Below are 118,504 nucleotides of genomic sequence, written 5' to 3'. Positions count from 1 at the left end.
TTGCATGAGAGAGAGAGAGGATGAGGCAGGATGGCACGTTCAGTAGGATGGAAGGAACCGGTCTTCCCCGGAGGCTTTTTTCACACCCAGACAGAAGGCAACCAGCTGAAAATCTGAGAGTTTACACATATTCTCCATATCCGCATGGGGAGTGAAGCCACTGGGGCAGCGCTCCATCCACCCCCATGGGAGAGGGGGCTGCGCAGCGGCCGGGGGAGCCGGCGGGACGTGGGGAGCAGCTGGGAACAGCAAGGGATGGGGAAGGTGTAGGCGGATCGCGAGCTCTGCAAGCAGGATTCAGACGTGACAGCTCAGAAATAAAAGCAATACCTTGGTTGTCTGGATTGGTAACGGCGCTGGGTCTACTCCAAACCTGAAATTGGCTCAGCGCGCCCTGATTTAGCAACCTTGTGCGAAGAGGGGTGCTTGTAACGCCATGATCTATGCTTTACCCAAACTTCAAACATTGTTTTCAGGGAACACTTAAGCCCTCCAGATTGGCATTGCCTTACAAACTACTACCAATGACTAGGTTAGCAGCTCCGAGGCTTTTTGCAGACGAGCACGTAGGATAAAACTGAACTACAACCTTTTTGTTTTTTTTAAGCAAGACTAATTAAACAAAGAACAACTCTGGATGAGGCTGTAAATATGTTCGCTTCTTGCCAAAGATATTTTTCTCTTTAAGATTATAAAACCATAGTGTTTTGTTTTGTTTTCTAAGGCTTTAAGCTAAGGTTCAAGAAGAAAAAAAAGAGACAGCCAAATAGAGCAATTACTCGCTGGAATAATTGGGAAGCACATTAGTCACACTGGGAGCGGGAGAGGCGCTTCTCTATGCGGGCAAGGCAAGTGAATGACATGCTACCATTTACCTGTTCCTTGTAGAGCTTAAGTCACTGCAGGCGCCGTCACCAGGCCAGGCTTTGGGAGCAAACCTCCAACAAACAGCCACGCATGAGAAATGCCAAATCTTTAACTTCTTAACCCTGGATTTTTAGCCCCATCAAGAGTTGCTACCTGGGAAATTCCCATTATTGGTCATACCAGGATTGGAAGTGGCTTGTGAACCTTCTTCCCGTTGCATAGCACAGGAGAAAAGGGAGAGGAAGAACTACACGTGCTGGCTCTCCCCGGGCAGCGGGGATTCACGGGTGCCTGCCGGCTCAGCCCGCAGCAGCCCTCGAGCAGCTCCATCCATGCCCTGCCTGGGCAGGGGAACCCGGGGACCCCCACCTGCCTGCCCTGTTCGGTGAGGCGGGGTACGACGGAGATCCTGTCCCCTACGTTACGGTTGTTACAGCAGTACAAGGCAACAGCTGGTCACTTTTGCACATTGCTCCCAGCTCACAGAATAATTTTTGGAATGAGAACAGCACCATTAATTAATCGTTATTCCCAGCTATTCAGCTCACCTTCCCCTTCCAAGGAGTTACCGTAGAGAAGTACGGTACAGTACTGTAGAGAAGAATGCCAAGGTAGGAATTTGAGGCGATCCTTCTGACTGCGGGTGGTGATGGGCATTTTTCCCCAGCTGTTCCTTTCAGGGGGTGGGTTCGACATCCGTCCTCGCACCAGCGGCTTCACGGCTCTCAGCATGGACCTCTCTCCAAGCACCACGCAGCAGCAAGCGCCTCTCCGGCGGGGCTGGGTGGGCGTTTGCCAAGCTTTTGGGAAAGGAAAGCAATCATGGTTGAAAGCTAGGCCAAGGAGGGCTTAGCAAACCTCAACCAAGAACACGACTATGAAACCCACCACGCTCACGGAACACCTGGACTCAAATGCCCACATCTCCTGGCCCAGCTGGAGAAGACAGCTCTGCTGGTGGATCACTCCAAAGCACGCCAAATCAAAGTCACGCTGCTTTCTCGCTGTATAAACTGGTTCCTTCATGCAAGGTCAGGGTGAATTGCCATTTAGAGCAATATTCTTGCACCTAGAGGCAGCCTCCCACCCGCTATCAGGGCACTGGCAAAAATGCCCGTGTAAATAGACAGCATTAGTTTCAGTTACATGAGTACATAAGTTGGTTTTTTAATAACAACAACAAACTAATCCAATTAGACACCTGTACGTTAGGTTCAGGACGGAAACGCTGACGCAGTCCTTCACTGTATCATATGGTGGCTAAACTAAATAAAGATAATAAAGAAAAGTTATGACTGTTTTGAAAAGGCGCTTTTGCCCCTTTAATACCTCCGCCAGGGCAAGGGAATCTGATGTTATAACGCAAACACGACTTAGGATTCATTACTGGGGCTCTGGCCACACCCAGCAGCTAATCTAGAATTTCACACATTTAATGAACTTCATACTTGAAATATGCGGTCTGTAAAGTCTGATTTACACTGTTGTTAAAATAGCTGGCGTTTGAGAGAAAATATATTTTTAAGTATGTATTTGTGCACAAAGTTTTTTTTGTTTTGTTTTGTTTTTTTTCTCTAAAAAACCCAAACCCGGTCATTAATTTACCCCAGAGCATATAAAACGTTCCCTACAGCGTAATTTCTAGTGCAGTATTTCTTTCAGCACCTCAGATTTACTCACTACGTTTCTTCAGGAGCAACTGCATTCACTTACACGAAGGAGTAGAAAGCCCCCACAATGTAATTGTAGGTACTTTAGGCGGTAAGTTAACTTGACAAGTCAGTTCGTGATGGAGTCCAGGGTCTATAATTAGTCCTTACCTGCCACCATCATAAAACCACGGCATTAGGTCAGTCCTTGCCCGGGCCGTCCAAGAGGTACCTTGCAATCCCGGCTCATTCAAGCGTGTTAGCTTTTTATTGGATGTTAACACCTGATATTTCCTCCAGGCTCTGGTTTTACTGAAGGCTTTGTGGCATTATGTTCTCCGGAGCTGAGCTCGAATGGCAACAGGAGCTGGAAGACAGAAGAGGGGAAGCCGTATAAATCACCGCCCTGCGCGGTATCCTGACGGCGAAAGATCACAGGAGACACCTAGGCTGCTGAAGGAAATAGCTGTCGTTCACATGTGAAATACGAGATGTTTCTCTCTGTTGAAGGCTATTAATGGTGATCGCTGCACCTGTAAAAATTAGTTCCACACTTCAGTAACTAGGACTTGAACAAAACCTGAGGATCGTGTGAGGGCGTGACCTGCCAGTTTACGCCAGCCGTGGATCTTCCACCACGACACCAACACAAAACACCGCTTTCTAGCTGAATTTGGAAGGATTTTCTCCTTAGGGGTTAGTGTTGCAAATACCGATTTCACTTAGGAAATCTGTTTTCTGAATCATTTCTCCTTGTACATAGGAAAGATCAGAAATAAAAATCTGATCAGCAGGAGGCTTGAGACTTCCTAGAAGCAAAACTGGGCGGCTTCGAATCAAACTTTAGTCTATAGACAGTTGCCTGAGAAATTCTGGCACTAGTTTCAACCTCAAATGTAAACTGTCGCTTTGGTTAATTTATCTCGATCCAGCTAAAAGGCAGCAACGCTTCTTGACAAATAAATAAAAGGATACCAAAGATTGGAAAGAGGCGTACCTGGAGAAAGCAAGAGAGATGAGGGGTTGATAACGTCTAACCTTGGTCTTTCAGAAATTCCTTTTTCATTTCACAGCCCAGCTGTCGGGGTGGAGAAGGCCCAAGTCCCCACGCCACACTGAGCGCCACTGGTAAATGCTTCGGAGTAGCTCACAGCAGGCGATGGTGGTGCAGCTCCTGTTTAAAACGGGTCTTCCCCTTCTCCAGGGACTTTGCTTACCTTGGACACGGACAGCTATAGATAAAGAACCAGTATTAGTCTTCAGCTCACGTTTTAGGCAAAAAAATTTCATTGCTCTCGTTTGATTTTATTCACCTTCAATGTTAAAATCACTTTTCTGTCCGTCACCGGGCTGGAAGTAATCGTTCCAAGCTAGAATGAAGCCAAGACGGCGTACTGAATCGTTAAAGGCACATTAACAAGCAGCAGGATGCAACTGTTCCAGCTACATCTAAAAATTAAAAGAAGAAAAGCATCTTACGTGCAAGTCAAGTGACTCGTGACGCCGTCTGCGCGCACAGGGGACGCCGGCACCGGTGAGGGCTGACCCCGCGGTGCTGCCCGGGGGAATCCAGGAGGCGAGCGCCAAGGCTCGGCCGGGCAGGGCGGTGCTCGGGCTTCCCCGCGCTTGCCACCGCCAGCGCGGCTCCGCCAGCGAGAGCTCCCCTCGCTCGCGCCAAGGAAGCCTTGGCAAGAGAGTGGTTAAAACGCTGGCTGCTCTTCGCTAGGGCCCTGAAATGTTACAGCTCAGGGCGCGCTGGTTGTCAAACATGAGGAGAACAGGATGGAGCCTAACAGAAGCGCAGCTGGAGAGCAATAAACATTTCCAGCAACATCTCCTGGGCAAAGATCCTACCTCGTAGGGGCCGAGATGACCGCTGGCAGCGCCCCTGCCCTCGCAGCACGATGATGAGCTGCGTCACCGCCTGCTGCGGTCCAGAGTTCCCTCCTCAAAGGTCCTATCCTTTAACTCTTGGAACAAGACCAAAGCCAAAGGTAATAAGACACGGTAAGCGTAACCCATTCGAGCTCCCAGTTCCAAATGAGGGCCCTGACCTGCCCAGGAGGGCTGGCTCGCACGCGGGACCCTCCCGTCCAGGGTGACGGCGATGCTGTGCCTGCGCTGGTCCGGGACGGCAGCCGCAGCAACGGCAGCCGCAGGACACGGTGACTCACTGGAAACCGCCACGGAATGCCGGTCCTGACGAACGTGCCTTTTATTCAAAACCTTAATCGCAACGTTACAAAGGGTGCAGAGGATCTCTGCCTCTATGGGCAGCATCCTTTGCCTTTCCCACGTTTTTCAGTGCTCAGCAGCGTTTCTTTCCAGGGCAGTTACACCACTGCTGCTGGAGCAGGTGCCACGCTTCAGCGAGACCATCACGCGGCGTTTTATATAATGGTATCGCCGATGACCGGTTTGTTCTCATGTTAAACAGGAATCGCGATCAATAGCAATTTGCATCGCTTTTTGACACGGCACACGTGGGTGAAATCCGCCACCGTACAAAGTGACCTGTCTTAAAAACAGAAGAGCCAGCACAGGACAGACCCGCACCTAACGGCACAGAAATATAACGCCTACAGCAGAGCTGCAACACAGCTTTTTCAGAGCAGATGCGAAACACGTGAGTAAATGTGCCGCCTGGTGAAATCTCAAGCACCGAAGGTTCCCGCCTCCCGCAGGCCCACGGTGCGTGCCCCGGGACTACTCCTGAGCTGGCTGAGCAGCACCGCGCACTACGATCCATTCACCTCTACTCACGCTCTTAAGTTAGATTGCGGGTAATTCTACTTTTACCCTGGTAAACAAGTTTCTGGATATGGTTAAGCTACTCAGAGTGCACATTTAAAATAAAATCTGTTTCACATAAAAGGACAAATGAGAATGACTATTACCCCCATCTTTAATGCGCTAAATTCTTTTGCACAGATTGTTCTTGTTACTACTCCTTTCTGTGAGAGAATCTGAACAGCACACAATATTCCTCCTTACGTACGCAATTACAGCAAGCCGAGAGAGGGAGGCTTTAAAGTGGGAATGCAATGATTTTAAAGCCCTTTTTTGTAACCCACTCACTCTGTAACAGTTAGGTCTTAGGCCACAAAGGGAAGAGGAGCCGCAGAGGGAAGGACATTCTTCTGAAGGCCAGATCCTGCAAGACACTGATTATCTAGAACTTCAGTTACAAGCAGCAAAAATTCAGAGATTCACCACGTAACCTGGGGAGCCCCACGCCACCCAGGGAGTTCTAAGGCCAGGAAATGCCAGCTCGTGGCCCAAGGAAACCACAGCACCAGTTTTGATACTGACCTTAAATAGGTGCTGGACTAGGACTTAGTGCGGCTGGTAACTGCTGTCACACTCATAGTTTTTCCTTGCATTACCTTTTTTGCAGCTGCAGCGATGCTATTTCTGCAGCCAACTCCTGCTCGCAGCCTCTGACACTCTCTGCTTCCACATGTGGCTGCAAAACACTCAGCACAGCTGTAATCCCGACCTGCAGTTCCAGGTCTAAAATGGAAGAACCTGGCAAAATTTTTGGATTGGCTTTATCAATACTCCATATAATAAAGATGGGGTTTTTTGCAGCCTGCAATCACGTTCCTAATTTAAAACCAGAGATCTGAATGCTCTGTGGAATAAGTAACTATCCTATAGGATTGACTCCGATGTTTAAGGTGGGGAGAAAGCCTAATCATCAAAACAGGAGTGCTGCCCTGCGCTCCGTGCCCTGCCACGGACTTTGGGCGCAGCCCGGAGCCCACAGGCTCTCTCTGCCCGTCTCCTACATCACCTTCCGCTAGTGAAGATTTATCATGACGATATTTAATGCCACGGAGAAGAGGCAGAGCAGGAGCACAGCCGTGACTTGAGCCCTCAGAAGGCAAGGACAGAGGGCCTGCCGACAGGTCGTCTTCTCTTCAAGTGGTTTAAGGTAAAGGGAAGCTTCTGCACGTCTTCACACAACACGTCAGGCTCAGGACCGCAGTAAGACACCCGCCCACCAGCCAGCACCTAGCCTTTTTTCCATTTTTTTTTTTAAGAAAAAATGAAAAAAAAAAAAAAGAAAGGCACACTAGTGTGTAACACAACCACAATTTGAAAAATAAGGCCAGGCATTCTTTGGTAAAGCCTAGGCTGAAAACTTATCCCAGGATGCGTGATCTTCCAAAAATCTGCCAACCCCTGCAGTGTTCAAACTTCTTGTATGACCACAGCCACATGAAGAATGAAATTAAACCCCATGGAAATCTTTGACATTTCTACTATTATGCAATGTTTGGGTGAAAAAAAAAAATTGCAGAAATCCTCCTTCCCTTTCCAGAGTGAGTTTAGAAAAACTATTTCTAGCTTTTTTTAATTACACATTTCACCATTAAAAAGAAACCGTCCATAAATTAAAAGAACCGCTAACTAGGGCTTATGTAACCCATTTAGAGTGGGAAATTGGTAACACTTGGGAGTGAGGTCTGTCACTGTAATTTCTGGAGTCTACAGCATTCATTTGATGTGTGCAAACATCACAGAAATTGTTTATTTAATATTTGCATTAACTATTTTATGCAACAAAAAGTTAATTGTGAAAAAGGTTAAGATGCTGGCATCCGCATCTAAAAGAAGAGAATCTAAAAGAAAACCTTTAATAGATGTTTAATGATCTGAGGGGTAGTTTATCACTGCTTTGGCGATATGTTCTCCCAAGCTACAGATTTACTTTATCCAATTTGTTTGTTTGTTTGTTTTTGAGAGTGTTATAGCTCTACTACACTTTTGGTAGAAAACTGTCATCCTGTGTGCTTTATCAACATTACTGAGGTTTCCCCTGCGGAGAATATCCAGCGCTGAACTCCCGCCTCTCCCTGCCGTTCCCAACGCAGACGCGGGGCGGCCGGCCCCGCCGTGGCACCGCTGCTGTGCCGAGCCAGTTACTTCACCTGCTGTTCAAGCGATGCGAACGTTCCAGAAATAGCTGTTCCTAAGGCTGTCGCACCACTGCTTTCCCAGGAGCAGCACATACGCGTTTCAAACGAAGGACCTTCTCCCAGTTCACAGCAGTGGGTACCAGCAGCAGCGACCACCCTCTCCCTGACCGGGGTCGCACCAAGAATCGCAAGGACTGTTTAACCAGAATCTTCCTGAACGAGCCGAGCCTCTTGAAACCGAATTTACAGATTACAGGGCTTGTTTAAAATCCTCGGGACGGTTGGGTGCCATGGGACTAGCTGGCTGCAGAAACGGCAGGAGCGCAGCGGCAGCCCGGGGCCGAACACCCGCCTGCCGGTCGCGGCAGCGGCGCCCGCGCTCCCCGGAGCTGATCCACACCCTTACAGCGCAGCGGGGGCTTGCAGAAAGCCACCTTGCAAGAAGTCACTCACGAAGTGAAGGGGAGCAAGAGCTTACAGCGATACTTAAAACGAAAAAAAAAAACCAACCAGGCAAAAAATCAACACACCTCCTCCTCCCCCCCCAAAAAAAAGCCCCCTTCCTGTTAAGACTGTTAAAAACCTCTTTATAACAAAGAACTTAACGAAGCAGGTCCACAGTGATCAGCAGAAAGCGCTGACCGTTTCTCAGACACGCGCTTCCCACGCGGACGAGCCAAGGGGCCACAACGCAACTTAACCCCTACACTTACGATTCTGTCAAAACACATCTGGGACCGATCGCGCCAGGACGAACGCAGGTGCATCGTACATGGTGTGTACGGGCGAAGTAAAGAAGTTGCATAAAATTTATTTTTCCACCTTGTTTTACAACATTCCCTTTTAAGTTTTTACACATCTGCAACACAGAACTCCACAGAACAATAAATAGTCGGCATTCGTATTTCTCTTGAATCAAGAGTATTTACACGCTGTTTAACTAGATGACAGGTACAAAACATCAGCATCACAGTAAATATTATTTTGACACGGGAATCCGTTTCCCCAATTAAAAATTAAATTAACGTCACATTTATTTTTTAACAATTTTAACAATTAAAAATGTTCTCAAAGGCATATAAGTACACAGGTTGTGGTAGGCAGTAGTAATGGACCATATTGGCAAAGCTGTAGAACCCAGGACTTCATGCAGACCAAACCATTTATTAATTACGAAAGAACTAATAATAAATAAAAGAGCCCGTCCAGCTCACGCTGAAGATTTTAGCGGGCACTGGGCTGGCACCAGCAGCTGCGGAGCCGAGTCAAACCCCATCCGAACAGTTGCGGGCACAGACCCCGTGACGGGGAGCTGCCTGCGACAGCAGTTCGCGCGCCCGCTTTAGAGCGCTGCCTGTGCAAGCCACGGATTTATGACGCATCAGGTGGCGCAGCAGATTTCTTCCAAAGGTCAAGCCGAAAGACAAGCTTTAGGCATTCACGTGTCTAACTCTCTGGGGCTCCCTGACAAACTCAGCTCAACTATAGCAGATTTTTCCTCAGCAGTTGCAGAGGACGAGAGAGGTTGTCACGGCGTTTAGCTCTGTTAGTTCAGCAGACCACAGGAAAACGACGCCTTTGGTGCTGCTCAGTTTGGTCCAGCCACAGCTGTAGCTCCCAGCACGTAGTTCTCGACCCCGAGGGGGACACCGGTGATGTCACCCGTCGCTCCCCAGCCCAGTTCTGATAAGACCTTGCACAGATTTGAGCTGCTGCTGTTCAATAAAGAACGTTGCGTTTCAATTGCGCTGGGCTGAGCAACCCAAATGTTTGCAAAGATAAACAGGACAAGCTCTACGGAGGGAACTTAAACAGGAAAAACACGAAGAGGGCTGCGACACACCTGGAGTTACTGCAGAGATGCAAGAAGAGACCAGCGCATGTCACAAAACCTCCACGTAACAACCGCCGCAGCAGCACAGCACGGAGCGTTGGCTTCCCGAAAGCAGCCACAGGAAGCAAGAGCACAGAGACACGCGCCGCTACCCCGCCGCATCGCCTGGAGCGCGTCCCGCGGCGCGCAGCTTCTACGCGCTGCTCCAGTGCATAAACCAGAACAAAAAAAGGAATAGGAGGAACTCCAAGTAAGGCTACGAACAAGATACTACATAGAAGAAAACAATGCTTCACTCTCAAAAAGCACAAATTATGAGCGTACTAGAGGAAAAAGATTAATTAAGTTTCCAGCAGAGAACCCATTTATTCAAATGTACAGTAAGTACGAACATATGTATTAAACTTTGCTTTTAAAAACATTTTTTAAATAACTTAAGAAAAACAGTTTGCAGACATAAAGTGCTAAACTTGAAAAATACAACAATCGTCCCTCCTTCCTGCTGTCTGTTCGACGGCAGTTTGAATTTTCTGATTGCTTTAAAAAAAAAAAAAAAAAAAAGCCGCGTATACCCAGACAGAAATTACTTCCTGGATTTACAACCTTGTGCAAAAAAACTAGCTGCAAAGGAATATAACTCGCACCCCAAAACACAGCTACAGATTACTATCGATACCACTAAATATGCACTCCTTATTAAAGTTATGATTCAATAAATGTAACCGAAAGCACAACTCACTCTCTTTCTTGGTGTAAGCTAATATTTTGCAAATATGGTCCACTCAGTGTAAACTGTATTGACTTCAGGAAACAGTGGATTCTACCGAACATCCGTCTCACACTTACATACAGTAGAGTATGGCACTGTTATTCTTGCAGGACGCTTAACTACTGCTACGCACGAGATAAGGACAGGGCTTTACAAAGCCGTGCACCGCGACGCGTTTGCCAGCGGACAAGAGGGACTCGACTTCTCAGGCAAGTTGCCAAAAGAAATTTTTGATTCTTGTATTTAAATCTACTCAAATCAAAGGCTGACTGGGGACTCCAGAACACCTGCATGGCCGACACAATCCAGGAGCTGTAGCACGCCACGATAAAGACAACGTTAAGTATCTTATTGGCAAAGCAGCATCATTGACAACGGGCTGTTAGCCCCAACTCCCCCACAAATGGGTGCTGGGGCACTGCTTTCCCTCCACAAGACAAACGATTGAGAAGCGTTGGTCTTCCAGGGCCTTTCCCGACACGAACTTGCGTGTCAAATAGGCAGAAATACATTATTATTATTTTTAGGAAAAAAATTTAGAAGAGAAGGGAAGAAAGGCAAATTTTCAAAGTATTATGAAAAGGTGAACACTAAGAATTGCCTTTCCCTAGCCTGCAGGATGTTTCTAAAGCTGGTTGTTATTTATCAGGACTTCAGACAAGAGTAATCAGAAGACTGGCACAAAAGAAAAAAATAATGTATTAAAGAGCGTTTGCTGTTCTTATTCCTGCAGGATTTCGAAACATACTTTTCTAAATCAGGAGGGCTTCCCCCACGCGCAGTAACAACCAGGTCATACGGACTTGCACCTTCCACTCACCCCAAGCCACGGGAACTGCGAGCGAGGAAGGCAGGTCGGCTTGTGCAAAGCATTCCCCTGAGCAACTACCACATGTCGACCACGCAAGCCACGGCTGTCTTAGATCTGAAAATTCAAGACGTACCCCTATGGGTCAACACAGACTCCAGCTCTTTTAAAATAACACTCCCATTTTCCACTGATTTTCAACACCAGGCCTTTTAACGCAGCATTGTGCCGCTTGCGACAGCGGAATGCCTGTAGCAATGGCAACAGAAGCTGGCACTCCACTAAAGAGGTTCAGAGACGAGCAGGGAGCTTCTGCTCCTCTCAGCAGCGCGGCTGCCCTGGCTTGGAAGGGCTGCCTTGGAGAGCAGAAGGGAGCTCAGGCTCTGCCGCTCCTGGCCCCTCCGCACAGCCGACCAACAACGGCACCAAGCAGTGCCAGCTCCGACAGTGGCTTTTATGATGTGAGAATGAGACAGCAAGCAACTAATTTAGCACAGACTAAACAACCATTAGATGAGGACGGCTGCCACTGAAAGCTCGTCCGTGCTTGATGCACGGACCCAATGGTAAAAGGTTCCCATAACTCTCCGTCATTCTCCTGAGCAGCCTAAGTACGTGTTGCTCTCTCTCCTCACGGCATCATACCGTGGGACAATGCTTATTACAAAAAACAGAAGTCCACGAGTTTTATTTTTTGAACATTAAGAATCGGTAAGTCAATTTGCTCTGCACACGAGCCTAACGCCTTCGTACGAACCCCACTCCTGCCTCTGCGATCCAGGTTTGGTTTTTAGAGCAAAGCAAGTGCAAGGTTCCCAAAAACTGCCTCTCTGCAGGGAGCGTGTCATGACCAACACCCACCTAGGAGTGCCTCAGCTTATTTGCAGCTCATCTTCGCAGTTTCACCCTAACAGGAAACAGATTTCATGTAGCTGTGAGGAGTAGCAGCTCTGTGACCTTTCCTTGTAGTCTCCGAGGATTCAAGACACATCTGCCACACTGCCTGCAGAACAGTACGAGTCTCCTCTCACGTTGTCGACACATTTCAAGTTTGATCAACTGCAAATTTCTCTTCCAAAGAGGATTTGCTTTAGTTTAGATAATTTTTTCCTATACAAATAAATACAGAGTAAAGCTATTATGTCACCAGCTCCTTTTAACAGGAAGCACAAAAGCTAAACAAAACTGAATTTCTTAATTTTGGACTACATTCCTCCGTATTTATCAATTGCTGGATACCTCCAAAATCACTAGGGTGACTACATTTCAACTGAAGGGAAGTCTCGAACACGCTCAGATTCTCAAGTGTGTGTAGATCCGACATGCTGGAGCCCCATTATGGAAACAGCATGCCATAAATCAGGAGTCAGCTGTCAGCAGTATAGTGCATCACCTACATTAAGGGATTTCCAAGATGTAAAAAGAATGTAACTACTTGAATCAAGAAGATAAATAAAACAACATAACACAATGCGAGGAACAGCACAGATACCTAAAAAGTAACTCAAATTTATCAAATGTAAATTCCAAGGTCGGTTAGCAGCTTTCGGATACTTTTGACCTTGCATGAGAAACCCATCATCATCGCAGTCATGCGCATTTGACCCCAGTTAAGTTGAACTAAAGTGACAAGAACTGGATGAACTAACAAGTGCCTCCACCTTCAAAAAAATTCCCTTTTATCGTTAGGTTTCTGTTCACGGCAGTTGTGAAGTCTTTTTTCAGTAAAGCAGCATGTAATAAAGATTACCACATGATCCTTATGCAAATATTGGACGTATTCATTATAGTAACAACTACATGATTTTGTCTCTCAGCTATGTGCAATATTTGTCTCTGGAGTGCAAGGAGAGCAGCCCTAGGATGTGAGCTTCGAATAGCTTGGGGGAGAAAACCTCCGTCTCAGGTACTTCAGGACGTAGAGGGGAAGGCAGCTCACCAGAGTGATGACGGTGACTTTCCACAAGAACGACAAAGTCGCAATGAAGTAAACATCTGTAGAAAGAAAAGAGCGCAGAGTCAATGAAGATGGGAAGTGCTCTCTGGGAAGAGGTGCAGAAAAGCAACTCAAGCTACCAACACGTCTTAGACAGCCTCGCCTTCTCCACGTGCAAGTTCAAAGCTCATAGGATCGATCCCGGGCTCCTCACTCTTCCACCCTTTTCCACAGAAGATACAGCTTTCTGCACAGCCCATTTCAGTACGGCAGGCGGCTCCTCACAGGCGAGTGCCCACACATACCTCATCTGAAAGAGGGCGATCCACCTCCCGGCAATACTAAGCTTCCTTTAAATGGACTGCTTGTCTTCTGACTCTGGAATTTGCCCTCTGCTACTTTGCTGGTTGTCCAGCAAACACCTCTCGACTCAGTTATTACACCTCCGAGTCATTGCAAAAACAGCTGAAGCTTCACTCTAAAATGGTGCTGGCACGTCCAACCATAAGAGACACAGAACCAGCCCTTCGGGAAGCTATCCTCGTCGACTTCAGAGTTAGCAAAGAGCTTTGCGGAAGAAGTAGTGACATCTTGTGGTTCCCGAACAAACCCTACAGATCCAGTATTTGCAACTAGGCAGCTACTGGGGGAGTCTGGAATTCCTTACCCCTTTTTCCTTTAGCCAGGGAAAAGGATTAGCTCTGTTTCAGGAAAAAAAGAAAAAAGAATAAAAAACACCCCAAAAACAATGATAAAAATAAACCAAAAACCAAACCCACAGGAAAAGGGCCCCGATGCCCCAGTGAAGCAGACAAAATAAGGTAAGTTTTAGGAGGCAGCTACTTCACCCAGTTAAAAGATGAAATCTTCCAACCCAGAAACAGAAGCTCAAATTTTCAGTCTGAAGTTCAGTTCCCAGATGGAAATAAAGACCACATGACAGCTGATGCACAGATGAGGGTCACTGAGCAGCATACAGTTTACTGACCACTGTTACCTCCTCTAGCATTTTGCTATGAGAAGGAACCACAAGATGTCTTTCAGGTGCCTTCAAATCAAACAGAGCTTGTTCCGATCAGAACCACTGACACTGTGATTATGTTGGCTTCATCAACGGCCTTTGAACTCAATTCATGCCCTTACAGTCCTGTTACTATTCAGGTCATAAACCAACTGCTTGGAGAAAAGGCATTTAACCTTACCGATAAACTCGTGTAAGAAGACCAGAGAAGCTATGTAACAGGAGAGACTAAGCAGCTCAGCCACTATCATGAGCCAGTGCCATGTCTGGATCGTCAACGCCACCATCAGTAACTCGGTGAGAATCAAGGACGTGAAGGAAATGGCCACAATGTGGACAAATTCAGACTCAAAGAGGAGGAGCGCTCCATACATGATGATGCTACCTGCAAGGGAATGCAACATTTGGGTATTTTATTCAAACACCAGTTTAAGCTCTCAAACCCAGTGCTAGGTCTTGGAAAGGCTGAAACATAGTCATGTCTTGAGACTGTTTTTCATGAAACCTGATGAGTGTAATGGCAATCAATCGGTTACTATTTAGGAGACAGAACTGATGAGAAGACAGGGAAAAGTTACACCAGAGGTGCCCAGACTCCTGTAACAGTCTATCATATTCATAGACACATGGAGATAGGAAATCAACAGACGCTACTTTGGCAACGGGAGATTTCTAACATCATGAAACTCCATCCTCCCAGAAAAGCAGTTGGTCACTACTCAGAAGCTAAAAGATATCAAATACTTCTAAAACCTACTGCGTTGCCTCAGTGCCCAGATGGAAGCAAGGTGCTGAAAAGTTCGGCAGATACAGGTTAGCCTCTCTTTGCACTACTTCAGCCAAGGTCTCTCCCCTTTACACTTCCCCCTAGAAGGAGCACACATTAAAGCCCTGTTAATGATGCATTGTTTCGTGCTCCGATTTCAGCTAGCCAGGGAACGCTCACAACACCCCGCACAGCCACCTGCACAAATAACTCATGTTCGCAGCATGAGTAATCCGCACCGACATCCATCACACTCGGCTAGCTTCGGAAGGGAAAACCTGCAAGTGACTAGAGCTCGAGCCACAAAGTTCAAATCCAGCTGTGAACTTTCCAAAATTTGGGACTGCTTGAGTTTTCGGTCAGGCTCATCTCTGCTAGCAACTAGCCCAATTGTTTGGCCTGCTGTTTTCTAGTTATTTAGCACATCAGAAGTGAAGTCACTTTAACCAAATATTGTAACCAGATAGTGGTCTTAGCTCAAGAAGAAATCTTTCCCTCAGTGCATCACCCTCTGGCTTTAGCTTTCCACCACTTGTGAGTTTTCTATAAATGCCTTGGCTTTGCCATCATATTTGTACAGCATCAGAAGACCATCATCCCTGTCGCAGGGTTCTACTTCTATTTCAGAAGATAATGCCAAGACAGCTTTTATACTCTCGGTTTCGCTCCCTCCTGAGGCTGGTAACATCAGTTCAAGCAGAAAGAATTAGCTGCTTATTTTGGCACATTTATTCTGACTCTTGCTGATAAAGGAGTTTTGGAAAACAAGTTTTGTCCCAGAATCATATGGCCATTTTAGCTTTACAGCGCCACGTTATTTACGTGCTTCCCACGATTCCCTGATTAACCCTTATAGAAAGTATTTGAGTTTGAGGTTACTTTGAGAAAAAAAGACAAACTGGAAGAAAAGACCTTCTTAGGCGTACACCCCAATTACTGCAGCCACTTTTGGAAAATAGGTGCCTTGTATTTAAGGCATTTGCTTCACTGTTTTAGCGCCTCATCAGAGCGTATGGGATACGACCAAGAAGCTGAGCTCTACTCTGGTCCTTCGTTACAGATGGCTATGAAGTAACCAGAACTATTGCCACTTCTAATAGACAGGTTTCAGATGAAACACACAAAGCTACAGACCCTGTATTTTCCATGCTGAGTTAATAACCTGTATAATCTATAGGTTTTAAAACCTTTTTCTAAAGAAGGGAAGAGTCGCAAACTCAACCCTACAGATGGAGCAGCCAAAGCACTGAAAGGAACTTGCACTAAATTGCGAAGGATGGTGCCAGTGGGAAGAGGCACAACACTCTGAACTTCAACATCATTGCCTACAAGAGTGTTGACTAGTTGCAGCCAATGTTTAGTTTTAGACAACTTCCTCCTTCGGCAATGCCGCCAAGATTTTCCAAGACCAAAAAAAAAAAAAAAATATTTGTTCATTATCTCAAGGATGCATTGCTAAATTCACAGCATGCCTTACTTAACTTCCTGCAATACAAAAAATTAGGTATTCTGTACTCATTAAAACATCTAAAGGTGCAAGCAGAAATGATTTCTTACCTTGATAGATGCTTATTAAGACCCATATTAAAAATGTTTTGTATGATAACGGTCGTCCCTAGAGGGGGAAAGAAAAAAAGACAAAGCTCTATTGGGTTTTCTTTTATGAACATTCTCTTACAAATCAACCCAGAATAAAAGAGAATTTGAAGGTGATTGGAAAAGAAAAGAAAACGAAACAAATCAACCAGCCCCGAGGTAGTGTCTCTTTACTCTCATTTTTCACGATGCACGAAGGAGGCCTGGGACTGTGGCAGCTCCCTGCTTGCACGGTACAGTACAACCGCTTCCTCACTGCACACAGGATTAATTCAATGCAAAGATGTCTCACGAGTTTAGTCATTGCACTGTGAAATATGTCTGTATACACATACATATGAATATGTTAATATTATATTTCTAGACACACACACACAAATCACTATCATATTGAAGGCAGATAGGTTTCTAAAAAAGCATCTCCAGCCAACACAGCTATACCAGTACAAAAAAACCCTATGCTTAGACCAGGCCTAAGGATGGTTGGAGAATTAGTGGTTTATGACATAAGAGACAACATGCAAGTGAAACCAGATGGAGACTTATTCAGGCTGTTGGAAAAACAGGCTTTACTTCTGAGAGTATCTGTTTAACAGAAATCCTTGAGGGAAAGGATCTGTTGAAGACTCAGTCCACCCTTTCCTTCAGTTAAGAAAGATGTTCCCAGTCTGCACACCCCAGTTATTCAAAAAATTTTCCAGGGGGAAAAAAAGAAAGAAAAAAAAACCAAACAAAAAAACCAAAACCCTACGACAAGATTTACCTTCCTGATATTTCTATGGTAAATATCAAATAAAGTTTTCTTTGTCTGAGGAGAAGGACCCGACTTTCATGCTAAAGCTACAAAAATAGCACAGCAACCAAATCTTTAGGTCCTTTTAGATCATCCTGAAGGCAAATTTCTATTCACAAAGCTGCGTGATAACCTCCTGCCTCCATCAAATGAGCGTATCCCTTCCCCCCATCCCCTTTTCTGGCTTCAGGACAGTGCCAAATCCCCGACAATTTCTCTTTCCCCTTTATTTTGGAACAAATCGGTAATATTAAATCCTTACAATTTCCCACAGAATGGAACTTCTATTTCCCCAGCCGTTTTTAATAAATTGCATTTCATGTAGCATTCACTAACAAACTGCCAGGAAATCTGGCTGTATCTGTTAATTCAAATTTGCCTTTAAAATAATTTTGCTTGAAAATGCATGATAAAGCTCTGTATCTACTGACAATATTTTTGACTTTACACATTCAGAGAGATTCAAATCAAGACAGGGATCTCGCCTTAAACCAAAACAGACAAACAGGAGTCTCCCACACCTTAAGAAGATCTTTGTAGAGCTCTGGGTACAGCATTGCAACTTCAGATTTAACATCCTTGTCCAGGACTAGAGAAAACACGGGAAACATCGTGTAAATTGTGGAGTACCTGGGAAGAAGGTAGAAGACCAGTAAATTATCTAAGGCGTAGATGAGCAAACAGAAACGCTACTCTTCAGAAAGGAAATACAGTATTCTTGAAGTGCCAAATGACGTACATTTTATAAGAACTTGCAAAGGGAACACACCAGAGTTTTGCATGTAGGAAAAACCTGCAGGATTTGCTTTTTGATCGGCTTTTGATTAGAAACACTCATACACAGATGATTGCTTCAAGTACTGCAACCGGTGTTGTAAGGTTATTAATGGAGCCAAGGGCAGACCTGTCCCCACCCCAAAGCCTGCTCTACAGTTCAGCCTTGGTTCTGCTTGCATCAGAAGGCAACGGAGATGAATTTGCTGTTTGTTTAATTATGTGCTCCAAAGCCTATAAAGTCATTAGATTACAAGTGCAATCCCAGTGTATTTTAGACAGGAACTGATTCCTCCTGTTAAAGAGGCTGGGTTGCCCCCCCTTTCTGACGCTGTCGGGAGCTGGTGCAGGCGCCAGAGCATAACAACTGTCCCTCTGCTTTTTACTGGGATCGAAAGAGTGCTTCCCGGTGGATGGCTTGCTTCTCATGTCCTGCATGTGACACACTGTCCTTTTGGAAAGGCTTCCAGAAGTACTTGTGCTGCCTGGGTGGCTTTGCTCAGCGCAGAGGAGCAGGAAGGGGACGAGGATCACATCCATCTTCTGAAGCAGTGTTGTGAAACATGCAGCGTGGAGACGTGCATGCCTTGCATGTTAATTAGCCCGAATCTATTCATTTTGCACAGGTTTTCCACGCTAGTAGTAAAAAGCGAGCTCTTACCCAATGATGAGAAAGCCTTGGTAGAGAGGAACAGAAGCAAAGTAAAATACTGATGAGAAAACAGCCTAGAAAAGAAAAGAAATCGGCTTTTCAGACGTTAGATACCGCAGTAAAAGTAACAGCTTAAAAATATACTCTGTTCAAACTGGAACGTACTTGCAGTGGGTTCTCCAAATTCCTGAAATGAAGACAGAAGAATGTAATATCAACCCTTCTTATTCCTACGCAAACCTTGGATGAAAGCTATGTTTAATAGCAAACACTGGGGAGCTGGACTTGGAAAACTTTTTGTAATGTAGTTCCACAGAAAAGAACATAAAGAGTTTCCTCCAAAGCCCGCTGGTTTGATCAAAGCCGTCCAGATGTTGCAGAGCACAGGTGTGTACTTATTTATGCCCGGATGATGCCTTCACAACATAAAGAGTTAACATGCACTAATACAAACGCCAGAGAGTTCAAGATTATTTTAAAATTTTTTTGTCAGAAGTTATGGGTCTGTTTTCTGTTCTTGTTTTCAGCTGCAGAGTAAGCTAGACTGTCCCCTGAGTTTGAACCTTTTATCTCTCTACATGCCTCTCCAATGTGTTTATTCTAAAAAAGGGGAGGGGGCGGAACCAGCCTTCTCAAAAATATCAAGTATTTTATTTTAAAAGGCCTTAGTATTTTTAAGGGCTCTATCAACATGCTATGGCTTGGAAATGCAACTCCCAAAGAGTAACCTCTGCCCTTAACTCTAACTTTCACTCAAGTCACCACAGCTAAGAGCAGAATACGGCTCATGAGCTCTTAAAACCTCTTTCAACTCTCCCTGCCAACTGGCAATTGCGTTTTTGTTACACTGAGGCTCAGCACACGCGAACAGTGTAAATTTTGTGAATACCAAATCTGTTTCTAAGGTTCCCTTTGAAACGGAGAGGAACAGACCGCCTCCACGTTGCTGCAGCAAGCTGCCGAGCACTTGGGAAGGTTGATACGTGCTTCAGCAGCCTTTGCGGCACGGCTCCTGCGAACACGCCACGGCACGCCAGACCGAGCTTTCGGGAACCTCATCAGGGTCTGAGCCAGGTCCTCCTCAGCTGCTTAACTCGCTCTCGCTATTTGAAGGCCCTAATGAAAACACACTTGAGGAAGAAGTGCACTTACTCAGCAGAGACTTTCCTTAAGAGCAGCGCCCTGCTTCGGATTTTCAGTACTCCCTAGCATTACTAAATGATAGCAAAGACATGCCGCCTCATGGCGGTGCTTTCTAAGGTAGAATATCGTTTGTCCGATTTTGGAGAAGTTGCTGATGTTTTGTCCAGTACCAGGAACCTTCTCATGTATTTTCATACCCAGGTAACAACCTCAAGTTCCAACCCATGAAAATTTTCAGGAGAAGAAACAGTTGCATCCAAAAGGAAATGCAGAACCTTTACTTTTTGATTTTGCTTTTTTCACCTCGCCACTGGCAAAGCCCTCACGACAGTCCATTTACCTGCATTGTACTGATGCACAAGCTCCTGTGGATTACAAACTGACTGAGAGCTGCAGATCGTTTGTAACTGTTCCTTCCATGCACCATTAATAAACGACCCAGATGTTTAAACTGAGTGATAGAGAAATCAGCTGCAAGTGATGCCTGTTTTCCTTCCTGTGTACAACAGCAAGTAAAAGCACAGTGAGATCATTTCATTATTGGAAACGAAGAAATACCGTGTTCTTATTTAGTTATCACTGACAATTTCCAAGAAAATTTGCAATACATTAGGTGGGGGAGAGTATTAGCTCAGCACTTCTGCCTTCCACCGTGGCTTTTAAGCAAAGAGCAAAAATATGAGGAGAATTCCCATTTGAACCCTGGCCTCCAATTCTAAGCAACCTTCTGGATTTCGATTCACAACACGCATGTTAACATGACACTCATATCAAGCCAGTTTTTAACGCAAATCTTCAGTCTCAAAAGTTCACTCGGTTTTAATGTTTTAGCTCACTGCAAGCAGAGCCTTTCCGCTGCTGCAAAACCCAGTCTTGCCACTCCAAGCGGCTCCATATGCAGGAACCAGAGCTCGAACCCCGAGTTGGATTTCTAAACTAATATAAGCAGTTTTTCATCATACACGCAGGGTGTCTGTTATCAGAGTAATTAAAACTCCAGCACTTGGAGCGTCTACACGTGATTAAAACCCCCAAAACTAACCACGATGGTCCAAATTCAGGGAATCTGCCAAGAAGCAAATAATGACCCAGAACTCTGTTAAACAAAAGTCTCCTTTCCAGCCAAATTATTTTCCACGACAAGGCTATTGGTCTGATGACTGTTCTTGTGGAAGCTTCTCACCTCCTTGCACAAATTTCTGAGGATTCATTTAAGAGTTAGATGCAAACTACCTTCTGAATTGCCATAGGAAAGCTTATTGAACATGAGGTAATCTCACCTTTCCTTCAACTCCAACACCGCAGTCGGCCTCCTGAATCATGCTAACATCATTCCCTCCATCACCTGCAGGTCAGAGTACACACAAACAACAGTGGTAGTTAAGCAACAGAGGCAACTTGCAACCCCACCAAAGGCATCTGCGCCAGACTGCAATACTAGAAGAAACACTGAACCCTACCAGCAAAAGCAGGACTTAAAGAATTTAAATTCCCAATTTCTATTTAAAGAAGTCTTTTAAAAAAATTCATAGGAATTCAAGGCCACTGAGTGCTTTATCTGACTTGTGGGTGTACCATTATACCTACAATGCTGAGATAAAGCTCACAGGTTAAGCACGGCGCTTTATCTGACTGTGTTCAAGCGCTGTTTTGCAAAGATACCGCCCCAAATATTTATGAGTAGTTTGTCATTGAAGTTTCCATATGCAAAATTTCATCTTATCGATCATCCCACAAAAACGTGACTGGATATTAGGAAAAGTGTCTTCACTGAGAGAGTATTGGCGCAGGCTGCCCAGAGAGGTGGGGGGGGGTCACCATCCCTGGGGGGGTGGATTCAAAAAACGTGTAGACGTGGCCCTTGGGGACATGGTTGAGGAGACACGGTAGTGTTGGGTTGTCGGTTGGACTTGATGAACCAAGAGGTCTTTTCCAACCTTAACGATTCTATGATTTCCAGGTCTTAGGAGATGACATGGGACCGTTTGTTCAAAGGAAGAAAAAAATAAAGACGCCACCCTACCTGGTCACTCCTCCCTAACAGCCCCTTACCTACTGCACAGGTGAGTTTGCCGGTCCTTTCCTGGAGCAATCGCACGATCTGGGCCTTCTGCGTCGGCGCGCATCTGCAGCACACGACGGCAGGGCACTGGCAAGCCAGCTCCATGAACTCATACTCATAGTATTTCAGACACACCTGATTTACAGAGATCAGAAGCGTCACCAATGTTTGTGCTATAAAAGTTTCTTTTTTAAAAAAAAAAAAAAAAAATTCCTAATTCAGCCACAGTGTTTTGGGGCTGTTCCTGACCAGCCCGAAGCGTCTGGAGCCTACCTCCAGCGAGTCACCAGAAATAACAAGAGCGCAGTCGTGTTTCCGTCGGAAGGCGTTCAGCTCCAGGTGGGCTTCTCCACGGTTAGTCACCTGGGGAAAGAGATGGCAACCAAGGAAGGGTTTGCTTCACTGGGGTGAAAAACCAAACAAGCAGGTCTCAGAGGGAGCAAAAGTAATACAGGCAGGCAGCACAGTGAGCTATTGAGAGCACACAGTCAGATTAAAAAAAAAAGCTCAGGGGACAGAAAGCTGGGTCAAAAGAATAAAAATATTCTGGGTTTACAGCTGGAAAACAGCTGTGATCTCAGCACTCCTCCTGTGCCAGAATTTGGGGTCCCGAACAGCCTTGAGAGAGGGGAAGGTGGGCGTCACTCACTAGTCTGAATATATGGATGTCCTGTGTCCGTGTCACCAAATGTGCGTTCTTGGCTGTACACGTGGCTGTCTCTAACTTATCCCCTGTCAGCATCCACACCTAAAATCCAAATATTTGATGTATTAAACACAGAGCTTAACGACCACGTCTGCAGGACATCTAGAAGTACCACCTGCCAATTCAGGCACGTAAAAGAACTGGTGGAATATATACACAAGTTATTTTTCTAATAAAGCCCTATTTAAAAACGTACAAGAAAATTCTCACAGATGAAAGAAAGCAGAACTTTTAAAGCGGCTGAAACGCAAAAGAAGTTACAAACCACGGACAACATTGTTCCCACCTGCAGTATTTCAAGATTCTGCTGATAAACCCACAAAACGCAAGCTAAAGAATGCGTATGCGTGTGTTAATGCGTCCCACCCCAGCTATTTCTTGTACGCTGAAGCAAGCGGGCCTCGCTGCAGAAAGATCCCTCATGGCCCTGCCTGAAATGTGGATGATGCAACTGGGGTTAGCTCACTGCTGATGTGTGCGTCTGGAACGGACTAAGTTGGTTGGGGTTTGGGTGGTTTTTTTTTTTTAACGATTTTTTTTTTTTTTTAAATACACACTGCTCCTTTTATTTTGTGCTGGTGAGGGAGGGCATTAGAAAGCCATGTCAGCAGCAACACACAGCAGCAATACCCTGTTATAATCTGGCAGAGAATTCCCTCAACAGTGTAAATATATCAGAGTTTGTTTTGCTTTTTCCACTGGAGATTTTACTCTTTCAAGACACCGCCCAAGAATATTTAACGAAACTTTAAAAAAACCCAAACAAACAAACAAAAAGCCCACACAAAGACTCCCTTATTTGTTTAATAATCTGAGGTTGGAAAAAGATTTGATCTTAATAAGATGGCCCCTGTAGCGAATGACAAGACTGCCTTCGCTCTGGCTGTACCTCTTGCGCGCGATACCCTGACGCAGACACCGCTGCGAGGAGTGCTCAGAAGCGCTGCACTCGCGCGCGCCGACACGCTCCGCGCCCCAACACCGACTCCAGCCACGGTGAAGAGGAAGAAAATAAACTGCTTTGGAATCACTGGCCTGGACTGCGCCCCGGGGGGAGAAAGCCACAGCCCTGCTAAGGACCGGTGTCCGGTTGTGCTCCTCTTGCTCCTTTGCTGAAGTCCCTGTTGTTCACAGGGATGGTTCTAAACAGAAACCACTTTGGGAAGCCTGTCCCGAGCCTTGAATTCCACTTCCTACCTAAATCCCAAACACACAGCCCTGCTTTGGATTCTCAGCCTGGCTCTAGATTTTTGCTCACTTTGTTACTTAAAGCAGAGAAACCACAACCAGAACCTTTTCCCCACTTTTCCTACCCAAATCCCAACGTTTAGTCTTTTTTTGTTTTGTTTTGTTTTTACCCCTTTGCAAGTCCAGGACCCGACTGACAAGTTTTCAAAGAGAGAAACTAGGCAGGCATCACGCTGCTTCCCCCACCGCCTGAGCTCAGGCGTAGGTCTCCGAGCCTCAGATGCTGGAGCCCAGAAAGCTGGGGGGGGGGAAAAAAAGCCCAGTCCCTGATTCTCTTGCCTCAGACCCCCTCTAGTGGCTTCTGAAACGTGTATATTCACAGCCCAGCGCCCCAGCCCCAGGCACGGGAGTTTGTGCACCAAAACATCCAAACCGCTCTCGTTTCACGCAACCATCTGAAAGAAACAAGTCTCCTGTGGCTGCCCTCCTGCCCACGCACTCGGCTTCTCTGCAGAAGGAGCCAGAGCACGTCAGGGGAAGAAAAGCACAAAAGGTGACATGCTTTCACCTCTTCAGTGAACATTTACTGCCTTCCAGCACGTTTCGTTCCCAAAGCAACGTTTAAAATACATCGGCCAGCCCCGCTGCTCCCCCTTGCAAAGGGCGCCTGGTGAAACGTTTACCGTGACAGGGCCCCCAGACTGTCCTAATTTACCGTCTGTAGGAGCGACCCCATACTCCAGAGGGTCTAGGTGTTCCTGCTAGAAGTAACGTCAGGTTAGGCAGACCTTAATGCCAGCATTTCTCAGCGTCTCCAGAGTGGGCCTGACATCCGCCTGCAGCTGATCCTCCACGCCGGTGAGACACAGCAGCTCCATCTCCATTTCCAGGCTCTCAATGACTGTGGCGACCTTCAGGGAGCGGTCGTGCACGCTCAGCTTCGCCTGCACGTAGCGTGCCTGCGGACAGAGCGGGCAGGCAGTCACTCGCACGGCCAGCCTGCACCGCTGCGGAATCCAGGGTTACCCAGTTAACCTCCCCCTGCTATCCGCCACCCAGGGGTGCCACCTGTAACGGCTGGCGAACACGAGGCGTGTGTCACAGCATAAGGCAGAAAATATTTCAGGAAGTTTTTGTCACTTTGCTCCCGCCCTGTGCCGGCCCGGCGCATCCTTGCGCGGGCCACCGCTCTAACCACGGCTTCTGCGGCGGGCAAACGAGAGGATCCTACACGTTTCCACCATCTCGTCTCTGCGCTTAACTGAACGCTTCTCCTTGGCGTCCTGCCTGCCTGGGGTAAGCAAATGAGCGCTGCGTGCAGAGACCCAGCTAACAGACCCCACGCGTGAAGCCTGTGCTTCTGCTTGTTTGTAGCTTCCCTGGATGTCGGAACGCAACAATGAAAATGAAAAGCCACCACATTTCCCCACACAAACGCAACTTGTCTAACAAATGATGAATATTTCCAGAATTTATAACCACAAAAGATTCTAAGGCAGGATTCAGGAACTGTTTTGGAGGGTCCTGGCTGGGATCCAGTTTCATACATACCACTTAAAAAGCCACTTTGATTAAAAGAACAGCAAGACATTGAAGAATGACAATTCTAGCAGGGGAGCAGGGCGATGAGAGGCGACACTATCACAAGAGGTCTGTGAGAATCACTTCAGTGATTGTTTGTTTAAAAACAAAGGGGGGAAAAAAACCAAATAAAACCTTACTTCAAAGTCTTGATACTGCTCTTCCGTCAGAGACTTCTTGGCTACGACGAGAACCCTCAGGCCCTCCCGAGCCATGTTACCACACTGGAAAGAAATATCACATTGCAAACCATAAACTGCATCTCAAGTGAGATGATTTATGCACAGCATTGCAGAGATGGCAACGTAAGATAGCAGGTTAAGAAAATAACTGTCCCATTTGAGCAACCCCAGTGAGCCTATATCATCTGATAAAGTGCATGATAAACCCGAAAGGAAAAAAGGAGATCTGCAATGGTTCGTAATCTATCCCAGAGATCAGAGACAAAAGTGTCCTCTCTGCTACACCAGCATGGCAAAAACAACCCCATTGATTTCATTTTCTCTGCCTCTAAGTAAAAGGACACAAGCCTTTGATTTGTAGGCTTCACATCTTTGGCCATAAACTCTTTAAAATAAGACCAAGGTATTATTATTTCTTTGAACACCAGGGTTTGGGGGTGGGGAAAAAACAGTAACTGAAGCTACTGCTATGAACTAACTCCGTGTCAACGTTACTACTAACCTGACAAACATATCCCAGTACAAAGCTGCCAAATGTAGTTTTGAAATTAGATGTTTCAGATTAAAATTAATCCAAACACGGGATCAAGCCCAGGGCCAATTTGGTGATCTTGAGTGGCGATCAGTTTTGAGCAAAATCCATGTTATTTACAGGACTTATTCTGCACTAAATATGTTGTACTCGCCACCTGGCTTCCTTGTCACTGCATATGTATTTGGCTGAAGACTAATCCAATGAATTGCCAAGATCAGCGACCTTCTGGCTCGCAGGTTTTAGCCACATGGATGAGCTTTGTCATGCGCTGCTCTGGAAGGAGAAACGCACTCTCCAGAGACACCCCATACCTCCTCTTCCAGCCAGTCGTTGTACTGCACGATCCCAGCCATCACCACATCAGCCCCCTTCATGTAGAAGGTGATCTCTCCTGTTGATTCATCCTGAGGATAAGAAACAGAACAGTCTAAGTTGGGCCAATATCACCGTATTTGGAGTGGCCTCAGCAAGCTAAGGGATGAGTTTTCTGCACATCAGTCACAAACATGTCCGTGCTGTCAGGCTGAACGTCCATCTGGCTCAGCATCTTGCCTCGGGGCCAAAAGGAGATGCCTATTCAATTGCAGCTTGGTTACTTGCAGCAGGAATTAATGCTTTAGGCAAGGATGATCAGCTTTTTAATTAGCAACATGTGATTTCCACGCAGACACAATCCTGACTGCATGGGCCTTTGGAATAACTTCTACACCTCACCGTGAATATTTATTTCATACTTACCTGAAACAATAAAACAGATGCACTAAGCTTAACAGAGTAAAAACCACTCTAATTCACCCCCTCTGTTACATTATATGGCATAAGCATAATTAAAGCTTATGCTTGCCACAGAAAGGTTAGATTGCTGCCTGCCTTATCTGATCCAAGTAATTTGTAGGCTGCAAGCAAAGTGTATTTACATTACCACAAATTTAAAAAATCCCTTCTAACCAGGCAGATACCTAAGGAGGTCACAGCTATTAGTATTACAAGCTAATGGAAACCCTGGCAATTTCCTCAAAGGAGACAAAACAATGAGTAAGGAACAAACTGCTCTGTAAACCAAGAGAGCCACCAGGGAAAGGAAGAAAATAAACTTAACTTGCAAAACCAAAAAGCATCAGGAAGGTCTGGAAATAGACAGCTGTGAACGAAGGGGGGAAAGTACTTTAGGAAAGGAAAGAAATTTTTAAAAGCACAGTGGACACACTTTCATTCTCACAGTAATTAATATACATGTCAGTCTGTCCTGCCATTACAGAAACTAGCTGTGAAGAGTTTGAGTCGGTAGGTAAAAGCCTAATGTCCTGTGGCACTGGCAAAACAGCGTTTGCATCCACAGGAAAATAAAAAAAAAACCAAACCAAAACCAAAAACAAATCAACCCAGCAAAACCCAAATGAAAGAAAAAAGCAGCGCCTGATATGGATACTGAAAACAAGGAAGAGAAATAAGTGTCTTTGCTAGGGAAATTAAGAAGTAGCCAAGGAAAACGAAGCTCCTTTACTGAGCATTTCTGCCATTCTCACAGAGACAGTCACAAGGAAGACTCTTAGAATTAAGCTTCAGCATGGTTTCCAGTGCCCTGAAATGCCAAGCCTTCATATACCGATACCCACACATCCCACATGCCCAAAGCAAAACGCGTGTCACTCCACCAGAACAACTGGAATCTGCTTAAATAAAACACAATGCTTTTGGCAGTAGCCAACGGTAAAGGTTTATCTATTAAATTATGTGATTAAAAAGTGTCTAACAACATCTCTGTAGGAAACTGAATAAAGACTCCACTTCCCGTGCTGCAGAACTGGCTTAAGATAGTTTAGATTTTTTGTCCAATATAAATACTGTATCAGCTATCTCCTTGCATTAGTCATTTCCTCTCACTGAGTTCAGTAGGAGGTTAGTGCGTTCTCATATTATGGTAAGATCGCACTATAAATCTACACGGAGATTTGCCAGTTATATTGTTTTGGAGAGGCATCTTTTTTCCACCGTGGTCTGACTCTGGCCGCGGTTCAAAGGCTTCTTTCAATTCCAGATATGACAATAGCACTATCTTTGCTTTACAACAAAGATCATTCCACACGGGTAAGGGGAAAAATAACGCACAGAAAAAGAAGAATGGAAAATATTGTGGTCAAACAAACAGGTCTTCTCTCAAGCAGGAGATAAGTCAGTGCACGGTACGGTGAAGAGCGGCTGCTTTGGCACAACAAGACTTCCTAGAACTGAAATAATCAGCTACAGAAATGACAGTTGATCACAAGTAAACAAGCAGATATTGCAAAAATATCCCAAACGAGGCAACATCTGCTACTTCTTTTCAATATGAACTACTACTGTATTTACTAAAAGGTACGTGTGGAAGGAGATCTTATTAGAGGAGCCAGAGCAGACAGGACCAGCAGGGGAGATGGGCGCCTCCGCCAAGGATCTCAGGAACAGCGTTACTGGGCTGGACGCGTGAATTGCTGAAACTCCATACCCGGATCGAACAGGAAGCCTGGCAAGAAAGCTGCTGTTTATAAACATGGGCAATATCTGTAGAGTTGAGCAGAAAATATTACCTTTGAATCCTACTCACTACAATCCTGAGCGCAGTTTAATTCTGCAGCTTCTCCCTCCCTCCCCAGCTTCTCACTCCATCTGCTGTCTTCTGGATACTGCACGCTACTTTCCCTGCCCTTAATTCTGCTTTTTAAGCAAGCAGCACAGTTTTAGAAGATACACTGAAGAGGTAAACACCTTGCAAGTTGGAATCAAAACCAAACCGAGTGCCTACACATGCATACGTATATGTTTAATAAAAGAAAATTTTACTTGCCAACTACCTATTTATAAACTCTTCTTTTTTTCTTTTTTTTTTCTTTAGATGAAAACAAAAAGCCTGCTTGAAGATATTATTTTGGAATAAAGGAATGTGGCAAAGTAATACCCAGGGAGCCAGCATCTGCTACTCGAAACCTCCTTCTGCACAGGGTATACAGGGAGCTGATTTTAGTGGCTAGCAGCAGCTCAATGGCTGCAAAATAAAGACACTTGGTTAACAGCAGAGAGGGGCCAATGCTTCTATTAACAGTATTTACAGTCAGGATCTGGGCCTGATCTTGCTCCCACTGACCACAAGTGGGAGTTTTGCTGGTTTTGGCAGCAGGGATATTCTAAATACAGAAATGCAAGATAGAAACCTTTTTCTTCCTAAAGGGGAGAATATACATCATAGATAATTTAAAAGAAATACTTCTCAAATCAAAAAGGAAAAAAAAAAAGATGGCTCCTTTCCACTTTGATGAGAAAATTTAAGGGCATCCACTTCTCTGCTGAGCATATAAACACGGTTTCATGAAGCATGCCCCGGCTTCGATGGTTAGCCCACTTCTTACACCTTGGATAACACAGCACCTCATCAGAAGTTTGCACAGAAGGGAGGTTGTTTATTCCCTCTTTTATTGCTGATATTTTAATTCTAGGTCTTAAAAAGGTTGCCTGAAGTCTCTGCATCATTTTCACCATAAAAACAATTAATCTGAAGAATTTACACTTGCTTTATTTAAATGGATATGCACTATGCTTGTTGCAGCTACCCCACAGGGCACAAGACATTCGTGGGAACACCGATGGCTGTAGGTTCAGTCGGAGCTCTAGATTTCACAGATTTAACACACTGATTACTTTGTACAAGCTCAGCCTATCAGCCCACTTCAACTGACATTCCTGCCCTTGGGCATGTTTTAATATTCCAAAGCCTGGAACAACTTGAAATGCAGATTTGTCTCCCCTTCACCCTCCTGTGGTGTGTCACCCAGAACTTCAAAACAGTTCCTTGAGCAACAAGAGATCCAGGTCTGAAACACTCGGGTAGGAAAACACAAATACAGCCATTTGCGTGAGCTTTAACCATTTTCAGTCTGCCCTAAACACAGCTTGTCCGTGTCCTTCACGGGTTTGCAAAGCCAATTACATGCACATATTACAGTTCCATCTTTATCGCCACATCTCTTGCTAACAGGAACACTGAAGTTCTCCCTAATATTTGTTGTTGAATACAACCACTGTGTTGCTCCATTTTACATCACCCCTCCACGGCGCTGCTTCCGACCGGCGCTGGGCGCTTCCAGGGGTGCAGAGGAGTTAGATTTGTGAAGCTACCAAACACCAGCCAGTAAAGCAGACCGAGCGAATCTGCCGTCAGTGAGGCCCACATGTGCAATACTGATCCTGGCCGTTTCTAGCTAAAAACAAAGGCTACCCCTCCTTCTGTTGTAGCTTACAATACATGAGGCGGAAGATATTTTTACACCCTTTTTCCAGATACCCCAAAACAAACATGTAGCAATCCGGCTTTACCACAAAGTAACTGGGAAGGAAAAGAAGAAAAATTTAAAACAACCCTCAAAACTCACCAATTCTACCTATTCTCCCCACCCTAAATAACAAAGCTGAATGATACAATAAATCATATTTTGCCCCAGATCATAGGTTTCATATTCATGTTTTCGGTTCCTGGTACCAATTATCTGCCTGTACTCTCAGTAAAAAAATAACAAAGATGTTTTAATTATCTCCAAAAGAAATATTCAAACTTTGCCTTGTTTGCTTTGCAGGCAAATGGAAGTGCCTTACCATAGCTGGCTTTGTTTATCTTACTAACATAGATTCTCTAGCACTATCTTAAACTAATGATGATAATGGTGACAACTGGCCTCAATTGTTAACACCCACACTTCTTTCTTCTTTCTTTTTAAGGTAATTTTTTCTGAGAGTCCAATCCTACATTGCATTTGTATATAAACCCACAGTTATGCATACAATTTTAGCTGGGCACGTATTTAGCGTGCGCAGTGCCTGCTGCTGCTGACAAAGGGACTTGCACAAATGCACCCTTTTACCTTAAATCAGCTATTTTCAAGCCCTGCTCCTGACACTGTGATCTCAGCGTGGCTTCGGGCTCTGCTGAACAGCTCAAAAAAATCCTCCACAGCTCCCTGCAGCCGCAAGTGCCTCCTCCTGCGGTGTTGTACTTCTGCGGGGTGTAACAGGAGTTCTGATGCCTGGCAGAGACCTGGGGAGCACTTCCACGATACCTCTAACAATATCCTCAAGTTATTTGTTGTGGCATCGGTCCAGGATCCCCTCCCTCCTTCCCACCTGCTGCCATCTGCATCACCTCCTGCTGTACCCCTGCTTTGGGGGCTGGGTAAGCTGGACCCATGAACCTGCTCGTGTTCCTGCTCCGGACTGATGCCCACGGGGGAAATCACTTGTGACCTGGGTCAACTCACAGCCCCAGTCCACCGTATAGCCCGCCCAGCTCTGCCAGCATGACCGCGGCATGGACATGACAGGGAGGGCAGGAGCTTTTGGACAGATGAAAAGACAACCTCAGAGACACAGAGGAGGCTTCAAAAATCAGCTCAGGCTTCCCTGAGACGCTGCTGGTGCCCCGCTCCCCTGGAGAGAGCAGTCCTGCCGCTGCCGGGCTCCTCTTCCTCCTCACTCTGTCGGCCACTGAGGGAGGGGACATGGGATTCTGGTCCCAGGAGACAGGGTAATTGTGACTATTTCTTTTGCTGGCAGTGCTGGCTTCAAGCTTTCCTGAAACAGCAGCCTTACCTGAGCGATAACATGGCATCTCTGCTGGTTATCGTAGCTGTTGGGCCTCGGCTGGGCACGCAGACAGCCAAAACATTCAGATTTTAGCTCTTTTGTCCCACCAGTCCCTCCTATGTCTCCTTCTACCTCGTACTTGTAGCAGAAATCCTCTCCCAGCGTTTTCCAGCATACCCAGGGGCCCCGGTTTCACAGTCGGAGGGAACTGCCCGAGCTCCCTGGTCCTTCCTGGCACCCTCCTGGAGGCTCTGTTGCGCGGCCAAAGGCACAGTTTCATGGTGGTGGCAGCGCTGGCTGCCGGACTGGCCGGACACCCTTCCCCAGCCTGACAGTGCCCCACAGGAGCCCACGAGTGCAGGCAGAGTTGCTGCTCGGCTGAAACCCAGCCCAGAGTACACGACAAATTAAAAATGTGAGCGTGAAGGAGCAGCTGGAGGAAGCTGGAAGCTTAGGCTTGTTATTATTTTGAACAAAGGACCAAATATCAATGAACTAAAGATGTCTTGGAGCACTACAGCACTTGCCACCAAATGAGGCCACAGAAAAGGATGTATCACTAAACAAACCCAGCAATGAGATGCTCTTAGCTCAAAACAGAGAACCAGCTTAGAGCCTGAGGTCAGAGAAACTACAAGACTCAGCCAGGAAGAACAGCACAGCTGAGAGCAAATGTTTTCTACATTTCACATCGTGTTGGCAGGAGATTCACAAAGCCGTGAGATCTTCCTCAAAACCACTTACCCGAACAATTATCCCCATGCGCTTGCTCTCGTACGTGAAGGGGAAGATCTGGAGGATGGTGAAGTTCAGGATGTGGCCACCCGGTGTCCTCAGCTGCACGGAGGACTGGTCCCTGCCCACCAGCGTCAAACCCACGCTCTCCGTCCATTGAACCAGGGCCACCTGAGAGGAGAAAGCCACGGTGATGGCGGCCAGCCCACACCACACCTCCCTGGGGGGACAGCGGGTGGGGGCCGCAAAGGAGTTCATCACTCATCAGCGGTGCTATCGAGGGGACCTGCTCCTGTACGCAGGTGCTCCTACATGCCTGTCCTAGCGGGCTCTTGCTGAAGCTCGGGGCTCACTCACCGTGTTTTTGGGTTTGGGCGGCCCAGCTGCTGGGAGCCAGCTGCCAGGAGACGTCACCTCCAGCCTTGGACCGCCACATCCTGAGGGACGACCCTCCATGCAAGGGCAGGCACAGGTACCCTCCCCCCAGGCCGGGGTGCCCAAACCTCTGCTTTGGTTGGGCACATCAGGTAAATCTCTTCACAAACACTTTTTGAAAGTGCTAATTCCCAGCTTGCTCTTTATGAAATTAAGAATTCAAAGCGATGTATTCACCCTGGATTTACAGTATCAAAGCCAGAAACACTAATGCAGAGCTCATTAAAAATTCATATTAAAATAGCAAACCAACAAAATGAGCTCTGTGTTACGGTCCGTCTGTTTGGTAGCAACAATTCAGCAACGACTTTCAGCCTCTGTGCTGATCGGCAAGGCGGCTGAACGCTGCCTCACAGACACTCCTTAGCAGAGAACTTCTCCCCAGATATTAAAAGAACAAAACAAAAAACCCAAAACAAACCCTGGATTTTTCAAGGCACACACCGGAACTCATTTAACAGAACTTGTGCGGGTATCATTCTGATTGCAGCTCCTAATTTTTACGGACCTACAACACTTAATTCTTTACAAGCTTTCACTAGATTACAACCAGAGTCATGACAGAAGACCAAAGCCTTTTATCGTGCTTCCCTGACGATCCCCCCAGAATCCCACCTCCGCTGACACATCCATCTAAGACTGAGACTGCTGAGATATGGGGGTTTAACTCTAGAAGCTGTCTTGGCCGTAACGGATGGGAGCAGCAGCTGACGTGAGCCCATATATCACTGGCCTCCAGAAAGGATCAAGGGTTACTTTCTCCAAGCAGACACGGAATACTGGAAGTATTTTGCAGTGACATTTTCAAAGGCATGAGAGTGCTGGGCACATGGCTGCTGCTGACTTGAAGGTTAATTATCCCTTGTGCCTTTCAGGTTCTGCCTTTACTGCCTTAAGTGACCACAAATACCTTAGACAAAAATGGAATTTATTTTGGGAAATCACATATGAGATACAGATAAAAATGGAACCTAAAAATACTTGCATTGAGTCAAGATTTTCCTAGATTAATTGATAAAATTGGGTCTAATTGGAGAGTCTTTTGTGAACTCAGCCTCTTTTTATCCATAATTAGGCTTAAAAGACAACCTAAAATAAACATTTCCTTTCATACAGTAGTCTTAAATCACCAGATTAAAAAAAAAATGTAGTTGAGTTGGCTTTGCCTTGCAAGACCTTAAACCAATTTGAATCAATATTTGTTTTAATATTAGCAAGTTTTTGCAGCCTTATTCACAAAGATTACAACAAATCAAAGGCTCTTTCAAGCTTATCTTTTTTAAAAGTTTCTTCAAGCCATCCTTATGCATTAAAGTGTGCGGTTAGATAATGTTTCTAACAGTCTCCCAGAGGAGAGATGGAGCTGGGCTTTCTAATACTCTGGTTAATATATAATTATTGAGAATTTTTCACAGCACGACGTTATGTGATGTTCAGGGTGCGCAGCACTGGCTGTTAATTTGCCCACGTTAGTAAGCTGCAAACGCCTGGAGATAGAAATCTCTGCTCCCAGCTCAGCCTGTTAAAGCATCTCCTTTGCTACTTTCTGTCACAGACACCTCCTCCCTCCTTCCCTGCCAGCGCCTCATTTAAATCCCATGTCAGGAAACATTTAAACCTCCCGAAAGAAAAGCCTCGCGCAGAGGAACAGATGGATGAGCGGCACGTCGTGCACATGACGCGCTCCAAACTAACTGCGCCGCGTCGTGCAACGCCGATCATTTCAGGTGGCCCCGAGACCACAAGAAGATTCGTCAACGGAAGGGGAAGAATAATGAAAGCCATCCCCCTTTTCCGTGCCGCTCCCAAGCAGGCATGGGTCCTGCCAGCCCTTAACAGCCCCCCAGGTGAACCGCGATCAGCACGGGAGGGGAAGTGGGGCTGACCCATTTGAACGTGCCACTTCCCAGCCTCTACACTACTTAATGAATAATTACTGAGAAAGAAAGTGATATAATTTTGAGGTGTTCCTATCAGATGTACTAAAAGCCTTGAAATTACCATCCCCCATTCAACAGGCAACACCATGGGCCCGGCCTCCGGGAAGTGCCGCGGCGCCAGCGGCCAACACTGGCGGCAGCAAAAGCGCCGATGGCTCTTCTGGGAGGGTCTGGGCACCCCGGGACGGGCAGCACATTCCCAGCTTGGTGGGAGATGGAAGAGTCTTCCTCTGCGCCATGCAAACAGATAACTAGAGGTGCTCTCAGTCCCAGCGAGAAGATGAGAAACGTTCAAGATGCAAAATATGTTTACGGCTTAAACCGAGGAGATTTAAAGGCAGGCATGAAATCCCCCAAACACCTCCAGGAGAGCCTGTGCTCACTCAGGAGGGGAGATCAACAAAGTCCCTGACGGCACCCCAGGATTTTGCAGCTCTGTCAGGGCCAAGTCAGATACAGACCCGAGCACTACAAAGCAGAGCAGCTACAGCAGCTCGGCACACTATCCCCCAAACTCTGCTCTTTCCGACAATTAAATTACCCAAGCCGCCACTGAAGTGGATATCGACTAATAAATTTCATTCGAAAGAGACAAATTGATCCTTCTATGCCATGAGCTGCTCTACAAACGTCCCATTTAGGGTTGCCTAGGCAGGCAGACAACAGGCAGAAACCAATTGATCGGTGCACCCTTTCATGTCCTGGCAGCTGCGGCGGGTTGTCAGGGTTAAAGACTGTTTGCCCAGGAATCCCAGGCACTCTTATCTCTGATCAGATTATATCTATTTCATTTCCCCTGTTAGTTACTGTATGGCTACAACTGACATGCTTGCGGAGCCCCAAGGCTGTAACTGATATCTGAATAAAGATACTTCAAGACTTCTAAATGGCAGCGTGCACAGGAAACAAATTTAGGAAATCCTGCTTTCTGTTACAGGAAATGAATCCTATGCCAACTGGTAGAAATTACTCTTGCTGCTAAAGTAAAAAGAATACAAGTTTTTGTACTCATTTCATAAACTGACCTTCCCTGCCATGGCAATATTTTATCGATATAGGATTTCAAAGGCTGGCTTTACCAGGAGTCCAAAGCCATTCCCCTACAGGGAATGTTATTTAACAGCATCGCTCTCTTCCCAGGGACTCGACTTGTGCTGATCCTGCGTTTTGTACCATCTAGTATGACATACACAGAGCATGGCTAAACAATATTTGTATATCTAAGACCTACAGACAAGATTTCCTCGGTGCAGCAAAGCATATCTGATTTCTAAACCCGCTGTAATTCTCTCCTTAAGACACCACGAGAAAGGAAAAAAGAATTTAAACAATAATCTTGGAAGGATTAGTTATCACGCTATAGTAAAACAAACAAACAATAATCCCTTGGGTATTTGAGACAAATTGCTGCATAAATATTTTAAAGACAGAACTGTATAAAGCGAAAAAGGAAAAGAAAAATCACTGATTCACTATATACCACAGTGTATATGTAAATAAACAGAGGATCTGTGCAAAAATAGCCGGTAGATGCTTTAGGAAAAAAAAAAAACTTAAGCGCAGATCACAAAAATTACCATCTGGAAATCATTCAGAACTTCTTTCAATCCATAGGCAGTTGATTTCTGTAAGCTGTCTTTACATGGGAGAGCAACACATTAGAGGAGAAAAGCAGGTAATTAAACACTGACCTAGAGTGTGTGGTGGGAGAGGACACACGTACACCCCCCCGCCCCCCGTCCCAAAGCCAGGGAGCAGTAAGGGCTTGTTGTCGCTGGGGGCACGTCCATGGGGGGCGGGGGGGGAAGCCAAGGTGCAGCTTCTGTATTATACAGACAAGAACACGTTACTTGAAATGAATGCATTGCCTACTCGGGAAGAAAAAGACTGTAGGGAATATTTTGAATGTACATGAAATGTGGAAAGGAACTGCGTGTGCGCGCGTGTTTCATTAGTATGTGCGACCATTTCAAAATCCTCTCATAGCCGGGCTAACCAATAAATGTATTTCTATGCAAACAATTTTTCACCTCTAACAATGAGGGAAGCCAGCTTCTCTTTTCATGTCAAAGGTGAAAAGGTTACTATCAGGGGCAAATCTGTTTTGTTTGGGGCAATAAATGGAAGAACCCTTCGAATGTAGTCAAATGGGCGATACGATCTCATACCATCAGCAGGATTCTTAGGGGAAGTTTCAAACTTCAGTCTCCTTCAATGGCATAGAGCAAGTGTAATTGGACAAACTGATAGAAAACAAGTTGGTTTACCTCGGTTGCACTAAAGAAGATGTAACCAAGAAGCATAACCAACACATGAAACCATATTTTATTCCTCCTGTCTTCGTCACAGAAGGAAACAACACTCTAATTAGATTTTCCAGATTTTGCAGAGGGTGGCAAAGAGCACTTTAATCCTTAAGTCCTGTATTGAACCTGATCTCTCAAGATTCAGTAAAAGTCTTCAGCAAGTCTCCAGAGAGCTGCCAAGTTCCTCTCTGCTGTACCACCCTGCAGAGCCGTGGCTGGACCGGGTGCTGGCCGAGAACTGGCAGGGCACAGCTTTGCTCAGAAACACACTGTTGGGCGCTCCAGTTACTCTGCAGAATTAATTGGGGCTCCAGGTCTGTCCCAGCTGCACGGGAAGGGTTGTGTCCTGGGTTAGCAGTGCTACCCAGCGTGATTTACCAACTTTTCACTTGGTCTGGAAGTTCGAACATCTTGCAGATCAGGAACAAGCTGACCTGTGAGGGTGCTCCAACACCCTCCCACAAGTTGTTCCCCCCCTAGACAAGACAAGATTGCCTATGATTTACCAAACGTGGTCCAAGGGACTCATGGCGTTGAACTGCAAAATATACCCTGGACAAAAGGTGCAGAAACACGAGCAAAACTTAGCAATGCAGAGGCTGATACAACAGCCAGACACTAGTCGTCCTGTAGCTCTGTAGCTTCAGGCAGAGAGGCAGATTTGGCTGAAGCATATCAGCTAAGGGCACTTATGGTCTATTCATGGGTTATCAGTGCAATAAATGCATTAAAATATTATCCCCTTCACTAGACCGGAGTACTTTCACCATATAATCTGTCTTTCCAGCAACAAGCAAGGACGTATTTATATTTTTATACACCCAAATGGATACTGACCTCATCAGGACTGGAGGCCTGGTACACCCTGCAGGAGTCCTCATAGTGTCTCTCGGCCTCAGCCTGGTCCGTCACGCCGTTGGACTCGTACACGGGTGTCACGTTGTGGCACAGCGCGATTGCCTTCACCGCCTCGTGCACTCGGCTGCTCATGGTTTTACGCACCTTGGTGGCTAAGGTAAGGCCCTTCACAGCAGGTGGGTCCTGAGGTTGCTTTTATAACAAAGGAAAGCAGAATAAAGTTTTACTGCAGGAAAAAAGTATTTTAATTACATTTTTACTTCAGTGAAGACCATATATGCAGCAGCTGTGCAGACTCTATGTCCCCAGGAATGATTCGCACTCTTTGTACGCCTTAACTCAGACCGTCACTGGGAAGACACCCCAACGTCATGCAACTTCTTTGTCACTGTCACTGGTGGAGCGAAGTGCCCCGAAAGATTTACCTAAGGTTTTGGAACAGTCCCCTGAGAGAAGAGACCCCCAAACACCAATTGGTGAAAGACCAAAGTCAGAAGACTCAGCAAAACCATTTTTTGCTCCACAAAAGACCAGTGGCTCTGAAAATTTAAAGTCAATTGGGTTTCATGTGCAAGAGAATATAAATGCTGAAAACAGAAAACAGATGACTCGTATGGACCTAGAAAATCTTAATTACATTCATTTAATTTTTAATACTATTTTTAGTATCAGAATAGGAGTCTTCAGATAATTGCACAATTACTAAATTATCCTGGTTGAAGAAGGGACACACAGTGATCTAGTTTCCTGCTCTGTTAACCTTTAGTGTCAAGAGGACAAAAGTTTCACTTCCAGGTCAAAGGGCACAACGTGGTAAAAATAAGAGCAAAGAATAAGAACTACAGTTCAAAATGAATCATTGCCAGCAAATGCTTCTCATTATAAGGAATCTCACTTGGTAACGACAAACATTTTACAAGACATGTCCTTTACCAGTGTAATTCCACATGCTATTTGCCACACACTAGTGATTATAGATCTTCATAAGATCTTCCAATTTAATACTGCTGCTCATCAGCACTGTTGCAACAGGCTTTAACCAAACCAAACAGCAGCAAACCCTCAGCTGAAGTGCATTTAGATTGACATACAGCGCTAGTCAAACACTGAACTAGTCACAGTCACCCAAAGGCTCTTGACAAATATTGAATACTTTGGCAAATAATTAACCAGTAGTCAAGTTTTCTCTGGAGACTGAATACAAAATGAGGGCAAACAGAGCTGAAGTCTGGGGGATTTTGGTTGGTTTTGTTTTGATGTTGTTGGGGTTTTTTTTTGTTGGGGTTTTTTTGTTTTTGTTTTTCTAAAGTACAGTTCAGTCATTTAAGGGTCTCAACACCAAGAGAAGAGCCAGATACCACGAAGGCTGTGAAAGCAGAGGGTAAGAGAGAGGTAGCCAGGAGTTACAAGTTACCCAAGACACATGCCAGTGAAAAAGATAATTACTCAAAATACCGGGTATTTATCAACTATCATATGCTTAGTTAAAAGTCCGTTGTAGCCTGACAGTCTGCCTAGGGAAAAGCTATGCCACAAACAGATCACCGAGGTCAAGGCAACCTGCTGTGCCTCTTTACCACCATGAACAGAACCCAAAAATAAAAATCCTATTTACAGTAAGTACATAATGCTTTTTTCCAGGCAAGAATGCTGGCTTCATGTTTCACTTTGTGCGGGGTACAGAAAGTGCACTTCAGTCTAAAAACCTCTCAAGCAAAGCAAAAACAATGTGACATGAAAAACCCAGTTCCCTGCATTGGGTGTGGACGTCCAAGGAAAAGCACGGGCACCTCGGAAACGACTTCTGCCATTTCCGTAGGAATGAAGCAATTCCCCAACTATTGCAAAATGAAAATGCTTGACGTAAGACATGGGAGTAGTAACTCACCACTAACATCTGCAGATTGTGCCTGTGGAATCACATCTTACAAAAGAGAAAATCTAATTGTCAGTAAGTCACAAAAAAATTGCTTCTAGCTGCAGTTGAAAGAACGGATATTAACAGAAAATGAAAAAAATGCTTCCATAATTACATACATGGTGACAATTCTTAAATCTTTTGTAAGTACCAGTGGCTGGAACATCAGCCACCGACAGCCAATTATTTCTTTTTAAAGGTGGTAATATTCTAAGTAAAACCTCACCCCTTGTTTTAAGAAGGAAGTCCATGTATCCATATGAAGTTTCAATTGATAAGCATCTTGTCTGCTGTAACTTGCTAAGGAATATGGTTTGCTGACCCAGACAAGTCACATGGCATTACCTGGCTATGGCACAAAACCAAAATAAAAGTCTAGGAGTAGAGATGAAGGCTTTTTAGATGCTGGCTCAGCCAGTGATACTGAAAGAGGAACGCAAGGGAGAGACTTCCCAAAACAGGATTTTCCTGTTCTATACTTTACGTGTTGACTTTGCCGCCTTCTTTAGCTGTAGGTATTTCTCAAAGCAGATGTCAGTTATGCACCATGTAAGATCATCGGTACATTAGTGAAAGAATCCCACTTTTACCATTTTCTTTTTAACCATCAAGCCTAAAGCAGCGATGTTGGTACGCTGTTCTCTGTTACTCCTTTACTAAGTACCTACGGTTCCTCTTCCTTTATTATTGCACCGGTACACAGCGTTTCAAGCAGCCACTTAATCCACTAAATATTACCCAGAGCCAATTTTTGCCAATTTTTCAATGAAGTAAATGCTGTGGTTGCTGTAAGGGGTGAATATCTCAGTACAAGTGTGCTATTTTACAATCAGACCTTAGTAGCAAGACACAGGCGCGTACACTGACATGCACGTACAGACCTGTGCATGTGCTGTGGCAGTAACGGACTGGTGGATGTGAAACAATCTACGAACGCAACAAGCAATCATGGTAATATTTATGCATGAAGCGTCCAGTGACCTTCAGACTTTTCCAAAAAATAATAGTTAAGAGGCAGATCCCTGGCATTTTAATTCACCAGAAGCCCAGCGTCCCGGAACAAAACAGACTTTGTCTTGTGAACAAAGAGTTAAGTCATGCAATTTAATTCTACCTGTGTATATATACTGAATATGTGGCTCTGCACTTCATCCATAGAGTCCAGGCCGTAAGCCACCGTTCCCAGGTGAAGTCGCTTGAAGACCATCTCATTCTGCGTAAGAGTTCCTGTAACAGAAGCAGCACCAGACGTGGAGCAGGACCCACACGCCTGCTGCCCAGCACACGTTCTCGTCCTCGCTGTACCCCAAATTCAAGAGCTAGAAGCTGAACCAGTCACTGCACCAGGCTCCCAGCGCAGGCTGAGGCCAGCTGAAAAGACAATATTAACAAGCCTGAGGGCTGATTCTCCAGCGGTGCGCATCGCTGTGCCAGTAAATAAGAATGAGATTTACCCCAAAGTCAACGCCAGCAAGAGCTGCAGGTGTAATTCTGGTCCTGATGGAGCCAAAGAAAACTTCTGGAAACAACCTCAGTGGGACCAGGGTTTTATGTCAGACCAAGCTTTTCATTACAGCTTAGGTCTTCTGAATCCAAGCTCAACTTTAAGACCACAAGGACAGCAGCAGACAGACTGATGGTATGTTTCTGCCTACACATGTAGGCCATCTTCATCTGGCTTTGGAAACTAATTCTGAAAAGTTGCTTTTAATTTTATTTTTGCCCTCGGGTTTTGGTTAGTATCACACTAAGCGTCCTCTGAAGTAACATAATATTCGTGTCCTATCTTAGTGCGTTTAGAAGAAAAAAAAGCAAATTTTAAAAAAACTGATTAAATCATATTGTCAAAGTGACACGATATGCAAATTTCTTCTAGTCCAAAGAAATCTTACACTATACTCTCTAGCTGGCCAAAACCGCAACAAAATCCAAATAACATACTACGACTCAAAACAGTATTTTCTACATAGATACCTGTTTTGTCTGTAAGCAAATAGGATATCCTCCCCAGCTGCTCAGGAATAGTGCTGGACCGAACCACAGTCCCAGGGATTTTGGAATCTCTGCGGATCACCCAGCTGTAGACAATTTTCCCCATGTCCAGATTCACACGTAAACTATGCAGGAGGAAGGGGGAAAAGAAACAGAAAATGTATGTCCAGTTAAACTCTGGAAAGAAACCATCGCGAACTGCTGCCGTGCAATGAAAGGACACGTCTTCCACACTGAGTTTGAGCTGCCAAAGGAGTGTTTTGGGAGGATATTCAAAGGCAGGGGTTGGGTGGCAAATGGGGAGAAGGGCTGCGCATTGCTGCAGTGGGACTGTAATTCAAAGACAGACGATAAAACTGTGCTGAGAAGGGCAGACATAATTTGAGGGGAAGATGGACACAGACAAGTAAGGACAGCATGGTTGATACACAGACAGCAGGTTAAAAATGGAACTGAAATGAATCCCAGGCCTACACCAAAAGTAACAATCCACTTATTAATACAGTGCAATTAAATATTAAATTTTCAGTCCCCTCTAAAAGGCAATTGGGTCCTATTACACTACATGCGGTATAAATATCTCTTCTTTTCCATTTTTTGCTCTGTTCTTGTCAAAGTAACCAGGCAGCCTGAACACTGAGAGAAGGGGCTTTAAATGACTAATCCACAGCCTGAGTTAGAGTCAACGGGTGAATACGCTAAACAAATTCAGCAGAAATGACAAAGCCGTTCTTATGTTTGACCAGGAATTTGATTTCTATGTCTAGATTTGCTTACTTGTCAAATGAGGAATAGATAAGAGTTCACATGTTTGTTCATCCTGGAAGCATGGAGGAGGATGCAAAGGAAACAGTATTTTACTGGGAAGAATTAGCCACCGCCTTACCTAATGGGAATGATGTTTGAGAAGAGAAGGAGAAATCTTATGATCTGAAGATACCAGCGGCCAGCAAAGTGCTGAAGGGCCACCATGACAAGCGAGACCACCACAAGAGCCCCAAACAGGATCTTGGTAAGACAGTTCACTTCCAAATCAAAAAGACCAATCTAAAGAAATAAAACAAAGGCGTTTAAAACACACAAGAGAAGCCGTCAGCTCAATGTAACATTCACAAGGGGAACGAACTGCCAGATCCAAAGAGCCATTCTCCACTAGTCAACTCCTCCTCTTTTAAAACACTACAAACACATTTAAATTTATAAGCAACATCGTTGCCAGCTTACTAAATAAGACTGCCACCCTTTGGAAGCTAAGCAAGGCATGAAGAGGTGTGAGAGGACTCATGCTGCCAAAAGCTGCAGACTACATAAACATCCCTGCACCTTGCCTTAGCTCTGCTATAATAGAAGAATGCAGCAAAATAAGCATTCCTGTTCTAACTGGGACTATCTCATTGGAACCACATGAAACAATGGTTTTACTGATCTTAAAAGTGAGAAGACACATGTATAACAGGATCAAATGAAAAAAGAAAAGAAAAGAGAAATAGGTTCTGCTATGGGAGCTATCTTAAATCATAGGCTGGAAGATATGAACCATTATTGCTATGGGGTTGTCTGTATAGTGTGTAGGTATAGGATTTGAAAGGATTTTCTTTTAAAGAAAATGAGAAATTTCTGTCCCTTTTTATTTATTATAAGACTGTTTCCTTACCATACCTTACTTCTTGGGTTCGAAGTATTCATCACACTGCGCAGTTCCCTTCCAGTGTAGAGGACAACTCCCACAACAGTGCCTAAACAAAACAGAACAGGCATCAGCCAAGAAAAACAACCTCGGTTTGTTTCCTCTGTAAAAAAAACGCTTGACAGTGAGAAAGGAGTTTTAGCAGGCTAATTTCAGAAGCAATAGCAACCAGAAATTTAAAAAGTGATACCTGAAACGTGAACCCTATAAAAACACAGACTTTGAACAGAAGACATCCTATAAGAAGTCAGTAAGGCTCCAGCCCCACTGCCCATATGGCTGCACTTGATGCAGCATCACGGACGGCATCGGCTAATGTGCATGGAAAGAGGAGTCACCTGCTTCGCCCTCTTGACTTTCCCTGGGCCCTTTTGATGTAAATAAAAGTTGCTAAGGTCGAAGGACTCCTTGGTTTTCCTCGCACCACTATGAATCCCACCGAGGTGTGGGTGCGTTTGCCTTACACCAGAGAGCAGTCCTTCATTGTCTGTCAAAACCAAATCAGTGCTCTGGGCTATGGTTCTTCTATATCGGTGAAGGTTGCCACAACCAGAGGAAAACCAATGAATTCTAGCAGCTTTCAAAGACAAAATCACCTTATTTTTAAAACCTACACTTTAAGTATTTGTCTAATTGCTGTTCCCACCAAAAGGCGAATCATACCAACTGCTACCTCACTGTAACAGATGGAGCTGCTGGGAGCCTACCAGTGTATTTTAATGCTATGCCCCACAGTTGCTGAGGAGCTGAGAGCAACAAAGTTCTCCCTTTTCTTCTCACAGAAACATAAAATAAAATAAAGTTTAGCACTATAAATTACTGTGTTTCTACAGATTTCTCTTCAAGACGTTGCAAAAAGCTATAAAGAAAAAGCTATCTACCGTCAAGAGTTTAAAAGCTGTTATTGCCAAAGTCTGATTTTTTACTAGAATATTTTCAGGGTCTGTAAAAATGGAGAAAAACAACACTGAAAAAAAGCACTGCTTTTTTTGGCAAACACACGGCCATTTTATACTCCACTATTCCCCTGCTCCCATTAATGATCAAAGATTTAACAAACTGCAAGTGAATTATTTTTAAATAAGGCTGATTAAAAAGAGGTGGTTTCTAAAAATATGCTGGGGAACATTCCTTTAAAAACGAAACCCAAACAACAACAACAAATCACTGGAGCCAGATGGCAGGTGGTGGTAAGATCATCACAATTCAAATCAGCAGATGGCACAGCTACTCCAAATCAGCCGCAAACAGTCAAGAGTCAGACCCATTCCTGCTGCAGCAGATGGAGAAAGCCACACAGCTCTGCTTCGTCTTACAAGCAAAGGCTGCCCCAGTACGGTGGCATCGCCACAACTTGACAGCTTTCACTTGCAGAAGAAGAAAAATAATATCCACGGTTTTTTCTTAACAGAAATAACCTCAAACATGCTATTTATTATTACCACAGGAGAAACAAAACTGAGCATTGTATCAGCCAAAATGAGAGGAAAAACCTGCCAGGACTAGAGAACAGCTTGAAGGCACACTGGTATGTATAAAAAGAGTGTTTTTAGTTGTTTTATGGCCATTCAAAACAGACTCAACTGCATAATCCATTCGACACGATGAAAATATTTGCGGATGTTATTCCTATTAACTGAACTCACAAAGATGTCTATCTGCAAATCCCTTATTCGGAAAGGAGGATTGGATTCGAACGGTAGGTGCGTTTGAGCAGGGAGGAGGTCGTTGCGTGCCTTGATACGGACACCAAGACCACCCGGGGCTTCTGAAGAGCACTGCAGTGGCGAGCAGGGGCGCCGAGCGCGCTGCGCCCTCCTTTGGGCACCTGGTACCCTCAGCGGGCACCGGCTGCGAGCCCCTCTGACTCCAGCAGGACTATTCACCCCAACACCCCCCGCGTTCGGCTCAGCCATGGCAGGGTGGGTCTGCCACGGTTCGAGAGCTGGTACAAATTAAAGCTTCCACGCAAGGGGTGAGAAAGCGTCCTCCCCCGGGAAAGGGTAAGAGGAGCCATACAGGACAGAATCACAAGGAAAATGGCTTTCCATCTCTCCATCTATTCTGCTCAGAAGCAGGACGGGCTGAGACTCATGCATTAAGCAGCCTGACGGGTATTTGAAGCTGCCAGGCTGACTACGTGTGTCTACACTCGGGGGGGAAGGTAAGTTACCTACTGTGTGGCAATTACTAATCTATAAACATAATGTACTTGATTGAGTTTTATTTGGACCTTGATTAAATTGTATTTGGACAACTAGTCTTTTGACAATCCCTTGGTCACAGCACTGTGACAACACTAATACACTTCAAAGAAGAGTCTGAGCAGGAATAGAATATACAGGAATAAAATCTATTCACTGGTTTTTGCTTTTAAAAGAGCAAACCAAAACCTTTTCATTGCTTCAAAAAAAAAAAAAGCTTTTGAAGTTCATGTTCCCTCCTGTTATTAATTCAACGTACACCTTGGTACTGCACTGTCGAGTCTCTCCTTTCGACAACTTTAATTCCAGAACCGCACTACAGAATTCCACCCCGCTCCAGCTATCCCCCTGCAAGCTTTGCAAGCGCGCTGGACAGGAGAGGAACGAGGCTTTTACTTTGACAAGCCTCTACAAGAGGGCATTGATTACTCTCAGGCCTTGGGAGCTTATCGTATATATAAGCCGAAATCTGTCAAAGAATTTATTTTTTTCCTTTTTAAAAGTATATCAGACGAACTCCATGGAAGCACTTACCTGGAAATCTTTCATCTTAGCTTCTGTTACCAGAATCTATTTGACACCATTTCTGTTACAGATTAGGATGTCAATGTGGAGAGCAATTAAGTGCTATTCTGGTCCTAGATGCTAAAGAAGTGCCCAAAGGCCACTCCAATTCTTTCTCATCTAGGAATGTCCAAGAGGCAATTAGATGTCAGCTCAGCTCCCCAGAGGTGTTAGGACAAGTGGGAAACCTCATTCCAACTGCTAATTTCTCCAACTGACAGAGATTATTACTCCATTACAAAAAGACCTTGAAAAATTGTTAACATATTCCCTTAAAAAGAAAAATTTACGCATGTGGCTGACTTACCCGATGCAATCACTGTGCTGGCCCATAGGGTGTTTTCTATGCTTAAACTTTCATTTACTGGAGGGTCACTGTCCTCCTACAACAGAAAAAAAAGAAAAATATACAGACTTGTCAGTAACGCCAATGACCAGTGGATGACTCGGACAAGAGTCACACAGAGGCGCTCGGAGAGGGATGCTGGGAGAGTTGGTAGACGCCTTCTTGAAAGGATGGAGGATTTTCGTAAATCTCTGGTTGGGTTAAAACCATGAGCACTTTGTTTCAGTGGAACAGAAGGACTGGGGGAGAGAGCGAGGGGGAAAGTCTATTAAAATACCTCTGTCTGCTGAAGGCCCCCGGGAATTGTAAATGAGAAAGGGATTTGTCAGCAGCTCTCCAGGGACTACAGGAAAACGTTCCCTCGCTTGGCTCATGTGGATTAATAGCATTTCTCCTGCTACTGTAAGATCTCACTGAGAACCTGTGCGGAGTGCTCAGTGATGCCTGGGAAGTTGTCTGATACGCACCAGAGAACAGTTACAAGAAAGAGCGAGTCCTCTTAGGCAGCAAAAGATTAAGTCTACACAAAACTGTACCTTTGCATAAGAAAGTAAACTAATGTCTGTGCAGGTGTTACACCAGAACTGCCTCCCCAAGCCAGCATCTTGCCAGCACTATTAAACCTGATTAAACCGTGCCACATGAAGATAAAAGGGCAAAGCCTAAATTTTGAACTAAAATGCCAGCAAACAACTTCTAAAAAGCTGAACTGTCTCCTATTTGTTACAAAACCATTTTTCTTCTGAAAGCTCCCCAAGGGTATTAGATGAATCTCTCAAAATTTTCATAATCCCACCAAGAGGAAGAAAAACCCAACCTTTTGGCCCAAGTAGGCAATGCATCTTCCCAACAAGTCAGAAGGTATATGGTTTTTAATGGTGATATTTCACAGTGGCTCTGAGCTGCTGCCCTCTGGAATAGGGGCCAGATATAACCGAGTTCACATTGGCTGCACGCAACTGGAGGCAAAAATCCAAAAGACTCAGAGCTGAGACTGCTACTGCCTGATCGAGCTAAGATCCCCCGTCTTTCCACAGTTAAAGGATTTTAGTCCTACAGAGTCCACGGCGGTCCAGATTTCCTTCTGAACAGGCACCATGAAGACATAACTGCCAATCCCCGTCTGAATGTTCAGGTCTAATACCTTCAGAGTAAGGTCCTTAATCCCAAACAGCCAATGACATTGTCTCCAAGTCAAAACTTCAATAACCACATTTTCGCTTCAGATTTATTTCATGGATTTTTATGAAGGAAAAAAAAAAAAAAAGAAAAGCAAGAAGAGACAAGAGACAAGGAACAGCAAAGAGAAACGTCGCTATTTCTCCTGAGAAACTCCGGCATCCTGGTAGCATTCAGCAGGTTTGCACAGCAAACACTACCTGTATGATTTCAAGCGTATGTCAGCAAGACTCACCCTTGTGAAGGTCCCCACGAAATTATGTATATCAATATTGGGTTCCTCTGCATATACATAGGATCGAATTTGCAGTAGGTCCTGTAAAACAGACATGTTTTGGCAGACAGACAACGACGTTTTAATAACATGCAAATATTTCTACCAAACTACTTTGAGCAAGAGTTACTTATTGAGTTCAGATCATCACTAAATTCTATTACTTACTGGAGCCCAACTATTTAAGAGAAAATTCCATTGTTGTACCAGCTTCACCGAAGAGTATTTCTTGAACTGATACCTGAGAGACCCCTGGGAGTTACTTAGATGTCGGTGCTCCATAAAAGAAATTTCAGCCTGAATAATCACGACAGCCTAAGACATTTATTATTTTGTAGCAAAGAAGGTTTGGACTACTCTTCCAAGGCAACCAAGGAACACCCTTTCACTCAATGTTCAGTTCAAGACGCCAGTGTCGCCAGGAACAGTTCTGTGGTGACAAGAAGACTCGCCAGTGCTACACAGTGTTTTCACAGCTGACTCCTACACATGCATGAACTACTTGCTCCATGGAGAGAACGCCTTGCTTCAAAGCCTTTGTATAAAACAAACTTCTTGCACTTTCTACAGATAGAGCATCAATAAAACAGGGACTTAGACTCTCCTGCACCCCTTTTTTCCCCTCCCCCGTTTATTTTTGTTTTGTTTTGCTTTAAAAAGAAAAAAAACCCACATGAACTACTTTAGCTGGAGATTTTGGGAAACAGCATGCTTGATGGAGGTTATACACTTATTTCAGATCACAGAGCGGATATATAGATCCATAGAAACCATAGAGTGGTTTGAAAAGTAGCACCACCAAGGGTACCCACCCTGCAACAAGACCTGTTCTGCAGTGAGTTACTGCAACAGCCTCTGGAGAGGACAAAGAAAATAGGAGCACCCTACCATTAGCCACCTCCTGCTGCAAGGTCACTCTCTGGCTGCGGTGACAGCCATGCGGCAGGGACACCTAGCTTCACCTTACCTGCAATCTGGGCTGGAGCTCGGGAGGAGCTGGCTTACCCTCATATTCTCTGTTGCCAAAGCTAACCTGTAACGTGCCCCGAGCCCTGTGCACGACAACGCTGCATCACCCTGCTTCTCAAAACAGCCGACTAACCGAAGCACCTGAACGTTTGCCAGGCAAAAGAGATAACACGTGTTTACCAAGCGGAATATTTAGTATAAGGCAGCTCACCGAAGCAGTTGGCAGTCTCTGAGTACAGGTAACAGGCAGCCGCAGTTTCCAGTCTGTCTCACCATCCAGCTGGTCAGTGCGAAGGAAGCAAGACCCTGGGGATTTTCAACAGTGGTCAGTGCTCCTTCCAGATCTGTCTTTGGTACACCTAGTTATATGGCTCATTTCAGGAGCTATAGGACACCCTTCTTCCTTTGGAAACTATCTGATTTCAAGTAACATTTATTAATAATGTAAGAATGTTATTCTTGCATCACACATTCATTTCCTTCCACTAGTCCAGAATACAGTGAGACTCTGCACCGTATTTTTAAGAAATTTGAAATGTTCTCATTTAGTCTCTGTTTTTTAATGCTTCTGATCAAACATTTCTTTATCCCACGCTTAACACAACCCTGAATGGCACGTAAGATGATTTACATCTATAATGCAAACCATTGTGCGACCTGATTCACTTACCCCAGACTGAACCACCTACGTTCTTTGATGCACAAAGAAAACCAGAGCATAACATCCTGAGAAGTGGTGGTCCATAAAAGCATTTGAATTCTCCACCTCTCTCAAATTTTACTATTATCTATTTCTTTCACATTTCCAAAAGATAATTTTCTCTAAACAACCAGTGAAAGGTTAATGGCTATTTTGACAATTGGTTCCAGATGTTTACCATTCTTCTCCGACGTCCTCAGGAAGATCATGTCAGCAGGGACCCGCTGGTTCTGTAAGGAGAAGAAAGGCCATTATTGTGCGTACAGCCCTGCACGCGCGTACAGCCGCCTTCCCCAGCCCCGCCGCGACAAGCAAAGGGGGTACGGAGGAGAAAGAGGACGACTTTGTCAAACTGAAGCTTGGCATTCATTTTGCTTTGAATCCTAAACTCACTTCCCCGCAGAATTCCAAGCGCAGCCTAATAACTGGTGCCAGCTCCCACCGACCGGACCGACCAGCAGCCAGGTTTACAAAAGAGCTAGTGAGTAACTCTAGAAGTAGGAGGACATTTTAAACTAATACTGCCTTCCTTTCAAGAAGTCCCATGCTAGAAGCAAGCATGTATCTGAAGCGTACGGCTACCGATTTTTTTTTCCTTTTTTGTGGACTGAATATTCTCAGACCAATAGTTTTAGAGGACATAGCTGCTTGCACAGAGGGTGTGTGAAAAAGGGGACAGGGGGGAGAGGGAGAAACCCTGAAAAACAATTAGATATTATAGACTAGTGTTCAACACTTGATATTCTGAGCCTACCGTAAAAACAAACGTGACTTCAAAATACCTCATTTTCTATGGTCTTGCAAAAAAAGCACTTTACAAAGAAAAGACACATAAAGGCTAACCTTTTCAACGAGGATGAGGTCGCCTACTTGTATATTAGAGCTCTTCACCTTCACAGTCCCTGCAAAGGAGAGGTATCAGTGCATTAGAGCAGCAGTGGGACAGGGCTTGCGGGTGCTGTGCGATGCTCCTTACCCCCGCCTTCCACTTCACTGCCCTGGAGGAAACGCGTAGCGTTTCTATCACACGAGTTAGGCAATGCTGCCCTGCAAGGCTGACCAAGCCTACTGCTCCCCCTGGAAAAGCAGAAGGTTTCAGTCTGCAAAAAGGGCTGGAAGCCTCTCATCTAACAGCTCCAGACCTCAGCCCCGGGTGCAGAAACCCCCTGGTCACTCTCATGACAACCCTGAAAAAAATCCCTACACTTTTTCTACATACTGCTTAACCCAGGAATTTGAAAGTCCTCTTGGCATCAGGCAGACAACAGAGCAAGAACAGAAAAGTTACACCAGGGAACCACCGACTCCTCTTCCCTAGGTGGCTGAAAATTTAGAGCTCAGCTCTCAAGCCAAGAGCTGGGAGCCATATGTAAAACAGGCCTATCCTAAAACCAGGCCCATTTCGTTCTGTGCCACAGCTCTTGTGCCTGGCTGGGCTCTGCCACCTCTCCTTTGCCTCTCAGCAGACACAGCCTGAACAAGCCCTGCAGAGCACGGGCCCTACAGAAAACGCGTAAATATTTATTTCTTTGCAGCTGTCAAACATTTCCCAGTTGCTTTAAAACAGGGGATTAATGTAACAATTGGCTAGTAATTTCAAATCATTAGCCAGCTCTAGATTTGGCTTCTCAGACTAACTAGTGATTTATAATCAGTTAATTTGGACCCTGCCTCTATATGTCTGTCTGTTACATTTCAACAAAAGCCTCTTTAATCTGCTGTGATTTGAGTGGAAGTGGGGGAGGCACGTGGAGCTCACCCCAGCACGGACAACACTCCTACTGTACCTCGAAATTCACGGGCTAACTGGCCAGATAGCAGCTCAGGGGGAAAGGAGAAGGGGGCAGGGAGGGGGAATAGAAATTAGCACAAAGCACAAAGGTCACAAGGATTTTACTACTGGCAGTCCCTTCATTAGCATCCTTCTCAGGATATGCTTCAGTGTTTCTGCTCCAAATTAACAATGAAAGCCATTCTGGGCTCCTGGCAGCCTGCTGCTTTGGTGACACACTGTGTGCTTAACAACATGCTTCATCACTGCTGCTAATAAATGCAGACTTCCTTACATGCTGTAATTATTCCTACAAATTATAAGCAGTCATGGCCCATTTCACAAATATCTCATAGGTCTTTCGCAGATTCTGGGTTTTGCCTTGTGAGATTTTTAGTTTTAAAAAAAAAAAAAAAAGGGGAGGGGGGAGTAAACAAAACAAATGCTGGGCTAAAGACATCTCTGCCAGGGCAGGAAGCATACTGGGGATTAAGAGTCCATTACGCAGAGGCTTGAAAAGAAAAGCTGCACTCCAAGAGGATCCAAAAAAAGCATCCCTGGCAGTCTTCTGTATGGGCTATACAAAGTTAGGTACTATGACACTAAAAGGGTCTGACAGATAACATCTCTTCCTCCCCTTTTAATACGGTTATTCATGAAACAACAAAAAGTGCTTTTGAATATTCTCCCGTGCAAAGGAGGCAAAAACCCCCGTGGGCTCTCCCCACACAGGCACAGCGATTCCTAAGCCTCTGTGCAAAAAAGCTCCCAAAGGGAGAGGTGGATTCGTTTAACCATATTTTATGTATTTCTCTTACAGATGATGAGGATTTATTTGGCAACTGTCAGTATGGGAAGCACTACCTGCAGCATTCAAGAACGGAAACTTATTTTATTAGCGCTTTCCTTAATGATGTAAATTCACGCTGGAAAAGAGAAATTAAGGCCTGGACAAAGCCACAACGCGATGGTTTCCTACCCTTATGCACATAAAGGGCTTTTTGGATCATTATTCTGAAAACAATATCATCTGCTCCAAAATTTTTCCAGTACAAGAAAACCAAAGCAGCTGGAGCAGATTTGTCTTGTTCAATAACCCTCCCAACCTCAGCTGTTTTAAGGTAAAAGAAAGAGAGGACCTTTCTCATCAATACACATTTTTATAACTCCTGTATAAATGAGATGCCCTTTTTAGGTAGCAAGGCTAATTCTGCTTTTCCAGCCATACTCCTGGCCTCTCGTGGATGACATCCCTGCAGTATGTACCATATGTCCTGCTAAGAAGGCGCGGGACCAGATGTTTCCTTTGACTCAGGGCTCCCATAAAGCAACTTACTTGAATTAGTTTTATTTTGATCTTGGGAATTCTGTAATTCCTTTTTCTTTCTGTGGGGAAACTACCTCCTAAACACTAGATGTTTTCTCACGCATGTTTAGAAACCAGCTAATAACACAATTGCTTCATTTCCCAATACTGCTCTGCTATTGAAGTATTTTTGTAATAACAAATTACTGGTTTTATAAATGCATCTAGAAGTGCTTCCTCTAAATACACATAGCTTTATTTAGCATTTACAGTGCTTCCAGTTTATATTTTCAGAAGCTGATCGGAATACAAGTCAGTGATTAACACAATTTTAAAAAGCAACTAGTCTTGATCTGTTTAAAAAAAAAATAAACTCTTAATATTTGATTGCTATTTGTTTCACTCTGCTGCATCCTGATTTATATTTTTTTTTAAAAGAAAAAAAAAGTAAGCACAATAAAATGCAAACAGCTTGTTTCAACTTCAGCTATGGCCTTTGGAATTATCACCAAATCTGCAGCGTGATGGATGCACCATAAAGCAGATTATTTAAAGTCCTAAATACATGAGCCAGGAGAGGTGTCTTTTTCTACCATGTGAGCACTTAAGATTTCACAATAGATCTGCAGAGCTTCACTAAAGGTACAGATCAAAACATTTAATTTGGCATTAAAGATGAAGCCAGAGGTTTATTAAAACACGTCAAATGCATCTGGGGGGAAAAAAAGGCTGTTTGGATGTGCTGCACCAAACTTCTGGCTTTTGCAGCCTTATGCTGTATAAACTGAGGAGCAGGACTCAGAGGGTTTGGGAAAATATTGTTTTTATATGGCTGGTAAATGCCAATGATCTGTATCTTAAGTAGCACCCCGCAGTAGGAGGTCTCTTCCCATTTCTTTCTGTGGAGTTTCTCTCTATTATGCAGCGTTACCCGGGGAGGGGGCTGTGAGAGAAGAAAAACAAACCAAGAATTTGCAAGCACAGTTCTAGCTTTCTATCAAGCAGAAAGTCAGCACACCGACTCCTGAACACAAGGCAGCTTTTAGGTTTATGAATAGGGGATTGAAATTTGATTATTTTTTATTACAATCCAAACAACTGTCCTTTAAATGGAGAGCTTTCTATTTAAAAAAAAAAAATGCTTTCCAGAGGTCTGCTGGTTTCACCATTTTGGATCATAAATGGATCACATCACTAGAAAGAGAAAAGAGGTTCAGGGTGGACTTTTTTGATGTTATGTAAAATAAAGGAACCCAGAAAATACGCTACTGTCTACTCTGCCTCACGCTGCCCTCCAAAAAGATTAGTCCCTAGAATTCAGCACCCATATTCAAAATAAAACACGATCCAAAGAGGATTGTCCCTTTTTCTCTACAAAGCAAGCAGCTTAGTGAATCTTCAAAAGCTTAACAAGAAAAGTGCATAAAAAAAGTTACACGTACAGGAGCAAAGCTGGAAACACACACAAAATAACCCCCCCGGGCTGGGGGAGCCAGCTGGTGGTGTGCGGGAGCTGGAGAGCTCCGGGCCGGTGGCAGGAGCCATGCCCGGCCACGAGAAACCGCACACAAAGAGGACAAGAGGGTCCTGATTCGGGAAAGCGCTTAAGTCTATGCTTATTTCTATCCCTATTCAAAACTGCACATAACCATGTGCTTCAGTCTCCCGGAGACCTGGGTAGGTGTTTACATCCGTGGGGTTGCACTGGGAGGCTACGGTTGGAGATGGGGAAAACTATCCTCTGGCCACCTTAACTGCAGCTTAGTGCAAATACTCAGGAGAAATAAACACACCTTGGAGAAAGCTACAGCGCTCCGTTAGGTCCATCATAGCCAGTCTTCAAGACAGCAGTGCTCGGTGTCGAGCCTCACCTAACCCCCCTCCCCCAAAACACTGGCTTTAGAGGTGAAACTGTTGTGAAGGTCTTAAAAAAAAAAGAAATTATATAGTAACATTTCGGAGGGCTTTTGTGCATCAGTACCCTTTTGCACTGCCCCTTTTCAGTACAGGGCTGTGCTGGTATCCTGAAGCATGAACCGTGCTATTCAGCAACAACAAAAAGAAACAGCCTGTAAGCAGCCCAAGGGAAGTCCTACCTGGAGTTTTGTCAGCTACGCTGAAAATTAGTGGTTAAGATCAGCTGTTCTCAACTTAATTTGATATTTGCTGCTTGTACTCCTGACCCGATGAAGGGCTTCCGTGAAAGCTTGCCTACCTTCCCTGACTGTACTAACAGATATAATAAAACAAAGCCAACACTGTTCTACCCCGCAGCCATGGTGGCCTCACAAGGTTCTTCCCTGCTCCTAGGTGAGTCGCAGAGGCACTTTAATCAGTGGAAAAGTAGATGTTCAGGTCTCATGAAAAGCACTGAGACTCATGAGAGACACAAAATGACTTTTCTCCCCAAACCGTGGGACAATCATAAATAATTTCCTGTGTTTTTCCTACTCTAAACTATACTGCTGGTCTCGTTCCTGTTCCTGCCCCAAATTCATGTTAAATAAAGTGGCTTAAAGTTTTTGGCTAGTGCCCAGCTGCCAATCCTCCTTGGTTTCTTTCACAAAATTAGAAAAGTTAAAGGACGGGGGGGGGGAGGGAAATCATTCATGGGAAACGTAATAGCAATATGAAAAGAACTAAAGGAGAGGTCAGGCCCCTTATAGATCATTGAATAGAATCCAGAAGGCAACTCTTTTATATCTTTAAATAGATGTAGTACACCCCTCTTGGATGAGGCTTTTGTTGGTTGCCAAGCATTTTAAGTGTTGTAGTAAGAACACGTTATTAAAAGGGGATTTAATATTCAGAAACTCAAACTCCCTAGTTCGGAGTTGCCTCATAATTCCCGGCATGTGAAACATATAGAGCCTTAAGCAATTATATTTTAAAAGCATCCTTATTCTTAAAAGCGTAAGTGTTGAAAGCAGCGTATTTTTACTACACCTTGTTCACTGCATCTTAATTCAGGGGTATAAACTTTTATAACAAAGAAACTGGAAATGAAAAAACAAACTTGCTTAAATTCAGTTCTTTCACTTTTTAAAAACAAAACCCTGGCCTCACCACCATTGCCATGGTATTAGGAGGCAGCATCTGATTTTTCAAACAAGAATGTAAATGTCTTTGTTAGGTACGGCACAGCTGTAAACAATGGCCAGAGCCAAGGATCAGACACAGCTGAGCTGCAGCCTGGCCTCACTTACAAATGAGGTCTCTGAACTCCTCACAGCTGGAGGAAGGGGCTAAAGATGATGTATAAAAAAAAATACATGAGAAGATACTGCCGATACTGAGGAACTACCTCAGTCGCTGCTAAGAGAAGCACACAGAAGATGAGATAACATATCACACAGTCTCTTTTAACAAAGGATTTGCGTGATGCAAGACCCTGTCTGGTAAAGCCTGGAAAAATCTATGAAACTTAACCGGCACTGCACGTTCAGTAAGCGATGGAACGTGTCAGCATGCCAAGCAAGCCACCTCAAGATGCACTCAAGCTCCTTCAGTCCAGAGTACTTGTACTTCAGTACGGTTTGGGGTACCTGTGCTGAAAAGGCCCCCAGTCCTAGACACTAGAACGCAGCCCACCTCCACCCCCGTCGCTGGAATCTACCTCTGCATAACCACCTTCTGACAGTTTCACAGACCTAGGCTTAGTTCTCCTAGTAAAGCACTTTTTCAAATTATCTGCCTATGATGATCCTCCTCCCTTTTTTAAGCACGCAGTTGTTGTTTCCATTAAAGAAAATGAATTGGTGGTTTATAAGAATCCTTCTTATATCTGCCTCTCCTACTGACAGGGTGAACAAGCAAAAAGCACACACCGGGGGAAGACAGATGCACTGTTACCAAAACTAGAAGAAAAGCAAACTTAAAAACAAACAAACAAACAGCATATCACATCTACTGTACCTCTATTCTTGTTTTCTTCCTACAATGCTGTTTGCTGTATTTGCCTCTCCCTGCCTTCACCCATGCAACATGACGGGACGCTTCTCCCACGTCACAGCTTTGCAAGAAGGAAAACACATTTCCCTTCTGGAAACATCCACCTCCCCAACCTAGAGCAATTCAGACCCAGTTTCATTTTATTTGGTGACTCCAATCCACCAAGAAGGGGCAATAACTGGGAAAGAAGTTTTGGCCTGCACTGGAGTTAGCAGCAAGCAGGGTTTAAAAATAACACCTCAGCTGCTTGGAAGTTCACCCCTGCCTGGTGCTGGCTGCCGTGAACTCCCAGCCCAAGGTGGGAGTAACGCACTGCCTGCCTGCTCCCCATGCCTCTAGTGCCCAGATGATGCTCTGGAGTCATCTGAAGCAATTAACACATGCATCCCCCGCGTTAGCTGTCCATCTCCCTAGGAAACCCTCGGCAAAGCCCAGCATCCTGGCCAGAAGCCATCCCCGAGAAGCCACGCGGACCCCCGAGGCCCCCGCAGCGGCAGGAGCGGCGGCTTGGCCACGAAGCCACGTGCCTGCAAGCCCGTAACCCCCCTCCCCATTCCTTGAACTCTGCTTCTCTGACTGTCAGCGGCGTTTGATTGAGTTGCAACCCCCGGCGCTGCCGCAGCGGCGGCAGGATGCAGCGGGCGCGCTGGAGCCGCCGAGCCGACCTCTGGCTGTGAGCTTGCTGTAGATCTGCGAGTTCACTTCCTTGTCGCGCATGTAACATCTGATCTCCTCCGTGGCCTCTCGGATGACGGTAACAGCAAGCACAAATCCCTAAAAGAAGCATGAGAGGGGGTGGAAACAGAATGGATGAAAAGGTCAGGAAAAAAAATCACATCTGCCTCTAATAAGAGCAATATTTATCACTACCAATGCCAACAATCTGCATTTCCTTATTCTATTTTCTCTCACTAAATCATTATAGGGATATTATGTGTTGCTGTCCAGAACTCCCAATAACAAACCAACAACAGACTCGTCGCTTAAAAAATTATGCTTGTGTTTCTTAGCTTTACCACGATGCTCTGCCGTCACCTCCCAAGCAAATCTTTGTGAAGTTTATCTGAAGAGTGTAAATGACACATTTCGTCTCACTTTACAGGTGAGTAACCAAGACTGAGAGGGGCTGCACGTAAGTCCAATGTAAGCCAGATCCCTCAAACCTCAGCACTCCCTCCGTCACAGAGCCGAAGTTAGCTCTACTAGTCTGGGAGATTTCTTTATATAGAAATCTATAAAACCCCTTTTTTATATATACAGATATATATACTTACATAGGGCGTGTGTATTCATACGTGTGTATACACACACTCAACCTACCCAAATAAGCACTTCAAACTTATTAATGTGAACTACTCATAGTATAATTACATGTTTGTCTGATTAGGGTTTCTGTCCTACTTTTCTGTGGATATGAGCAGTCATTTCCTCATGACAAGAGGAAATGAAAATGCCCACATCACATCCTTCACTATACAAAAAATAACTAAATCAATACAGAACAATTCTTTACGGGGCTAGTACCACAAAGTCACTTTTTCATAAGGCAGTATTCAGCTCAGACTCACGAAACAGCTAAAATAGTCCTCGTCTGTTACAGAAGAAAAAGGAACATTTTACAACCTGTGTTCTTGAAAACTGCAACCATGTGCTGATTACCTCTGTCAGTAAGAAACTTCTTAATTTTCAGAAGGGGGCAGGGTGATGTTAGAAACTGAGGGTTGCGTGAAAAACTCATGAAAACGTCTGTAAATACACACCCACCCTAACAGGAGCTTTTGCCAGTGGGCTGCAACTTCCAACTTTAAGTAACTCCGTTTTTGGAAAGAACGGCTGTGCACACACCTCCAAATCCTGCGTGTCCGAGTTGTGAAGCTGGGCACGAAGAGCTCGTGAACCCAAACTCCTCAGCCCCCTCAGGAAAGCCCCGCTCTGGAGCGCTGCTAACACTGCCCAACACAGAGACAATTCAAATTCTTACCTTTTTTAAAAAAAAAAACCAAAACCAAATTAAAAAGATGGAGAATGACCTGAGAGCTACTAAGACTGAAGGAGAGCAGTTTCTTTAATTATTAAAATACTGACGTACTCTTCACCTGCCGGCTCTCACAACCCTATAAATAGTCCCTAATTCTGGTACATACATATGTGCCTAACTGCATGATCTAGACTAATCAATACCAGTCTTGAAATGCAACGCAGTAGGCTTCTGCAGTATTCAGAAATGCAGACCCATGAAAAGACCCAAGGATGGCCATTTACTTTTTCAAAAAATGCCTGTATTGAAGCCTGCATTTACAAACACTGGAAGTATGTTGGCATTAATACAGTATTTTCAGCGAAGCGTTTCACCCCACAGTGTTCAGGACCACGACCGTCTGTTTTGCACCACCATGGAAGTCCTCTCTGTCCCATAACCAACAAATCATGAGAAGAATGAACATTTCTCTTCCACTTACAAGTTGTGTTTGTGCATTTAGCCAGAAATTCCTATCTCCTTCCCAAAATAAAATAAAAAAGCAGTTACTTTCAACTTATGTTTCAGCTGTTTGAAGAGTCTTCAAATAATTGCCCCAAAATATTCCCACATGTGCCGACTCACTGTGTCATCTCATATGTAATTCCATCCCCAACGCTCATATTATGAACAAAGACCTTTCTTATCCTGCTTTCTGGCAGCTCATATGCCCGATTCTAATTGCTCACCTGACACAGACAGGTCACAACCGCCCATACAAAACCCAGAAAGAGATCCTCTGTGTGCACGTCTGCTTTATTTATACGACAGGATCTTATGAAACTAGCTCTAGATTCATACAGCCAATGCAACGCAGCACACGCTCAAGAGAGAATTTAGTGAGATCCACACTTTAATACAAACAGAATTTTAGCAGCGATGTCCCAAAGCTGCTCCTTCACTTTTTTCTGGCTTTTACTGGGGATTTCAATGTACCAAAAGTCTAAAAGGCACGAAAAATTTCCTTTGCCCCTCCTCAGCTCCCTCAATAGAGCCACGAATTTTTACCGCCACCATTTCTCAACTCAATGCACAAGTAGTGTCTTAGAAAGCGCCCTGTGCTTTTTATATCAATTTTCAGATGGTTTCGTGTCATTTCTTTAAAGTAAAAAGGATGTCTGTCCTTGGAGATTCTCAAAACTCAGGTGGATGAATTAAACCAACCCAAGTTTAAAGACAGCCGTGCTTTGATCAGACAGTTGGACCAGACATCCCTCTGAACCAAAATTATTCTGCCATACAATGAGCTGAAGCGCAGCAGAGGAGTTATTCACACAGAAAGAGAAATAATAGTTTTACTGAGATAAAAGAAAAAATATATAGGTTCCTATATTTAAGCATTTAGGCAGTTGTAACTGGCTCGTGCAGTGAATTTTAGAGATTTAAGAAGCTCATTCTATGCAGCTATTCGTCCTTCTGTCCTTTGACAGCACTGGAGCTTCTGCTTCAAAACTGATTATTATCGATTTCCTTTGATCGCAGGTGAAACACACAGCTACCAAAAGAAAAGGGCAAATAGTTTACAGGAAGGAAAGAGTATCTGCTCCTTGAGCAAGTGTGAATATGGCTCTATATATTTCTCTTTATATGTGGGAGGTTTGCGGAGGGACGTTTCTCACGTTTTTTCAGTCGTTTTTTACAATGTGGTTAAACTATGAAGCAGCCTGGTGACCTACCCCAAGGCCGCAGATCAAACTGCTTGGCAGGGGAGCGTAACTTGCCATCGTTGTGCATGTGGCCGCTCATTAAGGTCACCTGTGAAAGGTGCGCGTTGGTCCTGCGCTGCAGTCGCAGGGCTGCTCTGGGCTCCTGCAAGCGCTGGCCCTTGCGTGATCACCCCGGGAGGGCACAACACGCCACGCAGACCCTCCACGAGCACGTGCTACGATCAGATCCGGCTGTGCACCGCACACGCTGCCAGGGAATTATAGCTGCTCTGGTCTCCGACTGTTTTCTCACATTATTCACGAAGCCCCGCTGCCCTTGCAGTCACCATGGCCAGTGGCGAGAGCTCGGTGCCCGCTACGATGACCAAGTCGGGGGCAGAGCCCTCTTGCACCCCCGTCAAACTTCTACAAAATAAAGCCTTAGGCCAGAACAGGCATCTACTCTATAACATGTACAGAGCAGGCCTGAAAAGCAAGCTAAGAAAATGATTTAAGGTGCAAACTTACATCCTAGAGAAACAGCGGCAGAAGGCATTTTGTCAAACACTGAAACTTTCTTGAATAAAAAAAGTCTTAAATGACCTACCAGGGGAACCCAGTACGTGTAAAGCGCGCCAAGCCTCATTTCAACAACAAATTGAGAGCAGGCCAAAAGCAAGAAATAAAGGTTGAAGAAGTATTTGAACTGGTTAAACAGCACCTAAAAAAAAAAAAAAAAAAAAGAATAAAAGAGAAAAAGGATGACGGAGGAGATTAACAGAGGTCAGAAGTTACGCATATCGAACTAACCACCAGGAACATTTCTGCATGCTCCTCTAGGGTCTAACTAGGGCCGTTTTAAAGTAGCCCTGGACACTCAGGGCAGATCCCTGCCTGGTTTGCTGCCGCCCTAAGGCAGCCTTTGCAGGAGGCCCACGAAACACAACCCAAGTGTTAATTATTTACCTCCAGCTCCAGGTTCTACACCTGTCTACTGTAAAACCACTGAAATTGGGGAAAGCATTGGGATGGGATAATGAAAAGTGACTTTCTTCACACTTACCCCAGGAAGAAATGTAAAAAAGTTGTATTTCTGATTGTTGATCACATTGCGAGGGTATCTCTGGTCTCTCTTCTCTGGATGGCCAAGCCAAACGGTACGAGGCCTTGGGTCTCTCCTCCCACAGCATCTTAAGCACTCACAACACCTATAGAAGGAATGTTAATTAATTAACAGGTTAATATTTTTAACACGTTTCTATGACTCACACGTGCACCCCAGACCTTCTCCGCCAGCCAGGCGGAACGGCTGAGCATCACTTCTTCACCTGTCACTCACCACCTCTCAGCTGTCAATTATCCACTGTATTTGTTTTACGAGCATCTTAAAACCCAGAGCTTGACTTCCTACCAAATACAGACGCTCCACCTGCTACAGCCGCGGCAGACCTGCCTCGCGGCCCGCCAAGCTCCGAGCAAACACCTCGTACGGCGTTGGAGCTGTTACTAAAACAACGCGACCACGTGTGCAAAGACGGGCAGGCCGGCGGCAGCGCTAGGAACGTGCCTGCAGCAACGAGGGGTGGGGAGGCTCCTTGCTTTGCTTTCAGGAAACCGATGCATGGAGAAGCGCGGACCGCTCTTGTCACTACGCTGAGTCAGCGCCGGCTGCTGGGAGAGCTTCCACCTCCTGCGGGTGGAAGGGCTCCAGGAAGCGAGGAGGCGTAGGGTACAGGCAGAAAGGTCCCCGTGCACTGCTCCTGGATTGCAGGTTTTACACCAGAAAGCTCCCTTGAAAAAAAAAAATGCTAACAGGTGCTTTATATTTCTTCTGATTCCTTGTTGGTCTATGGAAACTCCCTCAAACAAAAGGAGGCTTTCCGATTTACAAATTGAACTTAAACAGGAATGTATGTGAAGTGACCTCCTATGTCCTAAAGAAAAGAAGAGGTGGAGACAGGCAGAGATTCTCCTCCTTCCCTGCAACCCCTGCTTCATGGAAATTGATACTTTTTTAACAGAAGGGTTTAATATTTGCATATTTGAATCTTTGCACTTTAAAACAGTCTTTCCACAAAATAATAATCTATAATCCTCTTAAAATGAAACCTTAAAAGGAATCTGAAAATAGATACTAAATGATTACCAATTTTATTTTTACACAGTATTATAGTAAGTCGCTCTGTTTACTTTAATGGCCAATTGTATATGAGCTACTGATGAATAACACACATTCTTATCGACTGAGAACACGCTCTGTAGATCCAGCGATAGTCTGTTTGTCACTGTTGCTGTAGGAATTTGTATTTTCAGCTCTTCAGGTGACAGTCCCAAGGCGGCGCCACCGCGGAGGCTGCGAGTTTGGGCAGCCCAGACCTGGACCCAGCACCACAAAGCCCAGCTGCCAGAGAAGCAGCTGCAGGCATTGAAGTCCATTTTTTTCAATCAGACTAGTCCTGTATCTAACCTCTGATTTAATTTTTTTCCTGCATTTTTGTCTACTTTGTCAGCAGTATCTGTTCTTGTTCCATTAACTGTCATGATTCAATTTTCAGGAATCACGGAATCACGGAATCACAGAATCACAGAATCACAGAATCACAGAATCACAGAATCACAGAATCACAGAATCACAGAATCACAGAATCACAGAATCACAGAATCACAGAATCACAGAATCACAGAATCACAGAATCACAGAATCACAGAATCACAGAATCACAGAATCACAGAATCACAGGTGGGGAGGGACCTCAGGGATCATCTAGTCCAGCCTCTCTAGGAAGAGCGCAGTCTAGACAAGATGGCCCAGCACCCTGTCCAGAATCATAGACCCCAGCACAACAATTACTTTTTATACCTTGCAATGCCAGTTTTTAAAAAAAAAAATTGTTCAAAATAAATAAAATATGAACATGTTGGCGTGATGATTTTTTTTTACTTTTTCAGATCAGGCTTATATTATATTTCAGCTCAGGCACAGGTCTTATGAGGAGCGGCTGAGGGAGCTGGGGGGGTTTAGCCTGGAGAAGAGGGGGCTGAGGGGAGCCCTTCTCGCTCTCTGCAGCTGCCTGAGAGGGGCTGGAGTGAGGGGGGGGCTGGTCTCTGCTCCCAAGTCACCAGTGACAGGACGAGAGGGAACGGCCTCAAGCTGCGTCAGGGGAGGTTTAGGTTGGAGATGAGGGAAAATGTCTTCCCTGCAAGAGTGGTCAGGCCCTGGCACAGGCTGCCCAGAGAGGTGGGGGAGTCACCGTCCCTGGGGGGTTTGAAACACCATGTAGACGTGGCACTTCAGGGCATGGTTTAGGAGACATGGTAGCGTTGGGTTGGCGGTTGGACTTGACGATCCTGGAGACCTTTTCCAACCTTAATGATTCTATGGTTTATTTAACATCATTTCTGGCCTTTGCCAAATGTTACATGGGAATTCAGGAAAGCCACATCAACTTCACTAAAACCGATGCAGCTCCTAAAGGATTCCCTCTTCTCTCCAGAGGAGGGATTTAAAACCCAGACTATGCGATGGCCGCCTCAGCAGCCACAGGCCGGCACGCACCCGGCCTCTCCCCGCTGCTCTCGGGGAGCTCTGGAATCACCAGCGTCAATAAATAAATCCCAGCGATGGCACATGGGGCCTATACTTGAAACGATCCACATTAAAATCTCCTCTGGCACGCAGCTGGCTGTCATACACAACAAAAGCTTATTCCCTGCTTTGGAAACCATCACGCTGCCTACACCCTTCAAGCTAGATGCTGCTTTTCTAAACTAAGAGACACCGGGATGAGGTGACAGAAAACACTTATTCTCTAGAAAAACATGGAGTATTAACGGGTGATTTGTTAAGCAACGGTAACATCGGAGAACTGTGACTTTCTTCCCGCAGGCCGTGGCCCCAGCCTGCCCACGGGGCCTCACGGGGCCTCCGACCCAGCCGCTGCGGCCACCGCAAACTCGGCTCTCGCCCGGACTGCAGGGAACGAAACCCGGCACCGCTCCATGCGACGAACCCCGGCTCGAGGCAGTGAATCGAACGGAGCGTCGGTCGCTTCGTGGGAGATGCAAGGCCTTATCAGCAATCCCTCTTGTACCTTGAGGAAGCCTCTTCGTTCAAAATTGCCTCCCAAACCCCAAAAGGGTTATTTTCCTGTTGTCACTGCTTCTAACTGAAAGCCTTTCTCTTCCCAATCCCTCTCATTCCTTTAAAACCCACCCTATTGAATTTCACTGACGTTTGGGATAGCCAGTATCAGCCAATTGATAACCAAAAAGCTTCAGAGCTCTTGCAAACATCTTTCCAGAAACCACCGCTAAGCTCTGTTCTTGAACGACGGCATTCTGCCACAAAACTTTAGTTAAATACACGCTTAACTGAAAAAAATAACTGCTTAAAGACGTACACAAAGCACGCAGCTCTTGAAGTCACTGTCTTGCAGAAGATACATGCAGCATGATGAACAGAGTTTACAACTCACCACACGGAAGGTGGTTGTAGGAACAAAGATACCATTTCTTATGTTTTATGCCTTGCTGGATACAAGTAAACAGAAAGAAGTGTTATCAGTTAAGTCGGTTCCTTCAGTAGATAAGGGGAATAAAACACAACTTCGCTTCCAGAAGTAACAAAAAGGTGTCACCAAGTGATTCAGTGCTCATGAGCAGGCATAGACGTTAACTTCACAAGGCTGCCTTGCAAGATAATTTCTCACAAGCTCTTAAAACCAGACAAAAAGATTTTTGCATAATCAAATTACTCTGACATTATTATATGCCACGAAGAGTGGCAGGTGAGCCCTGAGAAGGAGGATTTTCTCTAGTCTGTGCTCAAGAGCAATCCAAGCTGTAAGCATGCAGGTGCCACCCAAACACAGGAGAGGTTTTCTCGCTCAGAGCAGCTTTCAGACCGAAATGCTGACAAGATAGCAGAGCACTACACCGCACCCACGCAGCGGTGCAGAAGGAACGCAGAATCACAAGCTTTCAGTGGTGCCAAATAGTCTGTTACCAGCTCCATGCAAGTGAAACGCTCCATCCCAAAACCAGAGTACCTATAAGGTCCCCCAATTTCAACAACCACCCCACTGCTTTCACCTACACGCATTTATCACTGGCCATGGAGAGGTCACCTTTACCGAAGCCTCTGCAGTTGTCAGCTCTGACTTGCAAACTGTTCATTTGCTGAAGAGGAGAAAATTAGGAGAATGCAGGAAAACCTGACAGAAATAAAGAGCGTGGGTAACACAAACATTTCGAAATCCTGATAGCAACAAACAGCTAGGTCAAATTACTAGAATAAAATAACTGGAGATGCTTTACTCTTCAAGCACATACAAGAGGCATCAGACTTCCTACAGTCTTGCAGCACCTTTAGACAGGGACATTGCCTGTCATTCTGCATTGGTAGAATTTCTAAGACAATGGACTTCCATCTTTGACTATTCCCTAGGTAGTACCATAAAACCATCAGCAACATAAGTACTCTAAATATAACCCACTTGTAGTAACCCCTTCAGTTGCCCCTGAAACTATCAGGTTTTGTCAAATCTACAAACTTTTTTTTTCTTGTTAAGAAAAACTAACTAGGAGATCCTTGTTCCCCACACGGTTGTGTAAAATACCCACACCTGAAAGGCAGTTACCAGCATCAAGCAAACAGTAAAGTTGGTGTTAAACACGCAAATTCATCAACTCTACTTCAGAAAATATCTTATTAGCTTGATACCTTTTAATTGCAGTTTTCTTTTGTGTTTGCAGATGAAGATGCAAGACAAATCATCACTTGTATCCCGAATATATTTTAATGAAAAACAGTGAAAATGGAGGTACTTGGATCACAACAGAAAATAGATATGCTGCGGGGGGAAGTGGTTTTCCTTCTTCCACGATGGAGAAACCCGCACAAGATTAGCCTTCATTTCACGTTTTAATGACTGTGAATTCAGAATGACCTCTCGGATAAGGCTCCAAATAAGAGGCTTTGCCCAAGGGAGCAAACCTGGTGTCCACACACCCTGTTTCATCACAACATGCTTCCCAGTCACAGAGAGAGTCAGTCAGTCCTTGTAATCAGACATCTGAAACCAGTTACCTCTGTTTATTTTTCAGGTTGGGCCTCTTCTAGGGATTGTACTCAACAGCAAAAATACCTACGCACCTATATCATAATGTTTACAATAGGATAAGGCTCAGAGACGGTACTACTATAATTTAACATGTTTTTTACTTGTGCTGGGAATTGTTTTTACAAAGTAAAATTCACCAACACGCTCCAAAGAACTTTCCAAATATCTGGGCAGATCTACAAACCAATATCTTAATCTCCAAAGCAGACACCCAGACATTTTAATAAGTTTAACGGCTTATCAGCATTTTTGCTTCATGAATGTATAAGAAAATGGCAAATGAACCCCACAAACGAATCACAATGTTTTACCTTAGGAGGATTGTGCTCTGCCCAACTGTTTATATACAATTATATTGACTTTAGTCTTTTCCAAATTACTATGAATTCACTAGTCCGTGAATACTAACACCTCCACTGCAAAATGGCTTATATTTGCATGGTTCTCAACGAGGCAGCAGCCCCCGACACTGACAGCACCTTCAAAGGTGGGGAAGTAGAGGGCAATTGCACAAAAGCAAAATTACCCAAAATTTAGCACACATTCTGCAATCAAAACCATGACCTCTCCTGGCTTTCCTACCACAATGATACTTGTTGTAAGAATTTTAATTTACAAATGCTGTGTTACTAGAAGATTTGAGAATCAATCTAAAAATAATGCAGTTCCAAGAATAAGCAAGAAAGAGCATGGGAGAATCTGCTGTGCAAAAATAACAGTTTTGTGAAATTCCCGCCCGGCTAGAGTCACAGTTTTCGCAACCCCCTGAATTACAGGGAAAGCAAACTGAAAAGCTAATTAGACAAACAAAAGAAAAACTTCCTGCCCAGCGAGTTTTTGAAGGTGATTATCGGTAGTATCAACACGCAAGTAAAGAACATCCAGCATTTCTGCTGAGAAGTCTCCTGCATTGCCTTTTAGCACCAGCTTTCTGTGCAACGTGAAGGAGTTTGTTAAAAAAATAAAAGTCCAACCAATGAACACAATACTACAACCAGCAGTAACAGCCGCAGGTTGCGACACTTTAACTGGGGCGGTTTATCAGCACTCAGGAATCCCATTACGTCGCCGTCTCGCCGCCGCCTCCAGAGCGCACGGTGCTGAGCACAGAACTCACGCTGGAAATCCTGAAAAATCAGCAAATGCTGATCTTTATCCCATATACATTCAAAGATCCCCAAAGAGTTTTTGTTATGAAGACATCTAGTCAACCCCAGTGCTGGCATTTAACTCTTACCCATCCTGCGCCCTTATTCTCTCCCCTTGCCCCACAAACCACCTGGCAGCCGCTGTGCTTCGCCAGGCGGGCACAGAGCAGAAGCCCACAACCCAAATCCCGGGCGAGCATGAAACTAAGTGGCGACGGTTATCTCTGCGCGCTAATTGCGCAAGTGCCAGCCCACGTCTTGGTGAAATAAGCTAGAAAAGGAGCTTTTGGTAAGAACACGGACATTTCTCAAGCCCAGAACCATGTGCTCATTCTTACAGGCAGATGTTTATCACCTCCCCAAAGATATTCCATTGCCATAATTTTTATTTGTTTAAACTTTTCAATGATGTCTTAAACTTCATTAAGTAAGAACACATTACTAAGCTCATTAGTTCTGCTTTAAAATCCTCTATAGGACTTCTGCGATTGTTACGAAGCGCTTTACACCAACAGGAGCTGGCTGCGATGGCAGATTGTGTTTTAATAGTGCAATGGCAGGTTTCACGAAGCCACCCAGGGCCACGTGCAGACAGGCCAGTTTCACTCCCTGAACCTTTTCTGTCTTACGTGTGCCGATGTTGCAACGCGAGTGAACACCAGTTTCCACAGCCGCTTTTATCACTGCGCCAGGTTGCGTTGGCACAAGACGTGGTACGACCCCGGCGAGAGCCCGGCGCTCGCCAGCGCTGCACAGCTGCTGCGCGCTCGCAGGAGCCACAGCAAAAGCCCCCAAAGCCACCAAGGGCCCGTACTGCGGGGACAGACGGCCACGCTTAGGGCGCAAAGTCCCGGGCCGTGCCGCTAAATGTCCGACTCGGGATGCCCGCATGCTGGGGTGGCGGAGCACAACTCACACTGGGAGCCAAAGGGAAAGACGACGCAGGAAGGTGCGTGGTGAACCTGACGAGGAACACTTCAGACAGTCTCCTTTCCCTTCCTTCTCCTCCAGAAACTGAATAACCTTCACCTCGAAGAAAGCACTCTGACAAATCCATTCAGTTGGGCACCAGCAACGAAGTACTCTGAGCACGTACCAAGTACACAAACACGTTTTCAGATTACCCTGGTGTTCATTAAAGTCCTTCTGACTGAAGATATCAGCTTCTCCCAGTTAACTCGCTTGTTCCTCCCTGAAAGAGTTTTACAGGCATTGTGGTTCTGTGATCTACTGTTTCTCTGGGTGCCATCCCCGTTTTCAGGTGTGAAGCTTAAAGACCTGGATGATGAGGGAAGGGGCTGCTCAGGCTATCACATCGCTCCAGAGCTTTCCGCTCAGGGCAAGGTCAGCGTCGCTGTTTCTGGCAGGAGAGAACTATTGGCATTATTAGGAAAAATAAAATACTTTCCGTCAGGAAATCAGCAGACTATGTCCTTGAAAGGGAAAGACAGATTCTCTAGAAAAACAGCGGAAAGTTTACATTGCTGCTTAGAGATGCTGATAAAATTAGCATGCCTCTTTCCAGGAATGGAGTCGCAAAGTCACAGAAGCGTGAACAGTTTCCTATCAAAGTTTAGGAATACATATTCCTAAACATTTCTCCTTCTCCATTTTGCAACTGAAGCATTGAAGAACAGTATTGCAGTAGCCCCTGAAGTATATTAAACTAGCAAGTCACTGTACATCACAACCTTTGAAAATCATCTTACAGAAAGAACATGAAAAATATATGAAGACAGCTTATACAGCATCGTGTTATTAATATTTTAAATCATAACTTGGCAAAAATCATCATAAAAACCACACTCTCAAATCCCCAAATAAAATCAAAACCACTCAAAAGCATCTCTTTTAATGTGATCTGTACCTGAAATTTTGAGTCCTGCAAGTGATTCGGCCCTTAACCTACACAGGGATCTAAACGAAGGTGTTGACAAGCAGATCTGCCGCGTGCTTCACTGGGGACGATATTTTGTTTACAAAAATGTATTCTTAGGGATGATGTAAGAAGCAGTAATATGACAGACTGACTGTCAGATGCCAGATCAACAGCCGTTACCAAGAAGCAGGTTTTATTTATGAATGCAGCGTTTGATGGAGAAGTATTTGAGAGCACAAATAAAAAACCCTTTCGTAAGCATTTTTCATGTAAAACAAATCTAATGGAAAAAAAGCATCACATTTCTCTAATGCTAGGGTAGTATTTGTCAAATTAGCGCTCAAGTTCATCAACGTATTTCATCATTTCCACAGCAAGCACATTTCTCAGATAATGTGTCTATGTTTCTCACAGGCCTCGGCACATTTAATGTACAAACCAACATTCCACATTTCATTATTTTAAAAGCATATGAAGAATTTTCCATTGATAAAACAAAAAACCTAAAACAAAAAGAAACAAAAAAAAAGAAAAACAAAGCCATGCACAACCATCTGGCCTTTTTATGCACCCACATGACTCAAATATTCCCGTTTCAGCCTGTGTGCCGGCGCAGCCAGGGTGGCCGTGGAAAGGGCAGGAGCTGCCATGCCTGCAGCCCACCCCTGCCCACCCGCCGAGCGCCGCAGAACAGCTCGTCTGGGGGAAACCAGCCCTGCACACGCCGAGGCACACCCACACGCAGGCAGACGCAGGGCAGGAGCTCCCATCTCTTCCCTCTGTTGACTTTGAAATGGAATTTGCCGTTTTAAATGGAGCCAAAGAGTACACACACACCCATACAGGCATGAAATGTTACTGTAAAGCTCCTCCTCCCCGTCTCGTTCCCCATTCTTCCCCCCACGTTTCTGGATCAAGGCCTTTCCACATTGCAGAGGCAGCATGAGCACAGCAGTTTGCCGGTTTCAAAAAAATGCCCTGCAGGCCCGTGGACTGAGACCATAAGCTATTTAGGGAAAATCATGTGTCATGCACTGAACGGAGCATCTGGGGTCCTTCAGGAACTTGCAGCTCCCTTCCCGGCCGAGCTTAGCCCCTGGGCAGCTCAGATTCACCATCCCACCAACCGTCCCGCTGCAGCTAATGCCACCCTTCCCTCCTAACTGGCACATATCTCAGTGGTCTTCAGAGTGCTGCAAAGCATTTGGCAGAATATGGCTGAAGTCAAGGCATACGGCTGCAGAATTTAGAGCTTAGCCTTTGACTGCAGCCAGGAAGATCCGCATTAAAGTTACACTCACGAACAGATAACCACTTCTCCTGCTGGTTTATTAAGCACATGGTTTCTCTTCAACACAGATCCCAGCTGTTTGTACCATCATTCATCTCCGCAAGGCAACTGTGCGAGTTCCTTCCTGGCTTCTCTTCAAAGTACGCTAGAGGCTGAGGCTGTAACGAAAGCCTTGCTCGGATGACACCTGCCCTTCGCTGCCCACACGAGTACTAGGCGTTTCTTACTTTTTCGTTAACGTACGTGAAGATTTCTATTAAGTCATTCAGTACAGGGACAGAAATCTGTTCCCCACTCCAGAAGACCACACTGACAAGAATCTCTGCCCGAGAACTTGCCCCTACTGGTGGGGGGAAACTCCCACAGCAGAAATTGTAGTGGGGGCTATGCTAAGGTGAGGCCTTTCAAGACTTGCTTATCCCTGGGTTTTCATATGTATCCAGGAAGATGACTTGGAAGTGCTTTTCTTTGGCTTTTTCTCAGAGAACAGAAGAAAGAAGGTCTTGATGGTGGCTGAGGATTCCCAGGACCCATCCTGGATGCAACACCAGCGACCCTCCCCAACTCGCTGGCTGATTTCTCCTTTGGTTTATAGCACCGTTTTGGATGTGCTTTGTTATCCACACCATCATCCGATCAAATTCCTAACACATCACAGGCTACTTCTCAGGAAAACAAGAGTTCCCAATACATGATAAGTCCCGTCTCCAGAGTTACTGCGCCAAACAGAAACCCCAAAGCCACATTATCCAGCCTGCTATTGAGAAAAATCCCGAGCAGTCTTCCTTCACAACTTCTTGCTACCAAAATTTCTTGCTACCACAGGAAACATCATCTCTGGGACTGCTAATCAGGCAGAGCCCACAACCGACGAACTGCAGCTTAGGTTAGATGAGGGCAATTTCTACTAGACGCTCCTAACCTCGCTGTAATACCCACGAGGGGCTTGGCGGAGACTAGGGAGCTTTAGGAACAGAAATGGTTCAGGAATCTGTGAGAAATTTCTCAGGCCTCCACCTCTGCCTGATCCCTCTCAATCGCGTCACCGAATTTAATGCCTGGGTGGCTGCACCTCGTGGAACTTGCCCGGCGATACATGTTGCACAGGCGCTGGGGAATTACTTGCTGCATCACACAGGCCTCCCAGCTCGGTGTCACCGACGCCGATGCTGCTACATCAGTGATTAGAAACAATGTTGATGACAAGGAGAAATTTTAATGATGAGTAGACTATGTCGAACAATTGTAGTTAATCTGAACCAAAACTATGAACCAAAACCATAACAAACAAGGGGAAAAGCGTCAATTTCTCCTTGTGCTAACAGTCAGGATTTCCTTTGATATTTTGGTTTATTTTGCTAATATCACTCACCCGTTTTAGAAAACAATTATCCAGGGACAAAAGAAGCACTGCAATAACTGACAGCCAGGTAACTTGGACACGCTGTACACCCCGCTGCGTGCAAACCAACCCGCCCAGGGAGCGGTGCAATTTCCTACCAAAACAGCGGCAAATGATCGTTTTTTCTTATTTAGCTTCCTGCATGGGAATACCAGGATAAATAGATGCACCCATCTGCTTTAGGAACGCACCCCACACTCGGGATACGGCAGCACCCCGCACTGAGGTGCCGCATCGCTTCGGCTGACGGAGCCAGGCAGAGCCTTGTGCACCGAGCCCGAGCCCTCCGCCCCGCGCCGGCCACCGGCACCGCCGGGCCAGCGCCACCCCCCAGCAGAGGCCGAGCGCCCGCCCGAGCACCAGCCTTGCAACGCTCCGGCCCGGCGGCGGGGCTGCTGCGGGCAGCGGGGACGGACGGACAGACAGACAGCCGGGGACGGACGGACAGCCAGCCAGACGGACGGCCACCCCTCCGGGCCGGGCTCGGCGTGCCCCCGCCGCGCTCGCTGCCGCCCAGGCGCGGCTTTGTCCGCAAGGCCCGCACGGAGCGGGCGATGCGGGGAAGGGCCGGCCGGGCCGATCCCTCCCCACGCAAGGGGCTGGCGGCCGGCCCCGCTCCCCCCAGCCCCGCTCCGGCCCGATCCTGCCCCCCGCCCGGGCGTGCCACGGCAATGGCGTCAGGAGCAACCTGTCAGCGCCTGCCTCCTGCCTCCCCCCTTCCTCCTCCTCCTCCTCCTCCTCCTCCCGGGCTCGGCCCGCGGCCGCGCAGGGCGATGCGGCTCCCGCCCGCCCCGGGCATCCCGCAGAGCCCCGAGGGGGGACCCCGGGGGTCTCCCGCAAGAGGGGCGGCGGCCGGGCGAGGAGCGGGGCCCGGGGTCGGCGGGGGCTGCGGTCCCGCGGAGCGGCTCACCCGCTGCGGTGCTTGCTGTCCATCCGCTTCTTCTGCCGGACCGGCTGCAGCGGGATGTTGTCGGTCATGGCCGCGGCTGCCGGGGCGGAGCGGGGCGGGATGGGCTTCCCGGCAGCTCCTGGGCTCGGCTCGGCTAGGCTGGGCTCAGCTGGGCTCGGCCCGGCCCGCCGCCGTCTGGCGGCGCCGCCGAGGGGGCCGGGCTCGGGGCCGCCGGGCTCGCAGCACGCAGGTGCCGCGCCCGCTCCGCCCCCCCGGCCCGCTCCGCGTCCCGCCCCGGCCCCCCCGCGCCCCCCGGCACCTGCTCTGCTCCCCGCCCGCACCTGCTCTGCCCCGCAGCCCCGCAGCCTGCCCCAGCCCCCCGCCCGCACCTGCTCTGCCCCCCAGCTCCCCGCAGCCGGGGCCAGCCCTCCGCCCGCACCTGCTCTGCCCCGCAGCCCCGCAGCCTGCCCCAGCCCTCCGCCCGCACCTGCTCTGCCCCGCAGCCCCGCAGCCTGCCCCAGCCCCCCGCCCGCACCTGCTCTGCCCCCCAGCGCCGCAGCCGGGGCCAGCCCCCCGCCCGCACCTGCTCTGCCCCCCAGCGCCGCAGCCGGGGCCAGCCCTGCCCCGGCCCCCCTGCGCCCCCCAGCTCCCCGCCCCGCTCCCGGGGGCTCAGCCCTCCCGCACCCGCTGCCTCCCATGTCTCGCCCCAGCCCAAAGGCCCGCGCCACAGCCCAGGTGTCCTCAGCCTTTTGCAGCCAGCGTGGAGGTGCAAGCTACATTCTCCCCTTCCTCATGCCATCCACCACCCGCCCTACCGGGCTGCGCTTTGGGGTGCTGCTGCTCGCACCCTCCTTGCCCGGGAACCTTCTCCCATGCCTGGCAATGCCCACTTCTAGATCCCGATTCCGATCTCCTCTGCAAATTTAGGAACAAATTGCTCCAGCACTTCTGTTTACGACTTCAAGCTTTTCTTTACAATCACAGTGACTAAATCTTTGCTACAACTGAGTATACAGCTCGGATGCCACCAGAGCGCTGGGCCACAGAGGCTGAGATATGGGCTTGGCCTGATAAACTTTGTATTTTATCAGAGAGAGTTCCTGGAAGCCACGATAGTCTTTCCCATCGGTCACTTCATATTCCTGTCCCAGCTAAACTCTGCCCAGTGTGTCTTTGACACCTTGTCTGTCTTCTCCATCCACCCACTTTGCCTCACTCCAGCTCTTCTCCCTCCACTGCATTTTCCTCCTGCTACCTCTGCATCTTCATGTGCTGCTTTGCCATAAACAAGCAAGCAAAGGGGTGCTGCGGGCACTGCAGACCCTGCTCACCTCCAGCCCAGGTGCCTCTCATGCTGTTGACCTTATTCTTCATTCAAACATGAAAGCCAAAGTCCCCAGGGGCAAAGATGTACTTCACAAGGAGGATTAGGAACTGGTTCTGCAATGGTCCTAGTCAAATGAAGTACACTTTCCTCATGACACTACCACGAAACAAACTGGTCAAGACAAATATTCATGTAACGCATCCTTTTTAAAATGTGAAATGTTAACTTGCGTCTAGAAAACCGCAAATCAGGAAGTCTAACAGGGTTTATGGTATCTGGTCAGCCACCAGAAGCAGCGCTGATAGCCTGGTGGAAGCTTGGTGTAGAAATCCAGTGAGTAATTGACAAAACGGCAGTAATAGTAACAAATAAAAAATTGCTCCGGATTGTGTAACCGGTTGGGCGATGGCCCCGTGTCACAGTGTCACAGCTGGCCGACAGGGATCCAGCCCCCACCCCTTTCAAATTACTTCCTCCCTCTTCGCGGTTCCCCTATAACGCTTTCCTCTCTGCGCGGCTGTGCTTGAAATCAGCTCTGCAAAGGCACTGGTTTTACAAAACCCATCTGTCTGGGAGAGCTCCCGCATTTATTTATTCCAATTAAATCCTCTGAGGAGCTGGGTGCCGAGTGCAGCCCGCCACAGCCACGCAGCACCAGCCGGAGTGCCGCAGCCTCGGGAGGGCACGGCCTCACGCCGGGAGCTCCTCTGGTGGATTCGCCTCGCGGGGAATCATAACGTGGGCATTGGGCATTTTCTGTAATCGAAGCCTTGCCTGAGCAGTAGCTGAGCCCCTGGCTGTGGCAGGCAGGTGCCTGTGGGTGCTGGTAGCACCCAGCCGACAAGGCTCCCGTTTTGCTGCGAGTGCTCTGGCCGCCGTGGGCACTGCCCGTCTAAATTTGCTCCTGCCACCTGCATAGGCACACCAGTGAGGGCAGCAAGCCTGCTGTCGGCTGTCATCTGTGCCAGCGCGGCTTCTTCCTGTTCGAAACCACCAAGATTTACACGGGTGCTCCTCTACAGATGGAGGAAATGCCCAGTGCAGACAAGGATTGTACGAGACAGTCAGATCTACCCATCCCTCTCAGCATCTTACACTGCAGACCTGGTCACGGCAACATCTGAACCTCTTTCTAGCGCAGGGCCTGCTTGTTTCTCATCCCATCGCAAAGAGTCTGCAAAATCCTTCGTTTAACAAATAACCTGCTTGGAAACGTTCGCTGAGCGAAGGCTCACCGCGCCTGCTCACACGCGCAGCCGTGTTCAGACCACTTACAATGTGCGCCCCGTTTAGTTGTAGCTACTCCCTACAGCTGCCTGCTGTCCTGGGCTGCCGGATCTCGGCTGCCGGCACGGTCCAGCTAAACTGCTCCTGGTTTTGGGAACCAAAATACCACAGTCGCGGTGGCCAAGAGCAGAGAAGGAGCAGGTGAGCCTGAGGGTAAGTTCAAAATCACCATTTGTTTTAACATAGTAAAAGTAGCATGCACCAAACCGACTGACCGGGGCTTTTTTTTAAGATAAGAGATGTTTGCAAATATCTTAAAATGAGCTCAAGGTCATCTTCAATAATAGTCAGTGCTTTCCCAGTGAAAAATGAAGACTATTTTAAAAAGAAAAACAAAGACTGTGTGCAAAATAAGAAACAAAGAGCAAAGTAGAGTGAGTTGCATCGGAGTTTCTGGGTAGCTCTCGTCTTTCCTGTCCTCGCTGCGCTCTAGCTCAGGTTACGCTATGGATTGCACCGGCACAGAAACTGCAATTCTCATTTAATTTTTTTCTTCCCAGTTGAAGCAGAGTCATCCTGACGTTTTGTAATGAGGACATTTCAGCAACGTAATTAATAGTTACACCAGTTTCAGGCACCAGTACTGAGGCTGTTTAAGCAGATATTTTCAATGCCATTCTAACCAGGGCAGGCTTGTTACTTCAACTGTTCGTAGAACTGGCTTTTAGACCATATTTCAGTGTCATAACACCATGTTTTAATTTCTTACTTCTCAATCTACTGTTCTTATACACTCATGGAGACAACTGAAGTAGAAGTACAAAGCCCTTCTCCTCCCACAAATATTTCAGCTCATGAAACGTATTTTCTTTTTTTTTCCCCACTGCAGAAATAATTTTTTTTTAAAATGAGAGAAAAGATATGACGATAGAATTCGCTTCAAATGATAATTCAATAAAAGGAGCAACTGAAGAACCTAAACAGGATGTTGTACTTGACCAAAACTGTCACAAACAATAACACCACGGCCACAAAACCAGCGGCCTAATGCTGTAACCGGCTGAAATGGTAACCCAGTAAAACGTATCAAACAGCACTGTTACCTGCTGCGAGGTGGAAGCGGCGCTCAATTCTAACACTGCCAACATTCTTTTAAGCCCTCGGTATCTGTGTGTTTCCGACAGAAATGACTGGCAGCCCTCCTGCCGATGGAGCAGCTGAACGTCCTTCGCGCCGTGTCTGCCCCGTACCCAGCTCGGCCGTCCAAGAGCACGGGAGGAGAAACAGCTGCCTGTCGTACCGTGACTCGCGGTTCCAGGCGTCCTGAAAGAGGAGCAAAGGGATGCACAGCCAGGTTTACACGTGTCTGCATGATCGGGGTAATGAATTTGGCAAATGGTTATAAATCAAGCAACAGTGATCCTGCAGACTCACTCCCGCAGCGTCTCGGGATTCAAACTAACTTCCAAAGCCTCCCTTGCAGGCACCCTAATTTTCTGCCTTGTACTGTAAGGTTTTTGATTTTCGGTTAGCAAACCACTATGAAAGATCTAGACTAGGCTGTAGCCCAACGGGCTAAACCCACTCCTTGATGTATTTCTTGCACAGCTTTAGCTTTGCTATAAAGATTTTGCACACGCTGTCGCCGTTCGCAGCGGGTATGCGCGCCCCCGATTTCCAAGCCTTTGATTTTCATTTGTCTATTGAGAAGGAATGCCCAAAGGAAAACCTCCAACCTCACACTGAGAAGTTAGGTTTGCTAAATCAAGTGAAATAAAACCTATTTTGTTTTTTTTCTGGTGCCAGTGGCTTGTTCTTCTGATGCTCTATTTTGGTAAGTCCAGAACCCGAGGCTCACAAAGGAGCCCTGTAAGCTGCAGAACTCAAACCGCACAACGGCTCATTTAAAGGAGCTGATGTATTTTTCATCATTTTGAATCATTATCTATGCTTTTTTCTCCCAGGACTTTTTTTTGCCCAGGTGATTAAAGTAACACCACAGTAAACAGTGGTTTATCCCCCACCCCTCCCAAGTGATTTGTCACAGAACCAGCTCTGGACCCCTCGGCCTCCCCCGAGGCTGTCCTGTAGGTAGAGCTTATCAGATGCTGCCAGGGTTTTCATTCACTGCCCATTATAGGTCCCATTTCAAAACCAGAAACTGTTTATTGGCAAGTCCGAGGCTGAGCACCCGTTTTTGACGTGGAGGGTTGTACAAAACTACCAGGTTGTCGATCGGAACGATTTGCTACCTTTCCCCAGAGCAGGCAGCACCAGCACACTTGTTTTGCAAGTAGGGTTATGTTTTATGCACTGAAGAGCCCCGTGTCTCTCCTGGCCTGCCGTGCAAGCTTGCGAAGACAAGTGAAAGGTCAACCTGGCAAAGCATGGCCTCAAGCGTGGGGGGGTGTGCCTAAAGCAATGCAGAAGTTTCTGCGTCCGTGAGCCTTTACCGTAGCTGTTCCCAGCGGTTTGGAAGTGAGCCTTCCTGCCTTTTGGGCCTCTCCCTCCCGCTTTTCCATTGCGCCTGTGTTACAGAGCACCGCCACCTCCTCGTCCCGCGGCTTTGCCTCCTCCCCGCTGCCTGCGACACCGCTCCTCACCCCCGGGTGATGCCTTCCAGCGTGCTTCACCAAGCCTCAAATGCATCCAGGTCTCTAAGCTCCACCGATTAAAGAGCGTGTAAATAAACTGTGTTTTGGGGGTGTGCCTATATTCCTCCAAGGAGCAAGGCCTAGTGCCACTTTCCCACTCAAACAATGGATGGTGGTTTTGACAATGCGCTTGCAAATTGTACTCGTTACCTATTTAGCACAATATGCTATAAATTTTCTTCCATTTCAGTTGTGCTACTAAATAAATAATTGAGGTTTTTTTGCATAGGACTCCAGTGTTCTTGCCTGATGAACACTGTAGAAGGTCAGAATAATAATATTCTGTTTGACTTTTTATATGCTGGAAGACTAATTCAGTTTTGGATCTACATTTGCTTTAGCTTACCTTGTTTATTTATTTTTTCCCCTAAACATGAGTATCAAATTATAGATTTCTGACATTGAAGGAGATGGCTTTTGTGTAACTAGTGTTTAACTGTGTGACTGGTGTTAGTGACACCAGTTGTGTAGGTGCGTAACTGGTTGCACAAAAAGCTTATGATTCCACAGGCAATTCAAGTCGTGACGTTATGTTTTGTACCTGGTATTATGTGATTTCATAAAGGCGTGTTTTACAAACACTGGGGCGCACCTTCCTCGTCTGAAAATGTAACCCATTGCACGTGGCGCTTTGAGCTTTGTTTCAGAGCTGTGTTTGCAGCGGCCCCATTTGTGAGGAAGGCGAGCGTGCAGGAGAGGGGATTTGGTTGCTAAGGGCTCGAGAACTTGCAGCCATGCAGTAACGGCGCAGCAGGCAGCCTCGTACGCCGCGTTGTCTCCCCATACTACTGACTCACTCCCACAAATGCCAAGGAAAGAGGTGGGTTTGCTGAGGTGAAACATCCCTCTTTCTCAAGGCAGTACTGAAATAGGCTTGGACTATGACACTCAATGCCTCGAAACGAGCGCAAGCGTGCCGCAGCCGCGCCTTCCCGGGGCTTCGCGGCCGCACGCGCGCAGAGTCGCTGCTGGGAAAGAGCATTTTAGTGAGAGAAAGGCGAACGTGAACTGGGATGCTAAAGCAAGAATCATTAGCAACAGGGTATCATAGTGCGTGTGCCCTAAGCCTACACAAGGTGCATTCATCTTTTAAATTTATCTTTTAAACGTCTGAACTCAGACAAGACTACCGCGATTAATTGGCAAGCTAAACACTACCAGATTATAATGCACTGTTAACACCTGCATCTCTGATCTGCACGGATGGCTTTGATATTATTTTTTCTTTTGACAAGTGGGCGATAGCGGATATCCTTTAAGCCTATATTTAATGAAGCCCTCCATAAATCCATCAACACTTGCTAAGGGAAACTACAATAAAGCTCATACTGCCATAGGCTCTGTTATCGAGGGACCGTTTGGCATTCTCATAATGGAGTTTCAGAGCAGACACTTCTCATGCTGACCCGAGGAAGTGCAGTGCGCATGTAGGATCTTTTTCTTCCTCACACAATTATATGCTGCGGATCAAGAAGAAAACCACCCTTCAGTATCTAATTTTCAAAACAATAATAGTCAAACTGTCATTCATCTATGACAGCTGTCAATGTAAGAAATGAAGAAAAAGGTGCAGCTTTCTAGACAAATAAACTCTCGTTTTTATTTTGTTAGGTCTTGAAATGATTTTGCTATTAGCTGCAGCTGTTTTGTGAATTCTCACCATACTGATTTTTATTTGCGTTACACATCCTATGGGTGTGATAAAAAGCATAAAGCTATAAACTGAGAATAAATCGGTATTTGTTACATGTTTTGTTTTTGCAAATTTTATCACACACACACAACCCCTACCTAAAGTGGTTATTTTGTCAGTTAAGACTGAAAGAATTGCTGGAGGACCAGAAGGATAGGTAGTGAGGAAATTTGAGTTTTTCCAAATCTGGACATCACGAGTGGAGCGGGATGGAGTACTTTTAGTGTGCACAGAGGTTCAGGTACCCCAAAGCAGCAAATCATCTGAATGTGGGCTGAACTCCAAGGACCCAAGTAATCAAACTGGTTTCATGGAAACAACCAGTGTGTTAAAAAAAAAAATTTAAACATTTTATGTGTGGTATTCTGAAGGTCTAGACTGCACGGAGACAATTTTTTCTAAAACAAACTTTGTAGAGTGGATCCACAGGACTGTAAAGGGCCACCTTGATTTAAACACATCCTCTGTCATCATGTGCATAGGCCTGCAAAGCCATTGGGGATGCAGGAGCATAACATGCATAAAAGGTTCCAGGGTAGATTCTATATTACTGCACTAAAAATACAGGTTATTTGTCAAGTACTTATTTTCCCCATATATTCCTCCTGCACCACCTTTCTCTCACAACGCACCACGTTGGGTGCCCCTGGCCCTCGCGCTCTCGCGGCTTCATAAACCAGGTGCTTTGACTTTAGGTCAGCTCAGTTTGTTTTGGTTTATTTGTTTTGGGTTTTGTTGGATCTTTTTTTTTAATTTGAAAGCTTAAATGAGCTGAGTGAAGTATAGACAAGATCGTTATTAATAGAAATGGTATCTTATTTATGCTTTGAATCATATTTGCCCTTAAACCTATGTAAGCAAAAGCATAGGAACGTCTCTACACAACAGTTGTCAAACTGTTTAAAAGGCTTTGTTTGTGCTGTTCAATGTGACCTGCTTAACCAGGCTGAGGAGGACCACGGCGGGTGCTCAGGTGCGGTATCTGCCCACCAAAGCCAGCCTCTGGCCCTGGCGAGGAGCGGGGGAACCTCTCCCTGCATGCAGACAGGCTCCAGCTGTCCCTCCTGCGCCAGCAGCCCCTTGGCCACCACCAGTTCGGCAGCGTTATTTTCAGCAGAGATGGGTTTCATGCTCCCAAGCCTACGGAAGCTGCGACCACACTCTGCTGTTAGAGGTTCAAACACTGCAAGAACGGAGTCGTACTCCCGGCCCGGCACCGACACCCACCGCCGCTCGAGGCTGCGGCCTTTGTGTCTCACCCTGTCCTTCCCTTTTGCTCTTGTAGTTCTGGGTACTGTGTTGACGTTATGGACAGTACCTCTGTTTTCCTCCATATATTTAGATTCTATGTTCGACTAAATATAAAACAGTGAATTTTACTTGATTTGTTTTTTAGCTTTCTTTAGAGAGAGAGACACTTCTACACAAACCTTTAGTAAGGTCTGGATTTTGCCTAAACCCATTACTGGAAAATAAGGCACACAATGAGATCCACCTGTTCCCATTCTGCGCGAAGTAATTGCAGCAGAGAAGTTAATCTTTCGACTACAAGATGTGACAACCAGAGAGGCTTATAAAGAACTTCGAAAGGAGATGGATACTGCTTTCAATTGGCTGGGATATCCAGCACGATTCAGTTATAACAGGCATTAAAATGCATGCTTTCCAATAAATCAGACAGCTTCGAGTATCAGTGGTATTAACAGCAATCAAAAGGTTGCAAAAAACACTGCCCTTGATAGGCAATTAACTCAAAGTGGAGAAAATATGATAATGAAACAGATAGTATAATAGGCAGGAGTGTGTAATTGCTGGTTCTCTTCTCTGCTCCCAAGTTGTTTCCTGTCCTGCTGTGGCTGTGCCACGACAGACGCTTTTCTAGGTCAGATGAATGTGAGCTGAAGCCAGAGATGCGCAAGTCCAGCGCTCACACGCCCAACACTCCCGGAGAGCAGCCGCCGCTGAGGGGGAGCGGGGAGGCTATAGGGTGCACGCGGAGAAGGGCCCTCTCGTCTGGGCGCACAACACAGAGGGGGAAAAAGCCTCAGCACCGTAGCAGTAACCTCTCGGGATCACACAGACACTAAGGCTTTCTGCCCAAGCTGTTAGTTTGCAAACAGAAGCCATCATCTTTCCTGATTCCAAATGCACTGCAAACCCTGCAGTAAGCACAACGGCTTTCAAGAGGAAAAATAAAAAATTAATGCAATACTCATCGCTTTTCCTTTGTTTCAGCCTCCCTCTGCCATTCCACCGGCTCAGGCACCTCAGCCAGGTCCTTTCCCCCCTGCGGATCCACCCCCACTGGTCATTTACACTTTGCTCCATGTTGTATTTATCAGCAGCCCAGGGAAGGCTCCCACCTCCTCGCTGCCAGCTGCTGGAAGGGCAATCAGCCCCACACGGCTCAGCCCAGAGGGCTCATCGTCTACATGACTTTCAGGCGAAGTTACTCCTCAGAGTTCCCACTGACTTCTTGGAAAGTTTTGAACAGAAAAGGCAATTCAATAGACGTTTCTTTAGAGGAATAGAGGTGATGCATTAAGATAAACCTAATGCACTTTTTTTTTTCCCTCTTTTTTAAGCAATGCAACTTTTAAGTTCAAAATTAACATTTTAAGTAAGCCAGCCTTTACCTTAGCTCACGCAAGTGAATACACTGCTTACACAAAAGCAACAGCCTGGGCAAATCCTCTATGTGATGAGCAAAGAAAGAAGTAACAAATTAGAACAGGAGAGTCCTTTAGGCAAGAGGAGAGGCTAATGAGCAGCGACAGCACACATACCGAGCTCACTTCTGCTTCACACCGACGTAGCTGTATTAGCTTCGGTAAACTTGTTTCTAATTTACATCAGCATAGGGAAGAAGAGAACCAGCTGTCTTTTTTTATTGTTAAGATGCTGTAACATCAACGTTACTGTAAACTGCAGCCACTGGCCAATGCGGGGAGTTCCGCCACGCTGAGTTTCAGGCGCTGGTTCAGCTCTTGCACATGGGAGAGCAGCTAATTCCCAGTCCTGCGTGCTTCGGAAAGGCAGTCTCCCCCCAGCTCCCTCCAGCAGAAATACCCCTCTGGCACAGCCCGCTCTCTGCCGTGGGGACAGTGGTCAGATAAGTCCTACCCGTTCTTCGGGTTTTGTGATAAGATCCAGGACTTGCCCACAGCATCTTAGCTGGGGATGCTGCTACGCTCCAGCCTGGAGCCGCCTTGTCACTGAGCTGTGAGATACAGCTCTGGGCACAGGGCGAGCCTGACACTGCGGCCTGGAGAGCAAAGCCTCGCAGTGACTCTGTGCCAAATCACATTGGTTCATTTTGCAGCTCTCCGCCCCGCCAAGCCAGGCTCTAGCTGCGTCTACCTGATTCCCCCGAGCAGCCCTGTGCGCAGGGTATCATACAATTATTTGCCAAAATCCCTTGTTGTCCTGGTTACCCAGCAGTTTCCTGACATTTTATTTCTAGACCAGAGCTCATGCTTTAATAAACTCCTCCTCCTGGCTCATCTCCCCTTGATTTCCAACCTGTTGACCAACACAGCTGAAGGTGGCAGAGGTCTAAATACATAATTACATTCCTATAGATGGTCATGAAAAGGCAGTCAGAGTCCCACAGCTCGGCACCCCCCGAGGTAAAGCTGTAATGTGAGCTCACCGCCTCATGGGACACGTTCAGAGTCCACATTTAAGAGAGAAGGAGACCCCGAACCTCAGGAGCTGTTTGGATGAGGAGACGTCAACAGCTACTGCTGAGGCACAAAGCCCCAGGGCAGCAGGTTGTGTTGGCTTCCTGCTGAAGGGCTCGTTTCCTCCTGCTGCTGACACATTTTCATAGCATCATGATACCACTTGGCATCAAGCTCTCAGTGGAGAGCAGGCTTGTTATCACAGGTTCTTCTGAAGCCAGGCCACTTTTTCACAATACCCATAGTTGGCCTATGCTGGAGAGCAGATTTCCCAGTTAGGGCAGGTCTTTAGATGTGAGCCACCTCTGCTGTAAACCCAACACCACCTCTTTCACGCCACATTGCTCCTAGAGCTGCTGCTGTCAGTCCTGCCTGGGGTGCCCAGCACCACCAGTGCAAGGCACCAGCCAGTTTGAAGTTTGAAGGGAGAGAGCAGCAGCGCTGGCCACAAGCCCCTCGAGGCCCCCCGAGCAACGCCGCTCTCAAAGCAGGTTCTACGCTCAGTGGTCGAGAACAGCATCCACGCTAGCAGGAGCGTAGAGTTTATTTCTACTCATCACCAGTGAGACACCTCTTGCTATATACTCCTCATCCATCGTGGTTCAGATTATGATCCCTCAGCTTCCCTGAGCAGGGAAAGGTCACATCTTGCACCAAGTGTTTCGCCTCCTGAAACTATAGTGCAGCTTTTAAACTGCACGCTCTGCGCAGACCAGCTCAGTGCTGCATACTTTCTACCTTCCCACACATCCACCCTGTGTTGTTACCTGTCCTTCTGCTCCTATGCTTATTTTGCCCACCGTCCCGACCACCTCACACCTGGGCCTGCCCTCCCCACCCCTTTTTCACTCCTCCAGAGCTTGGGGTAGAGCCTAGAGAACAGGCGTTGAAAAGGAAGGCAGAAAGGGACACCCAAGTGTGAGCCTTGTGCAAGGGGCACCATGATTGGGAAGCACCCACCTTGGAAGGGTGCATCTTGAGGGTGCACGGGTTCTGCACCCCTTTTCCTCCACTGTTACCTCCCAAGCACAAAATATATTTGCTAGTTTAGTTTAGAATCTCAACGCTTTTCCATTATATCAGGGCTCTTTTCAGAACCATTTTCCTTTGCTCTTTAGGGGAAGTTATTTATCACTTTTCTACACCGCCAGCATCTTCAGCCACTGGCAAGTTTATTATTCCTTTCCCTTTCCAGGGTGATGACATTCTATTTCAGTGTGAGAATCACTGTCTCTGGCAAGTACCAATCCCTGTATCAGCCCCCAACTGTTCCCAAGAAACTAACCCAGAGACTCGTCCTCCGCTACCTAGTTTCTGTTGTTTTAGCTCATTACCTAAAGCATAACCCTAGACCACAGATTTCAAGAGCCACTGGACTGAGACAGCACGCTGCCTGTTGAACTTGCTCTTCAGAAGACAGATGCTTTGCAAGAAAAATGTAAGCGCTAAGTGTGAAAAAGCCATCCCAAAATTTATTCTCAAAATGTCAACAGAAACGCATCAGTAGATACTCAAAACTACAGAGTTCTTAGAAGTCATACATTCACAATGCAGAAACTTGACAATTGGGATGCCTTTTGCATGGTCTATGTAACAATATCCATTTTACAGTGTAAACAGGTACTGGTATGTTCTTACTTACAAGTCCAGCAGGAAAGGCACAACTCGGCATACAGAGATCATAAGCAAGAATCAGGTGCAACAACATTACACAAACTTTTGGTAATCTGCATTTTTGGGGCCTTCCACAACGGAGGCTGGACCTGAAGATTTCCTGCAGTCAACAACTAGACTTCCTTCCATTGCTCAGTCCTTCCACACCAAATGCTCGCTTTCCAGTCTGGTTCAGATCCCATTTCGCACGGTTCCAGTAGACGTTAGAGGAACAGCGAAAGGTCAATCCAGTAAGTCTTCAGGTGCTTCCACTAATACATCAGGTTTTGGTTTCAGATAGTGCATGGAAGCAGCTGCTTGAACCTCAGTTCATTACAGTGGTCATTAATAGAAAAATAGACGCTACAACTACAGAAGGAAAAAAAATGAGGTAGATAACTTAGAATCCAGATGACCATCCCGGCAACCTTCATACAATACACGTGGATCATTAATTACCATTTTGGTAGAATGCAAGTTCACAGACCACCAAGAAACTTAATGACCAGAGTAGGAATGCCATCCAAAAATCCACAAAACATTTAAACTAAGCATGAATACTTCATATTTAAATACAGGTTTACACAGACTGATCTTCTAAATTACCCAAATGAAAATTAAAAAAAAAAAAGAAGTCTCTTGCTAAGGAAACCAGTTCCCATGCCTAACTGCAACAGTCACCTGAGATTCCTTGCAGAGCTTTTAGACCTGACTTCCCAAGGCAAGTCTTCCCTTTCAAGAGAGGAAAAAAAAGTATATACATACCCACCCATGCTTGTTTGGGGCTCTCGGTATTGAAATAAAACAGCTCGGAAAAACTGCACATCTTTGGAAGCAGGAGTTTTGGCACTATACTTAAGGACTGTCCTAGTAGTAGTATTAAATAAGCAGCAGTCAACAATACAGAGAATTAATTTCTTAGGAGCAGTGATTAAAGAAAAACAGCAACTTTCTTTCCATAGAACTTCTGAGGCAAAAAAAAGGGAATTAAAAAAAATTTTGTAGTTTTTATAGCCATCATAGTAAAAAGTACATTCAGAAACCACACAGAGCCAAAAATCCAAACAGAAAAACTATTTCTAAGAGGGTGGCAGACATTCTAGGATATTTACCCGCATTAATAGTTTTCATTTCTCGTCAGTAAATAGAAGCTTTTCCATCAACAGTAGGTTGTTTCCACTCTATTCAAAACCCCCAAGTATTCCACTCTAAACAAAAGAGGTAAATATTCTAACCTTTGGAATTTCAAGTTGTAGAAACTTCTGTAAGGCTGTACACATTAAAGTCACACGTAAGAACTACTTTGCAAGACCCGCATCTTTCCAAATACAAGGAAATCCTACTCTTTATTATTTACTATTTGCAAAGCAATATCATGATTGTACTCTGGGCAACTCTTACAAAGACAACCATAAAATCATTTGCACGTCAATAGGAAAATAGGAGGCTGAAGTGGAATCTCTTAAAAATATATGTTTGTGTATATATATATTTGTTCTTTCTGTACGTCAACTTCACTAGAGTTTTTAACTAACAGCAATCTTGTTCTCCTCCATGAAGTGAGGGAACTGGTGTTTTGGCACATTGTCTGCAGCAGCACCACTGGCCTTCTCCGTATCAGAACCAGTCCCCGCCTGGGTCCCGTCTATTTTGGAGACCGTAGCAGTATTTATTGCCGAACCACCCCCAATGGTGACTGGAAGGGTCGGTAAGCCACCGCTCTGGATCACCGAGATCTCGTTGGTCTTCATTGCTATGCCATTGCTGAGTACTGCGGCATACTGATTCCATACTGCGGGGTCAATGCTCACCGAAGGAGGCATTATATCCTTTGGAAACATTTCAGATACCTTCTTGGGATCATTCCCCAGCAAAGCCATGGGGTTATCAATCGAAAGCCTTCTTCCCCGCCTGGCAGAGTTATTCCACATGTGAGTTCCTACATGGACCTTCCAGAGGGGGGGGAAAAAGTAAAGAGAATTGTTAATACTGCAGTCCTTTAATGGTTGGGTATACCCAAGTTCTACTCTGCTTAAAGCCAAGCTGCTCAGAAGTCGTCACGTATGCTCCGCATGCATTCAGGGTTTTTGGCTGGCTAGTTCTTGTCTTTGTTCTCTTCCCGGCACGTGTGAGATACAGCCATTCCACCGCCTGACCTCACCAGGGCCCTTTAGAGGTTACCACTGAAGCGCTTGTAGGACTGTGTTTTTACCCTTACTGTAAGTGGCGTTGGCAAAGTTGTGTCCCCCCGCCTGCCCCCAAAAGCCACCTTATTTGCTGTGAACAGGCTACATTGAAAAAAAAAAAAATACTAGTTAAGGCAAAACAACTCACCAAGGAATTTGGAAGAGAGGTTACACCTAAGCTAAACATCATTTACACCACAAACACTGCTAGTGCTTCCAGCGAGTGACTGCTCACCAACTGCAGGGTGTTCTCCCTCCCCATCACCATTTGCACAAGAGGACCGAGGAGCTTGAGGAGGTTCTTGTGGGAAGCGAGAAGCCCCTCTGTGAGTGAGGGAGCTGTGAGCCCTTTACAGGGCAAATGGATTAATCTGACAGTAAGGACAGACTTGCAGCACCTCTTCAGCAAGTGCTTAGGCACAATCCCCAAGTACTTTGTGCCACCTCAGGATTATCCTCTCAGTTTTATCCCTCCTCGTCCTGCATGGTGTTTCGAGCGCACAGTGTAATGCATGTGTTCTGTAGGCATCATTTTGTAGCATTCAGTCTGTGAAACGTTTATGGCTTGACACATCCAAATCCAAATGAAAATAAAGCAATCTGCTTAGTAAGGACTAAGCCTTTCCTACCACCCAAAAGGGAAAGTCAAGGACAGCAGCAAAGACTTCTGCGGGCAATCTCAGTATGCTGTTTAGCAAGTTGTGTGAAGAAACTCAGGAAGGAGAAACATAAGTCAAAAATAATCATTTGAGGAGCTAAAACAAAAATCAAAGTTGTCCCCAAAGACAGGACAAACATTAGCAATACTCTTTCCCTCTCTGGTATGACCTTCCCCGACAAAGATTACAGCATGAGAGACGATTTACCTTCAGGTTTCCTTTTGTGGTGAAGGCTCTCCCACAGATGGTGCAGGCAAATGGCTTTTCACCAGTATGGGTCCGTTCGTGAATCTGAAGGGCGCTGGCAGAGGAGAAGTTCTTCCCACACGTAGTGCAGATGTGCTGTTTGGCGGGACGGCAGAATTTTGGTCGTGGCACAAGGAGAGGGGCAACACCAGGGGAGAGAGCTGGTGGGCCAATGAAATGGCTAGTGCTAATGGGACGCTCGCTGGGCATCTCCATTTTTATAAGGGCTGGTGGTGCTCTAACAAAAGCAGCTGGAACGCTACTTCGACCTGGAAAAAAAAAAGCAAAGATAATGTTTATCCCAACCTCCTTCTGCTACCAAGCTTAAATCTGGCTAGGATACCAGATGCCCTGCCTTTGGAGCTGCACGTGCCCGAGGAGCACGCCTGCAGAGCCTGCCAGAGACCCCTGGTAGGGCTCACACCTGCAGAGAGCCCCCCAGAGACCCCCCCCAGTAGGGCTCACACCTGCAGAGCCCCCCAGAGACACACACCCCTCCCCAGTAGGGCTCACACCTGCAGAGAGCCCCCCAGAGACCCCCCCCCCCGTAGGGCTGCCATTATGCTTGCTAGGATGCTCTGGAAGAAACTGGTTCATCCCTGTTTTTGTTGGCGAGCTTAGGAGTTAGCAAGTCTCGCTTTTGGGTCAAATTTAGATCAACGTTAGCCTCAACGCTAAAGAGCTCGAAAACCCCACAAAAGATACCAGAGTTTTACCACCACGTTCTTGGGTTAAGCAGTTTTCCATGAAACACAAAGGTGGACCCTTGGGGAGCTATGGGGAAGTGTCAGGTGAGCCCAGGGAAGATAGCAAGTGTACAGCCTCTATTTTAAGGACCTCTGTGCTACCCCTTGTAGGAAATGACAGCACTTAATTCTTTGAACTTTGTTGAATTTTGAGTCTGACTGAGTCAGGAAAACTTTACAGGGTGTATGCCCCTGTCCTAGTAGGGGAGAAGGAAGAGGGGAAAGCTGAGGAGGTTTTGACTCCTCTCGGTCTTTTAAGAGGTGATTTCCTCCAGTCTTACTACCCCACCCCAGTTCATTGCCAGAATTTTGTATTACTCACCATATTCTCCATTTGCAAAGTGTAACCCAGGTTCTTCTTTAATGACCTTTCGACCAATATTGCCGTAAGTTAAATCCAAAGCACCGACGACCCCTTCCATTTCGGCAGAAGCGTTCTCAGGACCCTCTGATTTATTTCCCGTGCCTGCGTCTTCTTGGTTGTTGAAACTAGGCGACTTCGACCTCACGCTCTCAGCTTGGCTGTTGGCTGGGGACAGAGCCTGGAGAGACGCAGACTCGGAGGCAGCCGGACTCCTGCCGTTCTGATAATCTGGATCTCCTGCCACAGAAGACGAATCGTTTGTCATGCCATCACTTTCTGCCGAGCCGTTGTCACTAGACTTCAGGCTGCTTTGCCGCTGCAAGTTCAAAGTGGAGTTGACGATCTTCATTTGATTCTCCAGCGCTGCAATACCAGAGAAGGTGGCTGCTGTGGCTGGCAACTCCGATTGTGCATCGTACGGGGTAGGAGGTTTTGAGGAACTCCTAGGGCCGTCCTGAGTTTCCAGGTCCTCTTCCATCTCTATGCTTTCCACGGTCTCGTCCGGGCGGCTGATGTCTCCGTTCTTCTCAGCCACAGCAGGATCCACGTCACTACTGTCGCAGGCGTTTTCCGGCATCGGCGTATTGGGTATTTGTCCCCCCATATGCATGCGGATATGCTGCTGCAACACAACTGCATTTGTAAACTTCTTCTGGCAAATAGGACACGAATGTTGCATCTTCAAAGGGGTATTTGCCCGGTGGACACCATAATGAGTTTTAAGGTTCCCTTTAGTGGAGAAGGCACGGCCACAGATTTTACACTTGAATGGCCTCTCTCCAGTGTGAGTACGATAATGCATTTTGAGTGAACTCTGGCAGCTCAGCACTCTGTGACAGATCAGGCACTCGTTGGGGTCAGCTGTGGATTTGTCGATATTTTCAACCAGTTGCTGAAGCTTTGATGTTTCTGAGCCTTGCTCGTTTGACCCACTTACATGGAAGACGCTCACGCTGCAGGTAGCTTGCGGTGAACTCAAGCTCTGCTCAGTTCCTGATTCATGACCGACCGCCCCTGACGAGGAAGAGCCACCCTCACTTTCTGGAGAAGGCCTTGACTGCAGGTCACTTGAGAACGTACCAGGCAGGGACTCCTTAACGCCTGCGAGGTTGGAGACGGTCTGAGGTGCGCTGGTGGCCGCAGAGGTAGGCAGAGTTGTTAGGAGAGGTTTGCTATCCACAATTAGGTTAGACTCATCCAGTGGCACAGACATCCCATACGGGATTCCAGTGCTAGTGGGAACATTGTCCAGGTGCTCAGGAACCGGGTAAGGATTCATCTTTATGTGGGGGTATTTGTCTTTGTGACGCTGAAAATGCACTTTAAGGTTTCCTTTGGTTGTAAAGCGGTTACCGCAAATGTTACACTTATAGGGCCTTTCGCCGGTGTGGGAACGGAGGTGGATCTGCAGGGCGCTGTCGTTGCCGAAGACCTTGCCGCAGAACTTACACTTGTGTTTGAAGAACGGCTCTTCTGCGTTCGGTTTGCTTTCGGACACGCTGATGTTGGGAGGTTTTCCCTTCCCCTTCTTTGAGGAATCTGTTACAGAAGACACGGCCGAAAGCGGGTTTTGGAAGATGACGGAGTTGGAGGATTGAGGTAGCAAAGGATTTGGGAACCGAGAAATGGAGCCAGGGAGGCTTCTGCTTGCCTCTGGCTTCAAGGGGAAGGAGGAGGAAAGCCCAGCAGCCAGCGAGCTGGCGGCCGCAACGCCAGTGTTAGAATGAGGTAGTTTTCCTTGCTTCAAGGATTCCAGTGATAGGCTCTGGCTTCCAGCTTTTTGTCCGATTAAAGCAACAGCAGCCGAGAGCTGCTGAGACATGTGAGCACCCAGAGCTTTTAGTGGATCAGTAGCAGCTGCTATAGAGGGATGCAGGGCATGGGGAGCCATCATAGCAATCTGAATGCGAATTTGCTCTGTCAGCTGAATTTGCTGGAGTTGCTGCTGCTGCAAACACACGAGCTGCTCCAGGATCATGGGGATAGCATTAAAACTGGCTGCTGAAGAAGAGATGGCATCGGAGGTCCGCTGGTTCACAGCCACTTTAGTGCCACGTATCGTCTGCAAAGTCACGTTAGTGTTTGGTACTTTGGATTTTGGTAGATAGCTTAGCCCAGGAGCCACAGGTGTGACGGGAGGTTCTATTTTAAGGTACATTCCTCCTACCGACTCAGCATCCATTTTTCCTTCTCTCTTTTCCATAGAGCCAGTGCAGCCCTTCGCCTGAACATCCTTGCGTGTCCTGCTATCCATTCGATCGCTTGGAAAGCTCCCTAGAGAAGCTTCAGAGAAGCTTTCAGGGGGTACTGTTCCCTCGCTGTCATTCATGATTAGAACAGGCGGATTTTTAGTGCAATTTTTCTTATGCTCAAGGAATTCAGAGAGATCAAAGAATTCTGCACAGCATTTCTCACAGATTTTAGTTTCCTCCGTGCGACACCTTTTGGAACTCATTTCACCATCTCCGTCACCTGGGACGTCTTGTGGACTCCCTTAAAATAAAAGAAAGTCACATTATTAATAGCTAGATTTAGACCGAGTATTTCCTGTTGTTACAACCGCTGACTTCACCTGAATTGCAAGTTAAAGATACAAGACACTGGAACCAAGTTTGCAGGTCGATCTGAAGCCCTGCTCTTTGTTTTGCTGCCAATTCATTTGCAGCCCCGAAGAAATCTGCATCTCCATTCTGCTGTCAATAAAAACAATCATATAAAAGGAATCTCACAAGGTCTGATGGAAAGAAGTTTATCGCAAATCCTTTTATACGGGTAAAGAGGGAACAGTGCGGCACGCCAACTAGCACCTGCAAAGCAGCTTAAAAGGAACGCGACCCAAGGAAGCCAGAGAAGGACCGTAACACCGAGCAAAACATCACATAAGCTTATTTTGTGTTTGTACTTCCGTCCGCAAGCCTTAGTTAACCGTCTCACAGAAACTCATATCGGGTTGTTAAAACAAGAACTTCAGAGCAGTTCTTAATTGTACCTGGATCCATTAAATGACATTCACTCTGCCATAATGGAAGTAATTACTGCTGATGAGGGCTGACAAAAGCAAAAGCAAGTCCAATATTAGCTTTTAAATACTTCAAAAGCACACTCACATAAAAAACCACCTCTAAAAAGCCACAGTAGTAAAGAAACGATGATTAATTTACAGAACCCCACATGCAGGTAGGGGCCTACACGGATACCGGTGATTATTAAGGGGGCGATGCAACAAGTCCTGCTTGCAAAACGCACGACGTCATTTCAGACCTGCTCAGGACGGCTGCATCCGCAAATCACCCGTTTTCAGGGAGGACGAGGAAGGAAAGCAAAGCTGGTCTGCAAATCCACTCCTGCCCTTCCTCCACCACTGCCCCACAGATTAGACTGAGCATAATTTTCAGGCAGGCCAAAAAAACCCAACCAACCAACCAAAATCAATCATTCAGGGAAATATCAGAACGAGAAGAGAGGTTAAGAGAGATTCTAAACCAAAACAGGATGTTTTTGCTGGGTCCGGCCATCCTTCAACAAGAAGCTCGCACCCAACTCGAGGCAGGCGAGCACACGGGGCACTGGAGGCAGGAGCGTTCAGGAGGTACAACCTGAGGCTCCCACAGCCGAGGGGGAGGCGGGAAGGACTGCGGATGCATTACAGCCCCCCATCAGGTGAAACGCCCGGTAACTCACACCGATGGGTCCCACTGGGATGGGTGCAGTAACCAAGCGCTTGGCCTCCCGCGCAGCCAGCGGGGCACACCGCAGCCCTCAGCCACCACCGAAAACGCGTGTTACGAGATCTCTCCTAGCCAGGCCTTGTATCTCCAGTAATTCATCTCAGGGCTCAGCTCCGGTTCCACGTTACCAGCCCACACCATTTTACAAGGGGAACCAGAGACTCTGCAAGCACGGGAGCTATTTGCGGCTTTCATTTTAAAGGTGTAACTGAACCACACATCTGATACACGTGTATATCCTGTACATGGCAGGGTGGAGGGGAAGCATGCCCAAGCAACAACCCAAGCACCTTGACTTACTGTTTCGGGGTAGCATAAAAGCTCTGTAAGGGAGGATATTGCAAACCTTGACATTTTTTAGGTTAGCAAGGGTATTATATGTATATTCAACAAATCAAGCTTCAACTGTGTCATGTTGAGTGACAGAAAGTGCACGGGGAAGTTTATTTTTTAAAAATAAACAACTTGATCAATAAAAAATGTGAATATCAGAGGCCTTTTATGCTATGGTGTACAAAGCAATAAATCCAACTCTATATGTATGCGATTCTGTCAATGGCATACACTCCAGGGTTACAAGTCCTTGAACAGGGAGGAAAGGTGTTCTCCGCACAACTATGATCACAACCCTTCGGATCCCTCGTATCTGAATGGGGAAAATTAAACACTTCCCCCCCCCCCCCTTCAGCCCAAACAACTTGCACAAGTGAAGGAAATGAGTAAAAGCGTAGTTTTAGCATGCATTTCCTACCCCAAATATCATTAAATTGATGCCTCTAAAGGCAATCCAGCTCTAGGGAAAAAACATACAGAGAAATCTAGTCTACAGGCAAGTGCAAGTAGTACCAGATTCAGAACTTGGTCTATTAATAGGGTCAACTGAGGTCAAGATGGATGTTTTTAAACTCATCTTTGCATGAGTCTGAACAGGTAGGACAGGAAAGCAAGCGCTGGTGTTGAAAAAAAGACAACAAACTTCCATAACTACTCTGTACACTGACTTGAAAGGTCTTTACTCGACTACTGCCCTAACTGTTTCCATCCATCCCACAGGTATTTCACAGAACAGGCTAAAACACCAAAACCTCTTTTCCAAATTGTTTAGCATTTGGGGCTTTAACAGTCTGATCTCCCAGGCCCAACTGTACAGTTTCCCCGTGTTGCAAAACAACCCTTGGGTTTTACTTTAGAAAGCACCAAGCTCTTCCTTCCACAGCCTGTCTGCGAGCACATGCGCGTCACACTGCAGCCTGCGCCTCCGCAGTGGCCACGCAAAACGTTTAGTGGAGTAGAAATGTCCGCACAAAAGACCACTGCCCACCCCCAAGGAGATATTCCAGGACAACTATGTCCAGACAACTCCTCAAACTTTAACTGCTTCAAAGCACCTCATCATTCACCTCCCCTCCATCAAAAGTTCCTTCTTTTTTTTTTTTCCCCATTGGTAAGACCACGCTAAATTCAAAGCCTCCTCGTCCAAACTCCAGCACAGCCTATGCTCCCGATTTTCACAATTCCGAGGAGCTGCAGAGGGAACTCTTCTGGTCCTAAGCACCACTTGCCACCTCAGAGAGAGAAATGCCAGCAAACTGAAGGTACCTGTGCTGGGCAGCAGCAAGCAGGCTGGCAGCCCTGCCCCTGCGCACGCTCCCTGCCCCACGGTTTACTTTCCAGCTCCCCTGTTTGACAGCAAGGCACTAGCTCAGGACTCCAAATAAATTCAACTCCCAGCTTGTACCGACTTGCTGCATGACAAGCAGGGAAGAGTTATGCCTTATTTTCCCTTCCACCTTAGAAAAAGGTGAGTGTAACAGCTTCCCCTATCTTACAAAGGGTATTTTTTCTTAGCTACAGTCACAGTAGAACCACTACGGTTGGCCAGGGCATAGTAGCTGGAATAACCAAGGAGCAATTTACTGTTTCTTTAAAAAGAACCCAACAGCTTTTCTGAAACTCTTCATCTTGATTTCTAGCTACATCCTCTCCTCGGCAGAGCCCCAAGCGCCTGCAATCAGAGCGCCCCATTTGCCCTGCCCTGTGCTCCCCCCAGTGCAGCTTGCACCGACACACACCCGAGGGTCTGAAAACAGGGGGGTTTCTCTGCAAAGCAGCCCCCTGCCCCGTGCAGCCAGGGCTGCCCACGTACTGTACGAGGATTTCCCGAGAAGCAGAGAGCACTGCCACAACAATTGCTTGTGCACTTCGCTTAACCCTCTCCAAAGGCTTCCCAGGGATAGGGCTTCTACTGTTTTTTTTATCTCCCCACCCCCGAATTTCAGGAATGTTATCTCTCAGCATCTAGTTATCCAATAAGTTAGAAGAATGCAGTAAACCCAGCAGGGGGGTTAGATTGAATCACTGGCAAATGGATGGAAAAAATCCACTATTGTGTAGGACAAGGCGGTCATCGACAAGGAAGGCTGATAAAATCCACACAGCTCGAATTAATTCTTTTTTTTTTTTTTTTGAGGGAACCAGTGAAAGGAGTTAAGTAAGTCTTGTTTGATGCTATTTCAGAAAGGGTGCTCCTCATCTGAGCCATTAGTGACCTATTTATTTTTTTTTCCAACGGTGATAAGTTATATTTCACTTGAATTGGGAGGAAACGGTCAGAGCTCAAGCTTTCCCCCCATTTATTTTTCCCAAGAGTCTAATACCTTTGGTGAGCTTACTTTTTCCACAGACTACGTTTGATCAGCGACTCCAACATTAACATACCCACGCACTTCCACAGTTAAAACTGGCTCACTAAGGATTGGCAAGTACCCTCTCCGGTCCCAGGGTGAAAACCTGCCACCAGCTCCCTGTTGTTCTCGGGCATGATTTTTTTGCCCCACCCCGTTCCCAGCTGAAAAATTGGGGCTTCCAAGAACTTTAAACTGCCCCAAAGTTCCTTTCTTCTCCCACCATAAAACACCACTTAAAGCATTTTCTTTACCTGTAACTAGGACAAAATCCCTTCCTTGGGTAAGCAAAAACACACGACTGGTTACTTACAGGAATATTCCACAGGCCTTCAGGTTTTCTGCACTGAATTTATCAACAGCATTTTTCCCAGCCGGGCCTTCACATGCTTGCAGGTTTCTCTTGCAAGGCTTTCACACACACCCCCTCCGCCCCCCATTATCTACCTACTGATTCCCCCCTTTTCATCATCCACCTATTAAAGAGAAGCATCCCTCCAAGGACAGAATAAACTGTTGTTGTACATAAAGGCGTCTGAGGAGCGGAAAAAGTAGTGTTAAAACAGGCAGGAAAAGTTAAGGTGAGGGGCTGTGGCTGGGGGGGCCGCGGCGCCGGGCAGCCCCCCCGCCCCGGGGGTCCCGCCGTTACCTGCCGAGCCCGTGCGGGGCGATGCGGGGCCGGTCGGTGGAGGGCACTCACAGCCCGCTCTGCCCGGCCCCTGCGGGGAACCGGCCGCCCCCGGGCGGGGCCACCCCCGCTCCCCCCCACCCCGCAGCACCCACCCGAGCCCAAACAGCAGCCCCGACGTCACCCACAGCGGCTTTTTCGTTAAGCAAAGGGCGATTTTGGGCCGAGCCGTGACAAAACAGCAAATCCCCCCCCGCCCCCCGCCCTACCTGCTCGGCCGCCGGTCCTCCCACCGCCGCGGCCCCGGACCCCACTTAACACTAGTACAGTGTTTAAGACCGAGCTAAACGGCGCAAACCCCGCTGCCAAGGTCAATTGCATGAGAGTCCTAATTGTAAGCCTGACATCAACTTACCACCCACAGCAAGCGGGAGGAGGCAAAGGTTAGAGCAGCAGCTCTGTCAAAACGTCACATGCCGCCCAGCCCGGCAAAAGGGCTCCATCACTACAACCAATATAATGTTTCACTTACGTAAAAGGAAAAACAAGCTGGGTATCGCCCCCCCCGGCACCCCCTCACCCCGCTGCGCCCACCCGGGGGGTGCTGCCCGCCCCCCGGGACACCGGGGATAAACAGTAAAGACCAAAAAAACAAAGAAAAAAAACCAAAACACCACAAAACTTGCCTTTCCTCGTTAAACACCCCTCCGCTTAAGCGGAGCTCAAAGCACGAACCGGGGGGGGGGGGCTTAAATCAAGGAAAACTCCAATGTGACCCTGAGGGGGGGAAAAAACCAACCAAGCAAAAAAACCATCCAAAACAACAACAAAAAGTTGCAGTTTGATACTGTATTTTTAAAGAATGAATCACGATTTTTAATGGCAGCCATCCAACACAATGGGCATTTTTCAAGCTCTTTGTGGAAATGCTAATTTTGGGTATGTAGCATAATTCCCCGGCGACCACCTGCGGATTTTTTTGACCTGTTAATTGATCACCAGGTTGGCAGGACCGTTCCTTAACGCGCCGCATTGTTCCCAGAGGTGGGTCCCAAATCGCTTTGCCAAAAAAAAAAAACCCAACACCAAACCCAAAAACCACCACTTGCAAAAGAGGCGATAAGGGCTTGATTTTATTATTACGATCCTGTATATACTCGATAACGTCCCAATCGAATCCCTGCGGTATTTCGACTTTGCCGTGCAGCTCCATCCCTGGTTATTTACGGGGCACACCTGGAGCGGGAATATCCCGCCTATTGGGGAGATCTGCGGGCGATAACGGGGACACCGGAGCCGCGGGTTTTAGTTCTGAACGCAGAAGCGGCGATCACGCAGGACGGGGACCCCGTCCCCGCACCGGAGGGTCCCCCGACCCCACCCCCACCCCGCACCGGAGGGTCCCCCCCGGGCGGTGCCACCGCTGCCCCGGCTCCCGGAGGGGTTTTTCAGCCAGGGTTGGGTTGTTAAAAAACGGGGGGCAAAAAGAGCTCCCCCCGCAGCAGAGCAGCTGGCCACTGCCCGCCGCGGCGGTGTGCGGCGACCCGCCCCCCCGCACGCCCCCCCAGCGGCCGCAGCAGGAGTTATTAACCCTTTTGTTTCAGCGCAGCCCCGGAGGTGGCTTTTCCAGCAGCGGGCAGAGATTTACATGTGGAAACATCACCTCCATCCCCCCAACCAAACCGTATGCACAAAGGAAAACAGTCATGCATTAAACATGGGATTTATTGCCTTCTGGCCGGCTTGCTGGTTCTTAAGTCACCATTAACCGGACCCAACAATTGCACATTTCGACTCAAAGAAGTGTGGGGGGGGGAGGCGAAAAAAATAAAATTAAGAGCCCGAACCTCCCGCGGGGCTGGAGATAAGCAGCTCCTGTAACGTGCTTTGCTGGGTACTGGGGACGGATTCCCACCCCCCAAAAAAAAAAAAAAAAAAAAAAAAAACCGAAAAACACCACAACAGTCCCTGAGGAGGGCAGAGAGCCCGGAGAAAGTTCTCGGGGGACACACGGAGGCGTTTGGGCACAACGACCACAACAACTCCCACCGACCGCAGCCAGGTCAGCCGCCCCCCCCCGCCCCGCTCCGGAGCCGGCCGGCGGCGGCGGGACCTGCCCCGGCCCCCCGGGCGTTGGCAGCGGGGCAGAGCCCGGAGCGGGGCCGGGGGACCGCCGCCCCCCCACCCTCCCCGGCTGCGGGGAGAGAACCGGCCGCCCCCAGCCCTCCCTGCCCGCTCCCGGGACCCGCGGCTCCTCCGAGCCCGGCTTTACACCTTCCCCTTCCCTTGGGACGGTGAAGGGCCGGGAGCCCCCCAAAGGGCCGGGAGGGGGTCGGCGGCACCCCCCCCCGCCCGAGTACAAAGCGCTCACGCACACCCCGCATTAGCTCACCGGAGTTATTTTAGGAAGTCGGAAATCAAAGATGGCTGGAGGTCAAGCTACAAAAGGTCCGGGGCGATCGCGATCGCCAACGAAAATAGTCTCAGCGCCCTTTTTTTTCTGTTTTTTTTTTTTTAACCCCCCCAAACCCCCCATAACTACCGAGAAAGTGCTCAACACACCGGGGAACCCGAACCCGAGGCATTTCCCACCCCCGCGAGGACCGGTCAGAATCCCCCCCCCCCCGCCCCAGCCCCTCCGCCTCAGGCAGGCTTTGGGGTTCGCCTCCCACGCGGCTGCACCCCGCGCCCCCCCACGCGGGACCGGCGCTGGCTCCGCGGGGGGCGTGCGGGGTGGGGGGGGCAGCCGGGCAGGGCGAGGGACCCCCCCGGGAAGCACCGCACCCCGACCCCCCGGGAACACGGCGGGGCCGGTGCCCCCCGCAGCCCCGCGGACCACCACCGCGAGGGGGGCCGGGGATTTACACACACACACAAACACACACCCCAAAAAAAGAATTAAAAAAAAAAAGGGGGAAAAAAAAAAAAAAGCCTGCGGGGAGCTGGGGGTCGGGTTCCCGGCGCAGCCCGTGGAAGGGGGGGTGGGGGGAGCAGGGGGTGGACGGAGCCCCCCCCGGGAGAGCCGGCCCCGCCGCGGCGCCCCGCGCCTCACCACTTGCAGCATCTGGGGGCTGCTCCTCCGAGTTGATGTGCTGGGGCTTCGCCTGCTTCCGTCGCGACATGGTGCACCAGCATCGGGAGCAAAATAGTAGCAATTATTTTCCTCTTCACAACAAATTCCTAGAGTTGGGAAATTACCCCCATTGGGCGGAATGCGCATGTCAGAGTAATTATGATTATCAATAATGCATTGCGATTTATCATGGGTCCCTGACAGCTGATTGGCCTGAGTCCAAGGGCTCACAGATTATTCAAATCAGGGCCATTGATCAGGGCGCAGCGGGGCACGCTGGGCCATGTAGTCCCGGCCCAGCCCGGCCCGGCCCGGCCCGCCCGGGCCCCAAAGGCGCGGCCCCCGAAGGCGCGGCCCCCCCGGGGGGCAGCGGGGGGCAGGAGCCAGCCCGGGCAGTAAACACACACGCCGGCAGCCCGACCCTCCCGGCTGCCGAGGGACAATACCTTTGTTATCTCACCTGCGCTTTTTATATTGTGCTTTAGAGACTTTTTTTTTTTGTTTTTTCTTTTCTTCCTTTTTTTTTTTTTCCCGCCTCCCAAAGCAAGCGGGAGCCCCGGCCAATGCTAATTCTGCCCTTTGTCGTTAGATAAGGTGGAAAAGGGAAGAGCGCTGATTGCCCGACCGGACGAGCCCGGGGTCTCCGGGCGAGCGAGGGGGGCTTCACCGCGGACCCTTGGCGCGGGGCCGGGCGGTCCCGGGCTTCTTTTAAGTCCCACTTTCTGGGAAGCCGACAAAATCGAGCCTGCTCTATTTTTTTAACAGCAAATAAAAACGTTAAACGTGTAAAAGGTTCATGTGAAAAAATTGAATCAAGTGAAAAAAAAAAAAAAAAAAGAAAAAACCCAAGCCCTTTGAAAGCGGTTGCCTGCGCGATGCTGGCCGTGGGAGCGCACGGCGGGACCGTGTTCATCTTTTGCTCCCCTCTTGTGCCGTCGGGCTCCGTGTGAAGGCGCTAAACCCTGCCCCCGAGGCGCGGCGGGGTGGCCCCGGCCGTGGTGGCAGCCCGGGGCAGAGCCCCCGCGCCCGGCGGCGGGTGCGGGACCCAGCCCAGCGCGGGCTCGGGCTCACCCGCCGTAAAGCCCCCGAATGTCAGGGAGCAGAGTCACCTCTACCCCTGCGGTCCCCGCGGGGAGCCTGCTGGACCTTGGGGAAGCAAAAATGTGAGATCCGTGAATACCTGGAGACGTGCATTGCAAAATCTTTGCGGGAGACACGGGGTTTTTTTGTTTTCCCGTAGAACACCCACTCCCCCCCCATCTATCTGTGAAAAATGGAAAGGATTCCTAAAACACGTTGCCGAGGGGGATTGATTTAGTGGGGAGATGATTTTGTTCTGGAGGAGCAGGGCACTGGGCAAGGCTTCGGAAGGTCCAGGTTCAGTCGAAGTCACCCTCAATACACTCCATTACATTCATCTGCAAACGATTTACCAGGTCCGTGCCTCAGTTTCCCACCCGTGAACTGAGGACGACACTTCCCCAGCTGCGAAGCTGCTGTGAGGATAAACATCTGAGATTATGTGGGATTCAAAGGGGCGGCGCGGAGTGGGAAACCCAAACCTCACCAGGCAGCAGGAAGGCGGTGGGAGGAAGCAATGGCACCTCACGAGGCCACGCAGTTGCCACAGAACATTGCACAACACCACGGTCTCATTTTACCAGTTACTCTACTGGCGTTTTTACCTTGCAAAAACCCCGGGGTTTGTACAACTTTCATTATATCCTGAAGTTTGTGCCTGCGAACGCCGCCATGTGCCAAGCGTCCGCGGCACTGCTCGGGATGCTCTGCTCCTGTGATGCCTGAGGAGGGGGGAGCAGTAGTTTGCATGGGACAGCCACAGAAAGGTCTTAACGTTGTAGACCAAGGTAAACAGTGCATCATGATCTAATTAGTTATATATCCTCTCGGGGTTTTGTTTTGTTTTTATAGTGTCTCTTAAGGGGTTTTATTTAGCTAAGGATAACACAAACCTCAGAAAAAAATCTTGCGGAGCCAAAGGTATCGCCCTCCTCCTTGGACAATTATTGAACATGGAGGTCAGGGGACAAATTTTGTTTTTCAGAGCACTTTCCTTGCCCTTTCCTCTGCAAGCAAATAATGGTTTTCGAATACCCCTGCTCATGATGCACTTCGATGGACACCTACTTCAAGAGAAACTCTGTATTTACTAATATAAAATAGAAGAGGTTAACGGGTATTTAAAATTGCTGACCACTTTCATCTGGCGATTACTCCACCCCCACGTTGCCCAAAGAGTTTCTATATATTTGTTTGTTTAACCAGCACTTTGAAATGCTCTTTGTTTCCAAAGTGTGTCCTGAGGAAATAGGCTGTTAAACAAGATTGATACCGATTGATCCACAGATAGATATTTGCATTGATGAATTTTATCCTTTTACACTTGATCTGCTCGGTATAACCAAGAGATTTTCATTTATTACACATAATGCTACCAACCCACAACAGCGAATTTATTAAACAGGCTGCTTTATGTATCAAGCTGAGAGACAGACAGCCCTGTACAGTAGATCCATATTCAAAATAGACGACTCATGTGGAGCATTTGTACTGAATTTAAAAGAATATATTATATGAAATCAATGGAAGTTTTGGTATTGATTTCAGAGGACTGGGATTTCACTCAGTGTGGCTCTAACACACTGAAAGAACAGAAGATGTGGAAAGCGCTAGTTTAAAATGAAAAATAAAAAAAAAACCAAGGGATGTTGCTGTATTTAAGGCTGGGAAGACAGCAAAAGTAGGAGAAAGAGCACAACTGACTGAAAAATACAGGGAGGAAGAGGAGGAAAGTGACCGAGGGAAAGCTGTTCTGATTATATTTTTCTGGGAAGGTGTTCCCAGCCAGCGGTGATTATAAATAGGCTACCCTGAGCGGTTACATCATATGCAGAAGGCATGCTACTTGGCTTTTGCACAATCATATGGATTAGCATGATTACAGCTTCTGGATTTGAAAAATAGCAGGCTTCCTTTTCTGGCTTGACATTTATTTATTTTTTTAAGAAAAGTCCAGAGGAACAATCTTCTACCACCAACAGAGCTGAGGCATCACTCTTGATAGGCATACTTCCAAGAGCAGCCCGGCCCCACCCTCGAAGCTGATAAAAGGAGGCTTTTTTAACGCCGTGCATTAGGAGCACGTGGAACTCATTGCCACAAGAAACTGTTGCCAGCGGCAGGAACCACAGCTCTGCCCAGCCCGGGAAATTCCTGCCTTCAGGAATGTCACTGCAAAATGATTAGGACTATGGAAAATCTGACGAGTATGTTCGCAGGGAGGTGATTATATATATTACATATACACATGCACACTTGGACATGCGTGTATATATCTCCATATGCACGGTGACTCCTACCAAGGTAAAGAACATTGCCTTAAATCCTGTCCTACTCTGATCAACTTGGTTTATTGCTGGGAACAACACACAAATTTAAAGCTTAGTTAATATTTTTTCTATATCCAGAATCTAAATGTAACTAAAAATGCCTTTTCCTAAGTCACACTATGTATTACCTACATCTTTATAGCTTGGAGAGGGGGAAAAGTACTCTTAATACATTTTGAGGCACACCACTTCCCTCCTGCGCTCTTCCCCCTGCACCCCACTGCGACTCATTGCAAGATAAACCTCCCAGCGTGGGCTCTCAGGGCTTATCTCCACTACATGGAGGACGACTTGAATGTTGCCCTGTTGGAACATGTTCAGGAAGCCTCAAGTTTGCTGATATCAAGTTGACCGTAGCTCTGTAGGCAATGTACATCGGGGTAACTGATGTTCAGTGTTGGGCCAGTTAATCAAGATTGAATGCGGAGACCCAGACATTCAAATTCAGAAGTGGTTAATAAGTATGTTAAATCACACGTTGGTAAGTGCTCATGACTCCTCCAGACTAGACTAACTGAATCCAAAACCAGGAGACGCTCTCTTTGAAGAGTTATTTATGCTATTAAAGCTATGGTAATTAAGGGACATATTTTTTCCTGCTTTACAAGAAAATAAAGGTTACATTTTTCCATGGTCCGTCCGTCCGTCCATCCATCCATCCATCCATCCATCCATCCATCCATCTTCCAAATGTCTTTCGAACCTGCTACCCACTTCAGTCAAAACTGGTGGTACAGTAGCAGTTTCAAAGACTTGAGTTCTCGCAAGCTGTGAGACAATCGGCACCTGGATGGGGAAGAAAGATCCAAATTAATGCCCTCACTGACAGAAAGAATCATGGTTCCAGCCTTACCCGCGTGGCAGCCAGCGAGCCAGGCAGCGCACACGCACCTGTCAGCCAAGCTGCTGCTCCAGGTCCGCGCGCACACGCCGGCTCCAGCCACCCTCGCAGGCTGCGGATGTCGGACTGAGCGAGGACGACGGCAGGCAATGGGAGAATGATGCGGCCCAAACCTTTAGAAAGAGGCTTCCTCAGCCCGCTGCGCAGGGAACAACTTGCTTCCTGACCTAGGGATGCTTTAGTACAGCTGGAGTTAAATGTAGCCACAATAGAGCTTACGCACCCTCCGCGTGGGAATCGTTAATACAAATGCAACTACCCTCACTAAGCAATGCTCCTACTTTATTTCAGGCCAAGATAATCAAGGGGCACACCTGTTCATGAGCAAGCTTTACGTTAAATTTAGAAACTCTCCTGAATTTGCATCCAGGTTTTTTTATCACTGCTAAAATCTTTGCTGCTAATTCTTTTGAACATCCTAAAGGGATTTAGGCACCGAATTCCCTTGGACACTCAGTCCTAAATATCCAAGAGCCAAGATATTATGTAAAACAGTAACGAAGAGCTGCAACAAAGGTATTAACTGAGCGTCATATTCTCCTCCCGTCACTAAACAAACACAGCGTCCGTGTAAGAGCACAACAGAACTGGTATTAATTAATAACTAGTTGTTAGTGTTCTGAAACCTTCCGAGGAGCAGCGAGCCCTCTGGCCTTAGCGGCTGTGTCTCTGCTTAGTCACCCGATTGCCCCACGCCCGCTGGTCGCTCCAGCTCCGTTAGCTGGGGCCACTGTGAAGAGACTACATTATTTTGCGTTATTATGTTTTAGGAATAATATTTAGACATTGATGATAAGACTGAAGGGGGGAGGAGGAGCTCCGAGGCGGCAGGATCTTCACACCTCCGTTACAGTATGGGAAGGAGAAGGAGAAAGGGACAACCTGGGGGTGTAACAAGTGAAAAATCACAATTCCCCTCCCTCTTGTAAACACAGTCTCTTTTACTGAGCCTGAGAAATCTAAGATTTTATAAACACTATAGAAATACCCCCTTCATAATGGCATTCCTAATGCTAACGGAGTGCTGATTCCCGTGGGTTCTCGGCTGTTGCATCTAAAATGCATTTTACCAAAGATGCATCTGACCGAAGATGCAGGAAGCACCATAATTTCCAACCTCCCAAGCAAGGGAAGGAATAGCATAGGGAATTGTAACTTTCTGAAGGAACCACCAGCTGGCTCCCCAGCCAGGAGGAATGAGAGGCATGTGGGCTAGGCAGGTAAACAAACAAATCGCTGGGTGTTTGTTAAAATGCCCAAGCGTTTCATCTAGGCAAGAGTAAACATTATCGGCTCTATTTCCCACAGCGTGAAAAGCGGCCTCGTGTAATATCGTGTATTCTACGGCAGATGCAATCTGGAGAACGAGGGATCCAGCTTTGCCCAAGAGTATATACCAAGTATTTTAAGGAGTAGATTAACTGTGTGTTACGGGCATAGCATTCCCCCTGCTCTGCAATATTTGTTCGTTTTCAAACACCCACTTGCTTCTGAATAAACGTAAGATCGGAGGTAAGTGTAACTCCTCCGTGTGGAGCTGTCTTCACTGAATTTCATGACCCAATGATACATCGCAGACAGTAACAGGAATCCTGTGAGATCGTTTCCTTCCAGACAAGGTACACAAACCCTTTTTTTCGCACTAAGCTGTAATGGAGCCTTTGGAGATGTCTAATTATTATCCCTTTTTAGGGGGGGATGCAGGGCCAGCAGCAGTGTAAGGGTCACCGAGCGACCGCTGTGAGCCGGCCGCCCCTGCCTCCAGCGCATCAGGGCTGTGTTTGCCTGTGGTAATTCCCCTTCGTAATTAGCAACTAGGCTAACGGGTTTTGATTATGAGGTATCATTTTTGTCAGTGAATACCAAACCATATCTGAATGTGATGGTGAAATATTTAATCAGACGGCAATACTAAGTACAGCTTAGTAGGTAACAAATTAGGACAGCTTCCCCCGTATCCTTATCATCTCAGATAACCAGGCTGAGTCGCATGCGGTATTGCTTCATAATCAATTGGTCGATACATCGTGCCATTATGTTATCCTAAAAAGCAGCTCAAGAAAGGCGCATGGATCACGTTGCCTGTCCTAGCGAAGGGCTGAGCTCGGGCCCAGAAGGTCTCTTCCCAGGTCCGTGATCCTGGTGGTTGCAAAGAAAATCTGCTAGCTGGGCTCGAGTGGCCTGCGGCCGTCTGCAGCGGCGGCTTGGAACAGCAGCTCACAGAGAGAATTATGATTTTCCCTGTTCGTGTCAGTGAAGCACCGAGATCGAAACTGAATTATTTTCAGATGTCAAAATACCACTTAGCAGGGGTCTTTTACTTAGTGAAATTAGCTCTCATTTTCTGCTTTTACAACTATGATTAGTAAGATTTATTTTTTGTTTACACTGTAGCCCTAATTCCATTTCTTTTGCTACAGCAGTTTTCCCAATTGCTTTTATCAATTTTATCCCAACCCTAAATTTGGCTACTTTCCACGTGGGTGAATTTAGTTCATGCCATACCTAACGAAGGACTAGCAACATGTTAGCAGAGATTCAGAGCATCACCAGGTTTTGGAGGTGCCATCTGGTCCCTGATATCTCAGCTTTTAGTTAAAAAAATAACAAAAATTAACAACTGAAAAACCCCCAAGCCCCCTGTCTTCAACTGTTATGGTTGGAAGGCAATAGGGAAAACCCAAACCAACCTATTGGCACTTAGAACCATGAATAGAATGACGTCAACACACAATTATCCCAATGAGAGCCTGAAAAAAAGGGACAAAAATCTATGAATTACACGTTTTTTTGGTGAGGTGTTAGCTTAATAGCAGAATGATGAAATAAATATCTAAAATGATCAAGTTTCATACTCTACGCTTTATGCCAGGAATGAGGGGAGAAGTGGAGGGGATAGAATAGTATGATCGTTCTTGGACATCTGCACAATTTACTGCGAGGGCTCTCCTATTTTCACAATTTATGGATCTTGTGCTGAGTGTAAAGTATGGAAGAAAGTCATCCCTTCCTTCTCATTCCAGCTTTCCTACAGATCAATTCTTGACCAAAGACGGTAGCATGTTCTGTCTGCCATAAGTATATAATTTCAAGAAACTATGTTTTAAATGTGTATCTCCAGTTTCAATGAAATTTCCAATCCCGTTCTTTTAAATGAATGATTAAAGGGATTTTTGTCTGGCTTTTCATACAGAGGCTGAAGTGCCACAGCAGAATGAGCCCACTAAAGTTACAACTACACTTTTGATATTATTCGGTATCTCTACTTAGATTGGACAATTAAAAAATTATATTTTAAGTTCTTTACACAAGAAGATTCATCACCAAAACTTCAAACTGTAGGTATAACGCTACAAATCCCGGAGTGTTTGTGCGGTCTGGATGCTGTATAGCCGCATAGCTATATTACTGTATTTAAGAGACTGCGTATGCCTTCCTAAACACGTCTTAAGTCAGATCAGAAAGTTCAGGCCAAACTGGGGTAGACTGGCATTTTCTGCAAGGTGTTCCTGCTGGTGAATACCACTTTCAGCAGAAGACAGTATTGCTATTCAATTTTCTCCTCGAACAAAGGAAATGGTTGTTGAGGGTTAGCTCATACATTGACTCCCAAAACGGTTGAAGCAGACTTTAGTCTTCATCAAGGCAGCTTAAGCACAGCCCTTAAAACAGAGGGAGCCTGGAACTGTGGGTAAATATATTGAAACTGAGCAAGCGGCAGTCAGGACAGCACTGATTACATGTAATAACTGTCCCCAAGTATGATTAAACACACTAGGACATCTTTGCTGATTTGTTGGCCAAAGTCGCTTCAGCCAGCCAATTCTGGTGTAAGTTAAAAAAAGCCCAAACAACCGAAAGCCCGCAACCCTAAAGTATTGCCGCCGATGAAGCTCAGTGGTTTCACTGTAACCCCACCCACAAACTGATCCAACTGTTTCGGGACCTGCTGGTTTTAGCGCTGGTTAGTTAACTAGAGCGACGTGTCTTCTCAAGTCACAGCGATGCAGCACGACTGACTAGCGGGGCTATCACTGTCTGTAAAGTTCTCCTGACAGCTCTTCTACAACCTGTCTGCTTTTACGCCTGTGAGACCCCTAACGCTGTACGTTTATTCCCCGTAGTAGAGGCAATGATGGCCCCTGGTTGTGGCGCATCACCGACGCGTGCCAGGTCGCTGCCTGCTGCCCTCGATGTGCACGGCCCACGCCAGAGCCCGGGGGCTCTCCAGGTGAGGCGTTTTCCTGGGGGCGTGCAGGCGAGGGTGGATTTGCGTGAGGCCTGGGTGCCTGCCCGCTTGCTCCAGATGTGCCATGGGCACACAACGAGGCGGGCCGACGCCAAGCAGCTGCTGGGCCACGTGCTCCAGAGAGCTGCAAGGTGACGCACGCGTGCAAGTGGCGCTGCACTGGCGCCCCTGAGCCCACTGCTGGGGGAGCTGGGATGAAGCGTTCGAGAGGAAGAGAACAGCCAGATAAAGCTAAAATAGTTGTTGTATTTGGCTCAGCCCGAAAGTACTTTTTAAGGCCCTTTATAATCAGAAGCTTGGCGGGGAGTTAGCTGCAAGTAGAACTGATGCGGGGCTTGGACGTTAAATGGCGATCAGCCCGTTTCCCTTGCAAACCTCCCCCTTTTCAGCTAGTTCTGGCTGTAACGTGGTTATCCCTGATTACAAGTGTTCAACAGCTTGAATTTTAATTCAGTTATGTTAGCTAAGGTGCAGTCCACTCTACAGACTTTAACTAGATTAAGAGACAGACCAGCTATAATTGGAGTCCCTGATTGAATTAGATTGGGATTACAAATATAATTGGATACTACCCTATTTGAGACACTTCAAAGGAAATGTATCTTCAGAGCACGAAAGCTGAAAAATCAACAGACCTTTGGAAATCCTTGATCCTGTTTCCTGTGGGGACGTAGCTAGTCCTGTGTCGCTCCAGTGCCTTCTGCAGAAAGATGTTTTTTAAAAGACACTTGCACTGGTGGAAACTATAAACCAGACTTTTGACATACATTAGCAAGTCGAAGGCAACGTACCCTTGCAGGCTCATAATCTTGCTGTGCTAGCCACAGAGCCAGACTGGGCTAAAACTGTGCCTGAAAGGAGCTTTAAAACCTAGTAACAAGTCCTAAGTATGGACTAACAGGTCTCAGGTTTTATTGTGGGATATAAGCTAGGAGCCACAGTTTCAGCAAAGGATTCCTTTTGCTGACATGGCTTTTGCAGACATTTCCATTTGAAAAGAGCAGTTGGTTGAACAATGGTCTCGGCGCTGGTTCAGTGCTTGACACCTTGCAGCATGTAAAGGACAAAAGCCTGAAAACTTTTTTTTTCATATGATATCTTTTCCTGTTTGTGGCCTTTAGTCTTTGCACTACTGTGAGCCTCCAGCCACCAGAGCTCTGCTTAAGTAGGTCACACCATAAACAGGCTTATCAGAATAACAGCAGGCTCATAACTCAAGAAGGAAAAACCTAGAGAAGACGTTGTGTGGAAGAGAAACAAAACAACTCCAGCAGCCTCTTAACTGACCAGCCACGTGGCAAAATGAAATTAAAATTCAACCCTCAAAACATCTAGTCCTATTTCAATACAAGCTTCCATAAAGATATCCACGTTATTGAGAGGGTGCTCCATTGCTCCATTCTGGTCCAGGCGTGAAATGACTTTAGGTCTCTTGACCCTCCTACATCTTAGCCTCCTTTGATCTCCTTATCCAGACACCTCAGAAGCCCCCAGACATTCGAGTTTATATGGAAATAAGTTGTGAGAGGTATTTTCAGGGGAAACACTCATCTTGGTTTGAGTTTTGTTCCTTTTTGGGCGCTCTCTTTTGTTACCTTCTCCTTCAGGCTTCATCAAAAACTGGCCACTCCTGTAAAGAATGCTGGTCCAGTCGAATACCGCTCACCCCCGGACCCTCAAAGCGCCTTCCACACATGAAATATTGTTTAGAAGATAAAAATGCCCTCAGCAAATCTATAATCCCTCGACCCGTTCCTTAGAGCACTCAACCCTGGCTCCCTCCACAAAAACACAAGAGCAGCAAAGCACCTTTGCAGGACACTCAAACAAGCTGGAATTACAGTTAATAAATTGTAACCCTCATGCCTGTGTTTCCCGACACTCTTTTTGCTGATTAATTGTTAACAGCATCTCTGTTTAAAGGTACTCCAGGACAAATTGGATCCTGATTTATTTTTCTGACATCCCACGGTTAGGTATTTTCAGGGAAGATGACAAATGCATTAAAGTAATTCTGTGTCCCGAAGTGAGACCTATAACCGTGAAAACAGGGAGATATGGGACTCTTGGCTCCTTTGTGTAACAGATCATGGGTATCTAGGAGAGGTTTTATTTATATGTCATTTGTATACACAAGATTTATGCTTGCAATTAAGTTTCAGTGTAAATTACCGTAGCCTGGGCGTCTGTTTAATTGCAGGTGCAAATCACGCCAGTAAAACATCTTTTTCTGCCCCCCTTGCATCTGTAAGTGGCTCACGTCTGAGCTCCAAAACTCCACGTGTACATTTTGCAGATAACAGTTGTACCCTGAAAAAAGCAACACGATCCAGCAGCACAGATCCTAGCTCGCTCACAGCTTCAGCTTGTAAACAGTCCCCTATACATTTTAATTAAAGTGGTTATTCAACAAGAAGCCCTTCTTGTTAGGTTAGGGGCATAAATTCACTCAATTTTGCACATCAAAAGAGTAAATCATAGCCAAATATTGATATTTGGCTGAAAGTATTGATACAGCCAACCAGGTATCCTTCTTTTACTTGAGATTTTCCAATTTCTAAGCCCGGTGTTATGTGACAACTTTAGCATGAGCAATCTTTATCTCTGTGCTAGTTAATTGAGAGGGGTCAGATTACCCCAAGGAGCCAATCACTCCGGGGTGGGGGTTGCTGTAATTTAGGACATCAGGCATTTTGACTCCAAGAACAATTCTTTTCAAACTTCGCTTTTCATCTCTGAGATTAACTTTTAAATTTTGGGGGAGGAGGGGAAAATAGATGGGGTGGGAGAACAAACCAGAAGCACCAAAGAGCTTGGCAGTCACCTTGAGTGTGCTAAAGGGTGACCAAAGAGAGGAAAAAAATGGCAATTTCCTTTATTTACGAAGCTTGCTCCATTCCCGATTGTGTATGACTTGGCAACAATATACTGATTTTTCAGGAGTTTGTTTTTTTTTTTTTTTTTACAATTACAAAAGAAAACTAAATTACTGATTGGGAAGGAAAACTTCTTTGTTCTGTTTTGTAAAAGAAACAGGTTTTTGTGTGTTCAGAAGAACTAGAAATGCATTAAAAGAAGAAAAAGAGAAGGAAGAAGATGATGCCGCAGAAATCAATACAGAGAATTAGGTGAAATAGAACATCTTGCATGGTTTTTAGAAAATCACTTTTCATACACTAAATACATTTGCAGACTCATTTCCTACAAACTTTTTCAAGCTGCAGTTTGAGTCTGAAGCTCTAGGCCTCCCCACAGGCTTTAAGATGCCTGAGAAATCTTTTTTCTTTTTTTTTGGAAAAGCAAAAGATTAGGAAGAACTCGGGCCTTCAGAGACCACCTGAAGCCATCCTAAGAAACGCAGGTATATTTAGGTATATTTATCGTCCCTACGGCCACGTCAAAGAAGGTATAAAGTTATTGCCTGAGGGTTGGAAGAGCTGATCGTGCGTCGTCGTGCAGGGCGTTACCTCCGTACGACGCGGCGGGAGAACTCGGTGCGAGGTGGCACCGCCTCACCCACTGCGTACCAAACACCGAATGCCGGCTCTTTGTAAGAGAGGCTTTATAAGAGAGCGGTTGCCCGAACACGGTGCGAGTAACGGCGGAACCGAGGCTGAGTAGCTTGAGTTTAAGGCCGACGCGGCCCTCGGGAGCGGTATCAGCGCCTGCAACAAGCAGGGAGCCGTCCGTCACCCTCATCCACCCCCGCTATTTGTTCTGGGCAGGCCGCGTGCTCGGAACTGTTTAAGCGCAGGAGATGACAAAGCGCGGGTGGTTTGCAGTCGGGAGACCTGGTGTTTTCTCTCAGCTACTCGTTACAGTTTGGGATGAGCCAAAATACCCACTTGCTGCCACCCCCGTTTCCAGCCAGGGATGGGAGGAGGCAGGATGGTGGCATCAAGTCTTTAGACAAGGTTTTCACGTTCGCAGAGCCAAAGCCTCGCAGTTCAGTTGGATGACGTTTGAGTATCAGCGTTCAACAGCACCGTGGCCAAACCACCCTGTGCTCCCACCTCGCTTTTGTTCTTTTTATGCTGCACTGGCTGAAAAATAACCCCGTAAAAAAACCCCCCAAACTTGCTAGCTCATCAGCTGGATCATTTCCTCAGACCACAGGCACAGAAAATGCTTGTGGGCCCATCCAGCGAGGAGGGGAGGCGTGTGGGGCAGCCCACGCCAGCCACAACACCTGCACCACCCGGTTCTCCCCCTTTTATTAGGTTCTCCCCGCTACAGCCCTGGACGGAGCAGGAGCGGGTCTCGCGTATGCGGGAGCATTTCTGCTTTTGAGAAGGCTGTGCAGGGCTGTTGGTTTTTTTGCCAGCAATGTAACTTCACCTCTAGGAAAGGGGAAATTAGCCTGCAATTAAGTCATTATCAGCCACCCTGAAGCTCAATTAATACATTTTGTAACTCTTCCAGAAAAAGGGGGGGAGGTCTGTTGGCTGCATGGTGTAAAAATAAATGGCGGGAGTTTCTCCCTCCAGCCTTGTTTCTGTGTATTTTAAGTTCCATTAATAAGGTGGGACGTAAAGAGCAGTGAATTCAGATCGGTTTCGGCTTACCTCTGCAGCTACCGGCTAACAGCGATGAGCTCCCGTTGCCTCGCTGCGCGTTATTTCAGGCCCTGCCTGTATGAATGGAGTTGCCTCAGCACAAGGAATTTTGCTGCAATAGCCTGGGGCAGCCGTACACAAACAAACAGCCTCTCGGAAGAAATACTCTGAATGAGTAACCCCGGGTGCAGCTTCCTGGGCTAGGCTACATTTACCTCAAGTCAGAGTTGCATGGTGCGGGCATAACTTTTTTTCCTTCTTAAAATACTCTTCTCCCCAAGGTTCAGCAGCTTTTTCAAATATTTACGTATCTACAGAGAGTTAGTCAGGAGCAGTGACTGAAAAATAAGGCTTCATGTAGGTAAAGACTTAAGGACTCAAAATCTCGTGAACCAAGGAGAGGCTTGATCACGCCCCAGCACAAAGCCCAGGTTTGCTCGTCGCAGGGGGGTGTTGCAGCCTCCCCTGTGATTTCTGCTCTGCGACGAACTTGCAACAGTGAAAAACCCTGAAGGTGCCGATTTACTAGCTCACCAGCACCCAGTGTAGCCAAAGGACTGTAATGCAAGAGGGAAGGACAAAGTCATCCAGAAATTCACCTGTTTAGTCTTGGTAAAACCTAAGCGGTGGGATGGCCAGCTCTTCCTTCACGCCGTTGCTCCGTAGCCAGAGATCAGCATCTTCTCCCCCACACACCCTCCAAGCCTTCGGGTTGTTCCTCAGGCACAGCTGGGAGCTCGGGGCCATGGGGTGGGTATAAATGGGCTCCAGCAGCAGCAGTGAAATGGGTAACAGCTGAGGCCCTGGCCCCGTCAGGCTGGTGACCCACCAGCTTTGCTTCTGCATCACCCCCTACTTTCAACATTTATTCAAGAAAAACGGATTTTATTTAATCAAACCTTACGTGTAATTACATGTTACCTGTGAGATACGATGGGACCTCCACCCATGCGTGCGCTAAAAAAGAGGAAAAAAAGTTTTAACTGACCAGTGCCTACTTGAGGAGATATTAATGCAAACGTCCACAATTTGGGGGACCTACCATTACGCGTCCGGCTGATGGCACTTCTGAAAATGAATGACTGCTATTCAGAGCCCTCAATGTTCATATCAAGCAGTTTCTTGGTACAAACTATTCGGTTTTGGGTTACCGACTCCCACGATATTTGATGTTTCATTTAGAGCTGAAGTTCCTAGAGAAACAAATGGTTGTAAGAGAAGCCTTTCTTCTGTGGATCTGTAAAGTAATCTTAACACACGTGATAATAAAGAAAAGCTTGAAAATGTGGGGTCTCTGTGGGGTTCACCCTAAGGTCACAAGCCCCCAGAAAGTAAACAGAACATTTCCAATATATATAGCTGCAGTATTTATATATATTTAAAGAAAATAAAAGTGTATATATATTTCCAGTACATATATATCTCTCCAGTATTAATATATATGCAGTGTGTGTATATATATATGTATAAATCTCAGAGGGCTTTAAGGTAATTTTGGAGATTTTAGGGTAATTGAAGCTAATGTCCATTTTTTTCTGTGGGGTTTTTTTTTTTTTTTTTCTTTTTTTTTTCCTCTGAATACCTGTGAGGCATAATGCCGTGTTTATCTTACTCTTATGTGAAATTTGTTCATTCAAGCCGAGCACATATTCAGTTTTCCAGATCCTATCAATGATATGTGAATAAAACAGGCAGGGGAAATCAGATTTCAGCCTGCTGGGAACATGAGCTTGAGTCTCTTTCTGGTTTTAGTCTGATGATCAAGGCGGGTAAAAAGATTGCGGAGATACAACTTGGGAGAGGTATAAAAAATAAGGAAAAGAAATCTCAAGGGAGATAGATGGCAGGAAGTGAAGTAATGGGCAAATAAAAAGAAACACGCATTCTAGCGCCGGGGAAGGACGGGGCGTCACCGTGATCGATTGGCTCCAAGTGACAGGTTCTTTCGAGGCAGAAAGATGCCTCGGCAAGACTGAGTTTAACGAAGTGGGCAGAGCCACGGCGGGCCTCTCGCCATAAAACAGAGTTGCCAAATTGCCTTTGATTCATTGTATTTATGAGTTTAAAAAGCATGTAGAATATTTTTACATGGTGGGTGGTTGTTCCCCCCCCAGGAAAGAATAAACATAAATAATGCAGAAGGCTGAGTTCAGTGGTGTGGAAGCAGCAGCCACCTGAATCCTGATGAAGCTGGGATTAGGGCGTGCGGGATCAGGCCCATCTGGAGTAAACTCTGGGGACAAATCATGGCATCCAGGCGAAGAAAACTTATCTAAGTAGCTGGTTATTGCTGTGCTTGTAGAGCTCATCACCTCTGTCTTCTAGACACCGAATCCCTCTGCAGGGCATTTGCTCAGTACTTTGCCTACAGCCTCTGAACACCAAAACTTGATTTTAGGATGGTAGAAATTACTACGTGGGACTAAAGCAGGGGAATGGGAAGGTGCCTGTCTCATTCAAGAGCTGCTTTTGATGCTGGACATCATCTGATGCTCAGGCAAGATGGTGTGAAGGACCACGCAGGATAATCAGCCACCACATTAGGTGTCATCTTGACCTGAAAATCAGAGGATAGATTAGACCCTGAAGCCTGAGGTTAAACGAGCCTTGCAGAAATGCCATTAGTGATAACAGTTAAACGAAGACAGTTCTGTCACCCGGTCTTTGCACGGAACTTTTAAAATCCTTATATTGGTGGCCAAGAGTCCCACAGCGCAGTAAATCACTTCACTGAAAAAGCATTTCCTATGAATTTGCTGTCTTACTTAATAAAATATCTCTTGAATGTCATGTCCCCTTTTTATGTGCCTCTCTTCAAATTTTAAATGATTTTGCTTCCTGCTGGAGCCGGGCTATTGTTTAATCTTTAAAAGCTTCTTGCCTGATTTTCAGAAGTGCTGAGCACCCACAAACGGAGCCAGCGGGCTCTGAAAACATTCAAGATCATCTTAAGATCCAGGCACGGTTTCGAAGCTTAGCCAGTTCAAAGGAGCCATCGATTCGAGCCCATTTATGTAACGGATTTCCCAGTTAGCAGACAGTGCAGGATCACACCTTGGGAATATGTGCTTCATAAAGGGATACAGCATCTGCTCTGAGGAAGCACTGAAAGAATTAAACCCCAAAACATGTCCAAACCCCGGTTGCTGCTTCTCCAGCTAACAAGTTACCTTCTGCTGGTCCTAAGCGCTATTTAATCTTCCAAAGAATAATTACTGCTCGCAAACAGGTTAGCAAGACCGGCACAAGATTGGCTGAGAATCCATATGTTACAGTTATTAGGTCTTGCTGCGGTAATGTGGGTGGGCTGAAGGCTGAATTTTTAAATAAAAGATGCACGGGGAGAGAGCAAGAGTGCAGCTGAACCGGCCTGTAGCGCTGAGGCTGTTCTGTATCTGAGCTTCCTCAATGGAAGTCAAATATTTTGCTTATAAAGAATTTTCATAAACATGTCTTCGGATGTGTATGAGAGGTACGTCTTAGGATGTGCATTAGGAGCAAGCTAAACAAGATGGTATAAACACAGGAATGGCCCTGTAATAGGAGAATAAATGGCCTGCCTCTGCCTCCCGCAGCAGCCCCTGCGGAGGCTGCGCGCCCCGCGGAGCCCCCGGCTGGAGCGGGGAACCCCGCAAGATCGATCGCCCCGACCAGGCGCTCGGCGGTTAAATCTGGGAGACGCCTAAACGTAGAAGCGCGTGGCCGATTGCGGGATCCCATTCTTTAAAACGTCTTTAAATTGTAACCACATCTAACCTACCTTCGGCTAAAATTAAAAAGGGCGGATCTACCCCAAGGGATGCCTCGGTGCCAAAAATATCTACGAGTTTCTCAGGCGGCGGAAAGAACAGATCAAAGAGAACAAGGAGATTTTATTGGGTTTACTGTTAAACATTTATCCAAAGTGTCCTGCCAGATTTGGAGGTGTATTTCAGCAATGAAAGGTACAGATAGGCGTGTAAGAGGGCTTTCCAAAGACTCCGAGCAGGTCAGGTGCCCAATTCCCATTGAAATTCAGAAATACCTTAAAATTAATTTCTCTTTACTTTTATCTTCCAGTCTTGATCCCCATTAAACCCTCACTTAAGCAAACCTCAGCTGGAAAAAATCAGACGTTCAGCATTTAAAATCTGGTTGATGCCTAAATATAGATGCAAATGCCTAATTTGAGACTTCCACTAAACCATTTTAGAACTACTACCGTATCTGCCCTATATAAAGGCACAAATCCACACGGAATAATAATAATTGAATTCAAATGCTTTCATCCAGATAAAGTGCAGCAATTGAATTAAAATCTGCAAGGATTTTTGGAGCCAGGGTGGACAGTGTAAGTTATAATCTAGTTTATGGTATGGAGTACTAATTACATGCCCATGGTATTCATCAGACTAAAATGTTTCCTGTGCGATATAAAAAAAGTATGGTAAAGATTAATTTAATTATGCATTTTATAGATTAAAACTATGTTTTGAATATTTTGTAACTAACAATAACTTTAAGGGCAACGGTAAATATATAGTATCTTGGAACCGTAGGAGATGAAAATAAATAACATCTGGACCAAAATAACGCGCGAGGCCTGGATTACAGTTTTGCTAACATCACTTTTAGAAGTACAATACTTTACTGACAAATAAGGCCAGCAGAAAAGCCAGCTCGATGTAAACTCGGTAATACAGGCCAGAAAAGGACTTTTTACTAGGGAAAGTGGGAAGTGATTTAAGCTAAATTGACAAAAAGCCAACACGTTTCGTGCCGGTGAGGTTCGACGGTGCTGAGCCAGCCCGGTTTCTGGCACTGCTGCATTAGCGAACCTGCAAGGAATAAATAACTGTGCGTTTCTCAGCTGTCGGCACTACCCATTGAAAGGTAACTAAATGCGTTAGGATTTCCACCTCTTTTATCTAACTCTCATCCTCCGACTTGCAGCTCTGCCGCGGTACTTGGCAACGAGGTGCGTGATGGAATTCCCGTGCCCCGGCTGCGGGTTGCAGCATCCCCTCCCCACGGCGGGATCTGCTCTGCGCCCCCGGAGCCGCGCTGCACGGCAAGGCGAACCGCAGCGAAGCCCTAGCAAAGATAAATGTCGCTCTTGCTCTTTCTCTGCCTCGTCTTCAGATGGGAATTAATGTCGCCACCTCATCGCAAGCAGCTCCTGGGTAACATATGACAAACACATTAGAGGAGGGGCCGTGCTAACAAAACAACAAAAAGTTTGCTTTCTCAACAGAGTAATTAATTTTGATGATTATTTTTTGAAACGGCGGCTCCGCTCTGTTCTCTGCCTGGGGATAGGTGTTAAATTATTCCTGTGAGAAAGGCAGCTCAGGCTAACAGCAGCGGCAGCTGTGGAAACCATTCGCGCTCTAATAGCTCTGCTGCGGCGGCCCCGCGAAAGCCCCACCACGCAACGAGCCGAGGCAATTCCCACGTGCTAGTAAACAAAGAATATCTATGTGAGGGTAGGCTATGTGAAGTCTCTTCTCTCCAACGTCTTATTTTTTCTTTTTTTCACCCATTCCCCTGTTTATTTTGTGGCCTCAGCCTGATTAAGGTCCCCTTTTTGTGTTTCTGCTTGCTCTTGTAGGCTGCATCGCTAACAACTTGGTGCTATTTAGTTTTATTTGCTCTTAAAACGAACAAGGCATTCTTAGGATGTGTTATGTGATACTACTGTTTTGTTACTTCCCCCGGATAATAAACAGTCTGGAAATTAATGATTTATAAAGGGTTAGTGTTTGTGTGACAGAAACTAGGACAAGTGGCTTGACTTGGATCCCGCTTGTGCTGGTAACTCAAAATATTTTAGATGATTCACCTCCGAATGGCATTTATGCAGGAGCCTGCCCTACGTACTTCTTTTAACACGTATAAGTCAAATGAACATTTAGTGCTAATGTAATGGCCCCGA

At 46.4% G+C, this 118,504-nt stretch overlaps 2 protein-coding genes across 5 annotated transcripts; both read right to left on the bottom strand.

Moving 5' to 3' along the window:
* Positions 1-9,818: 9,818 nt before the first annotated feature.
* ATP9A (ATPase phospholipid transporting 9A (putative)) lies at positions 9,819-73,132 on the bottom strand. 3 transcript variants are annotated; one of them, XR_012663044.1, is made up of 29 exons: positions 72,945-73,132; positions 61,256-61,400; positions 60,800-60,913; positions 57,195-57,303; positions 50,345-50,403; positions 49,680-49,731; positions 49,013-49,107; positions 47,794-47,874; positions 46,341-46,416; positions 43,238-43,314; positions 42,465-42,625; positions 41,561-41,703; positions 40,701-40,813; positions 37,648-37,860; positions 32,139-32,300; positions 26,099-26,191; positions 25,211-25,294; positions 24,278-24,448; positions 22,245-22,343; positions 21,869-21,958; positions 21,586-21,730; positions 20,814-20,878; positions 19,874-20,029; positions 18,556-18,577; positions 18,400-18,464; positions 17,486-17,594; positions 16,133-16,190; positions 13,991-14,194; positions 12,342-12,847 (listed from the first exon to the last, which is right to left on the bottom strand). XR_012663044.1 is itself a non-coding variant. In XM_075108984.1 (28 exons), the coding sequence occupies exons 1-28, from the start codon at positions 73,010-73,012 to the stop codon at positions 12,711-12,713; spliced, it is 3,144 nt and encodes a 1,047-aa protein (XP_074965085.1). In that variant the 5' UTR covers positions 73,013-73,132; the 3' UTR covers positions 9,819-12,710. The 3 variants fall into 3 exon arrangements, 2 of the variants coding, with proteins under 2 accessions (XP_074965085.1, XP_074965086.1); XM_075108984.1 differs by lacking the exon at positions 18,556-18,577 and having other exon boundaries at positions 9,819-12,847; XM_075108985.1 differs by lacking the exons at positions 18,556-18,577; positions 32,139-32,300 and having other exon boundaries at positions 9,819-12,847.
* Positions 73,133-84,957: 11,825 nt separating this feature from the next.
* Positions 84,958-99,655, bottom strand: SALL4 (spalt like transcription factor 4). Of its 2 annotated transcripts, none has more exons than XM_075108613.1 (4): positions 99,454-99,655; positions 89,320-91,854; positions 88,213-88,520; positions 84,958-87,109 (listed from the first exon to the last, which is right to left on the bottom strand). In XM_075108613.1, exons 1-4 carry the CDS (start codon positions 99,521-99,523, stop codon positions 86,687-86,689), a joined length of 3,336 nt encoding a protein of 1,111 aa, XP_074964714.1. In that variant the 5' UTR covers positions 99,524-99,655; the 3' UTR covers positions 84,958-86,686. The 2 variants fall into 2 exon arrangements, with proteins under 2 accessions (XP_074964714.1, XP_074964713.1); XM_075108612.1 differs by lacking the exon at positions 99,454-99,655 and adding an exon at positions 96,671-96,866.
* Between the last annotated feature and the right edge of the window lie 18,849 nt (positions 99,656-118,504).

The sequence above is a fragment of the Phalacrocorax aristotelis genome, chromosome 13 (assembly GCF_949628215.1).
Source record: "Phalacrocorax aristotelis chromosome 13, bGulAri2.1, whole genome shotgun sequence".
Lineage (NCBI taxonomy): Eukaryota > Metazoa > Chordata > Aves > Suliformes > Phalacrocoracidae > Phalacrocorax > Phalacrocorax aristotelis.
This window is presented reverse-complemented; position numbering and strand designations above follow the sequence as displayed.

Excerpts from the sequence above, each read along its gene's own strand:
- ATP9A (XM_075108984.1), bottom strand. The coding sequence starts at position 73,012 with ATGACCGACAACATCCCGCTGCAGCCGGTCCGGCAGAAGAAGCGGATG. Across the intron at positions 49,108-49,679 it reads GAGGACGTCGGAGAAGAATG|GGTCTTGCTTCCTTCGCACT; the intron begins GTAAACATCTGG and ends GAAAATCCCCAG. Across the intron at positions 42,626-43,237 it reads CTTCGAACCCAAGAAGTAAG|ATTGGTCTTTTTGATTTGGA; the intron begins GTATGGTAAGGA and ends TTATTTCTTTAG.
- SALL4 (XM_075108612.1), bottom strand. The coding sequence starts at position 96,782 with ATGCAATTGACCTTGGCAGCGGGGTTTGCGCCGTTTAGCTCGGTCTTA. Across the intron at positions 91,855-96,670 it reads GAGGACCGGCGGCCGAGCAG|GGAGTCCACAAGACGTCCCA; the intron begins GTAGGGCGGGGG and ends TTTTATTTTAAG. Across the intron at positions 88,521-89,319 it reads CTTTGCAAATGGAGAATATG|GTCGAAGTAGCGTTCCAGCT; the intron begins GTGAGTAATACA and ends TTTTTTTTCCAG.